This window comes from Plectropomus leopardus, chromosome 9 (genome assembly GCF_026936395.1).
Source record: "Plectropomus leopardus strain MGB_pleo_1.0 chromosome 9, ASM2693639v1, whole genome shotgun sequence".
Taxonomy (NCBI): domain Eukaryota; kingdom Metazoa; phylum Chordata; class Actinopteri; order Perciformes; family Serranidae; genus Plectropomus; species Plectropomus leopardus.
In genome coordinates, this window is record NC_142184.1 from 29,985,672 (window position 1) to 30,109,692 (window position 124,021).

Sequence of the window (124,021 nt, forward strand, 5' to 3'; positions counted from 1 at the left end):
TGTGGGGTTGAAGAGGAAGATTTAATGCATCTGTTTTACTTTTGCCCATATGTGGCCCAATTTTGGATGGCTGTTCAGAAATGGTTGTTTGAATTCAAAATTAAAATAGACATTTGTCCCATTAACGTGATGTTTGGAGAGTTTGAGAACATTCAAATCAATGTAGTGAATACAATATATTTTGTGGGAAAAATCTTAATTTTTAAGGGGAAATCAAAGGAAGATCTATGTATAACTAGATTTAAAAATAAATTACACCAAAAATTCACACTTGAAAAAGTAATAGCGGCAAATCTAGGCAAATTATGCACTCACAAAAAAAAATGGGAAAAAATATTCTGGGACATACTCTGAATAATTTTGGATTCAAATAAGAGACTAAAAACAACCATTTTCTTTTCATTTGCTGTGTACAAATTTATTATAAAACGTACTGTGTATGGTTAATTTTGGGTTAGAAAGGGAAGAAAGAAGAAAGGAAAAAAAAAAAAAAAAAAAAACTTAAATAAATTAAAGCTGTGTATGTATAAAAAATGAAATATACGAATTTAGATATGTATAAGGAACTTGCATGATGAGAAGAGATTATGTCAAATCTTTGGTATATATGTAGGTATGAATGTACGAGTGTTTGAATGTTTTGTTTTTTTTTTGGGTGGCTCTAGTGTACCAAGAGTGCGCACAGTGTATGGTGTAGGTGTTGGTATATATGGAAATTTGTATGTAATATTTTCTTTGTAATCATTGTATGTTGGTACATACATTAATAATAAAAAAAAAAAAAAAGAAAATCCTTCCCCAACCATAATATGGGTATTTAGTCACCAAGCCTTGACCACTATGCTTTTGTTTGATGCATAACGTAAAGAAAACAACAGCAGATGCACCCGCAAACAATGTGAACAGATATGAACTTATATTCTGACATGCATTTCCCCCACAACATGAAGATCTTGTGCAAAAATCGCATGATATTATAATATGGTGCATATAGAGAAAGAGAATGTTGAAAATGAGAGTACTGGCATTTCATTTTAGGGGGTTAATCACTTTGTGCCCTGAAGCTCCTTTACATGTTACTTCAGTGCAGACTGGGGAGGCCAACACCCATTTTAGAATAGTTGAGATGGGTTTCAACAGGTATCAACTGTCCCAATTCAGAAGAAGGAATCTCGACTTTTAGTTCTCAATGTTCTTTTTGCTGCAAGCTGACACTTATGCAACAGAGACACACGTTTAAAATGAACTTTTTAAAGTTGAAACATGCTAGAAATATTCATAATGTGTGACTAAGTTAAGAATTCAGCAATTATAGCAAACTATTAAAAGACATGGAGTGGTATGAGTATTGAAGACCGAATGTGCATCACCCTCAAGCACCAACATACTGCACAAAGATGATTAATTTAACCCTTTGAAACCTGAATCAACATCACTTTCTTTTGCTGCATTCAGATGCCTTTCACAAGTTTCAAGCTTTGAAACCTGATTAAAGTGGTTTGGCTTTCTTGATGAGCAACTTGGCAAGAATTGTCCTGCAAATTGCAAGAAATTAGTAGATGTAGAAAACAGTTTAAAAAATATATATATATATCTATATGGAAATGTCCACAGAACTTTATTCATTATTATCATGATTTATAGATCTAAAATTATTTTACAGAATTATTATAATTATTTTTAGAGGGACTTTTTTAAAGTAATTTCCTTGTTTTGTTTTGTGTTCTTTTTTTGCTTTACTTTCCCTTTTTGGTTTTCTTTCCCATCATTTTGTGTTTGGTAATTTCAGTTATTTTTCTTGTAGCTTTGTATTTTCTTAATAATTTCTTGGTCATCTCCACTTAAGTTGCTTATTGCATTCTTCCCATGTTATTAATAAATAAATAGATAAAAATTAAACCAATTTGCCCTGGTTTCAAAGGGTTAAACAAATAACTCTAGAATTTAAGACAAATTTCTTTTCTCTTACTCCATAATCAGTATTGCGTTCACCAAACATGTTATTATACCCCTTAAACTGTGTTCTCTGGGCAGTAGACTTCTGCATAAGCATTTCACACTCTAGGTATCCTTCTGTATCTGCAGTTGACATTCTGGGATGCTGCTAAATATGCCGGTATGTCAACAAAAGCACACAGTGGCATTACACTAAAAAAGCATGTGGTTATTTTTAGGCAACAATAGCACATGGAAACCAACGCCAGAACATCAACAAAAGCACATGCTTCGGATTAGGCAAAAGAAGCACAAAAGATTAGGTTAAAGCAACAAAGGGTTCATGGATAGGTTTCGAAAAGTTCCCCATCACATTCAGATGGAAAGCAAACCTCCCACGTGAAAGTCCAGGGTTTGTTGGATCTATCCATCACCCTTCCTCCTTCATATACTGTGTCATTACCAGAAGATTTTCAACCTGAAACCGTCCACTGTCTCATGCCAAAATCACTGAAAAAGCGGGGACATTTGACAACTGTGGAATGAGAATGGGCTGGCTGTGCTCTGCTCTTTATCTGGGGTGGAATACAGAAACAAACTTAAGACACTGTTGTTCAGGCATTGTGTGTGGCGTATTGAAAACTAAACTGCACTGTCCCTTACTGAATGTGCACAGAACTATTCAGATGAAGATTATACACAAGAGTTTGCTCAAATATTAAAAGGGGCAACTCTTTCTTGCCTAAATATTAGGGGTCCTCCCAAAAAAATGGAATGTCCATATGCCCTTGGTTTTCTGCTACAGATATTCCACACTCCACATGACATAATGCAACATTCTTTTGGTCCAGAGAGGCATAGTGCAAACTCTCATGTCTTGAGGAATCTATGCACAGCTGCATTCAATGTACTAACAAACATACAGTCAAATACTTGTAGAATCAACCATCTTGCAAGGTGATGAAAAGCAGAAAATAGTGGATCAGTGAGTCAGAAGGTCCCCACCCCACCCTTGTGCTCATTCAACCAATCACACCTTTCAGAAAGCCCCCCAAATAATCAAGAAAAATGCCTTTGCCAACATGTCTTTCCTTCTTTCTAACTCCCAGTTCTAATGTTATTCCTTTGCAAACACCGGGGTGTGTCAAGACCCTGATGACTTTACAGTGGTGGCACTAATACCTGCCAGACAAGCTGATGTGCTCCACGCCAATGTACCCGGCTACAGGACCTCCTACCACGATCCAGGTAATTGGAGGAGAGATGAAGGGGAGGTGCCGGAGAGGTGGAGCTCAGTGGAACCTCCTCCACAGTTGAAGGCAGATAAAACTCCATCACGGACAGGAAGAAGATACTTAGAGGGACTTGACTCTCCTCTTTGTGTGCTCCACTGCTCTGCCAAACCTCTCTCTCTGCTTCCCCTTTCCTCTGTGAATCCTTTTCTTTCAGAGGCAACAACCAGCCATGCAAAGCATGAGCTCTTCTTCAAGAGTGTCCATGAGGACCAGCGCTGGTGGAGGCCGTGGTTTTAGTGGAGGCAGTAGTTATGGTGGAGGCGGTTTTTATGGTGGAGGTGGCGGTTCCATTAAGCAGTTTAGCTCACACTCTGCTGTAGTGAGGCCGACAACCAGAGTGTCACTCAGTAGTGGCCGCAGCGGTGGTTTTCGTTTTGGTATGGGTGGTGCCGGTGGTGCCGGTGGTGTCAGTTTCATTAATTCTTATAGTGGAGGTGGAGGTGGTGGAGGTGGTGGAGTCGGTGGAGGTGGAGGTTTTGCCGGAGGTTTGTTTCTTGGTGGTGGTGGTGGTGGTGGTGGCGGTGGCGGTGGTGGTGGTGGATTTGTAATCCCCCCCATCACAGCTGTACAATGCAACCAGAGCCTATTGGCCCCCCTGAACCTTGAGATCGACCCCAACATCCAGGTTGTCCGTACCCAAGAGAAAGAACAGATCAAGAGCCTGAACAACCGCTTCGCCAGCTTCATTGACAAGGTGAGTTTTCCTAATCTATGTTAATGTCTCACACCATTCTGTGTGTTGGTGCTTTTCATATGTTAACTCTAATCTGTCAGATGAATAGATGTGGATATGAATGACCTGGGGAATATAAAAAAAATAAAAAAAATAGGAATAGATGGTGGATGCACTACACACAGTAGAGTTCTCTGGTTTGTGCAAGTGTGAATGGCTGTAACAGACCATCTGTGCTCATTGCAATTGATCCAAAGCTGAATAATGTGTACACTATGAACATAGTTCTTACTCTGATAACAGTACTAGCATGCACAGTGACAGTAAGGATACAGTTGTCTTAGTCATCCTAAGATGCTGTGTGGCCACCTCACATCTCAAACAGTGTTTTCAAGGCAATACTTGCATTAGCCTTTGCACTGCCGCTGAAAGCAGACCGCTGCTCCTTAAACTACTTTCACGATAGCTTGCCCTTTGCCAGCTGTCTCTGTGTAGAATGAGAGGAAATACTAGAATGGCCGTATCCAGTGACTGGTGGCTATCAGTATGAGCAAAAGAAGAGATCAGGTTATCACCTGTTACCATGGCAGCAAGGACTCACAGGCTTTTAATGGTGCTGCAGAGAGTGGACATCTTAACTTTTTGCAATGCATTGCATAACACAAAGGTATTTGCATCTGCTATCATCATTTATTTCACATGATAAGGGACAATTCAGTAACTGACTTAACTTTACAGTTACTGAAAGTAACTTTAATTTATGCATGAGAACCTTGTAAAGAAGATGAGACTTTCTCGCTCAGGCAGAAAGGGAAAACAAGATAACCACACCCTGTGAGAGAAAATGCTCAGTTAGCTTTTTCTGCAGAGTTCATATCACGCCTCATCTGTCTTCACACAGGCACCCGGTCCCAGACTTCTGACTATTTTGCATGATTCAAAATGAAATGTGCAATTGCACAGTCAAGCTATAGTTTGGAACACTACACAAGTAATATATCTGTAAAGCAGCTGTGTGCAATCTATGTGACAATTAATAGCTTAAGGCGTATAGCATTAATTACTGAGGGCTGTGATAGGCAAGTTCACTCAGTCAAAGTATGCAGCCCAGAGGCAAGGGAGCGGCACCATGGGGAGATTAAGAGGAGGGGCTAGGCTGAGGTGGCACAGTACATATCTCCTGGCCTTTAAAAAAGAAAAGAAAAGAAAAGAAATCTCACAGGCACATGTACACACCCAAAATGGATGGATAAGCTCCGCCTCCTCTTGGGTTAAAACCCATTGGCAGAGCTCTGCACTTTGTGCCACGTCTGTCTCCTAGTAACAAGCTTTGAAGCGTGTTTCCTTAGATCACGTGAGACATGAGTACAGTTCAACACTGTGCAGAAAGACTCTACGCTGGATTTTGTAGAGAACACTTTTGCCCTGAGGGGTATTTTAATATGGCAGCTTCCAGTATTGGTGCATACAAGAGCTTTTGTTTAGGAAAGTCACACACAGGTGTGGCTCCATGGATCACCTGAGGAAAGTAAAACAAAGAAGGCAAACATTTTCATTACCTCAGAATGAGCACGCCTAAGCACAGAAAAAAGCAGCAGTAAATAAAGTATTTTATTTACTTAATTTCATAGTATGAATCATGTGGTTTTGTATTCTTCTTCAGTGTAATACCTTTACCCAATTTACAGTAGATCTAAACATGGTAAATGGTTGTCCCTTTCAGGTTCGCTTCCTGGAGCAGCAGAACAAAATGCTGGAGACCAAGTGGAACCTGCTGCAGGACCAGACCACCACCCGCTCCAACATTGACGCCATGTTCGAGGCCTACATTGCCAACTTGCGCAGACAGTTGGATGGGCTCGGCAACGAGAAGGTCAAACTGGAGGGAGAGCTCAGGAACATGCAAGGAATGGTTGAGGACTTCAAGAACAAGTGAGTTCATACCAAATGCAACACATCTTTGAACACAGCAGATAACATACAGATGTTGAAACCCAACATTCATTTTCCATTAGATAACTTTTTTGCTGTTTGTGTTTCAGGTATGAAGATGAAATCAACAAGCGTGCCGGTGTGGAGAATGAATTTGTGCTCCTGAAGAAGGTGAGAGTTGATCTGAAATTACAAGGCCTGTCACTCCACTATTTTTCAGTTGACAACATTGGAATGAATTGTTTTTTCACTCTGACCTATCATCAAATCTGACCATTTCCTCCTAATCTGCTTGTAGGATGTAGATGGTGCCTACATGAACAAGGTTGAGCTGGAAGCCAGGGTTGACGCCCTCCAGGATGAGATTAACTTCCTCAGAGCTGTCTATGAGGCGGTAAGATAAATGAATCACACCTCTGTCCTATTCAGCTGCTTCTTTACCCTCACTTTTAGGGAAACACTTTGTGATTTATGACACTAGTGGGCACAGATACACAACAGAAATAAATACTGCAACACCTTTAACTCTCGATTTCATGTTTTAAAATGAAATATTTCACTTTTCAGGAACTGAATGAGCTCCAGGGACAGATCAAGGACGTCTCAGTCATTGTGGCGATGGACAACAGCCGCAACCTGGACATGAACGCCATTGTGGCTGAAGTCAAGGCTCAGTATGAGCAAATCGCTGATCGTAGCCGTTGTGAAGCTGAAGCATGGTATCAACAGAAGGTAGGTAGAGAGAGAAAGCATTCTCATTAACAACTCCATAACAAAATACACATCCCACAATGTCAAATGAAAGTAAAAAGGTTGGTTGATAGAATCTGCAATAACAAATATTTTTAATCTCATTCCTTCAGTACCAGGAGTTGCAGACTAATGCAGGCACAACCGGAGATGACCTTCGCAACACCAAGAATGAGATTTCTGAGCTCAACCGCATGATAAGCCGCATCCAGAATGAGATTGAGGCAGTCAAGGGACAGGTAAGCTCTCAGTTACACTTGGTTACATGGTTACACGTTACATTTTTTAATAAAAATCACTTTGGAGCCATATGCTAACTTACCAACTTCTTAGCGTGCCAACCTGGAGGCCCAAATCGCTGAGGCTGAAGAGCGCGGTGAGCTGGCTGTGAAAGATGCCAAGGCCCGCATTAAGGACCTTGAGGAAGCCCTGCAGAGAGCCAAACAGGATATGGCCAGACAGGTGCGCGAGTACCAGGAGCTCATGAACGTCAAGCTGGCTCTGGACATTGAGATTGCCACCTACAGGAAGCTTCTGGAAGGAGAGGAATCCAGGTAAGAGCTTAGCTACTTTGGGCTGGTAAGACATTTAATGACATTGAGTAAGTAGCAACATCAGCAGCTAAAAGTGCTCATTTATGTACCTCTCTGCAGAATTCAAGAGGGCGGTCCATCTGCAACTGTCCTCGTACAGACCTCAAGCTCCGGTATGTATCAACATATATCTAATATAATATTATATATATATATATATATATATATATATATGGCTGATAAGTTTCAATAGAAAATCCAAATTTCTGACAGCTCATCTGAAAATGTCTTATTCTCATCACCAGGTGGTAGCAGCTTCAGTGCTGGCGGTGGTGGCAGCTACGGCGGCGGCAGTGGCTACAGCGGCGGCGGCGGTGGCTACAGCAGCGGCGGCGGTGGCTACAGCAGCGGCGGCGGTGGCTACAGCGGCGGCGGCGGCTACAGCGGCGGCGGTGGCTACAGCGGCATTAGCATTGGTGGCGGCGTGGGCAGCATGGGCGGCACTATGATGTCAAAATCAGTCACCTCCTCATCTTATAGCCGCCGTACATAAAACCAGCAGTTGTCTCTTCATTTCTCATCCTTTCCTATTTTGTTCTCCTCCTCTTGTCCCTCCCTTCTCCTTGACTAAAATCTTCCATTAAACCCATCTCCTCTCTCTCCAGAGACAGAGCAGCCTCAGAAACATTTGCATTTGACTATTTTCAGCTGGCAGATCCATGAAATGTTATAGCTCTCTTTGGCATTTAGTTACTGTGTCACTGCTCCCTCTCTTTGGCATCACCTACAGAGAATGAGAGATTACATCAACATACAAGTAGAGGCAGAGAAATCATTAGACCAGAAAGAAAGAGCAGCAGAGATATGAGTCAGTCCTTTCTTCCTTTAATCAGTCAGCCTGGCTGTCTTTTGGTTGCTGGATCTTTTGTCATTAAGACGAGAGGATACTTGTAGTGTCATGACAGAGGATCCTCACAAAGTAACAGTCAGTGCCTGCAAAATGCCAACAGCAGTTGATTTATGCAGAAGGAGGTCCGAATGCTGTGGTTGATCTTGAATTTATAAAGCAAACATGGTATAACTCTTTTTTGCAATGTCTTTTCTGTTGTCTTGCATCTGTCATTTTGTAGTGCATTGTCGCATCATCAAAAGCAGCCACATGTAACGCTTTCAGACTTGATTTTTGGGATCCTCTTTTCTTCTCCTGTTCTGAGAGAAAACAAGCTCTCAACTACAGCATATAAATGGTGTTTTGATCGTGCTTTACTTCCATTTTCACTCTGAATAAAAAAGTAACATGACAAGGCTGACTGGGGCAACCAGATTTATTGTGAATTTGTCCCACCAAGACATCTGGAATAAAACTGATTTCATATGAATTGTTTGTCAGTTCGTCTTATTGATTTTCAGTGTACTTTTGAACCATGAAAATAATTTGGGTTTGGAATTAATAGTTAATAAATTAAAAACCTGGTCCAGTTGCATTGCAGTTTTTTTTTATAGACGATCTTTGGATGGATAAAGGCCAGTTGTGAGTTACCTGCTTGAGATAACGTTAGTTAGCTGCTTAGATCATGCATTCAAATACCGGTATGTACGTTTAAACTAGGGATGATAACAATTAATTAACAAATAATTAATAGTTGCTGCTAAAAATGTATTTGAACATGTGAAGTGTAATCACTTAATCAATGACTTTGCAATGCTGTCAAAGTATTTGCAATATGTTGCTGTGAGCTTTGATTGACAAGCAATGCACTGGATATTGTTTGAAATAGAAAAGTTTTCATGTTTAATAACAATCAATCGATTAATTGAATGTTACCAAAAATTGATTAGGAAAGTTCTTACAATTTGCAACCCTAGTTTAAACTTTTGTCAATATGGGTATGCTACACACATTATTAGCTTGTTAAGAATTTCTACAACTCAGTTATTCAGTTAATTTTACCAAAATCATGAGCACCAAATAAGACAGTAAAAGAGTAAACAAGAAAGATGCAAAAAATAGATTTAAATAAACAATTTGACTGTATTTTTACATCTCTGCTGAGCAACAGTTTTGTGTTAAAGGAATTAAAAACCTGTCCCATATTGATGCCTGTCCCAAATAAAAGCCTGTTGAGATAAATGGTTTAAGTAAATAGTGACCCGGGCTAATAATTGAAGTTTTACAGTATGGATAACGGCAACATACATTACACACAAAACATCAATATCTGATGCTAGACTTAAATGTCCCAGGCAAGAAGTCGGACATTTAAAGAAACAGTGCTGTTCTTGTACTGCAAAGTGGCACTAGTTTGCTTCAAGCTGCAACCTCAGGGGCTGAAAAATTAATGCAACGTGTAAATGCCAAAACTGCAGTTCCTCAAATGGCCACTTGAGGCTGGATCCAGAAGAAGGTCAGTCCTCATAGACCCCCATGTTAAAATGCTTAACTTTACAGCATGTTTTCACTGACATGGATGTAAACTGTAAGTTCAACTTGACTGGTGCGCTGAGGCATACAGCTGCAAGGCAGTAATGCTGGGCTTTTTATGTTCACTGCTTCTTTGACAGCCTTGAACCTATGTAATATATGCAAAATTACTTTCCCCTCACTGATACATCTATGACATAAAAATTAAGGTTTCAGCGATAAAGTAAGGAATTTGAGCTAAGTTACAGGCTTTTGCAGGTAATCTATGGTGTGGTGCTGTTATGTACAAATTGTCTCGAAATGTTCCAAAGCTAGAAAAAATCGTATTGCCCCTATAGAAATATTGGTTTATTTATTTACATTTTAAAGCATACATTTGTTCTTCACAACAACAATAACACAAACATAAAGCATCGCACAGAAACAATGACATGGCTATATTTAGGCAGGAGGGATCATTCACGTTTTAATCAAGGGATCGGATTATTTTAAAGGCTCTTACCAGATGCCTGGGAAAGATCAACTTCAACTGACATATTTTCCCGCACCTCGACAGATAAAATCCCCCTTGACGTGCATCCTGTAGAGATGCTGACATGTGATAACAGGCTGCTGTGTACGCCTAGTAAAGTGCCTTTTATTTGTTCAAAGCATGTACATACCATGACTGCACCTATTCAAGCTGATCTATGCAAAACAATAGATAGATAAATAGATAGATAGATAGATAGATAGATAGATAGACAGATAGATATATAGATAGATAGATAGAAAACTTGGCAATGGCAATGCAGCAAAACTTGGCAAGTGCGATGGATATTACGGACATGCCACACCTATGAGTAATAAGTGAAAACAGCCCCGCAAAATGGTGAAGTGTGTCTGTAAAGTCTGCCAAGAATGAGAGAAAGGAGAGCTAAATGCAACATGCCCATGCAGAAACATGAAACAAGGGAGGTCACAGGAGGACGCTGGCATGGTAGTGGGGTGTGACACAAGGCATTCTTCTGTCTGTAGGACTCAGACTCACGCAAAGATGAAAAAGAGGATAATATATGATGAGGTGAAACCATATTCATCCCAGGGGACACTCAGATTATGTGGCATTATACATAGCAAACTGTACAATTAACCCAAACAGAGGGCACGATAACTGCAGGATGTTTGAATACAACGAGCGATTTAGATGAATCTTGAGCAGATTACTTCCTTTGAAAAATTGATCAAAGATGATTTTTCCTGATATTTTTAGGAGGTTTTTAAATAACAATCTGACTCTATTATTAATATCATTATTATTATTATTATTATTGCTTCTTTTTAAACAAATTAATTCCTAAGACTTCATTTTTGTAGCAAATTCAGATTTTTTCTTCGTCCTTATACGTGGCCATTATGCTATCAGCTCCTTGTTTGTTTTAACTGTATATGTTTCAACTGCAGAACAAGGCTGTTAAGGTGAAAGTGAAGGCTTTGTGCTTGTGTTCAGGTCTTCACCGTACCCTCATTCTGTGAGGTTTTTTTTTTTTAAGTTTTTTACCTTGAATAAAAATCTAAACCTAAAATAACAATTTTATTTAGTTTTCCTCAGAGAAATAAAGGTCACGCTGAGAAAACAAAAAAGAAGTGTGAAAGCTTTCTTACAGCCCTTACTAGCCTCACAACCCCAGTGAAGCTTTGGAGACACCTGATGGCTGTTGGGACTGTGAAGCTGGAAACCAGTGCCCTACTGCACACTAATCATTACATTGTACCAAAAATTTAAAGCAACACTTTTTTTTGCCCCCATTTTTCTTAACTTTACATTAAAGACAAGATAATCCAACCCCTCACAGATCTGACATATCAACATGCTGATTGTGTAGCCTGATTTCTTCACTACAAGATGTCTTTAATGCCATTTTCCTAAATTTGGCAGTACATGAAACCTACCTCACAATGGTACAAGTTGGTTACAATAACAAACTTCTTCTAACACTAATTATTGCCGGGCTGCTGGTCTCCGACGGCTTTGTGGGTGAAGAAGCTGGCATTGTGTTGTGTGACCAAACTGCACATTTTAGAGTGACCTTCTCAAGACACAGGTGTGTCTTAATGATGTCATTTAATCGGCATCTTGATATGCCACACTTGTAAACTGGATGGATTATCTTGGAAAAGGAGGCGTGCTCACCAACACTGATTTTAACAAATTTGTGAAAACAATTTTAGAGCAATGTATTTATTAAGTGCATGAAAAAAAAAGTTCAATCTATGGCTGTGAAAAATGGGAGCCAGAGCAAAAAGGTTGCATTTCAGTTTTTCAACACATAGTCATCCCAAGTTGTCACACATTGCCTCTTTGGCAGTGGACTTCTGTGTCTACATATTACACTCTAGGTACCCTCCTGCATCTGCTGTTAACATTCAGAATCCTGCTACCATGATGTCAACGCAAGCACATGGCAACCATGACAGGACATCAACATGAGCACATGCTGGCATGGATGGTTAGGATTAAGCAAAAGAGGGACCATGAAGGGCCCTTTGTGCTCCTTATATGACAGTTACCAGCAGCACTTTGACCTGACGTCGTCTAGTGGCGCATCATGTGGATGTGACAGATTCATGTTGCCATCCGGCTGTCTAGTGGCGTGTCAAAACATCACGAATGAATCATTGTAAAAGCAGCTGTTTTTGACAAGTTTGGAATGACAACAGCCTGAAATTTTGCTCATGTTCAGAGCTGTTAAGAAGCAAACACACTTGACAGATTTTGCACCTATGCTAGCTACCATATTGTTTCATTTTGGCACATGATCAAAAGGGGACATTGGACATCAAAATAATTATTACCAAATAATCCAACAATCCAAAAATACCACAAAAAAAAAAAACTATACAAAACTTAGGAGCACATAATATCAAGTGGATGTTCTGAGTTATATTTGTAACCTGCAGCACTTTTTCTGTACACCTTCATTGTACCATCATTTAAAACATTGCACATACTGTAGTTTCCTGCTTTTCTATCAGGAACACTGATCATCGTCCTCTTCCTTAGAGTCATTGCCATAAAATGCTGCCCTCTGGTGGTAAATGAGTCTATGACACTATTTGCCTGGTATAATTTTTTATGAGTATCCTTCTTTTAGTTGTTGACCCTTTAATTAATCATTCCAGCATCATTAAGTGAATTATAACGAGTCATTTTCTATAATGCTTTATTTGAAAACAAGTGATTGGTCCAAGAGTATAAATGATGATCACTAATAAAATCCCACATCTTCCAAATGAGTCTGAAAGTGGCTTTGCACAATACTCCATTTATATATTCTGAATATGTCACACAGAAACATACAGAACCACAAGGGCCGTCAGAAAGCGCGAACATCTTCACTTTTAAGAAAAGTGAAAAATCATTTGTGTTTCCGCTCTGTCATTCTGATCTTTTCCCAAATATAATGGGTTCCTTTTTGGCCTATGCTACACCCTTCTAACAAGTTTCATGGCAATCAGGCCAGCAGTTGCTATGTAATCCTGCTGACAAACACACAAATAAACCCACCAATAAAAAACAACCTCCCTGAAAAAGTACTGGGACATCCACAAATGCCATCCTTGTGATGTAAGTAAGATGTAACAAAGGATATTCTTTATGATAGGACAGGGTTATCGTTCTACTACGTACTTGTATATTCTATACAAGTAAGTCACTTACACACACACACATACACACGCACATTTTTGAGTTTATGTTCTGCTGTTTACTTATATTTTTCACACATTTCCTTACCGTCCACTTCATCATTGAATGGATCAAACGTCTGACATTTTACAGAAGGAACAGTGAGATGTAGCCAGCAGGTACAGAATGAAAGACACTAAACAGGTACAGTTAAAGGTACAATTTATCGGCATCTGCAGAAATTAAATTGAATAGTCTAACTGAATAGTCTGAATAGTCATTAACTATGCTTTCATAAACTTATAATCACCAGAAACAAAGAGAGGTTGTGTTTCCGTGACCTCAGAACGAGCCATTTATATCTGCATACGGAGCAGGTCCTCTACCATGGAGTCTGTCATGTTGTTTCTACAGTAGCCCAGAATAGTCACACTAGATAGGGCCATTCCTGTTTTTACTTAGTTCTTCTGCACACTTGGCACAAAGAGAAGCTTCAGTTGGCCGTATTCTGCAACCTCACTACTAGCTGTCACTAAATCCTACAAACTAGATCTTTAAGATAATTTTGTCAATAGATCTTGTACTTTTTGAAATGAGAGGACACCTCTTAATAATTAAATGATTTAATTTTTTGCATAACATTTTGAGTGCAGCCAATTGCTTCTTCTATTTAAACTTCTGTCAATATATTGCAGAATAAAAACCTTGTCCTGTACAGGTCACCACGCCAAATAAAGCTGCCTTTTAACAAAAATGCATTTAAATAGCAAGGCATATCAGATGCACGAAAAAATATGTTTGCTTCTCAACACTTGACTATGTTGTTGACCTTAAAAGTTTGTATAACCAAACACTGGGAGGCGCCAGCACATCACAGCATCCTACATGGCTGTCTGTCTGGGGTTGTCAGGGTCAAAGGTCATGATCTCCATGTGGATAAGACCTGATTGGATAAAAAAAGGAGAGCATTATTCAAAAGCACTTAAAAGTAGATTTATTTACACCCGTTATTGATCATTTCATGTTGTGTGCTTTGTAAAACTTACTCTTCCACTCCCCAACAGCGAGCTCCAGGCTCTCAAAGGAGTCGTCATAAGGGTCTGAGTCTGGCTCGCTCTCTGGGTCGTGATACTCAGCCAGAAAAGGGTGCGACAGTCCCTGCTTAGCTGTCAGCCTTGTTTCTGGGTCTAGCAGTAACATCCCCTCCAGGAGGTCTACAGCTGGAAAATTCATCACAGAAAACACTTTTCATTCTTCAGTACTTTGGCCATGAAACTGAGTTTTTTTGACTCTACTACTACTATTAGACCTAAATTTAAAGCAAAGAGAAAAATGACAAGGTGGGTACAACTTTTATATGCGAGACTTTTTGAGTCATGAAGGTAGAGAAAATGTTCCAAGGTAATGCTGAGAGGTATTAGAAACATCTAAGACACTGTAATATATTTCAAAGAGAAAAAATAACATGAATTTCAGTTTTAGTCAACAATCAAAGGCAGTTCAGTATACCATTTTTATCCATGGATGCAAACACCTCCCTGAAGTGTTTCTTCTTTTGCGGTGGAAGACCCTGCACGTACGATTGTGCCTGGAAAACAATTAATGGCGGTCACATTCCCAAACATGAACATAAAATACAGAAAAAAAAACACATGACACACATTATTAGGATAAACAACATAAAACATATATTTGTAAATACACACTGCCTTCATAAGTTAAAAATCAAATGTTGCAATGTTCAAAAAGTTGCAATGTGCTGATGTTAGCTAGCATTAACAGACATATAGACAAAACCTACATCTTTACTCTGCATCTTCTGGACCAGGGAGGAGTCTGGAGTTCCTGTCAGACGAAGGATCTTCTTCAGCTGATCGATACCTGAACAGGCTGGTTCAGGAAGCAACACAATGCACAGTTTACATCCCAAAGATTAGGTGTCAGAGCATCACAAACATGGATGGCACAGGTTGCATTTTTGCATGTCTCTCATTTTGCATGTACGACATAGCTGTACTGGTATTACAAAATATAGCAGCTGCTTTTTCCCCTTTAACTTTTACTAACTGTAATTAGGTTTTGGGGGTCATTTTTGCAAAATCTTACTTTTGAGGGACAGGCAGAATGGATAGGCTTATTTTAGTAAAATGTCTAATTGAGGGGCACCTCAGTGATTTAGTAACACGATTTAACAAAGTAAGTATCAAAAAAATTGATTAAGAGCAGCAAAGGCTACAATATCCTGACTTTTGATCCCTGGTATGGGCCAAGCTCCAAAAAGATTAGATTCTTCATTTCACACACACACTTAAGGCTTTCTTGAGATGTTGCCTTTATGAGAATGAGACAGTCACAGTGCCGCAGTAGACGTTTGTGCCAAATTCGAAGAAATACCCTAAAGGCATTCTTGAGCTATCCTACTGAATGGGATGTATGGATGGTAATAGAGACAAACTGAAAATATGATGCCTTGTGTGTTTCCTCAAATTTGGCAAAAAAGTGGACTTGGACTTGAGAGAGAACTAATTAGCAGTGCTGCTGTGGGGGCATAAAGGCAGTATGAATTTCTGGCTGCTATAATTGAGCTTACACAGTATTATTACAACAGTGAGCTGAGTGTGTGAGGATACTGTCATGTCCTTGGAAAAGTACGTGGCCAGTAATCATCTCAGCCAGGATACAGGCGGCTGACCACACATCCACTGTGAGGGAGAGAATTTTAATAATAAAAATGTCATACTTTGTTGTAGCATACTGCAATATTCTGTTATAGTTTTAACAAACTGAAAATGAGTATTTGTACAAAAGGATGGCAATAGTATTACCTGTTTGACTGTAGTGCATCCAGTTGAATATGACTTCTGGTGCTCTGTACCAGCGTGTCACAACATAACCAGTCATTTCACTCTCTGTCTGTCTTGCCAGGCCAAAATCCAGGATCTAAGAAGAGTAACAGGTTCACACCAGAGAGTTTTAGTGATATTTTTAAAGTCGTGATCGATTTTTCTTTTTTTTTGTTGTTGTTGTTGCATTTGCTGTCGCATCACTTATGTCAACTCTTTTATGAACAAAAGACTTTAGATATCTAAATTTCTAATGCTTGAGGAAAAAGGTAACGCCTGCTCACTTACTCCAGTTTATGTAAGACAATGTTTCGAATTGCTTGGATCTTCATCAGGTCACAGGTCAGCCAATTGGTGTACATTATGTATAAATATAGGTGTGGTTTCATCTTTTCAATCATTTGGCCTGATGAAGATCCAAGCAGGATCGAAACATTGTCTTAAATAAACTTCATGTGGCATGAAGTGTGCAGCTGTTACCTTTTTCCTCTTGTGGGCTGTTTTTTGATAGCCCTGCACTAACGTGATGCGCGTATAACTGCCCTTGTTCTAAATGTAAACATAAACGCTTTTATACTTAAAACTAATAATATGCTTGATCTGAACAATCTCATGTGTATTCAATGTACTTTTTTAACTTACCTTTAATTCACAGTTCTCATTCACAGCAAGGTTACCAGGCTTTAGATCCTGAAATCCAACCACAAGTCCTTTTTTTTAATAACACAGAGCTTTTTGGCCTTAAGTAAATACACTTTGAAACAGTTACATAAATTGTTTATTTAATGAAATAGGCTAAGCTGCTTTCAAACTTTACCTTTAATCGTTCAATTCATGAAAACACACATTCATATTGAGTGAAACACACAGGCTACAATAAATGGTGAATTGAAATAAGGTCCAAACACCTACCCGATGAATAATCCCTGCTGAGTGAATATACTGTAAAACAGGAGAACATTGAAGATTGAAGCAAACAGTATAAAACTGCACAAATGGACATATTGCACATAACAGAGCATATAAACCCACATGCTTATGAGTTATGGCTTTCTAAATGACATGGTGTTGACTTGTGGATTTTAAAAATACACATCACACATCACAAAGTCTCCACCCGCAGCAGATTGTGAGGGCTATGTTTTGTGTATTTTCCAGCTTCCAGAACAAATCCAGCCTGCTCTCACATCACAGAAGAGTACTTAACGCACACATACACAGATAAGAGGGGGAGAACATTTCGGGATCAACAGAGTTTGAAGCCTAATTTGAAGACAAAAGGGCATTTGATGGTTTAAAACGTGCGTTCTCTTTCCTTTCCATTAAGCACTCTTGGTTACATATTGACTAGCACTAGTGGAGAGGCATAAATAAGGGTAAAGCAGTCACTTTTTTATACTGACATATATGCCTTTAAGACATCAGACCTTGTGTAAAGTTAGCGCACAATTAGATAAAAGATGAGAGGTCAACACATTACTCATTGCCAAGTTGTTCTCTTGTACTTCCTTTGATTCATAAATTAATAATGTAGAACTACGCATTTCTCATAGCCTGAAATATATCTGTTGTTATATCCAGTCCATATAAGCCCTAATGCCACGAGAAACTCTGAGATAACATGATAAATACATGAACTTCTGAAGTTACTTTTTTTTTTAATTAAATATGCATTGATTGTGCTGCCCAGCAAGCTGTAAATATAGCATTGTATTATCATATTGTTCGCATACAGTTTGCAAACACTTGAACATTTACCCAGCTGATGCATTTATTTGTAGTCATGTTTTTGCCCAGAAATAAATAATGAACACAAGTCTGATATTTTTTCTTCTTTAGCTCTGTTTTGGTCTCCACCGACTCTTGAGGGAAATATTTGGCTCTTTAGCTGCAAACAGCTCCGCTTTATTCACCAGCTACTTTCAAACTGTATTGGTTTGTTATTTGGTGCTGGGCAGGTGGTGTACTGAGGGTTTTTCTAGAGTTTTCGAAAAGTAGCTGCACACGGAGAGCACCAATAATGGTAATTCTGAGCTGTGGGGTGCATGTCCCTTCTTTTTTTGCAAACTGGGAGCCAGCGACTGTGTGCAATACACTAACTATACATAAGATTTTCATACAACCTCACTTCAAAAATCCCAAACTATCCCTTTAGCGTATACTTCAACTTAACTCACTTAACTTACACTTTTACTAACACTTCAGCTTCACTCAGCGCTAACCCTTAACTAACACTTCAACTTCATTCAGCACTAACACTTTATTTAACATCAGCTTTACTCAGTGCTAACCCTTTAACTAACACTTCAGCTTTACTCAGTGCTAACCCTTTAACTTACACTTCAGCTTCACTCAGCGCTAACCCTTAAATTAACACTTCAACTTCATTCAGGGCTAACCCTTTCAATTAACACTTCAACTTCACTCACTGCTTACACTTTAACTAACAATTTCAACTTCACTCAGTGCTAACCGTTTATAACTATTCAACTTTATTCAGTGCGTACACATAAACTGAAACTTCAGCTTAGTTCAGCACCTTTATTTTAACTCCCATTTCCACATCTTTCACTGTATCTTCACTTTTACCGTATTACAACTGCCACTTTAATTTATTTTTAATTTATTTTTTAAAAATTTTATAGTATACATTGGTTTACAATTGTGTGTTGGTATTCACAGTAAGTGTATGTGTAGCAGTCAAGGAAATAAATACTACACTTACCTTGAGACCTCTTAGCAGCTGGTAGAACAGGTATGTGGTGATGCAGTCAGTTAATCTCCTTTTCTTCATAATGTGGCCCAGATCCTGAGCTACGAATGGCATTACCATATAACTAAAGACACAGATACAAACAGCAACAGAGGAGGAAAGTATAGAAAGACTAAATTAACAAAACAGGTGAGGGATATAAATTGGAGAAAGTACTGTAGATTACACAAGCACATTGCTATGGTGAGGAAACAACTGCACAAACAAAAGAAAACAGACAAGAATCAGCTTGCTTTCACACATCCTTGCTTGACTTTTCCATACATGCACACACATGCACAGTGGGTCTTATCAAGCTGCGGGAACGAGCAGAGGAATGTAGATCTTAAATCCTAACTCACAAGGTTTGGAATTTTTCCAGTGTGGAGTCAGGTGTGAAGACGTCAAGGAGGCAGATCACCTTAAAGGAAAAACAAAGTGAAGACATTACCATACAGTATGTCTGTAAATTCACGGATTTATGATATGCTAGCGCACATTTGTTGAGAGATCAGTGCAGAGTAAGCAACGCATTATGTTTACAGTGCTGACATTTCTGAGACATCATTATTAATGTTATGTTTCTGTACTGCATTTTCGGGAGATCGCCTCTAAAGCGTTTATGCATCCAGAGCTGATATAACTGTCCTTATGTTGCTATTTTTGCACCTTGTTTTCTTATTATACTTGGCACCTTGTTTTGTATTATTCAAAATTTTTTATATTTGCAATTTTTACTATTATATTGTTCTTTTCCTGCCTATCCTGTACTTTATAGCTGCTGTAACACTGCAAATTTCCCCACTGTGAGACTAATTAAGGATTATATTATCTTATCTTAATGACTGTCAGTTTAAACAGGGCTCACACTAAAAAGTATTGAATTTGAGGCCTTCCAAAGAATAAATAAAAGGAGTTTTCTTTTCTTTTCTTTAAGCTTAGTTTAGCTTATTTTCTTTGTGTTTGAGTTTCCAAATAAACAACTTATATACACACATGGAAAAATAATAATAATACTAATAATAATCGTTACTTTTGAAGCAGTGACAAACTGCAGCAAGTTTTGCTGACTGAAAGGCATCGGATAAAGTTCTAGATTATTTCACCTACCCTTTTACATTAATTGCAAATACTGTTAAGATTTATATTAAACAAAAGAAGCAAGCAAAACAAAGTAAATGTATATTATTTATACCAAAAAATACCCAAATACCCAAACAAAATCTTTATACACACACTACTGTTCATAACTTAGTTTTGTGTTTGTTAATCACCTTATTTTATTTTATTTAGTTTTTTTATTCAACATTATGTAGCATATTGCACAAGGTTATATCCTTCTAAAAACCAATTCTGGAAATTTCCTTATTTGACTGTTATACACCTTTGTATACACTCAAATTTGGAACAATTTCTGTAAACAGTATAGAAGCATCTTAATTTTTTACTTCATACATTTATTGTGCATTTTTAAAAGTCAAAAAAAAAATCTCTAAATTTGAGAGCATTGGGTTTTAGAAATAATTTGCTGGGTAGTTCAGCCCTGCTTACAATTCTTTTTGTAGGTTATGTAAGTGTTCATAGTTCCTCAAAAGGTTTTCAGCAAAAATACTGCATCATGAGGGTTGCAACAATACACAACAGCCCCAGTGTGTCAGGGAGGACTGGTGAGATTATGGGCTCTTGTTGAATGGTCAACAAAGTTTGCTTATCCTCAAAATCATCTGCTTTCATTCAGAAGACTGACCTTCCTGAGCTAATTAGTTCTTACATTTTCATGCTGTATGTGGCGGAGCAGCCTGAGCTCCCTGTAGGCCCGTTTGGTGTGGATGAGGGACTGGAAAGGACGGTACAACTTTTTGATGGCCACCTTCTCCTTGGTCTTCTGGTCAATTGCAGAACTGTAGGAATAAAACTCAATGTAAAGGGCATGATGGCACACAGTGGGAGAATCACTATGCTCATGAAATGACTCATAGTAAGGCTCCAGATAAAGATTATAGGCATCATAGGCTGTATATTTATTAATTATAATGATGTCATAAACTGTTTCATCTGTCGGAAAATTTTGCAAAATGCCAGTCAAAAGCCCAGAGAGCCCAGAGTCATTTTCAGATAGCTTTTTTTGCCCCACCAACTGTCCGAAACCCCAAAATAATCGATTTAGAATAGTTGGCTTAATGACATAAATGATTAATCAAAATGTGTGCAATCATTATTAATTTTCTTATCACCGACTAATAGGCTTATATTGATTGACAGATCTTCTCATCTTCCCTTCCGACATTTGCAGACATCTGGGAAGCCAATCAGAGGAGGGGTGCCAAAATAGCCCCACACCCACACATATTTTGTTTGTTGGTTGTTTTTTTTTTTTTTTTGGGTGGGGGGGTGTTCTAAATTTGGGTGAAAACAAACTGACATTCAGTAATGGAGCATATGGAAAGAAAAGAGAGAATTAAAAAAAAAAAAAAAAGCCATCCAGTACAAAACAACATAACAAAAATAAATTAATTAATAAGAGGAACATGAAATTTGCAAATTTGTCATTTTCTTTTATTGTTTTTTGTATTATTATTATTATTATTATTATTATTATTACGGTTTATTAGCTAAAGTGCTAATTTGTGTTGATTTATCTTTAGCTCTTGATCTTGTTCATAAAAAATACAATAAAAAAGATAATAATAATAATAGTGATGATGATGATGATGATGATGATTATGATAATAATACTATTACTACTACTCATAATAATAATTTGGCATACGTCTAGCACTGGATTGACTGGATTCTGCTGAGGTAGATTTTTTAGTACATTAAGAATTACTTGAATTTAACTTTTGAAATTTCTGTTATAGTTCTTATAGAAAATTTAAAAAAAAAAAAAAAAGTTCAAGAAATCTTTTCATAAGTGGTCATCTGGAATAAACATTTCAAATGAGTGAACTATTCAGGGAAGGTGTCCCCTCTGTTATAGCTAAACATGATAATATCAGTAATAAGATCTTCTTGTCTGTCGGTAACTTATCATTAGACAGAGCTGTGTGTGAGATCTCCTGGATTCCTATAGGCTGGGCGTCTCTATGCTGGTGGAGGAGATTCTTGTCCTATCGAAGGACCTGCATTGACTTGCTGTCTTGCCTCAGGCGGACAATAGTGCTTCTGTTAGCAGAAGTCAGAGTAATGTAGGCCTCTTGGACTGCTGGCAGTCTGGGAGTGGAATGCGGACTTAAGGCTTACATAAATATAGAAAATCGTTTGTGATGCCAAAGAATTTAAATGCTGATAGTGAACAACAAAGGCAAGCACCTCTGTCGATTTACAAAACAGTACCACTATCACACATAATGTTTACCAGCACTGTTTCTGCCATCATTAATATTTAGGCTGTGTGTGTTGGAGGTGAGTGACTGTAATTCTTCAATGTGCTCTATTGTGTAAGATTAAAAAAACATTGTCCTATAGATGGTAGTTCATTTTGGAGATTTAAAAAAAAAAAAATATGCCCAGTTTGACTACAAACCAGAACATGCAGGATTATCAGGCTTTTGCAGGATTATTGGACCTAAGACCCAAATTCCTCGCACTTTTCTGTATAAAATGGGAAGAGACTGACACAAACTCTGGGGCACTCTTTATCTATCTATCTATCTCTGGAAGTATCCCCAAAGTGGTGCACCATTTCCCCGAGAAAACTTACCAAACTGTCCCGTAAGCTCCGGAGCCGATCGCCCGCAGCGTCGCGTATCTCTCCGGGACGTCCCACGTCGTTTTCTGGACTTCATGTCTCTGAAAACCCAGTCTAGGAGAATCCTTCACTGGAGACTCCATGTTGATGTTTAGTCTCAACTGTCAGCGCGGTTTTTAGTCATAAACCGTCTGCACAGCTTGGGAGTTTGAACATGACAGGTGAGAGTTTACAGGAAAGGTAAGAGCAGCGCAGGGAAACGCCCCCGTTCCTGCACAGCCTGCCTCCCCTCATCATACGGGGAGCAGTCAGGCGAGACTGCTCCCAAAAACATGTTGACAACTGACTTCAGTTGTGATAAATAAACTTTTCAAGCAGACTATGCAAATGACAAGAATGACAAGACAAGAGCATGTAGTCCACTTTAAGTCACAAAATTTAGGCATGTGTGAACTGCAGCCACTCTGCATTATGTTGATGAGTGGGACAAAAGAAAACTGCCAGAGGTCCCCCGCGCATAGGCTATATTGCACACACGCACTCACGCATACACACACACACACACACACACACACACACACACACACACACACAACTCATACATATAATTTTATATATATATATATATATATATATATATATATATATATATATTTTATTATTTTTTTTTTTTTTTTTTTCAGCACATCTGGGCCTGAACAGTCGAGCATACGTCCATACTTTTTTTCTTGATTTATTATTGTTTGGTTATTGTTGTTATTATTGGTAATTAGTATTAGTTTTAGTATTAATTTATTTTTTTAAATGTGTACATTCTATGTTTTACACACAATTATCAACCAGCAGAGGGCAGTCAGACCTTATTCCTGCGGACCAGACAAGGAGGAGAGTCCCGGCTCTCAAGTCATTGTTCATTTTCATCTCGAAGGATTTCATAGCTGGAGTTGATTCAAATTAAAAATGAATATAGTTTTAGCTGTTTCCACAACTGAACAAAATTACTATCAATGTCAATACACTTTCATCTGAGCATACAGTGCACCTCATGTAAATAAATCATAACAATAGGCTATTTGATTTGGCTATTAAAAAAAAACCCAAACAGAAAAACAGAATGATCATCAGAATTTGAATTGTTGCATAGACTACACCTCCATCCGAACTGGGTGGGGACTCATAAATAGGCTGGTGTAAACCCTTTATCATGCACTAATATTATTTCAGTTTTTGTTGTATGTTTTGAAAATCACTTTAAGGCATGGATAGGATCATAGAAGCACGTTTTTTATTTTCATTGTTTTATTGTTTTTAATTAGCCTGCGTCCATGTTGACAATGAATCCAGAGTGCCACAGGCAAACTGAGGCTTTTGACTGTCAGAATTGGTGTCACTGCGCAAAGCTGCAGCTCAGAGTCAAGCCAGCGGAGGCGGAGCGACATGTCCGAGGAGCACCTTCAAAATAAAAGCATTTTGGTTGCGCGCTTTGAGTCATTGCTGATTTAAAGAATAATACATAAATAAAAATCAGAGGACAGAGGCAGTATGGCAGAACTCAAACATATCTGACACTCGTTATTTTGTGTAAGTGTTAAAAAAAAAACAACTTTGATATTCAGTGACAATCTTGCTCAGAATTAATGAAGAAATTAACATAACTTAAAAAAAAAAACTCACTTTTTTAGTAACTTACATGTGTTTGAGTCATGTTTTATTTTTTGTTTTGTTTTGGAAATACTCACTCAGATTGCATTCAAACTTTTTAGGGTAAAAGTAAAATTAACAAAAGTGAAAGTACTTCAGTATTAGCATCAAAATACATGAGGTAGGCCTAGCCCACTGACGTTGAATGAAGCCTACTCTATTTCACATATTTGGATATTGATGCATTAGTGTGTAAATGTTGCAGCTGGTAAAGTTGGGGCAAATTTACAATAATAGGCCTAAATCAAAATTCAACCTATTCACTGATTGTATTAATCTGGATCTAGAAATTAAGGTGGAGCTATGCCAATTTCCAAAATGTATACTGGTTAAGCAGAGACAGTCTAAAAATATTAGTAAACATGAATTACTCTCACAAATCCAAAAATTAGAGTGCTATGGTGATATCATCATAGTCTGGAGCTGCTTCACTGACAATGAATCAGGAATCAGGGACCCATGTGGATGTTGAGTATATGGGTACATTTTCTGTTTCACAATGCAGAACATCACAATAGAAAAAAGCTCATGTGGGTATTAAAAAAAAGGAAGGAAGAAAAAAAAGGAAGAAAACAAACATTAGGTATGTGGTTCCAGAAAATCAAGCTCCCATTCATTGTCTATGGTGTAGCTCCAGATTTTATACTTGATAACATCAAAAGTTTGAGACTTGCGGCTTTGAGACAGAGTAGCTCATGTTCACCACTATTGACAGAATTTTATAAGGCCATGGATGTAATATACTGAAATACCTATCATCTAGGTTATATTCCCCTTCAAATGGTAGGCTACTTCTAATATGTGGTGCAGTAGATTAGCATAAAATGGAATTTAACCAGAGAAAATCCACGTGACAAACTCCAGGCTCCACAGCCTTGTCTTTTTCAAAAAAAAGTGCAATATTTATTCTAAAGATGATGATAGATAGATATATAGTTTATTGTGGTAAATTGTTCTGAAAGTTACCTAACTATTTTAATTATTTCATCAATGTAATGTTACTTATTACAGCTGAGTAAGGCTACTTTTTGAGTACTTCTCTTACAAATGTTTTAAAAAGCTGAAAATCTTAAGTGCATAAAAACTGTTCACAAATTCTTCTTTGCTCGCTTTGTCCAAAATGCAAAAAAAAAAAAAAAAAAGAAAGAAAGAAAGTCAACAAAAACAAAATCAACATCTAAACTTTTTACAGATTTATATGTAACCCCTTTGTAATCACCATTTTAATTTTTAACTGTAGGCCTAATTTAATAACATTTGTTCTCAGTAACTGTTTTACAATTACATTTGCAATTTAATCACTCCAACTGCAATTTAATCATTGTAATTAGTTTCATGTAACTAGTTACAGTTACTTGTGACTTGTAGCTTGTTACTCCGCAAAACTAATTGCCACACATTTTTATTTTTCCCTTTAAGTGCGACACGTTTTAGGACTTTATTTTGAAGGCGACGCCCCGGCGCTTCCTCTGCCAGCCTGTGTGCCTCCGTGTGTCTTGTCTGCAGCTCTGACTCTTGTTGAAGCCGCTCAGATGAGGAGACCTGAGGACAGACACACTGTCTCATGTTCTGAGGGGAAGACACACTTTGTGGACCCGGACTTTGTTTCTACTTTCTAGAGCTGTTACTTTTTTTATTTTTTCCCAAATTTCTGCCCCGTTTTTGAGGGAAAACCAACAGTCTCGTGAAGTAACCAGCTGGACCTCATCAGACACTTTGTGGCTGTTAGCGTGGATGCGTGGCTGTGTTTGACTCACCACCATGGACGGCTGATTCACGCACTTCACTGACCTAACAGGTAAGTTCAGGGACAAATGTTACAATGGGAAAAAATAAAAGGAGGATTTTTAGTTCACAGAAGGCGCTCGTGGGCAAAAAAAAACTTAAAAGTAGCAGTTTTGCTTGTTAAAGACCCTTTTATTGGGTGGCTCAGCTCTACACTTGCTAGCATGATGTATGGTGTAACATTCATACATTCGTAAGTGACACTGAAATTAACGATTTGAAACCAGGGCAAATTGGGTTGATCCCAAAATTAGCAAAAAAATAAGTAAAATCTACAAAAAAGTTACCTGAAATTAGCACTTAAAAGAAAATTATAGCAAAACAACAAAAACAGGAAATTACCTGCAAAAAAAGTGATTAGATAAAACAATATTTATTAATAATAATTTGTCTGTAATCTAATTTTAAATATATAATTATAAATGTAAATGTATTGATATATTCCCCTAGTTCTGTGATAATTTTCTAAGGATTCTCTATTTTAAAGCTAACTTATATTATATATTTTTAAAATACTTTCTCGACATTTTTCCACAAATATTTTATGCAATTTTTGAGACATTTCATGCAAGTTGCAGGTTGCTTTTTATTTCCAACATTTTTGGCAGAAGTCAAACAAATGTGCTCATGTTTCAAAGGTTATAAATGCTTGCGAAAGGCATGTGAATGCAGCACAGAAAAACTGATGTCAGTTCATTTTTGAAAGAGTTAATATAAAGTATTTACATTAGTCTGAAATGGAGGGTAAATTCTGCTTGTAGATGGGAGCAGAACATCTGAAAACACTTTGTTTTTACATACAAATACACACTCAGACTAGACTGCCCACTACAATGGATGTACAGTAGCTTAGACTATGGTGAGCGTTGGGCTCAGGCCACACACACACACACGCACACACGCACACACAGCCACACACACACTCTTTGTCAGCTGATGTAGGAATGTGTGTGAGCTGTGTGAGCCAAATGTCAAATGCCTTGTTCACCTGCTAGCATTCTGCTGGACACACACAGCTGCCTGTTTATTGCTTCTTTTAAGAAGACAGAAAGCTTTGACAATGCTCATTGAACTCGAGTCTAGTGGCTTTTAAATGTGTGATTGTTTTCTCAAATTTCTGGGTGATGATTGTGGGCAACGATGACACATTTTAATGAAAAACTTTGCAGAAAACAGTTGAAACGTGTCTGTCATTCTGTGTGTTTTGAGACAGCCATGTGCTACGATTTCAGCTGATCAGAGACGAGGTGAGGCTTGTCTTTCAGAGGATCTCCATCTGTCTGTGTTTTGCACCTGATGCTGAATCTGAAGTCACAGAGCTCCTCAGTGGGGATTCCTGATTTTGTTAAAACGACTGAAATAGGAAGATGGATTTTTATTTTGGCATCTGGTTCTTCCTTTCTTTAACAGCTGCTGCTTTTTATCTTGGAAACGGCTGAGAAACGGATCAAAATCAAATCCCATCCAAATATTATTTTACCTTTTTGTTGTGCAGTGGTATTATAAAAGTTGCTGTGATTTCACATTTCATATATGAGATTTGTAATGATTCCTGTGGTTGTATAGCCCAGCCTTGAATCTCCATTTCTTCTTTTTTCTCTGGTTTTGCTGGGGGTCCCAGCATCCAGACATTTTTGAATAGCTGGCCATCTGCTTGCTAAGGGTCTGTTCCAGAAGCACGATATCACATTACCCACACTTGACTGTGGGGGATGAATGCAAGTGTGCGTGGTTAAGGCATTATCAGCGACTGATGTGTGTAAAAACGTTTGATTATTCCCAGATTTCAGCACAATGTCTCACTTTTAAACCAAGCTGAATACATCAATAAGTAATACTGTGAGTTAAATTAATGAAATGGGATGTAAAAAGAGTGTGGTTCAGTGATACTACAATATTAAGTGTGTTCCCTCAGTCGTAACTGTGTTCCCATTTTAAATGCTGACAGTATTGTATGTCCATGAAAAGCAGCACAGGTGGGAGCATTTTGTGGAGTTTGAGTTGCATTGTGGATAATTTATCAGTAGAATCGATCAAAGCTAATCAGATCAGACGGATAGTAGGAAGAGCAGCTGCTGCAGAGAGTAAGGTAATGTTTCACTTTTACTATGTCTGGCATTTTGCTGCTCTGCCTGTGCCCAGAGTATGCTCTGCACTCTGAAAATGTGGTGGGAAGAATAACTAAACAGTGTATATATATATTCTAATAGCACGATAGTCCGGCTCAAAAAAAGAAAATCAACAAGTGGCAGCAGATGTTTTAATTGTGGCGGGCTGCCACATGTAAATAAATGTGTGGGGAACCCTGATGGAAAAGATGGCAGATGATGTAATATAATATGTAATGTAAAGCATGCATTTCACGTCACATTCAGGGGCTGTGCAAAATGTTTCTGAGAGCTGCCATTGGCCTGTGGTCTGCACTTTGAGACAGGTGATTTATACACACAAAGACACTCACACATACTAACTCAGATCAGTTACATACATTGACACACCCATTATCTTGAGCACTCAAAAAATATAATAATGATAAGAGTAAAATGAAAATGAGTAAAAAGACTAAAACCAATCAAATTTAAATTTATTTCAAAATTAAAAATAATTTAAGCAACTGACTGGAGGTCAAAGCACAAGTATAAAACTATTGTTCTTTATACACTCCATGTGATTATTTCGCTAACAGTATTATTTGTTGACGTATTCAGTTGCATTTTTGACTGGTCTGATAGCCTTTTACAATATCAATCAGTTTCGGGGCTACATATAATGTCTGAGAATGTCTGCCTCAAAATCCAAAACAATATTGCAGGACTGTTGCCTTTTCTGCATGCGGCGCTTTTGAAATCAAACTGCGGAGTGATTATTCTCATTAGGTGGTGCGCAGGAAGTGGTTGGGTTACTATCCGGACCTCAAACCCTCTCAGACACACAGAGGGCAAATGGGTCGAAGGCCACTTGAGCTGCAGCTGGCCATTGAAAAGCGATGCTCTGCAGCTGAAATGACTATTTTCAAGCCCCGTCTATGAATCATAAAAGTAAGACTGCTGGTCACGTATGCGGCAAGGATGGGGTGTTGTGATTTATTGGTGTCAAGTGTCGGGAACACTGTAGGTTAAGTAGTTTGCCTTTCAACAGCGTGAGAACTGGAAATTAGTGGGGACATTAAAGGGAGAGGAGCGTTAATGCTTTTTGAAATGAGACGCCAAGTGAGCCCTCCACAGCAGGCTGTCACGTCTGTTTGTCTCAGGTGTCACATACTGTAGTAGGATGTTAGATATATTTTTAGCGCTTTTTGTTGTACAGGCATTTCAGCAGTGGTGGTGTATTGTCAGGATGGTGGGTTATGATGACCTGCTGAGTTTCTGAAAAGCTTTTCTCTTGGCAGTGATTGACTATGTTGGATGAATTTGCTATGATTTCACTGAAATTACTAGCTTTATCTCTACAACCAGTAGGCATGCTGAAATATATCATGGAGTGTAAAGAGTCATGTCGATCTTAGGTGCGTACAGTAAGTAGAGAGAGAGAATGTGCATGCCAGATTTTGATGATAGAAGTATTTTGGGCGTTCCCCGTATCGGTCACTGCAACAGCTGGTGGTCCCTGGTGGTACATTCTTCTGTGTGTGTATGTGTATGTGTGTGTGTGTGTGTGTGTGTGTGTGTGTGTGTGTGTGTGTGTGTGTGTGTGTGTGTGTGTGTGTGTGTATGTGAGTTTGTGCTGTAATAGGGTGTGGGAGTGGAGAACACTTGCTGGGGCACCACTGTGGCCACAGGCATCCCTGAGAAGAAAAGGAAAATGAACGGCATTGTGTGAATCCTTAAAGGGATAGTTCACCAAAAAAAAAAAAGAAAATTCTGTCATTATCTACTCACCGTCATGCTGATGGAAAGTCGGGTGAAATTTTAAAGTACACAAAACACTGCCGGAGGTTGACAGGGAAAACTCATCTCCCAAACAATTGAAGCAAGTGGTGACCAGGATTCAAATGTTAAAAGAAAACTTAATAAAGCCACAAAATGTTTCCATACTGCTCGCCCAAAGTAATCCAACTGTCCTGAGGCCCCAACATTTGAAGTTGTTTTGAAAAATGTCACTGGCGCCATGTTTTTAGCCTTGTTGTAGGTTGCATCTCGTAGCCCGTAGCCTGTAGCTCCTTATGTGCGACTTGCGTTCACATGCAAGTATCTGCACACCAGTGTTTTCCACCCAGAAGCCTCCAACACACGCAGTAGTTTTAAACAGACAAAGGGACTTGTTACTTACTGCTAACTCCAAAAGTCTGTGTGTGTGTGGAGGAGACTTCCTGGTAGCATTTAAACACTGGTGTGCAGATACCGCGAGCTCTCGCTGGTTTTTGTGCGTGAAAAGAACTCCCACATTCGGAGCTACAGGCTACGGGCTACGAGCTACAACCTACAACAAGGCTAAAAACATGGCACCAGTGACATTTTTCAAAACAACTTCAAACGTTAGTGCTTCAGGACACTTTGATTACTTTGGATGAGCAGTATGGAAACATTTTGTGGTCATCTGGTCAATATTTGTGTCAATTGTTTGGGAAAAAAACTGACTTTTTGTTTAAAAAATCTTGACGAGTACATAATGACTGAATTTTCATTTTTGGGTGAACTATCCTTTTAACCCATATTTTACTCTCATTTGTGTACCATACTGTGACATTAAGCCACTTTCCTTTCCTTTCCAAATCCTTTCTTTTTGTTCTTTTTTTTTTGTTACGCACAGTGGAAATGCTTTATCAAATGGTTGACCCTGGTTCAGATATGCCTTCTATCTTCTGGGTAGATTGGATCCCGAGTCTCGACAAACCCTCGGGGGAGTTTGGCTGACGGGCAGCCTGGCAGCTTAATAAATACTTCTTTTCATTAGCAGCAAGCTTCTATCCACTGGAAAATCCCATCCATCCTCTCATCCTATTAAACATGCACACTCTAAAACAGGTATGAGTACTTTTTTCAAGCAGAGATGTATTAGGACACATTAAGGGCCCTCATAAGTGCAGATGCATATCTTTGGATCCTGCATAAGGGTGCAAAGTAGTTCCTGGTAGGTAATGATGCAGATTTGTGGGAATTCAGTTGTGCTGGAACAGAATATTTGACCAAGATATTTATTGGTTGGGTTTGTGTTTAGTTTTCAGTTTTAGAATTTGGATATTTGTGCATTTTTTGGGTGGCATGATGTTGGAGTGGTTAACCCTGTTGTTTCACAGAAAAAGGGTTCCAGGTTCATCCTTCTGTGTGGAGTTTGCAAGCTCTCCCTGTGTCAGCGTAGGTTTTTTCTGTGCTCTCTGGCTTTCTTCCACAGTCCAAAGACATGCAGGTCACGTTAACTGCTGACTTTAAATTGCTCGTAGTTGTGAATGTGAGTATGAATAGTTGTATCTGTGTGTCAGTTATGTGATAGTCTGACGACCCATCCATGGTGTACCCTCGCCTTTTGCCCGGTGCCAGCTGGTATAAGCTCCATGTGTGTTTGTTACCATAAGAAAGTCAAGTTTAAGCAGACATGATAATAAACAGCATGGTTTTCTTCTTGACCATTATAGACTTGGATGCAGTACATACACTTTTTATATTTGTATGTTTTTTTCACAGCTCTTGTGAATGAACATAAAAACAACCAAACAAAAAAAAATATATATATGTTGAGATGAGTTTTTCTGTCACTTCTGGTTGACTTACAAGTTCATTATGTACTTGCATTGTTATGCCATTATTTCATCATTATATCAGTGGCATAAAGTGGTCATAAATTATGGTCAATTATTCTCATATATCATCCAACAAATGTAGTTATTGTGACTATCGACTAAATAATGGACGTTTGGGGATATAATGGGGTGTGTTGCGGAACCATGGAGGAGACAAAAGTCCAAGTTCAGAGTGTGCCTATATTTAATTAATAGATACAAGACTAAGTTTACTATGTTGCTGACGGTCTTAATAGCTTTGCTTCTTTCAGTCATGACAGAATACAGTGTTTTCCTCATTGTTGGCACTAATTTTGCAGAAAAAAGGAAAAAAAAATAGTTTGGATGTAATGATTGAAAGTAAGAGTCTAAGACAACAATACAGTCTAGATTAACCCTCACCAATGTAATCCTTTTTTAAAATCGAATCTGTAGTAGAAGTCATGTCAGAGGGTGTGGTTCTTTATTGTTCTGTAGCCCTCAGCCCCGGCACACTTGTGTATGTGCCATGCCACCAGCCTCTGTTCCCCTTCCCCAGCTCCCTGGAGAGCCCACAACCCAGCCTTTAGACAAAACCTCTCGCCCCCAGCTGCCCTTTTCTATATCGCCTCAGGCCCTGTCTATTATAGAATCAGAAAATATAGATGCTTCTAATGTGTGATCAGCATAATTCATTGCAGTACCAAAATAACTGGAATTAAATCTTGATCCTGTTAATGTGGAAGCTGCGATGTTTTATATGTGATCTTTCACAATGACTGTAGTTGTAATTTTAGAATTCCTCACTTCAACTACACGAGGGAATCCTTGGAAATGATAGTAACCCCTTGAAACCTGGAGTGACATCACCTTTCTGATGCTGCCTTGAGATACTTTTCACGGGTATACTGACACCTTTGAATCCTGAGCAAACTGGTGCGATTTCTTTCAAAAACATGGGGACAATGCAACTTGGTACCAAGTGTCCTACACATTGCAAAAAAATAGTAGCAAATTATTTTTTAAAAAGCAAGGGTTAAATGTATAATTGTGTTTATTTTGTTAAAATTATGTTACAAAATTGTTATACTTTTAAAGCACTTCCCAAGTCTTTCTGTTTATTTATCTAAAAAAAAAAAATCAGGTAATTTTCCTCTTCTTTTTCCCAATTTCTTGCTCATTTTTTTGGTCATTTCTTTAGTTGCTCATTGCCTTATTCCCATATTTTTTTTGAAAGAAATAAAATGAGTTTGCTCAGGTTTCAAGGGGTTAAAGAAGATGACTGATGACCTTGCATTGGCTGATGCATTGGTGAACCTGCACTGCTGATCTAACGACCATCCATTTGTCAATTCAGATAGGAGTTCCCAGTCTGTCTGTTTCACTTCTCTCTACATTTAAGCCCTTGCTTCCTACAAAGCTACATATGTGGGCCCAGTTGCTTGTGGCCAGAAACATAAACCCTCTTCCCCCTAAGCTGTTGCCCCTGACATTCAGCCACGGGCCCCTGGACAGTTGCCTCTCGACCCAGCAGAGCTATGCTAGCGATCTGACTGACTCACAGGTGGAGCATTCCCTTTCTTGAAATGCCTCTGCATTTGTCTGCGGGATTTCGGATGCGAGCTTCGGCTTTAGTTGTCAACTGTCACCGCAACGTAATCCTGAGCGTAACACCATTTGTTTCATTGTTAGTTTTTCAAGATGGAGCTCGAACTAATTAGTTCTGCTAACAAAGACTGAGGATCACCAGCGGTCAATGACTGATCAATATCATTTGCACTATTGTCAAGATAACATTCTGCGAGCTGATTGATCAAACAAACCCCGGCTCGACTGTTTTACTTAGCTGTCAATCGAGCTAATGGATTTGGGATTTACTTGTTTGTACACACAGAGAGCAGGTCCACAGGCTATTGCTAAGTCAGCTTTTCTTTTCTTTTTGTCTGCAGGGGTTCGCTGTTGTACTGGGGCACATTCTCAGGTTTATCAGCAGTGAGGGGGATTTTCAGTGTCAGATTAGATCCTGATAGACAGCGGATGGGTTAAATCCCCTTAGGCCACTCAAGAGAAGGGGATCTTTTCCTGCATGGTCTGTCTGGTACTTTTGATTAGCCCATATCTGCAAACCACGTTGTTTAATTTGTCTGTGTATTAATGCTGTTTTACTATTTGGATTTTACAGTAAAGTTTTGAGTCCTATTTTTACCATTTGACATTGCTCCACTGACCTAAACAATCAACTTTATTTTCTTCTTACGCTGCATATTTAATGAATTATGCTCAAAGATATTAGCTCTAGCTCTGTTACTTGCTGAAGGACGTTACTTTCAGTCCATCGTCCGACTTTATTGAATTACTCTGCTTCCTGCTTCTTTAAAGTTTCTTCTACTTTAAGAGGATTCTTGGAGTGTTTACACTGTGGAATCAGCTCACTCGGCACTTCAGATTTTTATGTTGTGATGTTAGTGAAAGTAAAATCCTCTTAAGTCTCCCGCTGATTAATGAAAAGCTGAGGGAAAGTAATAAGGTTGAAGATTAAACCATAATACCTCCAGCGTGAGTCTGCCGGCCACCCAGTATGAAGTCCACTCACTCTGTCTGGGGAAGATAAAGCTGGCCACTGGTTCATTTAAAGCATTACAAGCAAACACATGTAGAGGTACCTTTGTTATGTCCGAATGAATTCACTGGGATACTGTTATCTGCATTTGTACACTATCAAAATGCAGCATGCAAAAACCGACTTAAAACGGTTACCAAATATCTGAATGAACAAATGGTTAAGGTTTTAGAGTCAATCATCAGGGTGCCAACAAAAACTGTTGATTTTTTTTCCTGATGGACTAATATCAAGGGATGCCATTATTGTAAAAGTCTGGGCTGATTCTGATGTTTATTTTTTATTTTATTTTTTCCTTGTTGTTTATTCCCCTTTTTTTTGTCAGGGATCTCCATTATTCTTTCAGTTTATTTAAAATATGACTGAACTCTTTACAAGTCGTTCAGCCCTTTAATACACTATATTTAAATGAGCACAAATTCAACCATACAAATGATGAAATGATCTTTAACATAACAGACGTTTTAAAAGTAATTGATTCAAAAGGTTTCTTGATACGTATACTATATCATCATTTCCTCTCTAATATCTGTTTGATATGTTGTGAAAAAATAATCAAATTTCAGCTTAAAATAACTGTAGAAACTAACACAGAAGCCCAAACTTTACAACATTACACTGAATACATCATGATGATGTTATCGATTGCCTTTGCCCAATGCTCATTCTTACTGAATAGGACTATAATGTATCATAATTTAACTTAATGCAACCCGTGTTAGCTGTTAGCTCAGGACTTAAATTGCGAACGGCTAACATTAACTTTCACTCCTCCTGCTGTATTAACATGGATTTGTTGTTCACGATGTGGCCTTATCAGGGAAGCAATAGGCTGCGTAACCTGATGCATGGATAGTGAGTTACGGCGTCCTTCTGTCCCAAAGGCATCCTTGGAAAGATTGTGTCCATCCCAGACATGTTTTCTATTGTCTTTTGAGCAACCAGATGCCATTAGCTTCAAGTACTACTTTTTAGCCAGCCCAAAAGTGATGTAACACAACAGGAAAACATCTGGCACTAGCATCAGTGATAGTCAAGGCTCGTTGTGGCTGATACCAAAGTTCAGCTGTTAAATCAATGCATCCCTACTTATAGTGCTTTAAAGTTCTTGACCATGGCTCTCTACTTTGGAGTCTTTGGGCAGCATTGTAAACACTGATTACTATTCCTCAGTGGCCCAAAATCACAGATCAGAGTTAAGCTGAGCTTGACTCAAAGAAGAAGACAGAGAAGAAAGAGATGAACTGTAAGTTCTGATGTGACCAGGACTTTTACATAAGATTGTGACCTTGAATCATTTCCTTAAGGTCCATATGTTACAGATTTGTCACTTCATGATTTGCTGGCAGATATTGATTGCAGTGATTATTGACTTCTTGTCAGCACATTGACTGTTATACTTCACCATCAGGGTTTGAATTTTCTACTGACTGCTGCACAAAGCCTGCAGTGTAGGACATAAACAATAAAGCCATGTTTGTTATTATTTTCCCATTTTCTCAATAGTCTATTGAAAGTGTTTGATCCTATTTCTGCTGTGTCTTCTTAATAGAAACATCTGTGTACCTTATGCTTATGTTTATTATGTTGAAGTTGGTGTATTTTATTAGCAGCAATAACCTCAATAGATTGGGAGTTACAGAATCACATCTTATCAGTGGAAAGCAAAGTCCTCCATTCGTAACCATCCAAAATGATGTAAATGGGATAATCCGCAGTTCTGATGAATTCTGTTGAGTTGCAGGCATCCCACTTCATGTTTAACACTTGCTCAACAGGAAATGCTGATCTCATTCTGTGTGAGATTTATTTGAAAGGTTGGTATTGAACCTGAAAAGTGGCTTTAAATTACCCCGTTCTCTGGCTCACAGAAACTGACGGATAGATGCTTTTCTGCCAAACTATTCCGAGCCTTTGTGATGGGCTGCTCACTCAGTGTTTTATTAGATGAGGAGAGGATAGGAGAGGGATACTGTTCTGTGCCGAATGGTGTAATTTAGTAAAGGACCTTGGCCCGTAGGCAGCGTAGCGGAGAGAACCACAATTCTGTGTGCGTTTGCTCCAAATGCAGCAGCTGCAGCAGAAAGAGGAGGAAATCATTTAGATGGTTTGTTTGACTGGATTGACCACGGCAGTTGAAAAGTCTGCCTCATTTCTGCAATCCAGTTGGCAGTGAGCCGCAACGAAAACATACGTGCTTATTAACATAAATCCAAGATTATTGACATGAGTAACCTAGAACCCCTGTGGAAATTGTTTTTCTGCTGGATTTGTTCATGGTTTCAATAGGCCAGTATGTGCTGCACAAAGCGTATATAACCAGCCATTTAGGCTTGACTTAAAATTGTTTCTTGCATTTAATTAGTGACTATATTTTTATGCCTAATGGTGCCAATTTTTTAAACATTAAACAATTAGGTGGCATATCTACAAATAGTTATTCATACATTCAATTTTACCCACTTTTTAGGCCGAAAACAAACACAAAAGAAACTGCCACGCAAACATGTCTGAGAATCTCGTGCATGTCCACATATTTGATCAATTACTTTTAAAAAAACATATTGATTATTGCAGCACATGAAAATGAACAGCCATTTTGAGTGTGCCATACCCTTTAAATGTGCATGAATTACTTATCTATAGTCAGTGAGGTTGGGGTCAGTCTGCACGCCTCCAGTTTGGCGAAGCAGGCTCGAGACTGACGTGAAACCTAAGCAATGCACAGCTGTGGAGGAGTCGGCAACAAAATGTATTTTAGTCACCTAAAAAAAGTCAATATCAGTTTTATTGAGTTTTTCAAAAATTATACCAACAAAGAGACTGAAAAAATATATATATATTAAAAAAAAGAAAATAAAATAATTAATAACAAAAATACATACATGAAATGGATTAAAAGTGTGTGTGTGTATATATATATATATATATATATATATATATATATATATGTATACGAACCTATATACATACATGCCCATGCACACATACACACGCACATATATATATATGCAGACACATACAGATACATTTTCACTACATATACAGTGTGCACTACATTTAGAATATTTTCACTGCTTTATCTTAATGTCAGACAGTAATGTGCGATGGATAACCGAATCTGTTATATCGCTCTCTTCCAGGCCAGACTCGATTAAAAAAAAAAAATCCTGCTCCTTTAAACTGAGGGCATGCAGACTGACATATGCTGTATATAATACACAGACTATGTATAAGTACCTCACACAACCCCACTTAAAAAAACTGTCCCTTTAATTCTGCAAATAAAGAACCTAAAATTAAAAAGATTATCATGTAGTGTGTGGCTTCTTCATCCACATGTATAGTATGGGACTAAACTGATGAACGCCATCTGGATTAAGATTTATTTAGCAATCGTCAGCAAGCAACGATTGTTTATCATGAATCACTTTCGAAACCACAAATCTCAGTGGGTGGTTTAGATGTTGAGTAATGGCTAATGCACTGAGACCAATCAACAGCGCCTTCACCTACTCATGAAATATGCAATAGGTTCATATTTTTTTTGTTTTTGTTTTTTTTTTTCTACAGCAGACATCTTATTTCCTGTTTAAGGAAATTAAAATTATAATATTTAGTGTTTCGCTTAGATCTTCTGGATGTAGCAGAAGGAGTGGTCCAGCAGTCTGGGGGGGGGGGCAAACCAAACAGAGCGCAGTGTGTCTGGCTGTAGAGAGGGAGTATAAATTTTCACAGTGGTTACAGCACAGCTGACCACACAGTGAGACATCAGGAGGAAATGACACAAACACAGTAACCGGATCTTTATTGTCCTCAATATGCGACATCTTGACATTTCTGTCTCCTTATGTCAGTCTCATCAAGTCATTCAGTTTCATATTCAGTCAATTTGCATGCTATATGCTACTGCTAATATATAATGCTACTTTTACTGTTATAACTTAATGTTTTTCAGCATTACTTCCTTACTGAAGCAAAAAATATATATGAAGGAAAAGCAATCGATTACAGGAACCCTCTAGAATTCAACTGACAGCAAGTGAAACCTTTTGTCAGATTGTTTTCACTTCTTTAAGAATAACTTTCAATAATATAAACTACAAATCATATTTCATTGACTTTTTCATAAAAAAAACATTTGAGATATAGACCATACAATAGTTATCATGCTTTCAAATATTTGTTTTTTTATCTGTGCTTTCTTGTACTCATGCTCCAAGTCTAAATAATCAAACTCTCTGAACTGCACAGTCTATTAATTTTCTTGTTTCAACTTGTTGCATCTCGACAAATACATGATAAATTTTGCATTGTAAGTGTTAGTGAATGGTTCGATGTGAAGTTAGATGCTAAAAAAATGCTAAATCAAAGTGGCCAACGACTTAATGACCAGTTAGGGTTGGGTACCAGTACTCTTTTTTCCATCCCTGTCAATAAAAAAAAATAAAAGTAATTTCAACTGTGAATCAGTCCAAACTTTTCAATTTCAGCATTGTTATTTATTTAGAATAAAATAAAGCACCTACCCACTTCCCTCCTCCCCACCCAAACACATCTCTGCAACCTCCAGCCTGTTGCAGACTGTCACCAGGAATTAGTGTGAAAACGCCGGTGTGTTTGTTGCAAGGAAGCAGCAACTTGGTAAGCTTCCTCGGTAAGCTTTGCATTTTGCATTACAAATATTGCAGTGATGGTTGTCTGCGTCAAGTGTTGAAAAGTGTAACCACACTCACGACCTCTTTTGGCTCACCATTGTCCTGACTCTGGGACGTGAACGTGCTGCAGGGGTGATGTAGTCTGCTCTTAAGTTGCTGTCTCACCCCGATGCACTCTCATGTACAAAAATTTATTTGACTTAGCATGAATCAGTATTTTGTACCACTGCCGTGATTCAGTCAGTATGCTTAAAAGAGTTCGGTACCCAGCCCTTATAGAAGGTACAACGGATGATGCTCCCTAGGACATGGGCCCGCAGACCCTGATGTAGCTGTCAGAGAACTTTCCTAATAACTACTGAACTCTGTTACAAGCTGCTGTGCCAGAATACGCAAAATAAAAAAACAAGAACAAAAAACATTGTCGACCACGGCGATGAGGATATGATGAAGAGAATATTCATTTTGCATTTAGTTATTTTTATTTCAAATAATTGAAAACTCCAAATTCATTCCAGTTCAGGTCTGGACCACTTGTGACTTTCCTTTGTAGCAAGGAAGAAAATTCCAAACACAGGAAAATGTGTCAAGTTCTTTTAAAGGAAAAGTTCCACATTTTAGGAAATACTCACTTTCTTGGCAAGAGTTATGTCACAGCCAGGTAGCTTAACATAAAGACTGGAAACATAGGAAACAACTAGACTGGCTTTGTCCGATGGGAACAAAATCCACCTAGCAGCACGTGTGAAGCTCACTAGAGTACCCTTACCTTTTGGCAGAGCCAGGCAAGCCATTTTCTCCCAAGTTCATTGTCGTAGAGACATGTATTTGACTGAACTTGACTACACAGTGGCCTCGGTTACAGACAGATGGTAGCTGCTCACTGTGCGTCCATCCCCAGGTGGCACCCCCTCCTTCCACCTTCCCGCCCCCCTCTCTGTTGTTCTGCGTTTACACAAATGATACCTCCCACCAGGTTCAGCCCACAAGCTGCACTCCATGCTTATTATTGTAATATCATGCTTTCACATAAAAGTGGGTGAATGCAATATGAGAAACAGACCAGAAGTTGTTGTTATTGCGTGTGTGTGTGTGTGTGCGCGCACCGGTAGTGGTCTCCATTAGTTGAACAGTAGTCGGATCAAGTCTGCTTGTCCAGCTGCTGAATCACCCCCTAGCAGGCTCAAACACAGACACACACACACACACACACACACACACACACTTTTGCTCAGGCTTTCATTCCTGATCCTAAAAAAACAATACCTTTAACCCTTGACTAGCCGAAATGAAATCCATTTTCCCAGGATTGAGAATCAGTTTACAAAAATGTTCTTAATTTGAATGTCTAACTGGTTTTCACAAAGTGGGTTATCCTATACCCCCTCTACACAAACACACACACACACACACACACACACACCATGGCCTTCAGGCTTTGTGTCCCATCTAAATGGATCTTCCTCTCCCCCTCTTCATACAGAGGCATGTCTAGATAGGCCATGTCCGTCTGCCTCTCTCTCCTCCCTCTGTCCCTCCCTCCTGTCGTTCTTTGCATCTTTTCTTTTTCTGGGGTCCACAGTTTGACCCCAGTTGCCCTTGACACATGCATTTCTATAGCTTCAGCCAATCAATACAGACTCATATGGCCTGGTGTCAGATGTTGGGTCCACTAATTGAAACCAACAACAACTCACGGTGAGCGAGAATGGGCATTTTTTTGTGCGTGCATGTGTGTGTTGATGAATGAGGAGAGCGGAGGATCTGCCACATTCACATGGTGATCACCCGGTCATTCAGCTATTGTTGAGGCTGCGGTTTTTGCAAGATTAGCGAGAAAAATTGTAGCGCAATCGTGACAGCTGTATGACAGCAAGATGAATGTAGGTTGAGAATTATAGATTCAGAAACAAAAGTATTAGCATCTTACTTGAAGGACAAGGGTAGCGGTTATCCGTTCCTACTGAAGATGTAAATCTTGAAAAACAGGCCACAAATATATTGTGTCATTTAAAACAAAAAAGCTAAGCAAACTCCTAAACAGCAAAGTTATGTAGTTTTTGCAAGTGCTTTAGATTAATTTTGTTGCAAAGTGGTTTGTAGTTGTGAGGCAGCCCTGCTTATATTTTAGTTTTTCTTCCTTTTTGTTTTAATTTGCCTTTAGGGACTGCTCTTTATTTATTTATCAGAGAAGGGACATGGCTTGAGTGTGACGTTATTACGTATTCATTTATATAGTTATTATATTATATATTTATATTGACACTTAATGTTGGTATTGGAGCTAGAGCAACAAGCAAACAGCACTGGAGTGAGAGTTACCATCAAACCAAACTGCTATTTTTTTACAAATCCTTCTTAGAAACATGTGCATAATGACCGTTTTCACAAATAAATTGCAAGAATATCAGTTACTGCTAAGGTGGCCATTATTAGATTTTAAAATCATACTCTTTGATATTTAAAAGTTAAAGCTAAAAGTTGAAAATGAAATCTTGAAACCAAAAAATAAGCTTTGTTTTTTTCTTTCACAATTGTCATGCAATCAGGAGGGAAATTTGAAAATCTGGAAATCTTTTGTAGTTTTTGGTGATTCTAAATGATTTGATTATGGCAATTTTTAAAGAAAACAAGCCTTTCACATCCACAGTTTAGGGTTCAGAAATGTTTTATACTTTTATATACCTCCTTTGGTCCCTTCCCAGTGCTTACAAATTAAATGACATTCCTGCCCTCAGAAATAACGAACTGTCCATTTTTGTATAAATCAGTGTCTGAGTTTCAGGTGTGAAGCAATTAGGGCATAGAGAAAGACTGCATGAGAAAGGTGTAATTCATGCTATCCATATATAGCAGTACAAATCCAGTTTATATCATCATGCAGTTGGTTCAGACAGTTTATTGCCTTAAATGGTGTGATATGCTCTTATTATTCATGAATACACGAGGCACTTGAATAAGTTATATGAGAGAACTCTTTCACTCAGAGGACTATAACACATGTTGGTTGTGCTGCATTAGCCAGCTGCACTTGTAAGCGAGTCTGTAGACAAAAGAGGATGCAAATGGGCGATAAAGAAGAAGCTCTTTTAGCTTTTCGCTTTTCTCTGTGTGACCAAGCAGGTGACAACAGCACGGTGCATCTGTTGCTCTGTCGAACCTGGGGGAAAAAAAAGCGCAGAGCACGCTTTAAAGTGTGGATTATAAATTATTTACCCGGACAGTAATGTTTCTTAGGGTATCTTCAGCATCAAGACTCCTGCAAACCACTTGCACACTTTAATCTTGAATGAGAAGAAAATATTGTAAGCCTGGTTTTGTTGAGAAAAGAAGGGGCTGGGTTGCCACTTTCAAAGCTACTGTAATTAATCCCAAGCATCAGTCAGAGTATTCTCATTAATAATGCATTTCTAAGCAGCAGCGCTGACATAGGGAGTGGATTCAAGTCTTTATTCAAAGATTCAGCAACAATGCCAGGCAACCCTCGGAGCCAATCTGCTTCACTCAGAAAGCCAGCAACCAAAAGGCATGCCTCACATTCAGCCATGCTTGGGGTTTGAATCGACAAGAGGGTCAGGTTGCATGGAAATTAGAGTATATTTCGAGGTAAATATATGCCAGTCCATAATCTCTTTTTCATTACAAAATGTAAATACAGCATTCAGTTATAAAGAGTTAAAGAAAGGTAAAGTTATTTCCTGAAATTGTTGTTACTCATTCCATTATTAATTTCTCGAAACAATACAGAATTATTTCTTTTGCAAGCCTGACTTGCTGTCTGTTCCGAATTCAAACACTCACACAGTTTAAATCATGTTTAGAGCTGTCCCGACTCAGAATTCTATCAGTCCAATTGGATTTGTCTGTGTAATATGAATATTCGACGACTATGTTTAGAGTTTGAAAGTTTTAAAATCTAAACAGGGTTTGGCTTGACGTTACTGCATTAAACAGGACATTTAGCCCTCTGAGCTAATGTGTGCTATATTCCCTAATCATGGATCGAAAAGGTGCAACAACATCTTTCGCTGACACTAGGTATCAAACAAAAGCTGGAGACTGTATGGTATTAAGTTGATGTGATCTCTAAATTTACCTCCTTTAAGCAAAAGGCTGAAGAGAAAGTTATCTCAGCCTGACCTTGGACTTGAACGTTCCCAGATGTACACTGCACAGTGACCGACAAAATAAAAGAGAAAACAACAAACGACTGCTTAACTTGAAGAAAGTTGAGTGAGGGGTCTCCAACTAATGATTTGAATATTTGACTTTCAGGGGGCAGCCCTACTCAGGTGTTTTTGTTTCGGTTCAAATACACCAGCCACCGAAAACGTTACGAACATCCATGATACACTGATGAATAATTAGCTCCACAGCCAGACAATTAATCAAGCTATCACTGCTTTTAAGTCAGACTGCATTTGTGTATCTATACCTAGAAAGGGTTAAGCCTATCACTAAAACTGAGCAGTAAGATGCTTTGCAGTAGTTCTCAGCTCTTTCATAGTACTTTAGTAAAAGTAGCAATACGACATTATAAAAACAATTCAAGTAAAACTTCTGTTTTCAAAATAATAAGTGTTATTAACAAAAAGTACTTAAAGAATCAAAATCAAAAAGTACCCGGTACTAGAAAAAAATTGGCCCCTGTGATTGATATATTATGAAAACATTCATTATGAAATTGTCAATACCGATGATTTATCAAAAATATTTAAAATATTGTATTGATATACATTTTTGCTTTTTCTTTGCATTAATTTTTTATTACAGTCATTCAGCTGAATTCTACGACTAACCAAGAAAAGAAAAGTCATTGCCATCATGTTATAGGCTTGTTTTATTTATCTAGAAATTTAAAAAAATTCGATTTTCTGCTCTAAAGGTCAATTTTTCCCATTCAAAATGGTATCGGATATTGATATTGTATATATTCAAGGTATTGTACTGACGCTGGAAATTACAGTTACATAACAACACTACAGTGATGTTTGAACTTCTTCATATGCTGTTAGGTAGTTTAGTCCATTGGCTCCCAAACAGGGTTTCAGGTGCAGCTACAAAGGGTCAAAAAAATGAGTTTGGTAGGTCATGAGATGGTAAGTCGAGTCGGAAAGTGAAAACAAAAAAAAAGTTCTGAAGTTAACTAAAGCTAATTTGAATTTCAGACTGCAAACAAGTCATGAGTTTTCCATTCAAATGTAGTGCAAATCTTAACCAAATTTTCAGAAAATCTGTGACAGAAATGCAAATTTATGCACCTTTCCATCCACCACTGTTTTGCGATTAAAAAGAGGTGGATGAAAATGTATAGACATCTAAAAATGTGACAAAGGGCCCAAAGAAGTCTATTTATACAAGCCACAAAGGTTGATAATTGAGTTAACTTGATGCGCTTTAAACTGTCTTATGGCCACAGTGGTTGACAGTGAAAGCTGTGACTTGAGCTGCTGTGTCTACAGTCCTCACAAAGAAGCTGTTGCTAAGACGAACGAGCGTGATGACAAAAACATCCAAAAATAGACGGTTAAAATATTTACAGATTGCAGCTTGTACGCTATGTCACTGTGAGGGCAGTGGTTTGTGTGTATGTGTGTGTACCTAAGAATTACGCTGCAGTCCGTGTGGATCGGTTTGAGGTACTGTTTGTCTTTCGCTGGTCTGAGCACAGCCAAAACCATGCGGCCAGGCAGCAGGGTCTCCGTGGAGCTGCAGCGGTCTGGCTTTGATCGCGGCTGTTTGCTTCCACAGCGGCCTCTCTCAGGTTTGGATACAGTGAACCGAATCTGGCTTTTTATGCGGCCTTTTGTTCGGCCTGGGTTTTGTTTCTGTTTGGTCAATTTCAATGTTTTTTCTGTTCATTTCTGTTCTCGCTGTTGTTCCATTTGGCTTCCCCCTCCGTCTTTTTCTTTCTTTCTCATTATCACACACACACACACACACACACACACACACACACACACACACGCATACATTTCTTTGTATTTCTTTCCCCCTCAGCCCGTTTCTTTTTTTTTTTACCCACTTCTCCCTTGGTTAAACCCTTCAGTTTGATCAATCATTGATGATCCCAGGTGTCCTAAGACCTCAGGGGAAATCCTGATTGGCTACATCCCCACACCCACCCTGCAATACACACACACACACCTTCCACACCCCCCTCACATCCCCTCCTTGCTTTTTTAAGATCAGAGTTAAACCTTACTCGTTGCCCTCTCCCCAGTGTGTCTCTCACTCCCCCCTTTTTTTCCGTTTCTTATCTCGCTCTCTCCTCTCGCTCCCCACTGGACATAGGAGAGCCGGCTTCAATTAAAGACGCAGTGGGGTTCCCTAAGCCATTAGCCATATTAGTGTTGGGTCCATGCCCGTGCCCCTTCTTGAACAAAGACCTCTGGATGCTTCGTGGAGCCGTTTCGGTTGGCATTTGTCTAGATTTGCTGATTTACAGCCGCACACCCTCGCACACGCGGTCGGCGGCGGCTGCGCGGCCGTCTCATAATGTAGCACATTGTCTTAATTTCATTTAACTTCCAGGTGAATATTACCACAGCTGATTCCCACATCACCCCAATGACATTGTTGCGTATTGATTAAAAAAGATGACAACTGACTGAAAAGAGCGGCTACACGTGATTAATGACATCCAGAATCCTGTCCCGGCCTTCTTGGGGGGTTTTATCGTATGCTTAACCTTTGGCAATGATTCCTTTGTCCCCAGATCACAATCACACACCTCAGACCTTCAACACAGCCAGGCTCCACTCATCAATCATCTTTGATTTTCTGCCAGAGATTCAGATACTGGGGTAATGTCTGCGAGCAGGGACACTGTGTGTGTGCGTGCACGGTCATTGCGCGTACGTCCGGCGCTCACGTGCACTGTCCCGGGCAAGATGGAGAGAGCGCAGTCTATTAAGCATTTGACAATTGAAGACCTCCCACTCTAAAAGACCTGCTCAGATTGTCCTCACTCCCAATCTCAGGAAGCTAAGGGGTGAGAGGGGGGCGGGGGGACAAAGGCGTGTCTCCAAGGGGCGTCCATTTTCTTTCTAATGAAGCTGTCCGTCACACGGCTTGTTGACAGAAGGCCAGGATATCACTCCCACCTGCCTGCACTTCAAAACCACCAGTTTGGGAGCTAAACGATCCGAGGTCATTTTGAATCTAAATACAGAGAGGAAACAGGAATAGATCAAAATATTATGATTGGAGCCTTTTGCAATATTCATTCAGTCTCTAGTACATGTGCTGTTTCACTGGTCTCTCACCAATGGGGTATTTTCCACAGCAGCACAACTAGGATACATTCTGCTACAGGAAGAATTGTCAATAGTCCTAGGTAATTAATTTGCAACATAACAGAAATCCAGTGAACATTTGAATTAAATTGATGCTTTTTCATTGTTTTCCAGTTATGTTTTACAAAATCAGTGGGTACTGCACCCTCGAATTCTTGCAAATAGTGCTGGACAATAATTCATCATATATCTATGGTGATATAAGACTAGATATTGTTTCAGATTTTGGATATTGTAATATCGTGTAAGTGTTGTGTCTTCCTGGTTTTAAAGGCAACATTAAAGTGAGCTGATCTTATTTTCTTAACTTACCAGCCTGCTCTAGCTGTTGAATTTTTTGCCTTTACCCATCTAGTTATTATATCCACACTACTGATGGTTATTTTTCAAAAATTTAATTGTGTAATTATTCTGTAAAAGCACAAATTGTCAACCTTTTTCTATACTTTACTTTCTCTTTAATAACAAAACATGAATTTTTGAACAAGCTGCATGGTTGACATAGCAGACAAAAACCTCTATGCTCCTCTGCTCTTTACAAATCACACATAGAGTGAATCTTCTAATGCTAGTTTGTGCTCTTCGAGCTTTCTGGCACTTCCGCCTCCTATCTGAAGTTGAAACCAACGGCTCTGTGGCGCTCTGTTGAAGGCTTCGGATCTTCGTGGCTGGCTTCCAGGCTTGTGGCACTTAATGGTAGTTCCGCTTCTTGTCTAAACCAATTGTTCTCACCCAGATGGGCTCTCTGACATTTGGCAAAAATGAATTTCAGGTGAATCAGAACTTTGTAGTACCGACATAATGGAATCGGCACCCTTAAAAGTCACGAGTTCCGTACCCAACCAGACTCTTTAAGTCTAATTTAAAACTTTGTTTTGTATTGTTTGATAGTGTGTGTAATGCTTTTTTAGTCCAAGTTCTATTAATTATTGGCAACAAAATCTTTATGTACAATTTTTATTTTGTCATCATCGGTGTTATCTAAATTTGATGTTTCACTCGACTTGTGAGCAAATGCACCCTATGACACGTCCCCGTATCAACCCAGCTCAATCAATTCTATAGATTCCTTGCTACTGAGATAGCTGTTTCCTGCTGGCTCGTGTTAGCGTCTATGGAAGCATTATAATTAGAAAGCTGTTTAAGCAGCTCTTTCTACCTTATGTAAGGACCACACTGGGACCAGGAAGTACCCTCCAGTAGTTACCCAATGAGCAAAAAACCCCTTTAGGACTGTGGAGCGCGATCTGGAATGAAATGTGAATTAGGAACGCCTGTCACTGGTCCCTTTTTAGGGATTCAGTGGGATTATGTCTGCATGGGTGCCCTGGCTGCAGATGAAACACGTCTGGGATGAAAGTAGGCAGTCTTTGCATGCATGCACACCGAGTCGACCAGCCACGCTAGTGAGGTATTAAGGCCAAGCGTTGTTGTATTGTTTTTCTTGTGGTTTAGCAGTCAGGTAGCCCCCGACAACCAAGGAGTAGAAACAAATACTGACAAAAGCAGAGGTTGCTTTCAGAAAGGCCTCACTGCCACAGAGAGATACTAAACCAACAGCACACTTTAGCTTCCAAAAGAGTCACCGTTGTGTTTTATATTCATCCTAAGACATCCTACAATAAATGCTATTCGAACATTATTTCAGGGCCAATCCATATACACAGACACTTTTAATATTGCAGACACCCACATTGATATTTGATTATTGACCAGGCAGACAGAACAGTCAGCGTATTAGTAGAGCTGACCCTTAAACAGCTCTTTCATTAAGTTGCAAATAGGATAGCAAGTCACCTTTCCCCATTGACTGCAACCAGAAATTTTCATTATTTCTGTATGCATTATAAAAAAAAAAAAAAGAAAAATCTTAATTTCTCATGGAGTATGTAACAATTTGTACATTTATTTACAGGCAGTAACTTACATGTATTTCAACAGTCCATGAAACTTTGCTGATAATGAAACAGTTGGCCATTCATGGTCATGAAAAATGGAAAATACTAACAATAATCCCATTATCATTATATGTCAAATTTCAGTTTTGCATTAAAGAGATACATGGTAGAGCAGTGGTTCTCAGCCAGGGATCTGCAGACCCCCAGGGGTCATTAAAGGAGTTCCGGGGGTCCCCAGAAAAATGGGCAATAATTTATATTCTGTATTTTATTCACTACAGTAGTGAGTCCACTGTGGTAAGAGGTAAAAAAGTGACTCATCTGATCATTTTTTGTTTCCTCCATCTCCTTAACGCTAGTTAACAAATACAGAATTCTGAGTTTACTCATTTTAATCACAAATGACAACCCAAATCTCCATGTGTGAAAGGAAATTGTTTTCATATCAGAAAATGGCTTTTGTGTAGGAATCATTCATACATTGAGGTTACATCTGAACCTCCAACCAACAGATTAAGTTGCTTGGTAAAAGAAATTTTGTGAAGACAGCTAGTTATCAAGACTAAAGTCACCTTCATAATTAAAAGCCAACAAAGAGATACATTTCTGTAGCAAGGCCAACATAAAATGTTACATACTATTACATAGCTGTCAAGGACAAAAACGCCATTCAGGATTGTTTTTGAAGTTTTCGCAAATCCAACAGTTCTCTCCAACTACTGAATCCACCAAGGTTGACTTGTATATTCAACTTTGCCCTGTCTCTGTCGCTCTTAGCATTTCTTTTGTTTTTTGATTGATTCTTTTCTATTTTGTCTTTGCTGTTCTTGCCCCATTATCAGCAATAACCACAAAATATAATGCAAAAGAATCAAATCTCTAAAAAACAAAAAAAACAAAACAAAAAAAAAAAATCACTCCCCCTGCTTCCTTTTAATTGGCTAACGTACTACTCACTACAAAACTTTGCCTGGGAAAGTATAAACAAGGGCTTTTCCAGTTTGAGTCATAAATAAATTTGTCTGATTTGGTGGGAATTGGGACTTGGGGACAGGCGTTAAGAATAACTATATAGGAATAGCCGGTCTTCTTGTTGATGGTCTTGTATGTTTATGTAGGTTACATAGTGACATCAGTATTCACTTGAAGTTGTTTCATAATTAGTTACAAACTCCTTGTAGCTGCTGTAGGCAATGATGTAATGATATAATGTGGCAGCATTTATCCCACCCAGGCGTGCAGGGACAACAGCCGCAAAGAATCCCTGACTAAACATTTAGAAAATGCATGGCATCCAGATAGGCGCCTGAGATACCAGGCACGGTGGACAGAGGGGGAGAGAAGGAGGGACAGGCGAGAGGGTTTGACGGGAAGGGTGAGACAGAAGGGGACGACTGCCTCCACTTAGCATGCTATGAGTCAAAGGTTCGCCAGGGGGTCATGAGCTGCAAACTCATTCATGAATAAAACAAATCATGTTCTCAGATTCTTGTTCCAAACTCAAACATCCAGCAATAAGTTCCCCTGGGAATACACAGGGCTTTTTTTTTTAGGCTTATTCTGAGGGCTTTGAGAGCGCCGCATGTTTCATAAGCATGAAAGTTATTAAAGTGGAGGATGGGCAGAAAGCAGACCAGATTTTCTACCCCGAGTCCAATAATATTAAGCAATAATGCTCTGGTTCACTATTGTACGTCTTTGGGTTGGACATGGCTTTTTTTTTTCATCACGGACTGCGTAATTCAATAAAAGAGCAGAAAATCAGACTTGATGTTTCGCAGAGCTCTCTGAATCATAAAATGTGCCCACTCAAAAAAAAAAAAAAAGCTAAAAAGCATCTCTGGCCGAAACAAGGGACAGAGAAGCACAAGTGCTGTTAGACCACAGACAGTGTGACAAGCTGATTAGAATGCCCACAGACTGGGAGAGCTGGACCTCCACTCTCTATTCACTCGACCCAGGCACGTCGTCAGGACAACGCAGGACGACAAAGGCCTTTCTTAGGCTATTGAGTGCTGTGAAAGAAGAGGCGGCCGTGTGTGTATGTGTGTGTGTGTGTGTGTGTGTGTGTGTGTGTGACTTGGAGTGGAGATGTGGCTGTACAAGCCGTAGGTGGTAATGTATGCAGACCATCCACAAACAAATGAATACGCATGCACGTCCCACTGCCACCTCCTTAGCATTCTGCCACACAATGACCATACCAGCGTCCTCCATGACGTGATGCTTCATCCGAGCATATGGCAGGGGGAAATTCAAACCCCAAACTGGCCACGGACAGACAAGCTATTTGAGCTCGCTTTGTCTTTTTGTAGAGAAAATGCAAATGCCTTTGTCTGTTCATTTTTTCAGTCATTTTTTCACTCTTTGCTACAGTAGTATCTTTGGAAATGAGCAGGGTAGATTGAGTGTATTTGATTGTAGCTTTAACCTCAATCAGTATCTGAAATATTTCCCCCAAAACAAGGATAATATCTCCAATGTGTTAGTTGAAAAAGATAAGTAATAGCACTGCTGACCAGCAGTTCTGGTATGTTGGACCCTTAAACCCTGTTTTCAGACACTAGGCGTAGGTTATTGTAAAAAATAAAAAAATGAATAAAACTAAAAGACTTAAGTTGAAAAGTTCTGGTCTATCCATGTGTGAGTAAGGGATTTTTAACCATAACTGGAGATTTCTTTTTAGACAGCCAGCCCATAACATGGGCCTTTACACAGAGTTATCTGGGACAGACTTGTTTTTATTCTTATGTGACCAATTAAAATTTTGTTTAATTCATACAAAAAAAACTGTCATAATGCCAACTGTAAAACAACAAGTTGATGTTTTTCAAAGTGTCATGTGTTGGACTTTTTCTTAGCTGGGTACATTGACCTCCACAATGTCCTTGTGCTTTGCTAAGCTTTTTTAATAAGTAATACCTAAATATGCTTTTTTTTTATTGTTACTTGAATATTAAAAGGGACAGTTCAGCCCCCCAGTTCAAAAATACATATTTTTCCTCTTACCTGTGGTGGTATTTATTAATCTAGATTGTTTTGGAATGAATTGCAAAGTGTTGGTATCAGTAGAGATATCTACCTTCCCCTTGATATAATGGAAGTAGACGGCACTCAGGTTGTGGTGCTCAAAGTGGCAAAAAATGCATTTGAAAACTCAACCGCAATGTTTCTTTCCAGAAGTCACGACCCACTTAAGATAATCCATATAACTTGTTGCAAGTAGTTTCACGTCGGAACTATTTTCTTTGTGCAGTACACCCGCCAACCCTACCACTGTGCAAATATTGAGAAATACAATTTCAAGCCAAGTTGTCCAAACTCTGCAGCCATACTGAAGAGCATGTGGGTATACATTAATGATTTATTACGTAAGCCAGCCATGTGTTCCTATACAAGCAAATTTTTAATAGATAAGCTCACCACAGCCACCTTTATGATCCAGGCTATCCATTTAATAAGATGGAAAACTGGGGAAAAAACTAAAATGTATTTTATTTGTCTTTTCATGTTTATGATGTAGACAGATGCATCCAGTCACCTGTCTTTTAGTTAAATGTTTGCTAAATTTGGCCTCTTTGGGCTATTTTACAAGTCTCGGTGCTGCTTTTTGTTGATGGCTTTGGACAGTGATAGCATGTGTCAATAAACTCAGGTGAAAAGGTGGAAGTGAATGGGCACCAGGTGATCTACCATCCTGCCAGCGATTGTGCAGGCACTGGAGATAAACTGAACCACCTACATGCCGCAGCAACAGGATATTGGTAACTGTAATATCCTTTGATTAACAGAGAATCCTTGACAGTGCCATTAGACTGGGTAATCCTTTTTCTATCTGGCAGTGTGACAAAGCAGAGGATTCCAGTGAAAGAGAGGAGAGGAGGCGTGTGCTTCACGGTTCATTAGGACAGGTGTGACGATGTGATTGTTAGGTACTGTCCTGGTCCCGCTGTGGATCACTACTATAGGCAGTGAAAAAGCAGCTGCAGAGTGGAGTCCCTGCCCGTGCTGCAGGAGGAGCAACCATGTGGCTGTCTTAATGAGGTGGGGATGTGTGGACAGCTAAATCAATCCACAACCAGAAACCATGAATTACCAGAGCCGTCCAGAAACATGCACAATTATAAAGCAGCAGCCAAAAATGTAAGAAGTTGCAAAAAAAAGCACTGAAGTGCAGTGCACAAGTTTGTTTGTTCACAAGGTGATGAGATCACATTTCACTGGAGCTTGTATAATTTCATTATGACAAATAAGTAACTGACTGATTGATCTCTAAATATGTATCCCTTCCACATAATGCTTTCTATTAAAGGATGCTGTATTCCTTTTGTACAGGTTATCCTAGCTATCCTGGAAAAAACAAACAAACAAAAAAAACTCAGGGGCCCTTTACATAGCAATAGAGTGGTGAAGGGATGATGTATTTTAGTTGGCCAACCAGGAGGTAAGCTTTGTACTGGTTCATTGTCAAAAACCTTACGGGATTTTTGAATGGGAAATGGGAATTTAGGCAAAAATTGGCATCGGCATTGGCAAAAATAAGCTCTGTGAGGAACACGAGTTTATGAGACTTAAACCTTTTGTGCAGCATGATAATCTTTACAGATGAACACCACTTTTGTGTATTTTGAAGCATAAATGAAATCGCCAGAAGCAAAAAGCTATTGTTAGGCTATATACGAACTACATCATGGTCACACGACTTAAACGTCACAACGACAAACACTGTAAAAACATGTTAAAACACAATCAAAAAATATTATAAAAAGATAAATCTACAAGTTCGAGTGCGAGTCTGTAAAAGGTGGTCAAGTGGGTTTAATGAGTTTCTCTGTCCGTTGAGATGACGTCTAACCACTGTAGTCCCATTTAGCCACTTGTTAGTAACCTCCTTTTTAAAGACGAGTAAAACCTTAAAAGTTCAAAAATTGGGTTTATACGGATGTATTTTATGTTGCAGAACAAAATGAGTAAATATCTTTACCCTGTGTTAACCACAGACCTTATTTAAGGCATTTTACTGAAAACCCATTTAAAAAACCCATAGACTTTAACACGAGGAAAACGGAAGAGCAAAAAGGCTATTGGACTTCGGCGTTTTTAGGATTCATTACTTCACCACTCTATAGTTTTTGCACAAAACGTAACATTTTTGTTGCAATTTGGCCTGTCTTTCACAAGACAGTGGTGTTTTGGGGGCCTGAAAACAAAAAACTGTTGAAACTGGGTTCCAGTGTGAGTTGTTTGAAATGCAACCCCTTCTGTTGCCACGTAAACTGGCAATACGCAGATCTTGTGAGAATAGTGACGTCATGTCCGCAGTTTGCGCATGCGCGTTGGGTTCTTCTATAGTGTGTCATAACAAAGTAACACTGCCAACTACTGGCCTGGCATGCATACCACAGCATTTTTGGTTGTTCACAATGTTATCTTATAGACGGATTTTTTAAAAATGCTAAGGAAAGACTTTAGTAGGGCCTTTCTCGTCTAAATGTGGGCTTAAAGCATGACATTGCCCAGTAAGCAAAGATACTGTAGGCTACTTTACTCCAAGATATTTTTGTGTGAGAGTGAGAGTTTAAGTTCTCAGTCTGTTATGTTTTTGCTTTGTCATCCATTCCTCCCTTTTTCTCACATTGTCATTCATTGTGGTCGACTGGCTGACTCTCCTACGGGAGGCCACAGAGTTGAGGTCTGTAATTGTGGCAGCATTTGTTGGCTGCTGCCTGCGCTGCTGTGCTCCAACCCTGTCAGCAGAGGCTCTTTCTAAGGATCTGACCACCGGCCACTTAACGCGCTCTGTCTTACACACACACACACACACACACACACACACACACACACACACACACACACACACACACATAATGAAAGCTTACAACCAGCACACACTCACAAACTCAGATTCATTTTTCACTATTATTATCATCTTTTTATTATATGGTCCTATTTTAAGTTTTGAGGTAGGTTAGGCTGTGAGAAACATGTATTCACATTAAACTATATTCAAACATGCACTTTTAGATTTATAACAGACATGCTTATTAAGTGACCATATTTTACTGCACTCCAGGGCCACTTGGGTCCCACAACCGTTTGCCTGTCCCTGGTTAAAAAGTTAAAATGGGCCTCAGCTGCTTTTGTCAATCATTCTCTCTCTCTCTCTGTCTCTCTCTGTCTCTCTCTCTCTCTCACTCCTCGTCTACCGTCTGCTTCCTCCTGACTGACTGCTCTTTGATCCTCCAGCCTGTTGATGTTGAACGAAAGAATTACAGCACCGTCAGTTCCAGTTTGTCATATTTCTGTGACCGCACTCGTCTCCTCTCCCTCCCACCTAGTCAAGAGATAAAGGTCAAGGTCATAAGGTCAAAGACTTTTAATTTCTGCCTGCTCTGCTCGCTCAGATAACAATTTGTATGAAGTTAACAATGTCAATATTAATTTTCACATGGCATCATCATTTTAAAATAGATTATCAGTCTTTATATAAAGGATGTAAACATTTGTAGGATTTGAAAATATGTGGCAAAAAATAAATGAATAAATTTGACATTATGAAATAAGTAATCAGAGTAGAATACTTGAATTGTGAAATACTTTAATAAAATAAAATTCAACCATTGTTATGGAATGTTATTTCATCGCTCTGGTTCATGTTTCTGGAGGCCATGTTCATTCAAAAAGCACTTTTAACGTTCCACTTCATAATGGCATTTTAATGCCTCTGTGCTGGTGATAACAGACGCCGCAGGTATCATGCTTTTGGGTTGTCTGTCCGTCCTTCCCATCCTTGTGAGTACTATTTCTCAAGAATGCTCACGTGGAGAGCTTGTACTTACACTCAACAATGAACTTATTAGACTGGTGGCCATAGGTCAAGTTCACTGTGACCTCGTCTGTCTCACTCTCATGAATGGGATATCTCAAGAAGGCCTGAGGGATTTTTTTCAAATTTGGCATAAATGTCCACTTGGATTTTAAGATTAACTGATTAGATTCTGGTGGTCAGAGGTCAAGGTCACCATGACCTTGCTTCCATCTCATTCTCATAAACACGGTGGGTAGCTCAGTTGATAGAATACGCCCCCCATACTTAGATGCTATGTGTCCTCATTGCAGCGGTCTAAGGTTCGAATCCGGCCGGCAGTCCTTTGCTGCATGTCATCTCCCTTTCCTGTCATCTCTCTCATCTGTTCTGTCAAATAAAAGCCCCCAAAATAAAAACAAAATAACAAAAAGAAGCTCAAATTTGGCACAAATGTCCCCTTGGACTCAACAATGTAACTGATTAGAATTTTGTGGTCAAAGGTCACTCTGACCTCATGAAACATCTTTTTGGCCATAACTCAAGAATGCATAATTGACATAATATAATTCACAGATGACTGAAAGATGCTGAAATGGATCAAATGATGAAGTGGATTTATATATCCAAATGCTCAGAGGTCATCTTTACTGTGACATCATAAAGTTTTGCAAAAACATTTTTCTGGCCACTATTCAATGTCATAACTGACATAAAGGAACAGATGGGGAGACAATAGGTCAGATACAGAATTGGTGACACAAATCTTGATTGTCAACCTTTAAATTCTGCTGATCTTCTCTGCTGCTCAATGAAAGATATGTGTGAAGCATCCACGTTTTGACATACATGGACGTGAACATTAAGTGTAACTTGACAGGTGTGCAGAGCCACACAACTGCCAGCCAGTAACTCTAATTCCTAATGACACTTCTGACTTATTTAATTATTTAATGTTGAACAGTTTGGAGTATATAAAGCTTAAGTTTAAAGTATATTATTTGATTTCTTCTTCACATATTAATGAAGTCGTTTTATGAATGGCCTATTTGGCCTCCATTGATAATGCATTTAGTAAAAATGAGCTTGTGTGTTGAATGTTGGTCATGTCTAGAACAGGGATTATAAAAGATCATCAGTGATAGATAGTGACACATAGACATAGAAGTCAATTGGTCTTACAGTGAATCACAGGTCGTGCGTGTCAGGCTGCACCAAGCAGCTAGTCTTAACACCTGCCTTTCCCAGGGAGAGCGTTACTGTCTCATGGGTGAAAAGATCCTGTCATAAAACGGGCTGAGCGAGTGTGTGAGTGTGTGCACATGAAAAAGTGTGTTATGTAGATGTGTGTGTGTGTGTGTGTGTGTGTGGACTCTCTTTCCAAGGGAAGTGGCTTTTATCCTGTGTCCGTTCAGTGCAGCCACTTGGTCGAAGAGCCGTGAAAGGGACACTATTCCCTCCCTCAGCAGACAGAGAGCCCCTTCAGCGCACCGGAGGGGCAGAGAGAGAGACCCTCTGTGTCTGCATGTGAACTGAGGGGAGAGAGATGGCCATTGACCCCAAAGAAGGCGACGGAAATGGAGAGGGGCCAAGCATGTGTACATCTGCCTCTCATAATATTAGCGCTTTCACTGATCTAACCATCTTAGTAGAGATACACAATGAGCAACTGCACTGTATGTGGATGTAAATGTGGATTGGAAGTGACGCAAAGGGTGCGATCGCACCTCCAGTTTGTTGTGTGTGGTCTCAACCAGAGTGGAAAAGTGGAATTGGTTGCTCATTGTTTGTTTTGTTTCTCACTGACAGTAACAGTTGTGTTCACACTCACTGAGGCTTGTTTATTGGAGTTTTGGTCACCTGTTGTCCAATAAGGCTAGAGATGTCATTGGCAGAAAGGGGTCCGAGTATGATGGGCTTGTCAGTTTTCTTTTTTTGGTTCTCACACCACATGAAAAAGTAGCTCAACATAAGCATCAGTGCAGAGAACCCTCAGGGCTTGGTCAAACAAAGTGGCAGCCTGTTATATCTCCGCAGCAGTTTGTCAGTCCCGAGGTGTAGAACTGCTGTGTCGATCCATTCACAGCTGATCAGGTCACACTGATGGATAAGAGGTGCAGCCTTTTGGAAGTTAAAGTCAGCTTTTAGATCCAGCAGAATGAATGGTTAAGTTTAACTTTCAATGCACCTGATGTCATTGTTGGCAATCAATTGATGTAAGTGTGTTATGCGAGCAATAATGGAAATGAGGGATTTCTGGGAGGTGACAGTCATTTTTCACAGAGGAATTGTGGATTTAAAACTTTTGAAGTGTTATGCGTTGCAATAACACCTCTAGTAACGCCTGCTGCATCATGCCTGAGGGAGCTTCCTACTGCAAGCACATAGCATCATGTGACCTATAAAAGCCAAACTAAAGTGTTTCCATTGCAGTTTTGCAAAATATGGCTTCTTCAAATCAGTTTTGTTTTCGAAATTGATGTATTTTCATTATCCGTTATTCCAGATTTTATATTCGCAATTTCAATTTGTGCAATTTGAGGGTTAATGGAAAACAGTGTGTTTACATTTCTCATTTACTTTGTGATATAGAGACATGGTAGGCTATGCACATACTTATAGATCTGGAGTGACATCCAGGTAACTTCTATTTGTGAAAAGGAGATAACTGCTTTCCAGTTGCCAAGTTTACATTCTTTCATTCACTGTAACAGAGAGGAGTTATCGTGGCAAACAGAGGGTTTGCAATGGGGATGTCAGCTGATTTCCTTTATGTTGTCTCTAATATCAACTGTCTCCTATAGCATAAACATATATATAGGAGAAAACACAGCAAACGCCTCAATTTTCTCATAAATCATCATTGCTGTCAGCTTAACTTTATCAGACTCATGAACGTCATCCAAACACTTAAGCCAACTCCTTCCACTAGCTACTTTAAATCAATTCCAATACTAAACTGTCAAACGTCTGTGCCTGGTCTGTATCTCCCTGCCTGCTTGCGTGTGGTCATTGATATCACACAGATGCTCTGCTGCTCTCCCTACTGTACACTCTGGACGGGATCCACAGATGCCAGTGTTGCAGAGTTAGGGGCCCTGGGGCGAGACTCCCAGCCAACCCACCAGAACATAACAATGCAAGGCAGTGCTCCAATGGCTCCGAGCCCAATGTCCCCCACTGTCCCTGTGCTGCTGACCCCACATATTTTATGGGGTCTTAGGCGTTCAGTGGGCTGTCACGGCTCATTAGGAGCTTTAGAAATGAACTAGCACAGCAGACTCTTTCAGTGATTAATAAACACGGACAGAGAGAGAAAGCGAGACAGATAGGAGTGGTTGGGGCAAAAGTTCACTGAAGAGACCACATTCTGGGAAGTTTATAGTCTATAAATACACTAGGCACACACACACACACACACACACACACACACACACACACACACATGTCAACATCTCTACTGCTGTTGATTGTGATGGGTATGTCACACTGTCGTCAGCAGCTATAAGAGAGTCATTATTCTGCGTTTAAGTGAAGAGTTTTAGTCACTGTCCTGTGTCCAAGGCTAACAGGACTCAAGTTCTGAAGAAATTGCTCACATATGTTTATTTATATGTTTGCTTGCATGTGAATATTTGCTCCATAGTTGCTTTGTTGACCACCCGTTCCCCTCCCTAATTCACTTGACAGTCTAATGGTCCAGCAGAGGTTATTTATAGGTTGTTGGACTGTGCCCCATAGCCCAACATGCTGCATACCAGACAAAACTGATGAACTCTGGAGATTGTTGGTGAACAGCATGAGAGAAAATCCCCCTCTGCTACTCTAAAGGGTGGCAGCGTTGTTTCTATTTCCACCAGACACTCCCACAGAGTAAGAGTATATGTTTCACTTTCTGCATTAGAATACTGCCTTTGGTAAACAGGCATTTCTTGGATCTTCACTCGCATAAGAATAACAGATTTATGAATTAAAATTTATAAATTTATGATTTGCTGAATTAAGTGAAAATGTTCTCCTCCTCTTGGTGTTTACATTGACCACAGCTGTGTTTCTGCCTCTGCTCCTTCCCTCTATCTCCACTTTGTCCCAAACCACAGTCATCAAATGTGATCTCATGGAAGCTTGTAGGAAGCCGTCATTGCTGTTTGGTAAGAGGAAGTTCCCATGGCGAAGGGGTCACTGCATGCTATAAATATGTCTGCCGCATCATGTTTGCCGGTCAAAGTGCAGGTGGGGACGCCTGTAGCAGTGAGAATTTGTCTCGGATTGTTCCCAGGCTTTCTGTTGCATAGGCTGGACGAGCTTAAAAAATGATTAGCCTAAAGACTTGATACACTAATTGCTTTTACGTGTAATCCAAGGAAATTTCTGAATTAAGGACAATGTGCTTTAGAGAGTGTATGTTTATCTCATTCCATCCAGCTATGAGACAAAAGCCTCTTGTCTCAGCATAGCTGTAGTTGTTGTTTTCAGTGGCTTTATGGTCCCATTATTGCCTGGGAACCAGACAAATCTGCAAGTTAATGTTTTATTGGCTCTGGCAGATGTGTCTGGTCCCCCTCCGTTTTGGACAGATTTCCAGCAACTTAAGGTCTGACGGACAACTACAACCACTCATTTAATCTACGGCATGTTTGAGATGATGACTGTAAAGAAGAACACAGTAAGGCATTTTGGAAGATCAACAAGTCAATCAAAAATGATTTTAGCCTTTCCTGTTGTCTCAGCTACTTTAGTAGAGTGATTAAAACAGTTTTTATCTTCAAACTGTGATGGCAAAAACATACATAGGGATGCCACACCATCATAGATCATCTCTGCATGCTGTAGTCTGTTTTAGGGTTGAGTAATATATTGATATTGTGATATGAGAGTAGATACTTCCATAGATTTTAGAAATACTGTGTTGTTTTCTCTTTTTTTGCTGCATTACAGTAAAGTAATGTCATTTTCTGAACGTACCACACTGTTCTAGCTGTTCTGTTGTCTGACTTTAGTCATTATGTACACATTACTGATAATTATCTGGCAAAAATTGTGTAGATATTTTGTGACGGCCCCAGTTGTCAACCCTACATTATCATCAAAATATTGATATTGAGGTCTTTGGTCAAAAACATTTTGACGTTTGATTTTCACCATGTTACCTAGCTCTGGGATGTTTACATTTGTCTTTCACTCAGCACTATGACACATGTTTTTGCTCTTAATTGTTGTAGGTCTATCCAAATGCATCCTAAGGCATTGTGATTGATGGCCGTTGATAACACCCCTTGGAAATCAAAAATAAACAGAGAGGTTTTAGACAAACACTGTTGCAATTTGGTCTGGCAATTTCAGGCCTTATTACAATTATGTGTTAAAGAAATAATTTGAATCTAGAGTCAGTCATCTTGAAGCAAGACTTCTGAAACAAAAAATAACACATCCTACCACTTACAAAGAAGTGCTTCTTAGAGCTTTACTTGGTCTAGTATGATCAGTAGCTTTGGGAGGCTAATATTGGCTAATGTTAGCAAACTTTTTACTGTTGGTGATATCATCACAGAAGTTTGCTGACTTAATAGCTCTCCCCATCTTTTGCATTATGCCATTTTTAGCATTTACCATTGTCCTGTAACTAGCGTACCATTTTGCTGCAATAACACCTTATTAGCCTTCGTATTTTAGTGTGTTACCATGCTAATATTTGCAAGTTATCGTTAAACTCTAATTGCAGCAGAGGCGAGAGCTGGGCGATATTGAGAAAATCAGATATCACAATATTAGTGACTATATACCTCAATAATGCTATTGTCGCTATATTGTAGGGTTGAGACCTGTTGCTTTCACAAAAGAGTAACACAATTAGATTTTTATTAAATAATCACTAGTAATGTGGATATAATGACTTAGTGGTTAAGGGCAAACATTAGAACACTCTGGTAAGTTTAGGAAATAACATAATTTACCAGTAAAAGACAACACCTACATTATTAAGATATCCAAAAACAAATATAAATAGTCTCACATCATGATAATGATTTAACATTGATTATTACTCATCCCTTGCTGAGGCTCATGGGAATGTTTGAATTCACAGGTGCTTGGAATTTTTGGACAAATTTGAAGTTGATGGCAGTGCTAAAGATTTAAGCTATTGTCAAAACTGTAAAAAAGTCAACATGCATGTCTGTCAAAGTGGTGGACCAACATGAGAGCTGCGCCAGTAATGTAGCTTAAGACAACTTGTATCTGCAAGCTCGAGAGATTTAAGTCAATAAAACATGAGACACACTGAATTGGTTTGTTTTATATATATTTTTCATGAGCACCATCCCTCCCTGATCTTAAATGACTATGGATTTTCAAGCCCTGTTTAACAGACTGTGATGGCCACTCCTCTTGACATTCGCACACATACACACTCGGTTTAAATCCTCTGACAGTGGGCGTGGAGGTTATTACTTATTATACGTCTTATTCTGCTCATGAATAAGTAAATAGGAGGCCCGAGACACACTCACCCACTTACCAGACACATACTAAGACACATGCACCTGCTCCAGGATGGCCCCTGGTTATGTACACACACACACACACACACCCACACACACACACACACACACACACACAGATTCCCGGTCTCCTCCCTTTCAACACCCTTCATCTTTGTCCTGATTGCAGCACCAGGGGGTCGACAGTTAGGTGAGATGGCACTGCATAATCTATTCACACTGCAAGGTAATGGTGCACAATATTGCATTCTTTTTCTAAATATCACAGTCTAACACAGACATAGCTCACCCTGTCATTATGCAGAGTGCTGGAGCATGAATAATACCCGCCAGAGCTCAATTTCATCGTATATAATGTCTTGTGTGTCAAATTGTGTACAGAACTCTTACCCAACAATAGTTTAAAGCTTGTTCCACACGCTGTGGCGTAAAGGACTTATTTATTTATTTCCATGTGACCTTTCCCAGTGGGGTCAGTGAAAGGTCTGAGGGACCTGTTCAATAATTAAAGGGGTTTTTATCTCTAATGCGAAGGCTCTCAGTGTCCACAAACCACTCTCCTCAGAGGTGTTGAGTGATGGCTGTGGAAATGGGAAATGAGAGTTGTTGTTTTGAACGCCCCAGATGTAAGGGATACTGTAGCTGCCTGTGTTTTGTATTTTGATGAGCGCACTCTACACAGTGGTTAAGTTAGGAACACTCATCATGTATTCGATGATGTTATGATGAATAATGTGATATTCATCTTTAATGTTGCTTCTGTGTATCTCTGAGTCATGTCTTCATCTGTCTCTTTGTCTCAGTCACTGCTTTGTATAAAAATAAGTAATCATCCATATTTTCAACAGTCACAGACAGAGAGCAAAGAAATGGGATATGATTCTGGATATTATGCAAGGAAAGCTTAACCAGAACATAGATGATGAGATGTTATCACCACATTTTTATTTAGAATCATAGACTGTATAAAAAAAATAAGTTCTTGGTAGTGATGGAGCATGTCAGCCAATTCAGCAGTGAAAAAGAGGATCTTTTTGCCAACATAAATCCTTTAGAGGTTCTCACCACATCTCAACATTTATCTCAGCCTAAACCTAATCTCTCTAAAACTCTTAAATCTGCACTATGCTCAATTATATGGAAGCCGCTTTAAGCCTTATTAAATGTTGATTTTAACATAAAACATCTGCTGTTGCATGCTTCTGACTTTGCTGTGTTACTTTCCTCAGAATATTTGCCATGCTACATGGGAAGGCTTTGAACTCCACCCTGCTCTTACTCCTTGTCCTCATCGTCGTTGCCACAGCCCATGGTCACTCCTACCCTCGGTTTTCCCGAAATGACACTGAATTCCAGCACCTGGTGCTCCACCCAGACCCCTCTGTGGGGACGGTGTACGTGGGGGCCAGGGACCACCTCTTCCAGCTGGACGGATCAGATGGACTGCGGCTGGAGCAGGAGGAGACGACCGGTCCCGTGAGCGACAGCAAAGACTGCCTCCCCCCAGTCACTGAGTTCAACTGTCCACAGGCCAGGAGAACCAGTAATCACAACAAATTACTCCTGGTGGATCCAAAGGCGCTGGAGTTGATCACCTGTGGAAGCATCCACCAGGGCACCTGCCAGAAACGCAGCCTGGCATCAATCAAGAAGGTCCTCTTCTCCACCGAGAGACCAGTGGATACCCAGTATGTTGCTGCCAATGACCCGTCGGTTTCAACCGTTGGGCTGGTGGTGGGGCTTCGAGGCGGGGAAAGGACAGTGATGTATGTGGGTAGGGGCTACACCGCCAGCCACCCGCCTATCTCCACAAGGCATCTTTCATCTGAACCTATCTTTTCCTACGAGGAGACAGCCAAGCTTGCTGTGGCCGGGCGTTTGTCGGAATACGATCACCATTTTGTGATGGCGTTCACACGACGCACGTATGTGTACTTCCTGTTTTACCGCCGTGACATCAAGTCAGCATCGAGGGAGTACCGGACCTATGCTGCCAGAGTGTGCCTGGACGACACCTCCTACTATTCCTATGTGGAAGTTCCTCTTGTCTGCAGATCATCTTCCTCTACCTCCAAGACTTACAACTTGCTCCAGGCTGCCCAGGTACTTTATCTTTAACTTTAATTAAACATGTGAGTCTTTCGCGATACAATACGATAACAATATAATAGATGCGATGCGATACGATACAATGCAATTTTACCATCAGTTCATACTGAAATTGATTTTGCATCCTTAGGCAGCTCCACTCAAGAAGTTCATACACAGATTAGACATAAAATGACACAAAAAACACACCAAACAGACATGACCATGGAAAACATCAAATTATATCCTCAAACTCAGGTCTAAATTAGCTGCACACTGATTTGGTTTTATTAACAGAATAGGCTGATGTATAAACTGATTTTTCAACCGGTTGCATTTTGTCAGAAGCTGGTATTCTCTGTTTAGAACATGCGAGGGGTCAGTAGAGAAGCTGTTAGCAAGTCTGAGCACGCATTTTTAACATGCTCATAGCCCAGCAAACATTTGTATATAGGGCCCATGTGGTTAGTAAATAGGCTGAAAAACTGGCTGTCCAGGGCTCCATATTGGCCCCATGTCAGTTGTTAAAATGGGTGGGTTTACTCAAGTTGGCCCCACATGGATCATGCTAGAGCTACCTGGGTACCAAGTGGGTATGGGCCCAAAATGGGCATCTTTTCTGGGGCTCACTTTGGTAAACCCACCCAGATGGACAATTGTCATGGGGCCAGAAAGAACTGTACATATATAGTACTTTTCTGCTGCACTGCTGTGTGCTGGGATAACAGTGTTTTGTGTTTCGGATACATAAGAAAGAACTTAATCTTGAATCTTAAATTTTAAACCCGTGGATAATACCATGTAGGACCCATTTTTCTGCCCATTTACTACTCACATGGTTGGAAGGGAGCTCAAAATATAGATGAATTTTTCATCTCATCAAAGTGTTTGAATTTCAATTCCAGCTCTAAGAAATGGGATAACATTAAGATAACGCTGATGCTGGTGGTGTTTAACTTTCCTGAGTTTTTTTCTCACGCCTTTGTTGCAACAGGTGGGACAAGGTGCAGACCAGGAAGGCGAGGATCTGCTGGGAGTCTTCTCCGCCCGCAGCGGCTCCACAAACAACAATCCCTTGGATGCCTCGGCTCTGTGCGTTTACCCGCTGGACGAGCTTGACAGACACATCGACTCCACCCGTGACCTCTGCTACACCCAGGACGGCCGGGTGGAGGGGAGAGGAGAGGTGGCCTACATAGAGTACGAGGTCAAGTCCAGCTGTGCCAACCTACCCATGGTAAGAATACAGTCCATTAGGAAAGGGGTTAAGTGTTTTTATGTTTAAGCATCAGCATCGACCTGATGTTTATTATGACCCTTTCTCTGATGGAAGAAAGGAAAATATTTTGGAGCCACGGGCTTTTTAAACAATGATTTTGTAATAATATGCTCATATGAGACTTTCAAATTACTGTTTGTCTTTGGTCCTCTTAGCAGAATTGCATGCTATCATTTTATCTGCTTTGAAAGCTTGTTATAGCATCGATGCTCTCCATATTGTAAATGCTTAAGGGCTATACATTGTGTAAAATTATTTTCTGCTGTCTTTAAGTGTATTGACCCAGTTGGTTTCAGTGGTCACAGAAAAATCAAAATAGAAAGTACAGCGCAGTAACAAGGGATGGCTGGATTGCAGAGATTAAGCTTAGTAACAGGATGAATGAAGGCATTGTAATGAGGCCGCCGTTGAAAAGCCCAAAGCTCCCAGATGCCCCAGGAGTAGCTCTGCCCAGCTGCAGCCCTCCAGTGACCCCCTCTGCTGCCCCGCAGCCGCTCAGGTCCAGCCAAACCTCAGAACCATTTAATGGGATCGTTAGGGATCAATAAACCAAACTAACCCTGAATCAGCTGTGCCGCTGCTTAATGAGCTCTGACAAGGAAGGATGGAAGTTTTTTTTTTTTTTTTTCAAAACCCACTGACATAAGAGGACAGTGATAAAGACAAAAGAGGGGAAACAGAAAGACTAGCATACATAGAGAAAGAATCAAAGGATCTCGAGACAGAAAAGGAGATGCTAAAAGACAGAGAGATGACTGAATGAAGAGAGGTTGTATTAGATCATAGTCCACTCTTACAACAACGATAAGCCATCTTTCTTTTTCTTTATTAAACAAGAGTAGACTAAAAGAAAAAAAAGATGTCCCATTCTATTTCCTCCTCCAGGGCCAATTATCTGGAGCCAGAGCTCAGAGACTTACTGGAAAGCAGGATTTAGAGTGGTTGTTTTGCGAAACCAAAAGAGCGAGTTGGCTGCGCACTTATGAGCTGACTTTAATCTACGCTGCAATCCTCTTATGGTGAATTAAGAGGATTCAAAGGCTGTGAGGCAATAGTAAGAAAGAATGAGCGACTAATTGAAAAACGTGAACGTGAACTTGTCAGTCTGAAGCTTAGTTTGACAAATTAAGGGTAGACACACCCAAAGGGAATGGGGTAAAGAATAGGGTAATTTAAAAAAAATAAATAAAATAATATGAAAAAGAGAGGAAAAGAAAAGGAAAGAAAAGGACAGGGCCACTTTGAGTGACAGGCTGCCTACGTGGTGTCGCTACAGTTTGTGAGTTTACCGAAATGCCAAACTTGAGGCTTCAGAAGTGCGGCCCACAAACTAATGGGTGATGCCATGTTAGCTTAATCCCATATTTATGCAGTCTAAAATTGTAGAAGCAAATCATCCCAAAATCTCACGATTGACCACTGCATGAAAGAAAGCTCAATAAAACAAGAAAATGACAAAAAAAATAATAAATGAGAAAATGACAATAAAACTTTCTACTTCATGTTAATTTAAGGACAAACCAGCTGGCAAAACTCTCTGTTGTGGTCATATGTCGTAGAACACCCTCAAGGCATACCCCTGCGGCTCCGACCACACCCCCAGTCCAATGGCGAGCCGGGCACCGCTGGAAGCTAAAGCCGCGTGGCACACCTCGGCGGCCCGTCTCTCTGCCGTGGCTGTCAGCGTGAGAGAGGGACACAGCATCGCCTTCCTCGGAGACTCCAAAGGGAATCTGCACAAGGTAGCACAATCCACATTGCACATAATTTGATGTCTGTGCCAGTTTCTCTGGGCCCATTAAGCCTGCCCCAGCATGCACTGCAGGTGGGAGGCAGGGAAACGCCCTGGACACCTCACAGGCATGACAAACATCAGTATGTCGTGGAATTACTGTATTTAGGCAATCATCTAATTTCCTATTAAGGCAGTTCAGAATTTTCCATTCAAGACAATCACACCAGTAGAGCTGTGATCCATACAGCCCTGCCCTTTGTGGGTGTTGCTGCGTAATCCTTCTAAGAAAGTTCATGGATCACTTCCCAGCAAAACTAAACACACCTCACACCACAGAAAACAGTTGCAACCTATTTCAGGGATTTTCTGTGCCAGTTCCCATATACGTCTACACATCAGTGTGCAGCTCCAGCCTGGGAGATTCCAGTCATTCCAGCATTCACAGCTTTCCAACTTACACAGACTTAGCACACCACCATGACCCCATGCCTAATACATTTGTTTTTGTTCTGCGCAGAATGTGATCATTGGAGACGAGTACGTGATGCATTTTTTAGCTAATGTTTCAAGACAATGATACATTTTTTAAATTTGTTTTGGAGGACTGCTGGGATGTACTTCCCAAAACAGACTTTTTGGTTTAATTCCGGCCTTGTTTGCCAAGGCCTGACAACTGCTTTTCTACATGTATTGTCGAAAAACTGCTGCGTATCGCCACCTTCAAAACCACATCTGCATAGATCTGATGGTTGCAGACATAAGTCTGCTGAGAGGTATTAGAGGAGATGGTTATCATGGAGCAGGTCTGTTTTGGGGTGTGTGTGTGTGTGTGTGTTTGTTTGAAGTGTGTGCAAAAGAGAGAGAGAGGGAGTCATGGAGTCAGACATGGTGCTTTCAGGTAGCAGATCAAAGCAGCACTCCATGTAGCCATCTGAAGTAAGCTATTGTAACAGGATTATCGTTTCACAGCAGGACAAATTCCACAGCATCCAGATACAGGACTCTGTGCATGTGTGTGTGTGTGTGTGTGTGAGAAAGGCCATAGTCGTGCTCCATTTTAGACCTCATACCAGTATATTTGCAAAAGCCAGTTTAACTGTGGACTAAGTTAGTGTCTCCAACTTGACAATGCAGTCAATCCAAAGAAGTGTCCTGTTAAAGCTTAAGGAGTGGGTCAGCATTTTGAAAACGACTAATCACTTTCTTGCCAAGACTTAGATGAGAAGATTGAGGCCACATTCATATCATTTTGTTAAATATGAAGCCACAGAAATGAGATTGTGATCTTAACTTTAGCACAAAGACTGAAAGCAGTGTGAAACCACTTGCTTGGCTCCATCTAAAAGTAAGGGGTGTTGGACTAGTTCTCTGCAGGGCAAGGAAACTTCCTGGAGTGTAACATGCAGAGACTAGTCGCTTTTGCACTTTGTTTTCAATACTGACTTGTCAAACAAGATTTATCATGATAACTAGTAAACAGCCAGTGTTAGCAATCTTCTCATGCGAGTTATGGCAACCAAGCAAATTAAAGTATTTCCTGAAATGTTGAAGTATACCCTTAAGGTTAGGGTAACATTTTCAGATATATATTTGCGCAGGTGCAGTGGCAGATAAAGTACCTGAAAGCCACACTTGAGGTAAAATGCAAATATATTTCCAAAAGATCTTCTTCACATCTTAGAAAATTTAAAGAAAACCTTTGACCTCCAGGTGTGACACACCGCAGTGGAGCAGACACCACACAGTTTCCAGTCACAAATCTTAATCTCCTTGAATCATTAATTGCCCTCTATGTTGCAGGGACACCATTTTCTGCTGCCATCATGAAGACACTCTCATGGTCAAGTGGAATTTAGCATTTGATCTGGCATGCAGCCGGGGCTTGACTGTTAATCGAAACTCAGCTGTGGCTATGAGAGGACTTGTTTGCACTTGCCCTTGTGTGATTAACCTGTGATTTAACTTGCAAGCTGGGACAACTGATTTGCCAAAACTTTCAGTTTTATTTTGCAGTAAAGAAGTTCCGAAAATGCTTAGGACCTAGAAATACATAGATAATAGAGTAAAACTGGAGTGCAATACTTTCACTCCACTACATAGATATTGAGTGGAGAAAGAATATACATTTTTTAAGGACGTGTAGTGTATTGAAAGTGAAAAAGGACAATTAACAGAAAAAAAAACTTAAGTACCGATACTCCTGAAGCATACTTAAGTACTGTAACAAAGTATAATTACTTTGTTACATTAAACCACTGCACAGATGTGACTGTGTGTGTGCGTGTGTGTTTGTGTGTGTGTGTAAGTAAGTAAACCAATTACACCCACAAAAATGTCAAGAAAGGAAATATTCTTTCATTTATTTTCCTAATAAAAATATGAAAAAACTCACCACAATCATCTCGTTCAGTCTTTCCACTATTTCACCCATTTCCAAATCACTAGCACAGACGGTTAAGTTAGCAAAACAATATTATAATCATCCCCCCAAAACAAAAAAAAAAACAAACCAAAAAAAGAACCAGCAATGCACTTGCCAACTGCTGATATATTCGTCTAATCATCCATTCTCAGTAGACATGTCAAAAACAGTGTCAAGCACTGCATTTTAAAAGCTGATCAGACAATATATTTCTCTTTAATAACCTATACACCTGTCGTATATCGCTTCTTCAATAGAGCATCACATCATCTACATAATCTGACATGCAAAACGACAAACTGCATAAATGTTTCCAAGTCCCCGAGCATTACAGAGCTGCTTCCCAGTGCCATTATGCGCTGAGTGCATCCTCTTAATGGGACAACTGATTCTCCATTCTGCTCACAGTGATCAAGAGAGAGCCTTCTGGAAAGAGGCATGAAAACCTCTGCTAATCTCATTAACATGAGGTAACATGAGAGTTTGAAGGCCTGGGAATCACTTAAACCAGAGGTGTCTTCCTGTGCTTCATATTAGATTTGACTGGGCCGTAATCACATTCACGGCCACTTCTGCCGCAATCCTGCACAAGTGTGATTCGATTTACTTTTGAATTGTAAAGCTGAAGAAGGTATTCCTTTTGCATGATTTTCTTATTTTCCAGTTCCAGTTCTTGATTTTAAGCCTTGCAGTTTTGAGAATGTATCGGTTTTCTTGCCGGTGATATTTGTAATATAAATTATTGTATATCTAAAGAAGCATAATTTTTTAAAAGTGTTTTTCTGGTGCACTTCTGCAGGTGTATCTTGGAAGAGATGGCCAGGTGGAGGTTTATGCCAACATGACAATCCAGCCCAACTCACCCATTAACAGTGACCTTTTATTGGACCAGAATGGTGCACACATTTACATCATGACCAAAACTACAGTAAGTCAAGAGATGTAGTCATGTTTTTTTTGGTGATGGATGTCATTTTCATTAAAATAAAACAACTTCGCAATATAGAGTATGTTAGCAAGTAAGCTTTTGCAGGTTTTATTTGTTTTAAATACTCAACAGATGTATAAACAGCCGTACCATTCTTGGTGCGCCCATCCATTCAGTCACTGACCCAGATGTCTCCATACATGAGACTGAACATGGCTTGTCATTCATCGTCGGACAATTTATCGTTTGTCAGAGTTCTTTAGGCTTTGATACTTCCTCAAGCTGTGTCTCCCTCACACCAAAAATAGGATAAAAGAATAAGAGGCAAAGAACATAAGAGAAAACAGAGAGACCAGCTGGCTGTCGAGGTCAAAGGTCACTAACCCCACTGCGATGGGTACAACAGTCAGCAGGAGGTATAAGGGCTGACACAACAATGGTATTGATCAAAGAAAGTGGCCTCTATTGTGTTGGCACATTCCCTACAGAGTGCCTGTGTGGGTAGCTATAGATGCTGATAAATGGATGGGAAACCGCTCGTCTATACATTCAATGGCTTGTCTCACTTCTAGACCACTGAGTGCCATAATCCGAATGTAGAACTGTGGCCTCAGGTTATTTGGAACATTCATTCATATAAAACCAGAATAATTATGATTACAGGCTTTGTGATTGTCATAACACTACTGGTAGCGTGTCACAATCCGATTCGTTTTGTGTCTTGAAATCAGAAACACTGTAATATGAGCGTTAATAAGCCAATGAACCACTGTTTTTATGGCTAAGTAGAGCTGACTGAACCCACTTAAATGGAAGAAGTAAGCACTCCTATGCATGTTTTTTTTTTTTTAAATTTAGTAGGTGAATGCTGGGAAAAGCAAGTAAGAGGAGTTTTTTTGGTTAAAAAAACTTAAAAGCTCTAGAGACTCAGTAAGTAACATATATATATATATATATATATATATATATATATATATATATATATATAAATTCTGTAAATGTCCTTATATGAAAGCATCACAGACTACAAGGGCTGTGTTAAGTCACGTTAGGTTAAACTGCCTTTTATATAAGGCTAAATTTCTTTAACACAAGTTTAGTGCGCCATTAAAAAGGTACTTTGGCCTCCCAATTTATGCCTCTGAAGTAAGCCATAACGTAAACATAAGTTACATAATTTGCCTATAAATGAAAGCTAGTTAGCCCACTGGCTGCCATAACAGCAATCTGCAAAAATGAATGATTAGAATTCATTTAATAGCGTCATACCATCAATTATTTTTTGTAATCCAAGACATTCTGGTGTTAGTTAAAATTTCTGTATAAGGTCTCATGCCTTAATGCTGACAATAAGGTGACTGACCTACTCAGTGACTGAGATAGCTGAGCAATGATTACTTGACTCAGGCCCAGGATTCTATGAAAGATATTAAAAATGCAGCAGCTCATTTGTGGTTTATTACTTTTAAAAACAGTGGATTAAATTCTTAACTTTATTACTCTATTATACAGAGTAGACCATAAAGACAACACTGAAAACTAGCATACCTCTGCCACTTGACTGTAAGTACTCATTTTCATTGTCATTTTCAGGTAGAGAAGCGTCCGGTGGCAGAATGTGGAGACCACCTGGACTGTCAGTCCTGCCTGTCTGCCAAAGACCCTTACTGTGGCTGGTGTGTGCTGGAGGGACGGTGAGTCAGTAATCATGTAATGGTGGGGCTACTGCAAATGCTCTCCTGCATCTTTCCTTGTGTTTCTCACTTCTCTGTGTTGTTTCAGGTGCGGCCAGCGCTGGGAGTGCCAGCGAGGATCTGTGCGAGGCCAGTGGCTGTGGAGTTTCAACCCGATGCAGCAGTGCCTCAGTATCCAGCACCTCAGCCTCTACAACATCAGCCGTGGGGAGAAAACTGATGTAATGCAGGGGGGAGTGGGGAACAGATGGGAGTAATGTGCACTAATAGTCTACTGTGTGCAAGTCTTTCTTGACTCTATCTCACACTCTAAAGCTTTGGGTCAACAAATGATGATATTCAACCTCTTTGAAGAAATGTTAAACCCACTTTAAACATCAACAACTGATCACTTCCTTTCATTTTACATCTTTTTTTCGGATGTCTCTCTCCCATTCGTTCCCCCTCCCTCAGATTACAGTGTCAGTTGAGGGCCTCCCAAGCCTCAGAGAAGGAGAGGCCTACTCATGCTTCTTCCAGGACACAGAAACTCCTGCCTCGCTGACTAACACTGGCGTGATATGCTCCACCCCTGATGCCAGCAGTCTGCCCCCCATTGGTCATGGAGATGGTGAGTATTTTTTGTGCATGGTCATACAACAAAGACTGCAACAAAGACTCTCATTTTTTATTTATTTTTTTCATTGCAAATAAAAGTTTTTGAAATGTACAAAGCTGCCAGCACAGCGCTATGATGATCAGATGATTTGAAGTTGACATATATTACTGGTTTGTGCTGATGCAGAGTTTGTGATGGTGACCCTGTCACTGCGTTTCACAAACGTGACGGTAGCAGAGACAGAATTCACCTTCTACAACTGCAGTTTGGTCCAGCAGCTGTCTGGACGTAGGCCGTGAGTACATGCATACGCATATCTCCACCCAACATGCAATATCAAATGCAATCTAGCAAAATATGTTATGTGTTAGTAGGTCTTCCAAGGTATTATCAGTGCATAAGTAAAGCCATGAGTTGTTTTGAAAAATTCAATATTCACAAATTAGTTACATGTTAATAGAAGTCATTTCATTTTCTGTTTGGGTTTGGCATGCAGGGATACTAAGCTGAAACCGTAGTTATTACAGTGTATGTGAGAAGGAGTTGTAGGAGTTGTCACAATGGCTTTCTAACATTTGTACTGCCACTAATTTTTCTCATGATTTGTTTATTTTTTATTTTTTGTTCTGCCCATGTCACTGCTGTGTGCTTTGCTAGATGCCAAGGGTGTGTTAGCAGTCGCTGGGGGTGTAACTGGTGTATCCACCAGCATGTCTGCACACACAAACACACCTGCAGCCAAGGAGTCACCATCTACAACCAGAATGTGAGTTCACATTGAAGGGACACTGCTGATTTTTAACCAGGTCTCACTCTCCATTTTATGGACAGTGTGCGCAGATAAACGGTGTCCATCATTGATGACAGAAGTTGATACATTTCGCATAACCCGGCAGACTTTCACTCACGGCACGAGCGGGAAATTTCTGGTGCTGCAGGCACATGGGGAAGCTTAAAATTTCATCTGCACACACTCCCAACGTTATAGTGACACAGATCTGGTTGGAAATTGCAAAGGTCCTCTTTAAGTCTGAAAAAGAAGGCTTTTGAATGTATTTCTAAATGTTTTAGAGACTTGTTGATTCAACCCTATGAACCTATGGAGGAACTAACCATGAAGTTGAATGAACAACTCTATAAACTGAATATCATACCCTTCATGACGGTTTAATATATTGCAGGGCTGCTGTATCAGATTTAGTTTGATGTACACTTTATTTTTAAGGGAAAACACTGTGTGACTATTTTTTCTTCCTCTTTGTTGAGTATTTATCATTGTGCAACAGGTGTACATATTTATCAGTGCATGTGCCACTGTTTGTTATGTTTGGTGTAGTTTTTTGTTTTTCTGTCTGTCTTTTTTCAGTACAGTATTTTACCATGAATCTTTTTTTCAGTCATAAGTTGCTTCTTTATGTATCTGCATACCCCTCTGTTTTATTCTAATTTGTCTCGCCCTTGCTTTTTTTTGTCCTTATTTGCTTGTGCTTCTCCATCTTCAAGTTCAAACCGCCAACACCCACCATCCCGCCACCTACCAGAAAACTGATCCCTTTACCTCCTACTGTCTGGGCTGTTACAACAACAACAACAACAACAACAACAACAACAACAACAACATCACAGCCACCACCCACAGAGACACCCACCCCCACTACAACAGCTGCCCTTTCAACTTCCTCCACAGTGACACCACTCACCACCCCTAATGCTGAAACCGCCTCCCCCCTTACCCTGGCCCCAACTTCCCCCTTTGACAGGATCCTCAGCCAGGCCACTATCGCACACACTGATGTCACCACCACAAATGGGTCCCTCCCTGATGTGGAGGAAACTACTGAGGGAGATGGTGGCACTATAAGAGGTTTTTCAGAGACCTTGAATAGCACTGTCAAAACTCCCAACACTACATTACCCAGCAGCACTAGTGTCCAGGTAGACTCTGAGCTGAAACTTTTAGAGTCTCTTGGTGAAGCAGTGGGCTCTTCTTCTGATGTGAGCTCAACCACCTCCAGTGGAGTGTCCCTGTTAATGGACGTCTCTGTCAGAGACAATAAGGAGTCCATTCCTCTGCTCGGCTCTGAGGAGAAGGACTCGCCTCCGTGGCTGAATGAGTGGGAGAAGCCAGAGGGAGACACTGACATGGACTCTGCAACAGTTTCGTCTGTCGCTGGTGCCAGCGAAAAGCCACTCATCTATACACTATTACCCGAAACAGTAATTGACCCCAACGCTGAATCTGCAGCAAACTACCAATCAGATTCTTCGACTGAGACTTATGTTCTGGTGAGTGCAGAAGCCGTATGTGCAGCTAGTCTAGAAATAGTAGTGTCGCCACAGTAACAATAGGAGAGTCATTTTGGGAAAGACAATTTTTGCTTTTCCTGAGAGTTAGATCAGGAGAACAATAATTGCAGGCGCTCCGAACTGCTCTCATACAGTGATTATCACTGATGATATCATCAGAATCAGCACAGGAAATACTTTATTGATCCCAGGGGTGAAATTGTGGGTCATTACCGTCGCTCTGACTAGAGAAGTATAGCAATTAGAAATAAGTATCAGCACAAGCATATCAAAATATAAAATAGAAATAGTAAACACTTAAAATAAAATATATATGTAGAATAATATAAATGCAAAGACATAGAGTAATAGACAATAAGCACTAGTCCAACCAAATTCATTATGTCTTCACTAAATGTAGTCTTTACTTTGTTTCCTCTGAGAAAGACTGCAGGATGATAGCAGTCGAAACATGTCAAGGTAAAATTTAACACTCTTTTAATACTTGTCTGTCAACAAGAAGCAAAGTAATGACTACAGTTAGCACTAGCATGTTAATTGTATGTGAATATTGAAAACTTAATATGGATAATGTCCTGAGTGTGTTAAGAGTGTAAAATATTAAACTGTGCCTTCTGCTACAATGTATAAAACTAGTAAGTAAGTTAAAAATCTAAGAATATACATGTTTGTGCAATGCTACAATAAATAACATAAGTAAGATTAACAATAACAATATATACAATATGTACAATATGTGTCACATGATAAAAAATAGCCCGCATCCAAGAGAATACTGCACATTGCAGAGAGGAAAGCTGTGATTGAAATATTGCACCAAATATTGCAGCTAAGACAGCGATATAAAGAATGATTGCACCTTTAAAGCCCTATTGCATATTTGAAACATAACACAAAATTAATGTAATCTCAGACGCAAAGATGGAACTGAGAAATTGAAGGCACTTACCTGACAGGTCTTATTGACCCGTCTACCCTCCACATACCATCACTGTTCATCTCACTCAATGCCAGCTTCATTTTATCAAACAAGCTAAGGACAGCTGTCATGCCTGATCATGATATAATTTATTTTTCAAGTCAACTCCCTTCTCTTGTTTTACTTGTATGTCCAATGTCTCATTGCTGTGGTTTGTTTTTGTGTTGGTGGTCGTTCGGGTATTGCTTTTTTTTTTTTTTTTTTAAAGTTCTGTGGTTTGCAGTTCTTTTGTTTTTATAGTCTCACATTTCTTACTTTCTGCTATGCTGGGTATAAGATGGGATAACTACTCTCACAGATTTATTTATTTTTTTTAGAGAGATCAAAATCAAAGATGACGTGAGTTGGATCATTTTTTGTGGACAGGCAGATCTGGGTTGGGTGGATCGGAGGAGAATGTGCGGATTCTTAGCACCAGCTGTAATGTTTTAGTTAGGGGGAATTATTATTATTTGAGGTTGATTTTCACAGATCGAGCTAAGACCCTTATTTCTAGTCAAAGCAAATAGCAACAGTTCAGTGAAAGTCTTTTGATGTTGTTGCATGATGACACTCACATGCACAATGTCCGTATAAAATTTGTTAAGATCAAGGCAAAAGAACTTGACCAGCATGGCGCTCTGATCTAAACTTTGGTATGAACTGAACAAGCCCTTAAGACGCAAGGGTTCAGCTCTTTAGTACATAATATATGGGGATGATTGTGAAATGGACCATTGTAACGGTTAATAATGTGTCACCAGGAATGTCCGTGTGTGGAGAATGTTCAGGATTCCTCTCTCCTTCCCGTCAATGTGGAGAGGAAAGTCACTTTAGTGGGACAACACCTCAACCTGTTTCAGGTAATATAACCATCCACATGCTCAGCACTCCCTTAATTCAGTAAGGTAAGACTGCATTAACCCTTAGGGACTGTTTGGTGCATTGTTTCATTCTTCATTTTTTGATCATTTTGGCTGTGTTCATAAATATGGCAAACAATTTGGCAAGATTGTGTATTTTTGTTTAATCTTGGAATTTCCATCTCAGCTATTACAATAATTCTAAAATACACAGTGAAAACTAAATTGATCCATTCGTACTGTTAAGTGCAAAAAATGGACCATTGAAACCCATTCAAACTGAAAGTTTTGATCTCACACCCATCAATCATAAAAACGTGCACTGTATTATTTTTGGGTGTCATCCTGGGCTTCTGTTTTGGAATTTGTAATATTTACAATTTTCCACCCAGTTACGTCATTTTTTATGACAATTGGCATATGGAGAAAATACATGCTATTTCCTCTAGGTGCACTGTCACAATCAATGTTGCTGCAAATCACTGACATATCCCAGGCTGTCAACAAAGAAAAATCTACTAAGCCAGTAGTATATTGAAAATAATTTATTTTTTTGCATTTTTATTTATTTATTTTTTATTATCTAAAAACATAGTAGCAATGTAACAGAAACCTTGCATTTAAGAGATTATAATTCTGAGAATTTATGATTATTTGATATTTATGGATAGGAATGATGTTGGTCAAAAACTAAAGCAGGCCCTAAGGGTTAATATAATTTTACAGTAAAGTCTCTTAAATACAAGAGCAGCTTTGCAAACATGGTCTGCAGAGCAATTTTCCCTTGCATATGGCTACATTTTCTCTTTCAGTTAGTAAGGACATAAAGGCTCACATTAATGCTCTAAACAACGGGGGAGGGTCTGATGCATGCTGTGGTTTTGGATATGTTTTTTAGTCATAACAGTTTTAGTGTTTGTTTGTTTTGTTGTCCTGAATTCGAGATCATACAAATTAGCGTTTGCAGTGGCACAGTGGTTCTGTGACAGTAGAATAAAAAATTGTATTGTACCCAAAGTGACAGGTCACAATGTATATATTTTTTAATGTGTGTCTGTGTAGTTAAAGTTAAGTTAAGTGTGGTTTGTACATTCAGGATGAGAATCTGGACTACGAGTGTGTGTTGGACATTGAGAATCAGTCAGTGGTGGTGGACGCCGCTGTGGAGCCGGACGCCACACAGCAGTCAGTCTTCTTTATCACCTGCCAGCCCCACCAGGTCAGAAAATATATTACTATAGTGAATCTTCTCAGTGTGTTGTTGTGTTTAGCCCCTGAAAACTCAGTAATTATTTCTCCACAGCTTTAAATATCCATGAGAAAATAATCAACCATCACAGTTAAAGTTCATTCAAGATCATTTGTTGTTATTTATTAAAAGACTCATCTAAAGACTCATGGTACTGTACATCTTGTGGTTTGAGGTTTGATTAGATTTTGACCCATATTCCTGGGAACATAAGCAAACAACCCCATAACTTCCATCAGATTCTCATTCAAATGTTGCAAAATTGATTGGTGTGAAGAAGTACTTGATGTCTCTTTTTTTCCAAATGAACCTTGCTGCCTTAACCCTTTGGAAACTGAGCAAATGGGTTTGATTTGTTTCAAAAACATAGGGAATAGGCAACAAGCAACTTAACAAGACATTGCCCCAAAATTAGCAAAAAATGGTTAAGAAGTTACCAGAAAAAAATACTTGAAAATAAACAAAAATAAATAAATTAAAAAATTAGAAGTAATAATAAAGCTAAGAACACAAACAAACAAGAAAAAGACCTAGAGTGCTGAAAATAAAAAATAAATAAATCAATAAAATAAAGTGTATATATATATATATATATATATATATATATACTTTTTTTCTGTAACAATTTTCAATGTTAAATTATGCTAACTATAAATATATTTTGTGGACATTTTCCTTGTTTTGGGCGTAATAATGCTCTTCTCTTTTAAAGTCATTAGCAGGTAAAATTCCTTGCAGTTTCTGTGTGACATTTCTTGCCAAGTTGGCCGTTGCCTTTTTTCCCATGATTTCAGAAGAAGGTTAACCATTTTGATCAAGGACAAAAGCAGAAATGCATTAATCTGTAATGTAAAACAACCCAAGCAGTTCAACCTTTTGCAGAATATTATATCTTTCGTAGTTACAAGGTGACTGAGAAAATAAGCCTTGAAATACAAGTCCCTGTCACAAAGTGCATACAAAAAAATTCAAAGCCAAGTAAAGTGTGACAGTTTAGTATTTCTAAACCTGAACCCCATTTCCCTTTGCTTTTATAAAGATTGACAACTTATTTGTCTGTCTCAGTCTGATGGTCAATTAGAATCCATTCATAATGGCTAAATCTACAAAAAAAAGGTCATAACTAACAGAGATAAACCAGCGGCATGCTGTATTAGCAGAAATCAATAAACTGCTGTTTGCTGATCTTATCCCTCTGTGTTTCCATCAGTGTGTTTCATTAGCTGTCATAAGCCGATCATTTGACACAGACTGTTAACTGCTGCTGCACGTGGATGTGAATAACATCAGCTCATATACCAAATCATAAGCAGTGCTTCTATTGGTTTGACCATCGATTGCTTTTATTGTTTCAGTACGCCTATTCTGCACTGATGGAGGAATACCCAGTCATGATCAACGTGAGGAGAAAAAACAACTTCCTCATTGACAGCTCTGAGGATCTGTATGGTAAGGGTGGTTAATAGTTTGTTTTTGCACGTGCGTGTGTCTGTATGTGAGACCATATATGTGTTATAGTATTTGTGTGACTGATTACATACATTAACAGATACATATCGAATGGTTGTTTGACATTAAAATAATGGAATTTTTTACACAAACTTCATTTTCTCTCCCTTGTTTCAGTGACCCTGTTCAACTGTTCAGTGGGGCGGTCAGACTGCAGCCGCTGTCGCACTGCCGATCCCAAGTACGGCTGTGTTTGGTGTGGCGGCGCTGCGAGCTCTCGCTGTGTGTACCAGGACTCCTGCACTGAGGAGATCAAACACACCTGTCCTGCACCCGTCATACATTTTGTAATAATGATTTACCATTCTTTCAACACTTTTTTTCCTGAGAGATAAAGCAGGAAAAATGAGGGAAATAGGTGGATAAATTAAGTTTTCTAATGAATACATTTCTTACTTGTGTGTCCTGCTTTGGTCCTCTTCAGTTGGACCCAGTATCTGGTCCTGTAGAGGGAGGGACAGTAGTGACTATTTCGGGCTCGAATCTCGGCCAGAGAGCTGAAGACATTCAGGACTCGGTCACAGTTGCCGGGGTTCCCTGCATGGTCATCCACAGCAGATATGAAGTCTCCTCAAGGCAAGTCAAGGGTGCACCTAAATATTAACTGCTCGTAAAGTTTTTCCATCTTTTATAACAATATCAACCTGATGTCTTTATCTTGCAGGATAGTGTGTGAGACTACGAGCAGCGGAGGAGAGAAGAGCGGCCAGGCCTCAGTCAGAGTGAGGGGAGGAGGACTGGGACTGTCTGCTCAGATCTTCAGCTTCCAGGTAAACGCCTCAGCAGTCACTACGTTAACATGAGAGGCTGAGTGATAAAAAAAATCTTGACAGGGGATTGTAATAAAATTTTTGTAAATTACGATGATAATGTATTTATGTTTTTTCTCAATATGAATAGGGCGGGGCTGAGCTCCACAATGTGTACTTACCTCCAGAGCGGAACCAATGAAACAGACTTTGGGATATATTTTACTGGAGTCAATAACGACAGTGCTCACTATCCATAAGCACAACAAAAGGGAGACAACACCTGTTCAACAGAAATGTAACATTTTTGGCCACTTCGTCCACACTAGCTTGTTCCCTCTTCTCAGTCCCTACTTGGTTTGTCCACACAGGGACGGAGCTCAATTATATGAAAATCAAAAGCGACTAAGTCCAGATTAAGACGAGAGTTACAAATATAATTAAGGTTGTCACTTCCATCACCTGAAAAGTTACCGCCCTGTTGACCACACTATTACAAGACAAGCTAACTTATTTTGTTAAGGCAGATAATCGTGTTTGCAAAGTTAAATGTTACATTTAGATTATATTCACTAGTAGTAGTAGTAGTAGTATTAGTATGTATTTATTATCTTTTTATCTATATGTTTTAATCAGTTTACTCAGTTTCCGGTTTTTATCAGTACTCTTATTTTAGCGCTTATATTAATTACAAAGTCTCCCAGCCCTATTTATACACACACAAAAACCATCAGAAATCAGGTAAACTTGTTCATTCATTTATGCAAATGTCTGTATAACTGCTGAGGATGCATAATCAGAGTTCCTCCCTAAGTTCAGCTCTGTGCTGAGCGTTCCTCAGTGAGAGCAGCTTGTCCTCACAGTGTGATTATCTATCCATGTCTGATTTTTACATTACAGTTTTACAGAGGTCTTGTAAGATCACTTCTTTCAAACTCCCTCTGATTCTTTTTTTTCATCTTCAAACTCGTAGTCTTCAAAACTAACTGATTTTGACTCATTCGAGGATATTTATCAGATCTCATGCAGCTCCCTCTGACACAAAGACCTTGTTTATTAAAGCGCATGTAAACCTTTTGAATATCCACAGAAACCCCTGCTACAGCCTCCCTGCAGGCCTCAGTGTTGCAGGATTGTTTGAATAATCACGCTGAAGCAAGTAAACAAGCATTTAAAACACAAAGACATCTCTCGGGCATTTTCACACCCAGTTCACAAGCAGCAGTTGCTTTGAATCCTTACATGTTTGCCCCCCCTGAGTTCAGTTCAGTTTCATATATGAGACCACAGTAATTGCTCTTGGGTGTGGATCAAAACAGGCGCGCTAAGACCTCACTGACAGGGGAATCCCTTGGTGTTTTTCAAAACTAATCCTGATATGCCTCATTTGGAGAACGTGATGCACCTTCAGGAAGCCTTGAGGATGATCGACTGTAACAACCCAACAACATGTAGCTGTTGAATGTCGGTTTTTGTTTATCCAAGAAAAAAAAAGTACTTTCCACACAGAAGATTTCTGAAAAATTAAGAAAACAACAGCTCCCACATGGCTTTTGATAATTAGGCTTTACTTGAAATTGCGCCTTGTGAAGTGTAAGTGAACCGCTGCAATGCAATAACAGCATGTCTGCTTATTTGCATTGCAGTAAAAGGACTGTAGGTCAGACAACAGCCTTTAATGAAGTAGCCCAAGTGACAAGCTAAACTAAATCTGTATACTATCTGGCTGTGATGCAACCTCCTAGTGTTTCCCAGAATGCCCTGGTGTCTCTTTTATCTTCCCAATAAATCACCCGCACACTATCGGATTATTGATTATGCATTTTTCTCTCTCTTGTGCATTTCTACATCTCATCACATCCTTTATCTTTCTTCATCTCATCTGTCCTCCGTCACTAGGATCCCATGCTGAGCAGCGTCTTCCCCCAAAGAGGCCCCAAAGCAGGAGGCTCGTCTCTCACCATCAGAGGCCGCAGACTGAGGACCGGACACCCAAGTGAAGTCAGCGTCCTGATCGGAGGAGTGCCATGTGTGGTGTGAGTGTCTCTAACTGACCACTATGAGTTTCACCATTAAGAGTTAGAAAAATTTTTTTTCTCTTTGTGTAATAAATTGATTTTTTTCCGGGGGGGGATGACAAAAAATGTCATCTATGATCAGGTTAAACATCCAGGAGGATCAGATCAGCTGTCTGACCAGAGGCAGCAACAGAACAGGAGAACATGGCATCACTGTGCGGTTTGGTGGCTCAGAGCGACACCTACAGGGTTTGGTGTATCATTACACCCCCAATCCCAACATCTCCATGGCTGCTCCGTCCAAAAGCTTTCTCAGGTAATTGTCACCCTGCATGGAGAAATCTTGAGGAATTCAAATGTCTCCAGTGATCATGTACATAATATTAATTGTATAACTGCTGTCATCGCACTGTTTAAGGTTTAAGTTGTTGTGTTTAAACTGAGACATTTAGCAAAAATCTATTTTAGGAAGTAAACTCAAAAGATGTGTTGCCTGTCCTGGTTGTCATCTAGAGGGCTTTTTTCCAAGAGAAGAAACTCAATTCTGTTCAATCTAGATTTTTTGAATAGCCAGAAAGCCTCTACTTGTGCTTTTGCTCTGGCGTTTAACGTCGTGTTTGCTAAAACTGTCAGTAAGGAAAATTCATGAGATAGATAATCTGCAGGAAAACTAACGTCCCTCCTTGTCTCCCTACAGCTTTAATTGCCATTTGCAAAGATTTATCTTCTCAACAAAAACAACTAATCGGACAGAAGGAGTTTCTAAAGTAGCTGTCAGTCATATCCTGCTCATGGAAATGCTCTACACTGTCAAACAACGCGGCACTCCTTAAACGTGAATCAAGATCCTGTTACTGCATTATGTCATTTTTTGGTTTAACTGTTTCCATAAACATATTTTTTCAGCGCACTGTTTAGCTGTTAAAGAAGAAGCTCTGGACACTGGGTGTTGTTTGTTTTGGCAGAGGAGTGTGATTTTTTCTTTAATTTTTCACGTATTATCTGTCTTATTTAGTGTGTTTAGTTTAGACCGTTTCAGCAAAAATGAAAAAAAAAGTTTTCCCCCCTTTTTGAAAAAAAAATAAAGGTTACCAACTGGTTAAGGTTAAGTTAGGTTTAGTTGTAAGTGTCATATCTCAGGATGCAGAAAAGCTGCTGCTGTGTGCAGTTCCTTTGTAGTCTTAAAAAACATAAAGTGAAACATTGAGGTGGAGCAAAGTTTGCACCTCTGATGGTCAGCTGTGACAGCCTTAGTAAAAGACTCCATGTGCAAGACTGACTCCATGACTCCAAGACTCTTAATATGAAATATGATGAATAAATCTTTGTTTTCCTATTTTGCCTTTGCAGTGGAGGCCGAATTATCAGAGTTTCGGGTCAAAACCTGGATGTGGTGCAAGAGCCGAAAATGAGGGTTACCCTCAGTCCTCCTGATACTCTCCCTCCCAGGAGGAGAAGGAGCATCAATGGGAGGAACGAAGGAAGCCGAAACAGACGTCAGGATCATCGGGGTCCACTGAAGAGATGGAGACGGATTGTCCCAGAAGTGGACTGCCCCGAGGGGACACTGTGTCATGTCAAACAGGTCTGTTTCACACGGAAAAAGAAATGTACTCAACTTCTAACTATGTGTATATATTTTTTTATAGTTTTCTTTAAAATATATAAGCCTAAAAAGAGAGAATTGTTTTCTTTACAAACTAAAATATCACTAATACACCTTACATGACAAATAGATACTTTTATTGTTGCTGTGGGAAAATTGGTTTGCAGCATTTCACAAAGGCATTTTAGCACACAAACAAAAAGTCAGCATACTATACACATACCAATCTCATGACAGACACACAAACCAAAAAAACATTGCAGTAGACCTATAAAAAGATGGCTGACATACTCATTTATATGCTTATTCAGATGCTCATTATGTTATTGCTCCTGTGCTCTCCTTCAGTACGAGTCTCGCTGCACAGTCAACAGCTCCTCCCTCATCTTGTGTCCGACTCCGGCGGTGGGTCCAGAGGCCAGGAGGGCCAGGGTCAAAGTTCATTTCCTGTTGGACAGCTTGCATTTTGACTTCAGCACCGTGGGGAATGAAGCCTTCAGCTACGAGCCCAACCCGCAGCTCTACCCGCTGAGCCAGAACGACCCAAGCAAACCCTACCACCACAAGCCTGGCAGCATCATCTCTGTCGAGGTGGGCGCCAAAAACCCTCAGATGAAAAACCCACTTCTCTTCTTCTTTATGCTCCCAGTGTATGAGTCGATCTACAGGCTTCAAAACAGCTTTGAAAACTAAACATTGCACTTAAAATATTAATATATTAATCCCGACATTCCCTACAATGTTGAGTTCAACTCAGATACGTCATGCCGTATGTCATTGTGTATCTTTCCCCTCTAGGGAGAGAATCTGGATTTAGCCATCTACAAGCACGAGGTAGAGGCTCGGATAGGGGCGGGGGTGTGTTCAGTGAAGACTTTGACCCACAACCACTTGTACTGTGAACCGCCAGCTCAGCAGCCGTCCATCACAGCCAGCAAGAAACAGGATGGCACAGACAGTCTGCCTGAGTTCACAGTGAGTCAGAGTTCTCGTAATTCAGTAAAAAAGACTGAAGAGGCATCGAATTCATCGATGTAAAAATAAGGCCTTAATTGGTATTAAAATGTCTTAAATCAGTCTGTCGGACATCTTAAAAATGTAAAGAGATGTGGTTATATTCATTATTTTCTTCTGGCGTTGCATTGTGAAAATTTTGATTAACAGAATGCTTATCGCATATCATTCATGCAGATAAGGATAGAGGAACCAATGACACATATACTGACACCAATCACATGACAAATTAAACTTTTGTTTTCAGGGCAAACCAAATGGATACTTTAATAATAATATACGTTTTCTATGTGTTCTTTTTTAGGAGGTTTATTTTTTTCAGCATTTTAAGTATATTATCTAACTTTTTAACTAGATCAGTAAAGTTGTGATTTATGTTACAATAAACATTTTGACAAAATAGTTCCTAACCCTAAATAACTGATGCAGGTTCATGTTTTTTTTTTCTTAAATATTTTTTATCATAAAATTGGTCTTAATTACAAGTGGCATTAAAAAGTCTTTAATTTAACTTGTATTAGGCTGTAGGAACCCTGTGAGTAAATGTTATTGAAAACCTGAAAAGCTAGTTGCATATTTACATTTAGTATGATTCTACTGCAGCCTGGGTTGGTTAGTTTCGGCTTAGGAGGTAGAGCGTGTTGTCCACTAATTGAAAGATTGGCTGTTTGATCCTGGCTTTTCCATTGCACATGTCAAAGTATTCTTGGGCAAAATACTGACCCCCAAATTGTTAGTGTGTGAGTGTATGTGATTGTTAAATTGAGCAGCAGTTGCACAAGTGTATGAGTGTGTGTGTGAATGTAACATGTAGTGTTAAAGCACTTTGAGTTGGTGGAAGACTATTTACAAATGCAAGTCCATTCATCATTTAAAGAAGACCTTATATTCATATAATGTTACAATGTCAGATGTTTATATTTAATGGACACAAAGGTTCAAATATTGAGGTAAGAAAATCCACACACTAGATTGTGCTTGTAAATATTTAATACAATTACCACCGAGGTGACGTGGTCTGATGAAGAGCGTGAAGCATAAAACGTCACCTCAGTGGTATTTGTATTTAATATTTATGGGAGCATAATCTGGAGTGCAGACTTTGTTTTTCTTCTCTTGTATTATCTCTTGTTTAGTACCTAGTTTTTGTCGTCTGGGTGTGTGTCAGATTCTGAATGTTCTGTGTCAGGCTTTTTCTACTCTTGAGACAAGCTGACATCAGCCCATGACGGATTTTGATACACTGCTAGATGTAGCTACATGCTAACCTTAGTTAAACTGATAATGGTGGTTGCCAATATATTCCTGCTGGAACATGTCTGGTTGTGTTTAGAGCTTGTAGTGGTGATTTTTTCTTTACAAAAGAAAGTGCAGCTTTAATCCATTACAGTCGTTTCCTCGCTGCAGTGACAGTGCTGACATGACAAGATGCAGAAGATCTGGAAATGCTGACCAATTAGAGCAGATGGGCTTGTTTGGAAGAGACAGGCCTTAGAACGAGGCATTGCAGACAGAGATAGAGTACGGGTGTTCTAGCACAGACCGGATAAGGAAAATACAGTGTGTTTTGAATATTAAAGCATGAAAACATGTTCAAGTAGAAACCCAAAATACAAGCATGAACCTGAGCATAGTAGGTCCCCTTTAAACAAGAATATGGATTCCGCAGCAATTCAAGCAACAACAGTGTATGATTGCACTAATCTGCTTGTTCATCTTGATCTCTGAGTCGGTTGCTTGTGCTTTCCAGGTGAAAATGGGGAATCTTAACTTCTCTCTGGGCAGAGTTCAGTATGACAGCCAGGCTCAGTCTACGTTTCCTCTGGAGGCTCAGGTGGGAGTCGGCGTGGGAGCCTCCATAGTGGCTCTCATTGTGCTCATCATAGTCCTCATTTACAGGTAAACACAGACAGCACTCAAGTTATTTCACTTCAATTCAGCTGACTTACCTGAATGCCCTCAACAGTAGTACAGTTGTAGGAATATGGTTTCCAATTACACATGCCATTTTATTTCTACCTGTGTTGTTATTCTTCTTCTATTAACCCTTTTAAACCTGTTTATTTTTTTTCCAAAACATAGGAAGAAGGTAATGAGCAGCTTAACAATAAATGGCCCCAATTTATCAAGAAATCAGCAAAAACCTAAAAGGAAATTACCCGAAAATAGTCAAGGCAAAGCAGCTTTATTTGTATGGCAAGGCAATTCACAGATTGCTTAACAGATCAATAAAATATTAAAACATAATGAAGGATACCGATTTACAATAAAAGAGTAAAGAGATAAGATATAAAAGGTAAAAATAATTACTACATTATTTGAAATTTTAAAATAAAAATAATAATTAAAAATAGCAAAGTGCAGACAACGGATGCAAAGATAATAAATTTTAAAATATGTTTGGAGTGGGTGGAATAGTTTTTAGCATTGTCTTAAAAGTGGTCAGAGTCAGAGCTTGTCTAAAATGAGCAAAAAAGAAAAGTAAAACAACTAAAGGAAACAATGAAAATACTTATTAAAGTGCTCATATATTAATTTACTTATTTAGTTAAAATAAAAGAAAATAAAAAAAAGAAAAAGGAAATTATTTTGTAACTTCATTTTAAATGTGTAATTATGATAATTAGGGAATTTTCAATATAATTAGTTTCCCTAGCTTTTTTTAAATAATTTTTCTAAGTCAATTAATTTCTTGCAATTTATAACATTTCTTACCAGGATGCTTTTCTCCTTTTTCTCATGTTTTGAATGAAATCTCACATATTCGGCCAGGGTTTCAAAAGTTTAAATATCTGTGAAAGCAGCACAAGGAAAGTAATCTTGCTCCAGTTTTGAAAGGGTTAACAAAGAGATGCTCTAATTTTTTCCCTAAATGTTGTCTGCATCGTTGTTGTTTGTCAGGAGGAAGAGCAAACAGGCCATGAGGGATTATAAGAAGGTGCAGATCCAACTGGAGAACCTGGAGACCAGTGTGAGAGATCGCTGCAAGAAGGAGTTCACAGGTACAAACCAGAGCTTCTGTAACTAAAAAAAAAAAAAAAAAAAAAAGTGCAAGAATTGTCCCAACATGCACAAACTGAGGTTATTATCCCCTCCCCGCTCCTTCAGACCTGATGACAGAGATGATGGACATGTCCAGTGATTTGGTGGGTTCAGGGATTCCCTTCCTGGATTACCGGGCGTACGCCGAGCGCATTTTCTTCCCAGGCCACCAGGAGTCCCCACTGAGGCGAGATCTGGATGTTCCCGAGAGTCGGAGGCAGACTGTGGAGCAGGGGCTGGTTCAGCTGTCCAATCTGCTCAACAGTAAACTCTTTCTCACCAAGGTCAGCCAACAGGGTTATGTTTTTTTAGTCCATAATTGCAGCACATTATTTAACAAAAAAAACCAATCATTTTAAGAGTGCGCTGGATATCTGGTTACACCCACATTACAACCAGGGGAACCAAATCTTTATTCAGATACTTTCACTGACACTCAGGGAAAATAAATTATTCACCCTCATACTTAAAGTTGAATTATTATTGTAATACTGTAATACAGATTTGGGAATGGCTACTTTTAATACTAACTTGCTGTTACAGGGAGATGTGTCAGTTTTTTCTTTACATCTTCTTATCCCTGTTATCTTTTCAGTTTATTCACACTTTGGAGGTGCAGCGGACATTTTCTCCAAGGGACCGCGCCTATGTGGCCTCTCTGCTGACTGTGGCCCTGCATGGGAAACTGGAGTACTTCACAGACATCCTGAAGACACTGCTTAATGATCTCGTGGAACAGTATGTGGCAAAGAACCCCAAACTGATGCTCAGGAGGTGAGAGGGGAAGTCAGATGGTCTGTTTATGTTTAGCACAAGTATTTTCTTTATCCATAAAATGTTTGCTCATGGATGCTTCCTTTTCCAGAACGGAGTCGGTGGTTGAGAAGCTTTTGACAAACTGGATGTCCATCTGTCTGTTTACCTTCCTGAGGGTATGAACGTATATGTATACACAGTATACGTTACACCTGACATGAGAGGCATATTGGTTTAAACTCAGACCACTTTTGACCTCACAGGGTTAAAAGTGTAAAAACAGAGATATTACACCTGGTGCTCTATAGACAATACAGCATAAATATACATTATTGCATCACATAATTAAATGCGCAACAGAGAAAAACGGTAATTGCAATTAGTCTGAAATACTAATATCATAAGATACCACTCCATCAGTACTTATACAGTCACTTATCGACTATATAAAAGTTACCCCTTCTCCTCTGTACAGGTTATTAAAGCTCAGTGGTTCCCAGCATTGTTGTCTTGTGACCTGTTTAAGAAGCAATGTGCTTTTGACCACAATTAGAGGTTAGGGCTTTGTTGTGGACAAGAATAGAGTGCTGTCGTCGTTGGAAATTAGTTGGTATTTTTGCACTTCCAGTTCACTCATCCTGAAGTCAATAGGTTTTTTAAACTGTTTTTTTGGTAAGCTGCATGAAAGTTTAAGAGACTTTTATGCTTTGTTCTACGACATAAATGTAACTTGTGAATTTTGAACCTTTTACGTCTTAAAATAGCTAACAAGTGGCTAAATGAGACTACACAATGTTAACACACTGAACATGATTTTACAGACTGGATTCGGTAATGATGTTAAAGCCATGCGACTGTAGTGTAGTTTGGTAATAGATAATCATTAGATTTTCACTTCTGACAATTGCATGTATGCTTCAAAAAAGAAAAATGTGATGTATGTTTAGGAAAATTATCTTGCTGAACAAGATATGTGAGTGCTGTTGGTCACAGATCTTATTTTATGCAATAATCCAAAATCCAATGGAAAAATCCTATTGGCTTTTTTGTCAAGGGAACCAGGGTGATGCTTACTTCTGGGTCAACCTGCAAAAAACTGTCGTCACTACAGCACTCTGTTGTTCAATCAAAGAAAGTTTATGTGAATTAGGTTTACATTTTATAATACATAAATTCTCTTAAGTAAGAAATACTTTACATTTGAAACATTTATATAAAACACTATACTGACACAACTACAAATGGAATGCACTCTACCTCATGACCTCCTCTACAGACAGGCTAGCCAATCCTGGCTGCTCAGACGCAGAGAAAAGCACTCGGTCAGGACACTCACTGAATGACTCTTAAATTAAATTCTGTCGTGTTAGGACACTGTTGACCCTTCTGTCTTTATGCTTGGCCAGGAATCAGCAGGGGAGTCGTTCTACATGCTGTTCAGAGCAATAAAGCACCAGGTGGACAAGGGACCTGTGGACGCTGTGACAGGAAAAGCCAAGTACACACTGAATGACAATAGGCTGCTGCGAGAGGACGTGGAGTACCGCACGCTGGTCAGAGCACACATAGACACAATATAAAGTATATTAACACAGTTAATATGTTAACACTGTCAAAGGCACAATACAATCGAAGAAGTTTATATAAATGAAAAAGCAGACTTTTTAAATTGTTTTGATGCTTCTTTTCCTAATTTTGAATAGCATTAAAGGTTATATATACCACATTCAGAGCCTTAATGTAGCAGAAAACGCCATTTACTTTGGAAAGATTAAATGGAGTAATGAAATTCGAAGACGAGAATGGAGTCACACCACCTCTGTGTGAGTTGTAATAGCTTCTCTGTTCTTTGTTCGGTTGGATTCGGCCACGCATGCTCGTTAGTGCATGTGAATGCTTGTGTGCTGCCTCTTTTTTTAAATCTAAATTTAAATGACAATTAAGATAACAAGTTTTACACAAACCACTGCGGCACACACTTGAACACTCGGACACTTTCCTACAAACTGAAATTTTGCTTCATATTATTCCAATATTTCTAACAATAATCACCCTTCTGTTCATCTGTCCAGACCCTAAATGTTGTGATGCCGGCTGCAGCCGCCAGCGGAGGTGCTACTACCCAGACGGTACCTGCCAAAGTCCTGGACTGTGACACCATCACCCAAGTGAAGGAGAAACTTCTGGAACAAACCTGGAAGGGGACCTCCTTTTCCCAGAGGCCTCACATTGACTCACTACACCTCGGTGAGTCAAGTTTGTTTTATGACACTTCACTCCTCTTTAGCATCTGACTGGAGTGATGAGTTGGTCAGATGGAGCAGTTGATCACAGTAACTAGTGGGCTGGTTATATTTAAATCGAAAGTGTCTACAGTGGTAGCTATGGAGGCCACGCAGCAAACATTCACTCTGCACAAATCCTGCTTTACAACTGCAGGCAATCCATTTGTTGATATCATAAAGTCGGATTAGAGTCTTCAAACACAGTTAAATCTTTTGATCAAAGAATTACTAGGCCTTTCCATGCGCACCCAGATTACCAAAAAGAGATGAAAACTTTCATTTTCTCATTGTGAAGCAACACACGTGTCATATATGTCTATTGAAACTAAATCTGCGGTGGTGAGCAGCAGCATGAGGTTACATAAACATTTTCCCTCCAGAGTGGCGTGCAGGTGTTGCGGGTCACCTAATCCTGTCAGACGAGGACCTGACGTCAGTAGTGCAAGGCTCATGGAAGCGTCTCAATACACTGCAACACTACAAGGTAAGTGCAAGTCTAACCTACATAGAAACATATCAACCATGCATGTTGATTGTGAAAAGCTAAGGCTACGAAAAAATACGTTTTTGTCATATTTGCTGAAACGAGGCGGGTTTCCATTACAGATCTGCGCAAAACTTGAACAGTTTTCAAACACAATTTCGAGATGACTTAGTTTCCATTAAGTGATGTTATGCAACTTCTTCTCTCGTAATATCATTCCGAGAAGCATGGCGATGGATGTTTAAGACATTAGCCGGTTTACTTACTACCCCACTAGCTGTCATTATTTCCAACTAAAGGTGATGTAGGCGGGTTATGTGAGCAATAATGGAAAGGCAAGCCCCTTATACATGGGAGTGGCTACAGGGATTTCTGGGAAGTGATAGTCCATGATTTCACAGAGGAATTGTAGATTCAAAACTTCCGGGTGATCTGCTCAGCTGATGCAATAACACCTCTTGTAGTGCCTGCTTCATCATGCCTGAGGGAGCCAGTTCCTACCGCCGAGCACATACCCATAGCACCATGTGACCTATAAAAGCCAAAAAATGTTTCTGTTGCAGTTTTGCAAAATATGGCTTTTTAGAATCACCTAAAATACTACCTCATGCGAGCACTTAAACTTTTTAAGTTTTTCTAGAAATCTATGTCTTTCCATGAGGCATATTTTATGTTCGCAATTTCAATTTTTCGCAGTTGAGGGTTAATGGAACCCTGCCTACTGTAACTGTATCGTATCTGTAGTCCTCGTGAAAAATACGTGCCTGTGGCTCATCCCACTCCTGCAGAAGACTGAAAGTGAAAGTGCACACTGTTGTTGGCAACGCGTGTGCACTTAGACGACTCCTTGGCTCTGATTGGTTCGTGCATAGTGGATTCTTTCAAATGCCTCTGGGAGCACAAGGAGGAGCCAGAGGAACTTTTTTTTTCCACAATTCTTTATCTCGTGTACTACTGTCACGGAATAATAACTGTAACAATATAGTATTTTTGTAAAAGATATCCACTGAACCTTTGAGGCAGGAAGTGTGAAAGTTGTGATACAACTGTGTGATGCAGGTTCCTGATGGAGCAACAGTGGCCCTCGTCCCCAGGAACACCAAAAATCACCTTCACGACAGCCATGATTACATGCCTGGAGAAAGTGAGTCTCTTGCACTAATTTGGGGATATTACGTGAATACATAATTCAGAAACAAATACATAGGAAAAAAATCACTTTTAGTAGCTGCAGTGATGTGACAACGAGGTTCATAGCTTTCTGATTTTTTTCAGACTTCAGACTAGCATCAAATTCATCTGGGACTTCTACAGTAATACACACAACTACAGATTTAAAGAAAAATCTTGCAATATTGCCCTGTGAAATTCTGTCTGTTTTTTTTCCCTCTGTTAACACTTCACGTTCTATTACCACTATTCATATTCACCCAGACAATTAGCATTAACAAAGCTGGTATCTATACTAGGTTTGTAGTCTAAACTGAATACTAACATAAACTTTCCAAATGCTATTTGTTTGAGAAACTATAAGGTAATTATAGCTTACTAAAACCTAATTAAAAAAAATAAAACTAGGTGAAAAAAAATTCGTTTACTAAAATGAGTCAATTTAGTCAAATTTGTCAACACAACACGTTGAAGATTTTGTCCTTGTGTTTTAGACTGGTCTTCAGGACTTCCATCAGCTTTCACAAAGTGCTGTGTTTTTATTGTAATACCTATTCTGGGCTTCTTTAAAAAAAACAATATTGAAACTAATAAAAACTTTACAAAACCAAAGCATTTTAAAACAGTAAAATAAAAAAAATAATATAAAAGTATATTTACTCTGGTTTAGACTTACTTTTTTATTTTCCTTTTGTTTTGTTTCAGTTCAATGTTTTTTTGAACTTCACCTGAACACACATACTCGTGACCATGTATTTCATGTGTGCGTTGGCAGCTGTATCCAGATGTTACTCCTGTACAAGTGAACAATGATGGTCATCCAGTCATGTGTTAGCCTCTGGCTGAAGAGAGTCTAAATAACCAGGCGAGGGCGCTGTTTGACTTTGTAATGTTGCGCTGGGTAGGATGAAGTGAAAAGCTGAGAGACAGTAATAAAGGTAGTGGTAACACAGCAGAGAAATAATACTATACTATACTAATAATACTGTTGAATGTAGCTTTATTGTTTAAACTAGTTTGTGCTATAATGTTGATGCTAACTTGTGTTTGCAGGCTTTCACATTGTTTCAAAAGTCACGAAAAGTCCTAAAATGACCAAAACCAAAGAAAACAGCTCAACTGTCTGTCATGTTTCTCATCACTGTTCAGAGTTTAAACAAAACCTTGCATGGTATGAGCTTAGCTTGCAGCCATACTGAACCAATTAAACAAAAGTAAACTAATTCCACTGTCATTCACTCCTGCCAGAGACGCCCATGCTGGATGATGGGGAGGAAGGAGGAGTGAGGCTCTGGCATCTGGTGAAAGCCAGCGAGGAGTCGGAGCTGCCCAAGCACAGGAGAGGTAGTTTGAGGGAGAGGGGCGGCGAGAGAGCCAAGGCTATCCCCGAGATCTACCTCACACGACTGCTCTCCATGAAGGTAAAACACATGATCCAAATGTCATCCATCAGGGTGGCGCACACGCATTTATATTCGAGAGAGGTTGTGCATATTTACATAGTAGATTGCTACATTCTTTCTAGAAACTATCCAAAAATATTTTACAAAAAGGTTTAAAAAGAAATAGCAAAGGAAAAACGGCCAGTAGTAGGCAAGTAATAATCACAATTAATCACAAGTAAATGGCAATAATGAGAATCATAAGTATACTGTAAGTCAATAGATAACATGGGCTTGATTTTGTGACTGCATGTGTATACAGATCTGATTTATTTATCTGTTCCACTTTATCTGTTCCGTCTCAGGGCACACTGCAGAAGTTTGTGGATGATTTATTCACGGCCATCCTCAGCACCAGTCGTCCCGTACCTCTGGCTGTCAAATACTTTTTCGACTTGTTGGATGAGCAGGCTCTGCAGCACAACATCACGGACCCCGAGACCATCCACATCTGGAAAACCAACAGGTAACTGGCCGGCAGCCGCTTACAAAAGGTTTTGGATGTCAGGAGGCAGGCTTAGAAGCCAAAACTGGTCACGGGCCAACTGCTAGTGGGGCAACATGAGAGGAGAGTTATAAACATGCTTCAGGGGGAATTTATCCAAAGGTTTAAGAACCTTCCGTGTCACCAAAGCCAACTCAAACAGAGCATGTGGACAACAGCTGATCGCATGGATTAAATATAACCTGATGTTAGGATACATTTGAAATACCAGAGCTCAGCCTGCATTTATTTGATTATTTAAAATATGAAAATAGTAAGTGGTTCCTGCTACAACAAAGAGCTTTCCATGGTTCCCACTGTCATGGAAAACCTAGAAAAGTCATGGAATTAGTAAAAATCCATGAATGTTTTAGAAAGGTCATGGAATTTTGTTGTACATAATGAAATTTTTACAATAGTCTTGCCTGAATAACCTTCTGCAATATGTTATATGGCTGCAAATTTATTTTCTGTAGCTGTCAATGTAATCTTACAGACAATGTGTGACTTTTTGATTTACCATCATGTATGTTTCTTCATTTTTTTCCCCCACCCTCTGAGGATGCAAAAGAAATTTCAGTGTAAACTGCCAAAATAGTTGCATCGTATCATACCGCATTGTATCGCATTGCATCATATCATATTGTATCGTATCGTATCGTATCGTATCGTATCGTATCGTATCGTATCGTATCGTATCGTATCGTATCGTATCGCATTGCATCGCATAGTCAAATCTCTTCCTTCACACATTCAAGATAGATAAAACTATATTTGAATAGAGTTTGAATCTAATAGGTAGGGCAAGATTTTTTATTTTTTATTTTTAATTGTTGTAATGGATCATTGAACAGTTTTAAAATCTTGACTATGACAATGTGTGGGAACCCTGGCTTTCACACTTAATTTGGTCAGAAGAATTTCAACAGACTACTTTTTGTCGTCACATATATTCATAATAAATTAAAACATGAGAAGTCAACATGAGGTCACATAGGCTGTTAAGCATCAAGTCATTTATCGTGTACTGTCATTCTGCATCATCATTGCGACATGGACCCGTTTAGGGAAGTCAAATCACAGTGACTGACAGTCAGTCATCCTGCACTTTACTGAGCCTTATGCTTTTATTTATGTTGTTCTCTGATGTCACAAAAAGCTCACCAAGAAATAATTGATGAATGTTCTTACTTGAGAAGCGAACACACTAAGTTACAGCTATATAAAGATGGTGACCATGGTAACTATGTTTCTCTCGTTTCACTCACTTTTTAATGTAGAACTGGTGAAATACACAGAACAGGATTCTGATTGATCAGGGAAAGTGTTCACATTCACTTTTTGACATACAGTGACCCCATGTTAACCAAATATTCTTTCGTGAATATATGATTGTGGTGAATGATTTTTGCTTGGCCTCTTGTAGTGCTGCTGAAATGCTAGAAATGTAGTTGTTTTTCTTTGAAATTCATGCTAAAATCACACGTCTACTTTCATAAAATCTCGCCATTCATCTGCTTTGCTTTCACACCAAAAAAAAACTTCAGCAGAGTCATCTCAGAAGCAGCTGTTAAAACAGTGCTCTGATTAAACTCCATATAAACTGAATTAACTGTCCAAATGTACCAGAGTTTGTTGGAATGGAACCAAACTCATGAGATTTGATACCAATGTCAAAGAACTGTCTGGTGTTTGCCAATGGTTTTAATCTGAACAAAATATTGACTGAATATAAAAATGCTTAATATTCATAGAAATCAGTGGATCACTGTTTACATGTTCATTAATTTCCTTGTCTTGTTGAACAGTTTACCGCTGCGGTTCTGGATCAATATCCTGAAGAACCCACAGTTCATCTTTGACGTGCAGACCTCAGACCATGTGGATGCTGTGCTGTCCGTCATCGCCCAGACCTTTATGGATTCCTGCACCATCGCCGACCACAAACTGGGACGGGTGAGCTAATCACTTCAAGGCTCTACTGGTGTTAAAGAACAGTATTATTCTGAACCGCCACAGCTCCAAACACATCCAGAAACACTATACGAGCAAAATAAGGTGAAATGATTTTAGTTCATTGTACGGTAGTACAATAACATGTCTTTTTACATTATATATATTTATATATATATCACGTCTCTACACATGGATGGAAAACCAAATAATATAAATCATCTCATAATGGGCTTTCAAGCTGTTTATCAACAGCGAAATTAGATCAACAAAGCTTCATATGACCTGTTTTATGAGACATTCAGGACACGTTTCTGCCATTTGTCTTCCTCACACAGGACTCTCCCATCAACAAGTTGCTGTACGCCAGAGACATCCCGCGCTACAAACAGATGGTGGAGAGGTAAGAATATGGCAGCCAGTTGCCCCACTGACCCCAGGCATGAAAAACATTCTGGAGGAGAGAGGAGGGGAAGGAAGGAGAGAGTGAGGCCTAGGACAATCTGTCAGTGCCAGACAGAGGGTAGACTAAGCCTGCGAGGCTTCCATGCATGGATGGTCTGAGAGCAGACTGCTACACTTACTGCTGTCTGCTGCACATTAAACCTTGCAGATTACACTGGTGATGTATTGAGGCTTTGCCTGACAAGATTTTTTACGTAACAAACATGCCTGCTTTATAAGCCTTATTAGTCTTATCTGAATTAAAATGGATAAACACTGCAGAGAACTGTGCTCCATCTTCATATTTCCCCTCACTGATGTGCTACAGATTCATCCAACAGTAGAGACGGTGCATCTTTAACAAATGGTACCGTTATAATTGACATCACTGAATTATTATTGCTAGTTTAAAGAGTAACTTGACAACAAATGTAGCGCTCTTCTTTGCCGGCCTGCAGTGCAGCACGCTGCAGTGATGTGGTGGTGTACTCAGTGTGTGGTCAGGACACTCTGACATCACTGGTGGGTGTTTGTCTGAGGTACAATTGAAGCTATCAGCAAGAGGAGGTCAGTGTAACAAAGGCTTTCAGCTTGGTATTACATGCCTAATATTAGTCTAAATTTAGACTCCCAATATATTATATCCATGGCTTTGGAAAGTCCAATCAATATTTGAGAATATGAGCTACATTCTTTCCACGCCAGAAACCAGAGAAGTAAGATTTAAACATGATTCTTCGGAATATTTGCTGTTGTTCGTTTGAAATATTGATTAGAATGTGAGCTGTACAGATGAGCTTTTTAGGCTGTAAATATAAATGCACTGTATGTGGTGTATTGAGGTTAATATTTTATATATATATATATATATATATATATATATATATATATATATATATATATGCATCTGCTCTGGGCAGACTTGATATTACTTCTTTTTTTTTTAACTTAAGGGGGGGACTATGCCCGTTTAAATGTATACATGTTATTCCTAGGGCCTAAGACAGACAAAAATATGAGTAAACATGAACAACTCTCTCCAAAATCCAAATCTACAGTGCTAAAACTCAAACTTGTGATGGGGGATAATGAGGGCCTGATTTTGGGAGCCTGATTTTCTTTTTTTTTCATTTATATACCTATGATCTTTATTCAGTTGAAGTGCTCTCAGATCAGTTCTAAAACAGAAAATGTTTCCATATACTCAGACCATTTCCCTTCATTGCCATTTGGATTCACAGTATAAGATGATGTGTCATTGTTTTGTTAGCCGCTTGTTGTGCTGTCCATAATTGGCAAACAAAAAGTTATTTTAGGTTTTAGGTAAAAATATTTAAAAAATCCGATTACATTTGTACCTTTAAAAAATACTGATATTTCGCTCTGCCTTTTGTCAGCTGCATGACTTAAATGGTGCTAAACAAATAATTTTGGTTTAAATTAGTTATCTGATGCTAGAAGAAGAGGATGTGACATTGTGATTGGAAGCTGGATGTGCCAGTCGGTGTGCTCGTAATTAATGGCAAACAACTCGACTGGTCAGAGCAAGACGCCTATAGCAGTATTTAGGATATTTTTTATTTATTTATTTTTCCAACTGTGGGAGGAAGTGGAGATCATATACAGCCATTCCCACAAATGCATTAGAAACTGTACTTCCCAAAACACACATCTGGCTTAGCAGATGTTATTTAATATGGCATGACTACACATTTCAGTTTTATTGAACAGACATTGAATTTCAAATGTTTAACTGTCTAACTGACCTTAGTTTGGCCCTTATGATGAACACATCCTCTGCCGTCAGATAAATACTGTCATTCTGTTCGTATTCTGGCAGCTTCACATCAGTTTGTACACTCTACATGTCCTGTATGCAGTCTGCTGTCACGGTGCTGTTAAGTACCACCATGAAGAGATTCAAGACACTTGAGGCATCAAATTCCAATTTTAAATTTAAGGTGTTGGGCAGTGATTGTCAACTGGCGACTGGCGGGCCACATTCGGCCTGGCAAATCTCTCCATCCAGCCTGCAGAATATGAATTAATTCAGAAAGCTTAAGACGTTATAAATCCATCTGTCGGCTTATTATCAGAGATGCGGAGCATTCAGGTAAGCTCAGGCCTACTACAAAAATATCAAAATATCAAACGTCAGAAAGTGAGAAAGCAGCTCCTGAGTAAGTTATTTATAACTCACAGAAACATTGCGTGCAGTGGTCCTCCTTCTACCTTCTCATCTCCTCCCTGCTGCCTCTGTCACTCTCTTTCTGTCTCTGCTGAACACACGCAGCAGCGCTCAGTCCCTGTCTCTGTCCCTGTCTCAGCACCAGCACTCAGTCCTGACAACTCTGCTACTGTAATGCAAAGAGTTTATGGTCTGTATGTTGGGTTTGGGTGGTTGATTAACCCTTATTTTGCTGGTTGGGCGATTCAGGTTGGATAAGTGAAGGTGAAACCAATTTCTGTGTGGTATACATGGGATGCTGCGTGTGTCATATTTGCATGCAAGAATGGGGTTTAAACTGTGCTTATTTATTTTTTTCCAAATGTTCATATTTAAGAATTCTTTTTATTATTTAATTTAACATTTCATTTTTTTTAAAAAAAATGTATGATGTTTTTAAATTATATTTTTGTAAACAATTCATGAAATTATATATAGTTTCTCTTTTTTTTTCTTTTTTTTTTTCCTTTTAAGTCCATCCCCCACAGTGTGTACTTCGAAAAATGGAGCTGTTGACCCCTGGTGTTGGGTATTTAATGTAAAACAATAGAACTGTAAAAAGAAAAAAAGTATATGTTGTCAGGTTGTTTTCATTTCATCAATTCCACTCAATTATTTTCTTCTTTTCTTCACATGACTTTATCCTCCTCTCTCTGTGTAGGTATTACGCAGACATCCGTCAGACCATCTCCGCCAGTGACCAGGAGATGAACTCCGCTCTGGCAGAACTCTCTCGTGTATGTTACCCGCTCTTGTTTTCCCATTTTGCAAGAATAACTTTTTGAACACATAAATCATTTCAGGTCCTGGAAGTTTCCATCTGGGTGGGTGCCTCACACGCGAGATGTGGAGTTTGAAATAAAATATGAATGGCAACCGATGCAGTTTTTAACAGCCTCCGCCCCCTCTCTGTCTCTCTATTTTTGCTCTCGCTAAACAGAATTATGCTGCCGAGGTCAACTGCCTTGTGGCTTTACATGAGCTGTACAAGTACATCAACAAATACTACGATCAGGTGAGTACGACCAAAGTACAAATACACGACAGTTTGGATGTTCAGTATGATGATCTGTGTGCCAGATTCATCTGGACTGCATGTAGAAACAATTAAATCTCTGCAAGTGCTGAAAATACTAAAATAAGTGAATAGAAATTGTTTATAACACAAGCCCCATCCCATAGGTACCATGACACCTGTGCATTCTATACTGATAATGTCTTTTACTTACACTTATATAAAGAATAAGCCCACTGATGTAATTACACATTATTCCAAACAAATCTACATCAGTAAAAGTGTAATATTCTCCATCTTCCGTCAGATTATCACAGCCCTGGAGGAGGACTCCACAGCACAGAAGATGCAGCTTGGTTACAGGCTCCAACAGATTGCTGCTGCTGTAGAAAACAAAGTCACAGACCTATGACCCAAAGGACGGGATCCATTTTTCATTTAACCTTGAAGAGAGGACATGGATGAGAGAGGGTTCTGACTCCTGGAGAGAAAAAAGTCTTTTCTTTTTTTAAGACGAAGGAGGACAAAAGGATCATTGTGGCACATACTGTGACTTTGCTGTCATGTTGACAGACTGATTTTGAATGAAGGGAGAAATTGTCTTGAGAGGATCATGTTTCCTGTCCAGGAGGTACAGGAAGACACCCCCAACCTTAGGTCCTGACACTGGGATTAAAATGACACTGCTCTGAGGGTGAAAAAAAAGAAGAAAATGTGAAATGAAGCACATTAAAATCTCCTCTCAGAAGGATTTCCCATTTTGCATTCAAACTAAAGGGAGACATCAAATGAAAAGACATCTTTTTGTCTTTGTGTCTTGCTGGACTTGAGGGTTTTATCGACAAACTGCACTGAACATTCCTGCAAGTTTACAGCGATGGGATTGGACACTGTAGGTGTGCTGGATGAAGAAACCGTGGACGTCATGAAAAGGGAAAAACTTAAAAGTCGACAGAGTTGGAGTTTTTTTCTACCATAATAGGTCAAAGTCTTACATAAAGGACAAAGAGATGATGACAAAGTGCTGTGGAGGCCTGAGCAACTGCTTATCATATCTGAGGGATGTTTTCATTCTGCTTTTAGCTTCCTTAAATCATTCTACCAAGTCTTACTCTTTGAAATAGCTGTTATTGGACAGTTTGTCGCTCTGCATAAACAGTTTGCCAGGATAGACTTTGTTTCCCACTTTTTAAGCTTCACATCGCCAGTTGTCCTTTTTACTGCAACTTCTAGACGCTGCCTCGTAGTTTGACAACCAGTGATTTATAAAAGTGTTGATTTTATTTAGTTGAGGACGTAGATTACTCTCAACCTGCTTTGACTGACTGCTGTTGTGAATGTTCCTTTTCTTTGGTAATGTTTTGCAAATGTTGAAATCACTTTTTTAAAAACATTTGTTTTTGTTTTTTAAAACATGTGTTTTACCCAGAGCAGTTTGGCAGAGGTATTATATAGCTAACTCATTAAAGCAATCCGTCCTTAAGAAATATTTAAATCTTTTACTAAATGTAAACAAAATCCATAACAGCACTATTGTAATCTGTACTAATTCTATGAAAAAAAGATGATCTTACGACTTATGGAAGACCAAGCCTGACTTATTAGGAAATAAATGCACACGTATGTGAATAATGCACAATGAAAGTATTAGAAATATGTTGCTGTACTTTTTTTGCTGCCACTTAAGTATTTTCCATTAGCAATTTTTTTCCTTCACACAATGTTTTTTTTTTTTTTATTTGTGAGATTGACAGTATTTTCCATGATGTTGATTGTCATTAAAACAATCCACATGATGGAGTGTGAATCTAAAGTTGACTGTAAAATAAATTATCTGACAGATACATATTTAAACAGTCACTAAAGTACTTTTTTTCCCAGTTGTTACATTTTATTTAAGTTGAATTTATTTTACTTTTTTATTATTATTATTATACTTGAGTTCTTTTTCATATAATCAATTTGGGTTTAATGTTCGATATTTTAATTTTTTTTTAATTTCTTTTTTTTAAGAAGTGATTTATGTCCAATTTTTATTTATTTTTTTTTTTTATTTAAGTAAGGTTTGATCTTCCATATTTCTAAGATGTGATGACTGTTTCCCATGCATTATAATCTTTTTTATTGGATTTCCATTTCCATGCAGCCAGTACCTAAATCAGTGGTTATTTCCTCCCAACTTGAATACACAGAAGTCAAATTGTGCAATTGATATTTAGTCTGTTACTAAAATTCTTGAATATTATGTTTTTTTTTAATGCTGAAGGAAATCGAGGAAACTGCTGCCTCTACTGGATGCTTGTTAGAGCAGATTGCTGCTATTTTATCAGCTCTTCACACAAACATTTTGCGTGAACAGAATGGCTGTGCCCAAATTTTCAGCTTTAATCATCATGTAAATTTTTGGCGTCAACATGGAAACCAGATTTTAACAGCTTCGCAAAACTGCTGCTCTTTATCTTTTACAACTTCTTCCCTTTCTCTGGAGACATAAATCAGACGGTACGGTTAACGAACAAAGGCGCCCGTGTTCCCTGATGCCACATGTGAAAGTCTTTTACTAGTTTTTTTTTTCCAATTTAATTTATTTTGTATTTATTCTATTGCTTATGTTGTTGGTCATAATTTTTTTCGGACATATTAAATCATAGTGGTATTGCCCCTCAAAATCAGATGTTATATCATGATTTTGTTATTTTTAAAAGACAGACTTTTGTTACCTTTATTGTGTTTCTTTTTATCCGTTGATCTATTGTCAAGATCACAATGAAGAGTCACTACGTCAAATTCACATCAGCTGTCTTAATTCTGATAGTTTCAGTCTTTTATATTTTGCATCAGTTGTAGAAGCAACGGAGAAATGTGATTTTTAACGTCGCAAGCGATTATTTTGTACATTCAACAAAACATTCTTTGCACATTAGTGTTGCTTGTGGCTTACTTGTGGTTGCAAAGCTCAGTTCTGATGTTTTTACCTGTAGATACATACTGCTCTTAAGTAATCCTGACTTTAGTGTTCTCTTACTAATTGATAGGATGAACCTAACAACAACTTAATGTGACGCAATAAAGTGGTCCCGATGTTAACGAATATCTGAAGCTCTTTTGATTTTACTTTATGCAGCGGAAAGCGTCGTTTTTGTTGTCCAGCTCAGAAAAAGTTTAAATTATTTTCATCAACATTTTTTGAGTTACATTCAATAATCCAAAGGGGTCATGTGTACCAGTGTAGAGTGAAACAACATAATTCTTTTCTTTACTTCAAAATGACATTGGCCCAAGTGGTGTGCTTCTTTTATATTTCCATTTGTATTAATTTTGATGGATCTTGACGTCATAAAGCATCTCACTGACATAGTTTAGTATTTTGACTATGGTAACTGTGAAACTATGGATAGTAAGGAAACGATGCTTTCAACTAAACACTAGTATTTTTATATTATACTTATTTATCCAGAAAGTGTCCAAAAGAGCTGTGTTTCCCATCCTGTTTGCTATTAACTCTTGCTTGCAAACTTACGATAAAATAAAATTAAACACATTTTCTTACCTAAACTTTAAAAACTCCACTGGTATCTTAAATTGGTTAAAGTTGAATACACGCAAGGAGGCTATTCACCACATTTCAAAGACCGAATTATGTTGGTTAAACCTCAAACAAGGTTCCCATGCTCATGAAAAATCTAAAAAATGTAATTGAACTCCACAATCTCATTTTCAAGGCCTGGAAAAGTAATGAAATTAGTTAAATCCTCTAAGTTTTGGAAAAGCTGTGGAAGTTTGTCGCATTTAATTAAATTATTTGTTACATAACATAAAGTAACAGCAAATGTATTTTCTGTAGCTGTTGTGGTCATGCTCTGCATGATGTCAATAAGTTGTGAATGGTCATCGTAATTTTAAATAACAAAAAGTTATGTAAAAGTTTGGAAAATGTGTCTATGATAGTGCACGGGAACCATGCTGTAATTATCACAATTATATATTCAAAATTATCACATAATTATTATATTTTTTATGCAAGTTATTAAGTATAAGTTATTTCCTTGTTTTTTGTACTTTCATACAAGTTTTTACTGATTTCTTGCCAATTTTGGGGTCATTTGTTCTTGTCATTATCTTGTTCATTTTTTTTAAGCATTCAAGCTAATTTGCTCACATTTCAGAGGGCTAACTACAAAATAATTTAAGTTGCCTACATCAGTTAGACTGACTGTCCTCAAAGCAGTCCGGTTATTATTTAGACGATTGTGTTTTAGGGGTTTTTGGGTGTCAGTTTACTGTGTTTTTCTCCTGCTGTGTTCCTGTGTGGCCCTTCTCTCATTCCCCCATCTGCACACCTGCTCTGCATCGGCCTTGTTAGTCCTTCACTGCTCCTCACTTTCTCCCAGCCAATCACCTCGCTGCCTTTTTTCACCACCTGCACATCATCTCCTTGTCACTCTAGCTTGTATTTAAGCCCTGGTTTTCAGTGCAGTCTTTGTTAGATCCTTGGTTTTGTGACATGATCTTCAGTTTTGCCTTTTTCCTGCTCACCTTAAAAAAAGTGATTTATTTAATTCCTGTCCCCTGCAGTCACAACTGTCATTAGTCATGATGAATAATTCATTAACTGTACCTTCAATGCACTGTTTAGAGTAGGATAACTTTTGTGTTTTACTTTAAAACATGATAGTATGCTAGACTCCAGTTTATCTTTCTTTTCCATGTAAGCCATCCAAAGTTATAGTTATTTATTTAATAAGTACAAATGTGTGGTTATATTTACATGTTAAACATTAAGTACTGACAACACATTTCTGAAAGTATTCACAAAAGGTGTACATACACGTGCCGTAGAGGTGAAATGGACAAAAAAAAAAATGAAAAGAATGCATGAATGCATTTTGATTAGCTGTTCCTGCTCCTCAGAGCATATAGGTGATCACTTGAAAGTTGGTCGTACACTTTTGCAGTGAGGAAGAGTCAGATGTTGATAAATTTGAGCCAGGCTGGGAACTCCATATTTGGGCATCTTCTCTCTCAGTGGCCACTGAATCCAGGAGTCTGAACACCTGTCACACACAGCTGGTAATGCTAAACCTTGCATGAGCCAAATGGTTCAAATTCCATGTCAACTACGTCTGTGCAGACAAAGTTAACGGTAACATGAGTGTCAGGAGACCACCAGTCAAACAGTCATCTACCTCTCAACACGTGTCAGGTCATAACTGTGTGTTTTTGTTTGTAGCTGGAGGCTGATGAAATCTCAAATCTGTGATATGTGGTCACCCTTGAAAGTGTTTTGTGTGTGTGTGTGTGTGTGTTCAAGCACCAAAGTGGGACCCATGTGTACGGCTTAAATTAGTTGCACCATCATAGCAAATAAATGCAGGTCTCATTTCACTCCGCACAGGGGTTAGGGTTGGATAGGCCAAACCAAAGGTGAGGGAAAGTGTTGTGTGTTTGTGTGTGTGTGTGTGTGTGTGTGTGTGTGTGTGCATGTGTTAGCACATAAAGTACAATGGCAATTTGTACATGTCTGTGAACTTTAGTCCCTGAATATGTTTGTTTTTTTTTCATGATTGGTATGAAATTGTTCTCTAACGATGCTTCTCCAACACTAACAGCATAATTTATATGTGGTTTAAAGAACTTATTAATACAGTGACAAGAAGAGTCGACCAGCTGCATCCATGCCTTATGTTTTTGATAAATGTCATTTATTAAAAAAAATGTATTATGAAGTTTCAGAGTTAAAACTGGGACAAAAATATGTTGTGTTACAAACCTCTTTTATCACCTGATATTTATCCTCTACTAACCCAGTGATCTAGATCCATGCAGGTGGCGTTTGGACGTCTCTCAACAGTACATGCACACACACACACACACACACACACACACACGCTTCTTGCTCCTGTGGGAAGTGTCTTATTACAGCTCTTTGAAAATGGAAAATAGTAACAGCCAGCACAGGCTTTTCAGCTTAAGACTGGACCAACATTATACAATAATAGTAGGACACAGGAGGACGGAACAAAAAAAAAAAAACTGCACCCTCTAAAGCAATGCAATACAATAGTCCAGCAAAGACTATTTTATTGAGGCTTGCAGGCCTTAGTTCTTGTTGAAATTTTGTATCGGAGAGTTTGACCAGTAAAAATATGCCAAGGTAAAACATGCAGGTGATAAGCCTAACATAAGCCTGAAAGCAGGGGGAAATAAGTAGCTAGGCTCTGTTCAAAGGTCAACAAATCTGCCTTCTAGAGCCTTCAAATTTGACTTAATGACAAAAGCTTATCTTGTTTATTTAAACAGGACAAAAGCAGAAACATAAAAACAAGTTGTCGTTTTAGAGAAATAATGGTATGATGATAATGGGTAACTTCTGAAATGTAATATGCTACTGATTGCTAGTTATCCTGTGAAAATGTCATAAGTAATGTAACTTTTAATTTATCATGATTACTTTTTGGTTATTTTGTTTTTAAAGCACAATTCTTGTGCTTTATAAACAAAGTGTCTTTTCCTAATTTGCATAAATACTCATATCCTTTTCTTAAAAAAAATCAATGCAACAGCAAAAAAAGGATTTCTGGGGTTTATAAAAAATACATTTTTCAATTTTTTTTATGGTAAAATTCAAAGCATGTTAGTGGCAACATGTCCACATTGCGAGCACACCACTTCAGCCGCAGTCTGCTATATACTCAAAATAGCTAAGGGCCCACATAAGGACCTGGGATAACGTGCCGTCTGACAATGAACAGTTATTCACGTGAGGTCGAGAGGCCCTGAGTATCTGAGAGGTGAAGGCCAAGTGTTCACACACTAAAGTCCCATCACACCCAGCACATACACATAACACCCATCTCATCTCACCTCTCATTTATCTCCCTTCAACACCATCAGTTCTCTCTCTCTGTACTGCTCTGTGTTTTATTTTGGCTCTGCAGTATCAGCCATGAAATCTCATGCCATATCAGAGAGGAAGTGTTAACAGTGCGGTGTTGGCATTGAAGAGCAAAGGATCGAGGTTTAGGATGTGGAGAGTTTTTTCAAAGATATGCACCTGCAAACACACACGTGCATTCCTATAATACCAATGGTGGACTATGACTCCACACCAACCAAGCGTGGACCTCTGTTTCTTTTCTACACATACACACACAGAGACAAAAACAAACAGTTATGTTTGTGATCACAGTGATTTAGGTTGTGACTATCACGTTTTTACACAAAATACCACCTCCATAACCCCTTCCATTATAGTTTGCATGTTTTAAATTGTTTTTTGCATTTGTCTTATGTTTTTCAATTTTTTCCGATTTTGCTCTACTTTTTTTTGTCATTTTCATCCAAATATTTACTCATTATTTTCTTATGTGTGTAAGGTATTAGTTATTTTGGTGCCATGGCAATCTATAAGTTTTGTCATGATTTTTGCCATTAGTGTGATTTCTCTTATTGCCTGTTATGGAGGTGGGTAAGGGGAGGAAACATGGGGAGGGGTACTTGGGTGCTCTGTGATTCATATGCCTTGCATTGTTCTCCCAATAAAAAATAAATAATAGTATTATGTAGCAGCAAAATGCTTCATATTTTACTTAACACACACATTAAAACCTGGGCCACTCCTTTCTGGTCTGGAATTAAAAAAAAAAAAAAATCTCCTCAACTGACCTGTGTTCTTCTGATTTTATTGTGATACTTTATATATTGTTGGAGGACGGGGATCCCATTCTCAAGCCAGGTTTAGCAATCCAGATCCCCATGGCCCAAAGGTCAAACTCCCCTTGAGACGAGGGGGGGTTGGGGAATCAGCAGCTGTCTCTCTCTCTCTCTCCTCTCTTGGTGTGTTTGGCTTCACGTGACCCTCCTCTCATCTTATAGCCCTTCTGATCTCTGTAATAACTCTTCCTCAGTAGCGGACAAAGAGAAATCGAGGAATAGAGATACAGTTAGACCTGAATATAGGATATTAATGACACAGTGCAGCAGGTAAAGGCCTGACAGGCAGTGACTTGGAAGGCTGCTGGGGATTTCCATGTTTAGACCCTGCTGACTACTGCTGCTGGCTTTCACAACCTCCTGAGAGATCTACCGGACCCCCCAACCTCTCAGCTGCTCAACTGTTTTCAAGTGGTGGTGCAACATTAAAGGTGCTGCAGTTCACCTGCAATTGCTACTGTAATTGTTTTTCCTCATGCTTTATGCCAAAGATATCACCTTTAGATATCCACCACTTTTTAACTGAAGATATCTGCAGGCTGCTGAGTCTGCAGGCTGCATCTGCTGTGACACACCATGCAGAAGAGTCCACTCTCTAAAGCTGCTTTGCAGAATCATATGTAAGTATAGGACTTTTCTTATCTGTGATATTGCTGAAAAACCTTCTCATTGAACTTGATTACAGTGGAAGCAACTTGTAATTTTACTGCAGCAAGACAGTGTTTCAAACCTGTTTTTTATACCATCTGGAATTCTTGCTTGATCTCATCAAAATGCAGCTATGCTCATAAACCTTTATTTTTTCCATGGCCACAGCAATGCCATTTGGAGTAGTCAAGTTTAGCAATGCACAAATAAAGTGTGCCAGTATTATTTTTGGAATCACAGAGGTGACTTCAATGGCAGTTTAGAGATTCATGTAGGATAAGTGTCAAGTCCTCGCAGGTCTTCATAGTACACATTTGAATGGGAAAAAATAACTATTTGGACATTTTGAAATCCTGCACATTATTTTATGTTCAGTAGCTCTCAGAACAAGAATGCCATATCTCACATCAAACTCTACTGTAAGTCCCTCCAGTCACAAGGAAATTTGATCTGTGTTCAGTATTTTCCGACATGACGCGACCCAACCAACGCTATAGTAGATAGCCAAAGCAACTTGGATGCAGACTTATCAGGTTGCATGAACATATTGCAAAATGATTTACAGCTGAGTCAGAAATAGTGCAACTTCCGATGCTTCTTGTCCACTCTTAGCCAGGCAAAGTTTCCATGATCTTTGAGTCTGTGGGAAACTCTAAAAGTAGTTCGACTCTCCCGGCTGCCCCCAGCAACTCGACACTGACACTCACGCACAGACTCCAAAAGATGCACATGCAGTAATGCAGAAGATTATAGAATCCCATTTTTATGTGACATGTCTTTTTGTTTGTAGGAGTGAAGCAGAGTCATCTAATAACTTTGAAGCCCTAGGATGCCACGAGCAGCTGGATCCAAAGGACAGCCAGGACTCTGAGGACCCAAGAGAATATTGTTATGGTACAGCAGAGTCTCGTAACGCACTTCATCATCTGCAGATGTACTCATTCACCGCTGTCAATGTCACCACACTTTTATCCTAGGCCTCTCAGTCCCCACAGAGCAGCCCATACAAGGTAGCGCTAAATGATTTGCCCGACAACAAGACTCTCGATCTTTACAGTCAGCTATCTAAGAACAGGCTGCAGTGAAATTTTTCCTTCATCATTTTTTCTATTTCTTGATCAAGCTGAAGCTGCAGTTTATTGCTTCAGAGAAGAAAAGCCTGTCCAGATATGACTGAGATAAAATCTTTTTGATTCTGATTGGTTTGAAATCATTTGAGATGATCAATGTCAGCACAGTAGAGGCACAGCAATAATGTAAACAGATGCATGTCATAATACAATGACGATAGGTGCAAAATTATCAAATGCACTCTATGATTATATTGTGGGTCATTGTAGGTCCATGAGGATATTGATAAGAGTCTCATGCATATATTGATACGGAGGTGTCCAAAGGCATGATCACAGTATCGGCGCAACCGGGACCGAGAGCATGATTAGGCGGGGGGGCGGTACAGTACCAGTGGTGCAGCTACAGCACGAGCACAGCCAAAGGCATGGCCACAGCGCCAGCACAGATATCACAACGATCAGGCACAGCCAGGGTTGCGGCCAGGATCCAGAAAAGCTAGGCAACAAGGGAGCAGGACTGCTCTGGAGAGGCAACGGGATTAGCGTAGTGCAGTTCAAGAGTCATTGATCAGCAATTCCAACTTAAATATGAATGCCAGAGTGCAGTAATAGAAAAGAAAAAAAGAGAGAGGAAGCAGAGCCAGAAAGAAAGAGAGGAAGCAGCCAGAGTGGCAGGTCTGAACGGACTCAAAATCACCCCTGCCGGATTGGGCCGAAAGCTCTGCCATCTCTCCCTCCTCTCCTCACCGGACGGGGATTTCAACTGAGCACAAGAAACTTGCGCTCCAGGAATATACACACTAACGAAACTAGGTTCACTAAACTGCTATTATGGCTTAAATATAAAGGTCAGAGAGCAGTGTTAGTCCCCACTGCTCTCTGACCCCTATAGAAAGTTCCCTGGCAAGTTAAACCTATGTCAGCCTAACTATGGGCAGGTCTGAGCAACCTTAGCCAGCCCTAATTATAAACTTTATCAAAGAGGAAGGTCTTAAGTCTGCCCTTATAAGTGGAAATACCACATATACCTGACACAGTAATAAATCATACAGTACATTGCCATATGTTATGTTAACTTTTCATAGAAATTAAATTTCAAGATCTTTGATGATGTCCAAGACCTTTGTGTCATGCTGGCTGAAAAAGAACTGATCCAGGCTTATGCGTCATAATGTTTCAGTGTCCCGCTGGGAGATTTGAATGTATTACTCACTACAGACATGTTATAGCTCAGAGGAAGTTGTAATGCTAGAAATAGCTTTAGCGTCACATTTTAGTCCCCTCTCTAAGCTTTCTAAACACCAGATGATGTAAATTATGAACATGCTTCACATTTCAGTCACGGAATACTGATGACGTTGTGTTCTTAGTTTTCTCTTGTTTATATCTCATCAGGTGGGTACCACCCAGTGAAGATAGGTGACACTTTCAACAGAAGATACCAGGTGGTTTCTAAGCTCGGCTGGGGCTATTTCGCCACTGTCTGGCTGTGTCTGGACCTCAGGCAGGTTTAATCAGGGACTGTACAAAAAAGTTTGGGAGGGGGTTGAATTCTCATATTCCACTCCTTAAAGAAAACTAAAAACAAGTGCTTTCTTGGAAGTATAAGTATTTTTTGGACCCTTCTCTTGACTTTAATGTTATTATATTATTGGAATAATTTTCACAAACACCATCTATGTGTACATTCAAATTGAAATTGAAACAAAATCTTGACTATTCCAATCATTCTCTATTTTTGAATGCATTTGAATGAACTTGAATTAATGGCATTATGTGGCTAAACTATCCCTTTGTATTCTCTATTTCCAGTATTGTCCCCTAACTTTCTCTTGTACTGCCAGCTAAAGTAAACTTAAGTTTAAGTTAAACTTTCATGTATTTCATAAGGCAGGGAGCACACGTCCACATTTCTTAGGAGGCTATATGACCTGACACCACCACATTCACTATGGATTGTGGCTGTTATAGATTTAAAAAACAAAACAAAACAAAGAAAATATGATCCTGGGTGCAAAGTTACCGACAGAGTTAACTAGCTAAGAACTACCTCAGCTAGCTTACTGTGCGTTGCAGAAATTCATTAGCTAGCTTATGGAGAAAAACTGCTAGAGCTCTTTAAAACTTTTTGCTTTGTTAGTCCAGCTATTTTAAGCCATGAATTAAAATACTGTTTTTTATGTTTTTTTATGTTAACAGTGTATTATGTATGTAGGCTACTGTATAATTTCATTAAGATAATAAGGAATAATTACCTTTACATGGCTATGCCATAAAAAACTGAACTGTCTGCAATAGTATAATCAACTAAATGAGTCTTCATCGTGTGAATTAACACACTCTTACACAGCCACATTCAAACAATTTCTGTTATGATATAATTTTATAAACACATAATAAACCACTAACACATATTCTGACCAATCACCACAACTACTGTAACAGTGGCATGAGCAGGACACACTGAAATATACACATGCAAGAAAATCTAACCACCCACCCTCCAGCAAAAATAAATAAATGAATAAACAAACATAGCCACACCCACATTACAATATTTCCTCCCTCTCTGATGATTTGTATACAGTCCCTCACAGTTTTAGTGTTTTTTGTTGATCACAACTTGTGTGGGTGTTGAACTTTGTTTCTCTGACAATTATTATGTGGTTATGATAAATGTTTAGATAGCAAAATACATATTTGTCTGATACTAAAACAGTTTTTTTAATGGATTTAGGAGATAGTGGACTGTATTCTGTCCCTTTGATCCGGTACCTGTGTTTGCAGACTGGGTCGGCGTGTTGCTGTGAAGGTGCTGAAGAGCGGAGCTGGCTTCACTCAAGCAGGACAGGATGAACTTGCTCTCCTACGATGTGTCAGTGAACATTTTGTTTGTGCTTCGCCTCTTTAACGTCTTACGCCTTCTGTCAAATGTTCTCCTGATTTTATTTTTTTCACTATTAACTGATCATTTTCACATTCCCTTGTCAACCATTTCCTTTCCACCTGTTTTTTAAGCCTCTTAAAAAAGTCCTTTTTGCTAATGTCTGCCTTGTGCTCCCACCCTTCTCTTCTCTCTTTAATCAGGCAAGTGGTCCTACGAGCCGACATCCCTCCAGTCAAAGGATCGTTCAGCTGCTGGATGAGTTCAAGCTGACTGGGGTCAACGGGGTCCGTATCCTCTTTACAGACAGCCACCTCTCTGGCATATGCTCTAAACCTGTCACTGAAGACTTACCATGTGTGAGGTGTGTACCTGTGGGTCTAAAAGAGACACTAAAGGCATCTATCACATTGTCAGACAGCTGATATCAACCATATGATGAATTAATATATCACATGAATGATTTATTTGTGCAAACTCTGATGGAGATAGAAAAACAGATGGCATTATGTCGGCTCACTGGAGACAGTATTGCATCGCATCATACAGTGAATAACACTAGCCAATGGCTTGCAGAAATGTAAAATTGACCTTAATGCCTGGTGGTTAGACATGTGCCTGGTGCTGGAGCTGTTGGGGCCTGACCTGAGAGACTGGCAGCTCTGTTTTGGGAATCCTGGACTGACGCAGCCTTTGGTCAAACATATACTTACTCAGGTAAAGAGCCACTGAGAGTTAGATGAGATGCAGAAAACCATCAGTTTCTCACATGGTCTCTCTCATCTCTTTGATCTACCAGTTTGGAATCACAGGTCAGAAAAAAAAGTTTAGCTATATGGAAAGAAACATTGGTATACCTGCTTTGTATTTTCTTTAGGTTCTGCAGGGCCTGGACTACCTTCACACTCAGTGTAAAATTATCCACACAGACATCAAGCCTGAGAACATCCTGCTGTGTCTAGAGGAGCAGTCCCACAAAGTACCAGCAGGGGACAGCAGCTGCTCCTCTGTACTGACTGGGAAAGATGCCAAGTCCACAGGCACATTTTTTTTATTGCTACAGATGCTGGAGATTGTTTAAGAGTGAAGTGGCCATGAAGGGTTCATTGTGTGTGTGTGTACAAAGCAGATATACTTAGAGTCAACTTGTGTGCTGCTAATGTCGGGCTTTTAATTTATAGTCTCTGCTCTGTTCACACCTAAGGCCTATATTGTAAATGTTGTAAATTGATACCTAAACTAAATAGAGAGATATGAAGAAATCACTTTCTATGGTAATAGGTCATCAAGCAAATCCAAAATGTTAGACATAGACGAAACTAACATCTAATATTTGCCCAATATTTGAATTTAAAGTACTTTTTTTTCTTGGAATGAATAAGATGTTGATTTATGATTTTTTTGTTGTGTCTTTCAGAGAAGGAGAAGGTGAACCCATATAATTTAAAGGACATTAGAGTGAAGATTGCTGACCTGGGAAGCTCATGCTGGGTGGTCAGTGTTTTCCTCTATTCTTAAAAGTTTTCAAATATTACAATAGCCGGGTAGGCTGATTCAATTTGTTTGAAATTTCTAGACCTACAAGAAGGGTCCAAGGATGTCACAAGAAATGACATATAAGCAACAGGCATCTAAGGTTATTGTTATCCAAGGTTCTTTGTTGTTGTTTTGTGATAGATGGTCCAGGTGCATGTGCATGTTAGTGTATGCGAGGCTCTGCATGAGTATCCCACTGACATGCAACCTATCACCATTGTCCCCGATGGCCAAAAACAATGAAATTATTGCAGGTTTACCCATCAAAAACTACTCATATCCTTTGCCGGGATTGTGTGGTTGTGGTTTGATAAGATTTGATAAGATGGTTCCAGTAATGTTTGTAAAGAACCACTCAACATCATAAAATCTGAATTTAAATGTAGTTTGAAGAGACCATAAAGTATGTGTTTATGTGGGATTTCATGATTCACAGTAAGAGACTGAAGGAGAAAATTTGTAGTCAGTGCTTTAAAATCAACAATAGCTGTGTTGATTCAGAATAAACAGTTTTATGAGAATTTACTCTTAGAAAAGTGGAGACCCATAATGCTGCACATTACACTGTGAAAACAGACAGATCAAAATGTAAATGATCTTGTCTGCTATTTCTGTCTGTTGTTCTTTCTTGGGCCAGTACAAACATTTCTGTGAGGAGATTCAGACCCGTCAGTATCGCTCACTGGAGGTTTTACTGGGATCTGAGTACGGCCCGCCTGCTGACATCTGGAGTGTCGCCTGCATGGTGAGAGAAAAACATGTAATATGATGTTTACACTGTGTGAAATATTCAAACCACACGTTTGTTTTGGCTGCACCATTCCATCAAATGGAAATTATATTCTTGTGAATCATTTCATATTCATTTCTTTCAAAATTCAACCTAACTGTATGTTTGGGAGCTTAATTTTAGAATAAAGTTTTTGGAATTTTAATAAGGATTGGCTGCAAAGCAAAAGCATAAACTGGCAGATCCTCTAGTGGGTCAGTGGGCTGGAGTGGGTTTTATCCACTCATCAGAGTTTTTGACAGATTTATAATAGGACTACCTGAGGTGGCTGGGTTCAGATTAGATCTCTAATATCTGAAATGAGTACAATATTAGGAATGATAATGCAGTACAATTGCAGTGGTTTACCTGTGTATCTGTCTACAAAAAAAAATAAAAGAGATGTTTTAGTCTACTTTTTGTGATATGAACTATCAATTTGTACCAGATTTAAAAACTAATGCTCATTCTAATCAAATCTATCAAACATCTTATTTAGAGCCTTAAATTACAGTGGCTTATTGATAAATGGTTTTACTTACAGTTGTTTAGCTCTGTCTTGAGGTGTAAAATTTAGATTTGCGTTAAAGGTGTTTCCCCACACAAAATACCCTTTCAATGTCAATCACTTTTTGTGATATTTGAGTCGGTAAAAATCAAACAAACTCTTTGAAGCTTTTATTTATTTTTCCAAAATATTGAGGAAAATATTTCACATTTTTAACAAAACTAAAATATATATTATCTACAAATTTCATTTCTCTTTAGCAGAACAAAAATGGGCCCGACACTGAGCTTTGAGAAACTTTAAGAATTGTAATCAAGAGCAAAGTGTTTGATTTTTGGCAGTTGCGGTGCAGATAATGTGATAATTGAAAGGTGGTGTCAGAATAAAGGTATTTGGTAACCTGTATCTGCAGGAATGATAATGCATGACAACACTGTCACTTTTTTTAGGGTGTTATGAGCACAAAATTCAACATATTTGTTTGGATTCATCACCTGGGATCACCAAATTTTATGGCAATCCATCCAGCAGTTGCTGATATATTTCAGACATGACACTAGCATAACTAAATAAATCTGTAGTTTAACCATTATGATACATGCTGTAGCAGTTTGTGGCACATATAAAAATGGAAATTGTAGTCATCAATCAGTCTGTTTTACTGGTCCCCTTCATAGACACTCACTTGGCCACACATCTCACCCTTAGTTTTCTCTTGCATTCTCTCAGGCCTTTGAGTTAGTCACTGGAGACTCTCTGTTTGAACCCAAAGCCAGCGAGTCCATTTCCCTGGAGGAAGGTACGTTTATTACAGAGTGATAACACTGACAGAGGCGTGACAATCTTTGACAGGATTAATTGAGATTACACTGTGGCTGCATTGTAACTGTTGATGCATTGTTATGTGTACCCCGTACTTGCATATGTGTATTTTTTCTCTTCATCCACCTCAGACCATATAGCTCAGATTATGGAGCTGCTTGGTAAAATCCCACCAGCTGTTGCCTTTTCTGGTAAATACTCAGCAGAGTATTTCAGCCGCAGAGGTGAGTCTGCAATTTCACTTTTCATATCTGTTGTGTGCAACTACAATTTAACGTTTATTGTTATCTTCCTACTAAATCATTTCATACTGGTTGCATGTCATCCAGGTGACCTACGTTGCGTCAGTTCACTGAGGTTCTGGGGCCTTTATGATGTTCTGGTGGAGAAATACCACTTTCTATTGGAGGATGCCACTGGATTCTCAGACTTGCTTCTTCGAATGTTGGATTACTATCCGGAGAGGAGGGCAACCGCTGCACAGTGCCTCCGCCACCCTTGGCTGACCTCCTGATAGCCTCCTAAAGGCCCCACAGGCCTCATCTGCAGTTATCACAGCCAGATGCTGTCAGCAGCCGATGACTGAACATACCAGCCACAAACTCAATCAGTGGGATGTTGAAAATGCATAAGGCATCTTTAAAGTTTTTGTACTAGAGGAATACAAAGAGTTGTTTAGAAGACTGTTTTTCCACTTACACTGATATGTGAATTCCTGTGGAATATGGTGCTGTCCTTATTCAACACCAGATAGCGAATAGGAACCTTTATTACGCACTTTATGCTAAGGCTTCTCTAGTGTAGCTGTAGGTATTTAACTGCCAGATCTTTGAGTCACATACGTAGCAGCTCTTTTGATGGGAAAATTATTCTGCACTGTCTTTTGCCACACTAACAAGTCTAACAACTGCTAGCCAGTGTGGAGTCAAATTTTGAGTGCAGCTATTTTTTCATGTGATTTTAATGGTAGTGATTAAGATTATTTAAAAGAAAAAATCATGATAATTCAAATTTTATTTACTGTTTGTAGAGTGTCATGAACAGCCAGATTAAGTGTAATGCAAATGTATTGTAAATTATGTCAAGTCAATTTTCATTTAATTCTAATCTGTTTTGTTCCCCATTAATATTCATGTCCCAGAGATCCTATATTTAACATTTCTCATGCATTTCCCATATTTTATTCTTTTTTAAAATCTGTATTTAAATTAATTTTCTAGACCTTCCAGGCAGCATCCACAGGGCGACAATTATATAATTACAAAGGACACATTCTCACACTTTATTGAAAACATTTACAGTCGCACTAATCAATGTTTTAACATGAAAAGTTTATTTAGTGACTACTTGTAAGGTGAAAGGATTTGTACATAGTGACACACATAATTTCTCCAGAGTTGTGAGCCTCTTTTAGGTCATTGTTTTGGTTTTCCAAACCACTATCTACTCAACTTATATTTCAAGACACAACAGGCAGCTGTTATCAGTAAAAAAGCTAAAACATCTACAACATCTGTACACTCCCTGCCCAGCAGGGGACAGCAGGCAAGCAGGGGCATTGCTGGCACTGTTGCTAAAAGGATATATGTTATTCATAATTAAGTAACCAGAAACACAAGTCTGAATGGATGCTATTCTTGTGTGAAAACAAGCAACAATTTGTTCACAAATTTGTTAGTGTGCATGTACTATGTAAGGCATTATATGACACTGCTGTGTTTTTAGCAGGTTCTGCTGCCCCAAAGTTGCCAAAAAATAATAGTGACTGAATAAAGTGCTTGCCCACCAAGTTGGAATTTCAGGGCTGAATAGTGAAGCAAATGCAGAAGTGCCAAACACTGCAGTTCCTCAAATGGCCACTTGAGGCTGGCTGAAGAAGCTAGTCAATCCTCATGGAGCCCCATGTTAAAATGCCCAGCTTTACAGCAGAAATAAATATGTTGACAGCCTGGTGCAAAAACACTTTTGGTCTCTGCAAGACAACTTCAGAAATTTTCACATAACTCAACCCCTTGCTCCACCACAGTTCCACCCTTTTGTTTAAATCTGGTCAGTTTTGGCCTCAAAACACAAACACAAAAAAACAAGATGGCAATGGTAAAAATACCAAACTCGAGGCTTTAAAACTGTCCAAAAACCAGTGGGTGACGTCAGAATAGCCAATTACATACATTTTTTTTTTTTTAAAGTCTGTGTTGCCCATGTACAAAATAGTGGGTATAAGGTGTTAAATTATGTAGCATACTTGAACGTTTTGAACAATAATAACAAAAATAACAAAATGAAATACAAAAATATAATATCACACAACTTAATAAAATATCCATACATCCGTAACTTATTGACTGATTTGCTGTTTGATTTAGTTTGAATTAGCTATTTAACTGTTTTCTGTCTTTGTCAGTTTCATAGCCACATTTATTCCTCATTTGCTACTTTTAATGTGGTTCAGCTTCCTCTAAATACTTCATATTACAGTAGCTTCTTTAGAACCATAATTATTTTCCATTAGCCTATTACAACATGCTATCATACACTGAAACCATAACCTACTGTATATGAGATTTTCTGATTCTGACATAACTACATTTTTAACTGCAATATGCTGAATCTCTTTTGAAGCAAAGCCATTAAGATGTACAATTTCAGATCAGATAAAACTGATCATCATCAAACAAAATTCATGTGCTGAAATCAAATTGCAGGGATTTGATCTTTGCAGATGATACCCTGCTTTCAATCTCCTTGACAACAATATATACACAGTAGGTAGTATGCAGAACACACATTATCTACATGTTTAAAATAGCTTAAAAGTAAAGTCCAGTATTTTATCCTATCCAGCTGTAGGCTCGGCATTCCACCTGTGGATTCTCTTTATAAACCACCGTATAGCCACACTGTGTCTGAATCCGACGACACTTCCTGGGCCAGGAGGTGGGCTTCATTGGCCTGGAAAGACAGAAAAGAGATATTTTAGGAGATGAGCGACTATGGACACTATGAACAATGACAGATTTTGCATAAGCAAGACTTTATATAATTGAAATCAATTAAAATGACCTAAAGTGAATGATGTACTCACGCAAAGCAGTAGAAACCAAAGTCATGACAGAAGCACTTATCACAGCCTCTTCTGAAAGACTCTCCTGGTCTATAGTGCTTGTCTTTATATGAACAGATGCCTGTGGAAGAAATGAGCACCACAATGACACATCAGTCTCTTTTGTTTCCACATTTCATTCCCTTCTAGTTCCACATGTGACCCTTCTAGGTGACAGTATTCATCTTTTACTGGAGGTTCCATCAAAAACTTTGCAGATTCTATAAATATCTGCCCTTGTGGCAAAATACAAAAGCCCTGTTGCAAAAGGTCGGGCACATTAATGTCTAAAGCTAACATCCAGAGTGAATTATCCTCCCGTTCCTGCTGCCTGCAGGAACTATTCTCGTGGGGCATGTCAGTCACCTTGAGAAGCGGATCAATAGGAACACACTGATCTGCTGCAAAAAGCCCCTCTGGGCCTGAATGCAAGGTCAGGGGATAGAGGACATAGTCTGCGGTCAGCCAGTTGAAGTTGGTTTAACGGCTAGAGGTAAGTCACAAGTGTTGATTTATGGTCCCAGGATGGAAAATAGCAACCCAAGGACTTCGCTGGGGGCATACAAACACATGATTCTGACTAATAATTCTACAGGGATAAGGAGTAGTTCTTACCTTTTATGTGGTACACTGAGGCTTCTGAGTATCTGTCGCTCAACAGAAGGATGAGGGTCAAGCAGAAAGCACACACCAGCGACAGAGAGCATCCATGAATGTTGCTATTTGAATGTAACATTGCAAAAATAATAATTCAAGAGTGTTAAAATCTGACTTTTGCTGGTTTCCCCAGTTCAACTCTTATGCAACTGTCCAGTTACATCCAGTAAAGTGATGGCCCCATAGACACTGGCTAATATTTATAGTCTCACATCACTACAGGGCAGAGACAGAAAAAAACCCATCTCCCACATGTTTAGTTCATTGGTTTCTTCCCAGCGTCCAACTTTTGTTTCGGAGTGACGTGTGTTTAGAGTTTAGCGTCCCTAAATATTACCTTTGGACCTGGCTCGCTGCGTCAAGACAGCGTGGGCGAAAGGACGGTCGATCGGTTCATTTGTGGCCTCGAACCAGCTGTATTTTTTTTCAGGTTTCTGGACATCTTTTATCAGCCTGTTTACCATCTACCTGTATTTTATCTTTAACACCTACATTTTTCCTTTCCCCTTTTTTCTATCGCCCCCCTCACCGCCTCCCGAGACGCACAGATGCTGACTATAAACCTATTTTTATGACTGCTGACAGTGTCAAAAAAACAACTCATTGTGCTGACGTTGTCCCTTGTGTGGAGGAAATTGGTTCGAGCCAAATGATCACAAAACTGCATTCTAAAACATCAAAAATGCATGAAAAACATTACAAACGTCAAAATCAATTTTTCTCGTATTCAGAGCATCTTAAACTTTGGAGATACAAGTATTTTGTAGCAGCACAGTTTCAGTTTTTTTTCACAAACCAGGAAGCCAACAGCACCTGATATTAAGCCAGAGCAAGGAAATGATGAGTGTGCTGTGGTTTGCACAGGACATTTTGTGCTTTAAACTGTTTACATATGTTGCAGTACATTTTGCAAGACCACAATATTGCAAAGAAAGTGTGTCAATTTTTTTTTTTTTGCTGTATATGGTGTGTAAATGGAGTCTAACATCTGGAACAAAGGCTCAAATATTTGAGGGCAATGGACCTATAAAGGAAAAGAGCTGTATCTCTCAGGGTCTCAGTCACACACACACACACGCACACACACACACAAACACACACAGGCAGATTCTACTGCATGTGTGACTGACTGCAGGGCAGTTTGTGGTCAGTCTTTTCCTTCCTGAGAGCCTCTGGCCAAAATCCGTTCGACACACCACGCTCTGACGAAAGAGAAAACAAACAGGACATCAAGGGACTGGAAGGAACTTGTGGTGGCCGAGGGGCTGCAGCTAGAAACCACCACTGTCTCCACGTCAAGCCCTTTAGTCACACGGGAACACTTTCACGGTGTTCGGTGGCAACCTGGTTAGTGGTGGTTCCAGCAGCAAGAAGGTCCGTTTTTTTCCGTTTTAATCTAAACTAATTGATGCTTCTATGTGTGGACTTTGAATGTTCTTTGTGGGTCTCTATCGGTTTTCAAGGCGGTCTGGGTTTCTACCATAGGGAGCACATTAGGTGAAATGGAGATTCTCAAACTTGCAGTGTCTGAACTAAAATGAAAGGGGTGTCTTTCGGTCTGCTGTATGTCTTTGATTTTTTTTGACAGCCATACATGCTATCGACAATTGGCAAGTGTATTACTGCAACCCATTCTGAACTCCTAACTGCTTTGAAAGTGCTTTTGGTGTATGAAAGCCACCTTTCGTGTCTGCATGAAACTGGATGGTGTCAGGTAGGAACGTGGCCAGACCGCAGTGTTATTATATGTAGGTTGCGATATTATCATATGCCAGCAGATGGCTGGATGGCAACTGCCCCATCCACATCATATACACCTACGGAGTCATAACATTACCAACACCTATTGTGCGTTGTTGTGAACCAGGGTATTGCTGTGCCCACCACAACAAAGGATCGTAATTGACTTTCCATTGGCACTGTCAGCTAATTTTAATACATTATTTAATACCACCACCCAATGTGGTGTTAAGAGGTTGTGGTCATTTCAGGTATTTCTGTGAGACTAGATTAATAGTTGCTGTGGAAGTATTTGGCTCACCGCAGGGGGCAATAATGAGCCCTATTGGTTTGGTTGTTAGAGATACCAGCCATACAAAAGTCTTCCTTCTCTCCAGTATAATAGAACTACATCTGCAAGACGGCACTCAGCTTTTGGAGTTCAAAGCACCAAAATATACATTTGAAAAACTCAACAGCAATGTCTCTTTCCAGAAATCATGATCTTGTTACTCAAGATAATCCACAGACCTTGTGAGCACTTTCTTGTTTGGATGTATTTTTTGTCATGAGTTTGATAGTATTTTTTCATGTTTTTTTGCTCTGCATTTACCTGCCTGATCACTAACTCCCCTGTCATTGCAAATCCATGCCACCCTCACCCCCTCTGCAATTACCCCATTCCCCTCACCTGTGCTTCTTTGCCCATTTCCACACCTGGTTCTCATTGTCTTCATCAGCCACTCATTCGTATATCAGCCCAGATCACGTATTCACTGTTTGGAGTTTCATAGCTATCCAGCACTGTCCGGTCTGTTTGATTCTGCCTGCTTGATACCTTGTTGTTGCAAAGATTTTTGCACTCATTGGAAAATAAAATGATGACGGGAAACAAATTGTATCTTTGTGCCCGGATCTCATGACCATTTACACATGCTGTATTTCTGAGACATTGGCATCACTAATCCACATTTTGGAAGAACTGCATGGAAAGCAGCGCATTTGCAGAGTGGTATCCTAAATATATTGATAAATGGCTGTCACACAGTGTGGTAGGTAAAACTTAACAGATTCTATGTGAGTGAGGCTGACTGTGGTAGGTTGGCTGTAAACAAGCGAAAGAGGTTTTGCCCCTGGAGTGTAACAGCGTGGTAGGTCGAGTGGGACTGAGGGCAGCAGAGAAGGACCACACAGACTCCCAAACCACTCACGATCACAACGTTATGACAAGGTGTGGATCCATAAGTCAAAAGCTTTTCTATTAGTCTCATTTCACACCTTCTCTAACCTACTGCTACTGTAGATCAACACCTGCCTCTGTGACTCTAAGCTGTTAAACCGCCTTTGCACCGTTTCCTCTGGGATAATTATGCATTGTACAGACTGAGATAGAATAGACAATGTTGAGAAAAGTGCCAATATTATTTTTTAGCAACACAAAAAAAACAAAAGTAATTTTACAATTTCATAATGCACATGTGCTTTTCAATTCCCCAAAACAACAACAACAAAACAAAAATAGCTTCATTTGGACAGAATTTATGAAAACACTGTTGCTGTTGCAGGAACACATCTCCAGACCATGTTAGCAGGCCTGTTTTTCCCAGCATTCTTCTCACTTTCCTCGCTCCAGGTTGCATGTGTGCATAGTGAGCATATTTGTATGCATTTAGTGTAACCTAAGTACAGCCTCACAAAGCTAAAACATTGCTTTAGTTTCATGAAACAAATTAATCTGCTTTTGAAAATATTGTGATTGATTATATACAGTACATGCAGTATTTGCATGTGGAAGCAGTGACTAAAACGCAATCAGATTAGGCTAAATTAAAGTTCAGCAAGACTACTTTGTCAGCTTATGATGAAAAAAAAGTAGTATCACTGGTTCATGCTGGGACTTATATTCTTTGCAATCTATGTGTACATGATTTCAATTCAGTAATACACTGTATCATTTGGCTGTAGTGTGTAGGGCTTTGGTTGTAACTGGTGTGGGTCCCAGGTGAAGAATTAACTTGCTTCCAAACCCAAATGGCAGTGAAACTCTTGAGGTTTCTAAAAGTAGAGCTTTGTATTTTAGTGGAGCCAGCCTTGTGGTATATGCGTCTCATCCTGCTTCACAGTTCCAAATGGACACAACACAGAATTCAATAAATAGCACTACTGGGTGACCAGTGTGGTAGTTGCTAAAAGCAGACCACACAGAGGATGAACCCGCTGATGAATTACAGGTACTTACTGTGACAAGCTGCGGATTCTCGAGTCACTGGCGGTCTCAGGCTATGCCACCCTCTTCGTGCGCATCTGTGTGCAGTGGCCCTGTGTGATATTTTTGGTTGTGTGACTCACTCTCAACACTACAGCAGAACTGGGTGCTCTGGCTTGGCTGTTAATTACATAAGTAGTCCTGTGTCAACCACAACTTTGTGCATGATGATGGATACAGGCATCAGGACCTTTCTATAGTGGAAAATAACTGTGTATAAAGCAATGTGTACCAGAAAAGTTTTTACTGCTCTGCTTTAAACAAACTGTATGTGATATTCAGAGGATATGTATGATTCAGATTCAGAGCCACGATTGTCTGCACATGGCTCTCAACATGGAGGTGGCAAAGCTGACTGGCAGCTAATGGCCAGTCAGTACTGAAAAAGCTGTTGATATTAACCTTGGGGGGAACCAGAGGGTACATGTGATGCTGGCATGATAGAGCTGTTCTGCCGCTGTAGCTTGCTTTCTCTATTTGTACAAAAATTAAGCAAAAATACCCTGGATACCACTTCTGCAATCTTGCACTGGTGACGTTATTTAAAGCCA

General features: G+C 39.2%; 4 protein-coding genes across 5 annotated transcripts; 3 read left to right on the forward strand and 1 right to left on the reverse strand.

Moving 5' to 3' along the window:
• Window positions 1-3,276: 3,276 nt before the first annotated feature.
• Window positions 3,277-8,497, forward strand: LOC121946886 (keratin, type II cytoskeletal cochleal-like). The gene is made up of 9 exons (XM_042491695.2): window positions 3,277-3,924; window positions 5,627-5,835; window positions 5,946-6,006; window positions 6,134-6,229; window positions 6,403-6,567; window positions 6,699-6,824; window positions 6,919-7,139; window positions 7,239-7,291; window positions 7,424-8,497. Exons 1-9 carry the CDS (start codon window positions 3,400-3,402, stop codon window positions 7,669-7,671), a joined length of 1,704 nt encoding a protein of 567 aa, XP_042347629.2. The 5' UTR covers window positions 3,277-3,399; the 3' UTR covers window positions 7,672-8,497.
• A 4,232-nt stretch (window positions 8,498-12,729) lies between these two features.
• LOC121947552 (mitogen-activated protein kinase 14B) lies at window positions 12,730-22,738 on the reverse strand. The gene is made up of 12 exons (XM_088082483.1): window positions 22,506-22,738; window positions 20,574-20,703; window positions 19,165-19,223; window positions 18,776-18,887; window positions 16,963-16,992; window positions 16,693-16,740; window positions 16,033-16,147; window positions 15,838-15,909; window positions 15,009-15,088; window positions 14,717-14,795; window positions 14,254-14,427; window positions 12,730-14,150 (listed from the first exon to the last, which is right to left on the reverse strand). Exons 1-12 carry the CDS (start codon window positions 22,634-22,636, stop codon window positions 14,089-14,091), a joined length of 1,092 nt encoding a protein of 363 aa, XP_087938609.1. The 5' UTR covers window positions 22,637-22,738; the 3' UTR covers window positions 12,730-14,088.
• Window positions 22,739-25,723: 2,985 nt separating this feature from the next.
• plxnb1a (plexin b1a) lies at window positions 25,724-102,863 on the forward strand. 2 transcript variants are annotated; one of them, XM_088082480.1, is made up of 38 exons: window positions 25,724-25,992; window positions 62,683-63,556; window positions 64,536-64,778; window positions 66,380-66,562; window positions 69,777-69,905; window positions 71,499-71,599; window positions 71,688-71,820; window positions 72,053-72,209; window positions 72,384-72,492; window positions 72,855-72,963; window positions 73,701-74,483; window positions 76,227-76,325; window positions 77,422-77,544; window positions 78,930-79,023; window positions 79,201-79,370; window positions 79,508-79,659; window positions 79,748-79,853; window positions 81,732-81,868; window positions 81,993-82,166; window positions 83,201-83,435; window positions 83,805-84,047; window positions 84,255-84,431; window positions 86,221-86,369; window positions 87,372-87,472; window positions 87,579-87,796; window positions 88,108-88,286; window positions 88,378-88,444; window positions 89,675-89,821; window positions 90,341-90,515; window positions 90,934-91,037; window positions 92,097-92,181; window positions 93,456-93,628; window positions 93,955-94,115; window positions 95,942-96,089; window positions 96,425-96,489; window positions 99,419-99,494; window positions 99,698-99,772; window positions 100,080-102,863. In XM_088082480.1, exons 2-38 carry the CDS (start codon window positions 62,693-62,695, stop codon window positions 100,182-100,184), a joined length of 6,549 nt encoding a protein of 2,182 aa, XP_087938606.1. In that variant the 5' UTR covers window positions 25,724-25,992; window positions 62,683-62,692; the 3' UTR covers window positions 100,185-102,863. The 2 variants fall into 2 exon arrangements, with proteins under 2 accessions (XP_087938606.1, XP_087938607.1); XM_088082481.1 differs by lacking the exon at window positions 73,701-74,483.
• A 4,757-nt stretch (window positions 102,864-107,620) lies between these two features.
• Window positions 107,621-117,521, forward strand: LOC121947400 (SRSF protein kinase 3). The gene is made up of 13 exons (XM_042492446.2): window positions 107,621-107,916; window positions 108,024-108,105; window positions 108,924-109,027; window positions 110,602-110,710; window positions 111,994-112,081; window positions 112,294-112,381; window positions 112,701-112,807; window positions 112,968-113,130; window positions 113,508-113,584; window positions 114,264-114,371; window positions 115,633-115,702; window positions 115,857-115,949; window positions 116,055-117,521. The coding sequence occupies exons 2-13, from the start codon at window positions 108,062-108,064 to the stop codon at window positions 116,237-116,239; spliced, it is 1,236 nt and encodes a 411-aa protein (XP_042348380.2). The 5' UTR covers window positions 107,621-107,916; window positions 108,024-108,061; the 3' UTR covers window positions 116,240-117,521.
• The last annotated feature ends 6,500 nt before the right edge of the window (window positions 117,522-124,021 follow it).

Excerpts from the sequence above, each read along its gene's own strand:
- LOC121946886 (XM_042491695.2), top strand. The coding sequence starts at position 3,400 with ATGCAAAGCATGAGCTCTTCTTCAAGAGTGTCCATGAGGACCAGCGCT. Across the intron at positions 3,925-5,626 it reads TCGCCAGCTTCATTGACAAG|GTTCGCTTCCTGGAGCAGCA; the intron begins GTGAGTTTTCCT and ends TGTCCCTTTCAG. Across the intron at positions 5,836-5,945 it reads GTTGAGGACTTCAAGAACAA|GTATGAAGATGAAATCAACA; the intron begins GTGAGTTCATAC and ends TTTGTGTTTCAG.
- LOC121947552 (XM_088082483.1), bottom strand. The coding sequence starts at position 22,636 with ATGGAGTCTCCAGTGAAGGATTCTCCTAGACTGGGTTTTCAGAGACAT. Across the intron at positions 20,704-22,505 it reads GGAGCTTACGGGACAGTTTG|TTCTGCAATTGACCAGAAGA; the intron begins GTAAGTTTTCTC and ends TTATTCCTACAG. Across the intron at positions 16,741-16,962 it reads CAGCAGGGATTATTCATCGG|GATCTAAAGCCTGGTAACCT; the intron begins GTAGGTGTTTGG and ends GTTGGATTTCAG.
- plxnb1a (XM_088082480.1), top strand. The coding sequence starts at position 62,693 with ATGCTACATGGGAAGGCTTTGAACTCCACCCTGCTCTTACTCCTTGTC. Across the intron at positions 71,600-71,687 it reads TGGTGTGTGCTGGAGGGACG|GTGCGGCCAGCGCTGGGAGT; the intron begins GTGAGTCAGTAA and ends GTGTTGTTTCAG. Across the intron at positions 86,370-87,371 it reads ATCATAGTCCTCATTTACAG|GAGGAAGAGCAAACAGGCCA; the intron begins GTAAACACAGAC and ends GTTGTTTGTCAG.
- LOC121947400 (XM_042492446.2), top strand. The coding sequence starts at position 108,062 with ATGCAGAAGAGTCCACTCTCTAAAGCTGCTTTGCAGAATCATAT. Across the intron at positions 112,382-112,700 it reads GACTGGGGTCAACGGGGTCC|ACATGTGCCTGGTGCTGGAG; the intron begins GTATCCTCTTTA and ends CCTGGTGGTTAG. Across the intron at positions 115,950-116,054 it reads AGAGTATTTCAGCCGCAGAG|GTGACCTACGTTGCGTCAGT; the intron begins GTGAGTCTGCAA and ends CATGTCATCCAG.